Source organism: Oncorhynchus nerka, linkage group LG13, assembly GCF_034236695.1.
Source record: "Oncorhynchus nerka isolate Pitt River linkage group LG13, Oner_Uvic_2.0, whole genome shotgun sequence".
NCBI lineage: Eukaryota > Metazoa > Chordata > Actinopteri > Salmoniformes > Salmonidae > Oncorhynchus > Oncorhynchus nerka.
Genome location: NC_088408.1, coordinates 102,781,528 through 102,925,706, shown reverse-complemented (window position 1 = coordinate 102,925,706; position 144,179 = coordinate 102,781,528). Strand labels below are relative to the sequence as shown.

General features: G+C 49.3%; 2 protein-coding genes across 2 annotated transcripts in view; both read right to left on the bottom strand.

Moving 5' to 3' along the window:
• Window positions 1–52,367: 52,367 nt before the first annotated feature.
• On the bottom strand, window positions 52,368–100,384 carry ppil2 (peptidylprolyl isomerase (cyclophilin)-like 2). The gene is made up of 22 exons (XM_065026926.1): window positions 100,249–100,384; window positions 97,239–97,288; window positions 97,046–97,091; window positions 96,833–96,895; window positions 96,452–96,503; window positions 89,983–90,034; window positions 88,919–89,010; window positions 86,723–86,812; window positions 86,502–86,577; window positions 82,258–82,418; window positions 81,176–81,251; window positions 68,212–68,318; window positions 66,765–66,854; window positions 66,196–66,229; window positions 66,105–66,110; window positions 64,508–64,518; window positions 60,708–60,808; window positions 60,328–60,384; window positions 56,798–56,870; window positions 55,577–55,639; window positions 53,999–54,150; window positions 52,368–53,238 (listed from the first exon to the last, which is right to left on the bottom strand). Exons 1-22 carry the CDS (start codon window positions 100,278–100,280, stop codon window positions 53,145–53,147), a joined length of 1,578 nt encoding a protein of 525 aa, XP_064882998.1. The 5' UTR covers window positions 100,281–100,384; the 3' UTR covers window positions 52,368–53,144.
• Window positions 100,385–107,806: 7,422 nt separating this feature from the next.
• Window positions 107,807–144,179, bottom strand: part of psat1 (phosphoserine aminotransferase 1) — a 51,245-nt gene continuing 14,872 nt past the window's right edge. Inside the window, exons 7-9 of the mRNA XM_029678710.2 lie at window positions 110,205–110,333; window positions 109,057–109,194; window positions 107,807–108,378 (exon numbers count right to left, since the gene is read on the bottom strand). Of these exons, the coding sequence (XP_029534570.1) occupies window positions 108,276–108,378; window positions 109,057–109,194; window positions 110,205–110,333 (370 nt within the window). The 3' untranslated portion in view covers window positions 107,807–108,275. The remainder of the gene's footprint in view (window positions 108,379–109,056; window positions 109,195–110,204; window positions 110,334–144,179) is intronic.

Below are 144,179 nucleotides of genomic sequence, written 5' to 3'. Positions count from 1 at the left end.
GGGAGATGGGAGCCAGGACTAGAGCTAGGAGATGGGAGCCAGGACTAGAGCTGGGAGATGGGAGCCAGGACTAGAGCTAGGAAATGGGAGCCAGGACTAGAGCTAGGAGATGGGAGCCAGGACTAGAGCTAGGAGATGGGAGCCAGGACTAGAGCTAGGAGCTGGGAGCCAGGACTAGAGCTGGGAGATGGGAGCCAGGAGTAGAGCTGGGAGATGGGAGCCAGGACTAGAGCTAGGAGATGGGAGCCAGGATTAGAGCTGGGAGATGGGAGCCAGGACTAGAGCTAGGAGATGGGAGCCAGGATTAGAGCTGGGAGATGGGAGCCAGGACTAGAGCTAGGAGATGGGAGCCAGGTAGAGGAAGACCAAGAACAAGGACAGTAATCTCTGATGAAATTCAGGCTGCTGTGGTGGACCATGTGGTCCACCATGGTTTGACCTTGAGAGAGGCTGGGCAGAGATGTCAGCACAATCTGAGCCGCTTCACCATAACAGCCATCATCCGGACGTTCCAAAATGAGAATAGGTACAGTGGGGCAAAAAAGTATTTAGTCAGCCACCAAGTTCTCCCACTTAAAAAGATGAGAGAGGCCTGTAATTTACATCATAGGTACACTTCAACTATGACAGACAAAATTTGAAAAAAAATCCAGAAAATCACATTCTAGGATTTTTAATGAATTTATTTGCAAATTATGGTGGAGAGACTAGAAAAGGATCATATCACCTCCACCCTACCTGACACCCTAGACCCACTCCAATTTGCTTACCACCCCAATAGGTCCACAGACGACACAATCTCAATCACACTGCCTTAACCCATCTGGACAAGAGGAATACCTATGTAAGAATGCTGTTCATCGATTACAGCTCAGCATTTAACACCATAGTAACCTCCAAACTTGTCATTAAGCTCGAGACCCTGGGTCTCGACCCCGCCCTGTGCAACTGGGTCCTGGACTTTGACGGGCCGCCCCCAGGTGGTGAGGGTAGGAAACAACATCTCCACCCCACTGATCCTCAACACTGGGGCCCCACAAGGGTGCGTTCTCAGCCCTCTCCTATACTCCCTGTTCACCCATGACTGCATGACCACGCGTCCAACTCAATCATCAAGTTTGCAGATGATTCTGTCGCAACCGGTCGCAACTGGGAGGCCCATGGGGCCAATTGGCCCAGCGTCGTCCGGGTTCGGGAGGGTTTGGCCGACAGGGATATCCTTGTCTCATCGCGCACTAGCGACTCCTGTGTCAGGCCGGGCGCAGTGCACGCTGACCAGGTCCCCAGGTGTCCAGGTCGCCACACATTGTTGCGGCTGGCTTCTGGGTTGGATGGGCATTGTGTTAAGAAGCAGTGGGGCTTCGTTGTGTTGTGTTTCAGAGGACGCGTGGCTCTCGATCAGAGACGAAGCGTTGACGCAAGCAGGGAGAGAGGTTCTACACAGAGAGAGGAAGCAAGCAGGGAGAGAGGTTCTACACAGAGAGAGGAAGCAAGCAGGGAGAGAGGTTGTATTGTATTGTTCTACACAGAGACGAAGCGTTGACGCAAGCAGGGAGAGAGGTTCTACACAGAGAGAGGAAGCAAGCAGGGAGAGAGGTTCTACACAGAGAGAGGAAGCAAGCAGGGAGAGAGGTTCTACACAGAGAGATGAAGCAAGCAGGGAGAGAGGTTCTACACAGAGAGAGGAAGCAAGCAGGGAGAGAGGTTCTACACAGAGAGAGAGGAAGCAAGCAGGGAGAGAGGTTCTACACAGAGAGATGAAGCATTGAAGCAAGCAGGGAGAGAGGTTAGTAGCACACTGGTTCCCAAACTTGGGGTCCGGGACCCACAAGTTTCACTGTGCATGACTTTTCAAATGCATTCTGTCATTACTAAATGTGTTATAGGTATTTTAACACGACCCTCTTTTAACACACAACAACAACATTTCATGAATAAAAAAATAGGGCATCAGTCATCTTCGTCAAATGAATGGGAAAATGTCGCAATCTTTGTTAAAGGGGAGGGAATCTGATTTCATTGGTCTCAGACACTTTATTCTGGATAAATGGAGTTGGTTCGAAGTCAGCCTGCCTGGAAGCAGGTTAGTTCCGATGGATTTGTTGCCTCAGAACGATTCCTGGCTAAAAGGTGAGCCACTTTCGTAATATCGGTGTTTTTTCAGAGTTTAACTTTGGTCAACTTCCTCACTAACTCCTCAAGCCAGGTACATCGTATATCGGCTCTGGTCTACAGAGACTTCATATGATATGCCTGGAAGTTTCATATGTCCGTGTCTGAGATGTAATATGCCTTTCGGATCAGTGTCGGATCAGTGTCTCAATTTCTTAACCTATTTCTGTTGGATGCTAAGCTACGTCGTAAGAAAACAACAGAACAGCATGATCTGCTATGACGCTCCTGTCTGGTCTGGCTATACTGCCTAGAGATGACACTGTGACATGCTCGCTCCCTCCCTCCCTGCTATCTATTCTCTCTCATCTCCCTCTACGCAGAATCAGGTCAGCAGGACGTAAACACAGACGACGTGTCTCAGAACAGAGAGGGAAAAGAGAGAGAAAGAGGAACTCCCTTATATGGAAGCTATACGGACATAGAGAGGGAAAAGAGAGAGAAAGAAGGGGCTCTACGCTGAACTCGTCACAAGGAGCACGTGTGCACACAAAATACATTTAGGAGCACAATGAAAAATATTAGAAGTAAAAAAAAAAAAATTCTAGGCTCGCTGATGCTTCTAAATTCAAAATTCCAGGTTGGACAGCACAAATTGTTACGGTGTATACGCAAGTAAAATGGTTGCACTGTAGAGGCCTGAGGGGGTTTGAGGTAAATGTAATTTAGAAAGCAATTTCAGGAGGAGCGTTAAAAGCTTATGATGATATCAAATCCACAGCAGGAACTGTTCCTCCATATTGGAATGCAGCCTTCGAGCAGGAACTCCATACATGGGCACAGACGTTCCTATTGGAATGTAGCCTTCGAGCAGGAACTCCATACATGGGCACAGACGTTCCTATTGGAATGTAGCCTTCGAGCAGGAACTCCATACATGGGCACAGATGCTCCTATTGGAATGTAGCCTTCGAGCAGGAACTCCATACATGGGAACAGACGTTCCTATTGGAATGCTGCCCAGAACAGGAACTCCATACATGGGCACAGATGCTCCTATAGGAATGCTGCCCAGAACAGGAACTCCATACGAAATTCATATTGTAACATGGCCATGGAGCAGGAACTCCATATATGGAAGCTATACGGACATAGAGAGGGGACCTTGCTAATTCCAAACCTGCATCCAGTCTTCATTAGCCACAAGCCCGCCTCACTCACCTGAATCCCCTTGCTTCATCAACCCCCCTCATAGTATTTAAACGGTATTCTTCTTCACTCCATCTGTCTCACATGCAGACCGTACTGCAGGATTCCTGCACAATGGCAGGCCAGCTCAACCCCGGTCGACTACCAGGGGCTGTCCCCGCCAGCAGGGGGACCAGCACAATCTCTGCTTATGGCTGGGGGTTGGCCTCGCCAGCAGGCTCAGCAAAACCACAGTTCATGACTGTTAGGCCAGATACCAACCTCGGTCCATGACCACCATCCATGCCAGAACCCTCTACTACTACCCCCACCTTCTACGACACCTCTAGTACCTTCTGACACCTCTACTACCTTCTGACACCTCTACTACCTTCTACGACACGTCTACCACCTTCTGACAGCTCTACCACCTTCTACAACACCTCTACCACCTTCTACGACACCTCTACTACCTTCTACGACACCTACCACCTTCTGATACCTCTATGACACCTTCTACGACACCTCTACCACCTTCTGACACCTCTACCACCTTCTGACACCTCTACCACCACCTACGACACCTATACCACCTTCTACGTCACCTCTACCACCTTCTACGACCTCTACCACCACCTACGACACATCTACCACCTTCTACGACACCTCTACCACCTTCTACGACACCTCTACCACCTTCTACGACACCTCTGCCACCTTCTACGACACCTCTGCCACCTTCTACGACACCTCTACTACTTTCTGACACCTCTACCACATTCTACGACCTCTACCACCTTCTACGACACCTCTGCCACCTTCTACGACACCTCTACTACCTTCTCCGACACCTCTGCCACCTTCTACGACCTGTACCACCTTCTACGACACCTCTGCCACCTTCTACGACCTCTACCACCTTCTACGACACCTCTGCCACCTTCTACGACACCTCTGACACCTCTACCACCTTTTACGACCTCTACCACCTTCTACGACACCTCTGCCACCTTCTACGACCTCTACCACCTTCTACGACACCTCTGCCACCTTCTACGACACCTCTGACACCTCTACCACCTTTTACGACCTCTACCACCTTCTACGACACATCTACCACCTTCTACGACACCTCTACCATCTTCTGACACCTCTGCCACCTTCTACGACCTCTACCACCTTCTACGACACCTCTGCCACCTTCTACGACACCTCTGACACCTCTACCACCTTTACGACCCTCTACCACCTTCTACGACACCTCTGCCACCTTCTACGACCTCTACCACCTTCTACGACACCTCTGCCACCTTCTACGACACCTCTGACACCCTCTACCACCTTTTACGACCTCTACCACCTTCTACGACACATCTACCACCTTCTACGACACCTCTACCATCTTCTGACACCTCTGCCACCTTCTACGACACCTCTATCACCTTCTGACACCTCTACCACCACCTACGACACCTCTATCACCTTCTACGACACCTCTACCACCTTCTACGACACCTCTGCCACCTTCTACGACCTCTACCACCTTCTATGACACCTCTGCCACCTTCTACGACACCTCTACTACTGTCTGACACCTCTACCACCTTCTACGACCTCTACCACCTTCTATGACACCTCTGCCACCTTCTACGACACCTCTACTACCTTCTATGACACCTCTGCCACCTTCTACGACCTCTACCACCTTCTACGACACCTCTGCAACCTTCTACGACCTCTACCACCTTCTACGACACCTCTGCCACCTTCTACGACACCTCTACTACTTTCTGACACCTCTACCACCTTCTACGGCACCTCACCCTCTACTGCACCTCTACCACCTTCTACGACACCTCTACAACCTTCTACGACACCTCTACAACCTTCTACGACACCGCTACCAACTTCTACGACACCTCTACCACCTTCTACGACACCTCTACCACCTTCTACGACACCTCTACCACCTTCTACGACACCTCTACAACCTTCTACGACACCTCTACCACCTTCTACGACACCTCTACCACCTTCTGACACCTCTACCACATTCTACGACACGTCTGCCACCTTCTGACACCTCTACCACCTTCTACGGCATCTCGGACACACTCTACTGCACCTCTACCACCTTCTACGACACCTCTACAACCTTCTACGACACCTCTACAACCTTCTGACACCTCTACTACCTTCTGACACCTCTACTACCTTCTGACACCTCTACCACCTTCTGACACCTCTACCACCTTCTGACACCTCTACCACCTTCTACGACACCTCTACCACCTTCTACGACACCTCTACTACCTTCTACGACACCTACCACCTTCTGATACCTCTATGACACTTTCTACAACACCTCTACCACCTTCTGACACCTCTACCACCTTCTACGACACCTCTACTACCTTCTACGACACCTACCACCTTCTGATACCTCTATGACACCTTCTACGACACCTCTACCACCTTCTGACACCTCTACCACCTTCTACGACACCTCTATCACCTTCTATGACACCTCTACCACCTTCTGACACCTCTACCACCACCTATGACACCTCTATCACCTTCTACGACACCTCTACCACCACCTACGACACCTCTACTACCTTCTACGACCTACGACACCTCTACTACCTTCTACGACACCTCTACCAACTTCTACGACCTCTACCACCACCTACAACACCTCTACCACCTTCTACGACACCTCTACTACCTTCTACAACCTCTACCACCACCTACGACACCTCTACCATCTTCTACGACACCTCTACCACCTTCTACGACACCTCTACCACCTTCTACGACACCTCTGCCACCTTCTACGACACCTCTACTACTTTCTGACACCTCTACCACCTTCTACGACCTCTACCACCTTCTATGACACCTCTGCGACCTTCTACGACACCTCTACTACCTTCTACGACACCTCTGCCACTTTCTACGACCTCTACCACCTTCTACGACACCTCTGCCACCTTCTACGACCTCTACCACCTTCTACGACACCTCTACTACCTTCTGACACCTCTACCACCTTCTGACACCTCTACCACCTTCTATGACACCTCTACTACCTCTACCACTTCTGACCTCTATTCTACGACACCTCTACGACACCTCTACTACCTTCTACGACACCTCTGCCACTTTCTACGACCTCTACCACCTTCTACGACACCTCTGCCACCTTCTACGACCTCTACCACCTTCTACGACACCTCTACTACCTTCTGACACCTCTACCACCTTCTACGGCACCTCACCCTCTACTGCACCTCTACCACCTTCTACGACACCTCTACAACCTTCTACGACACCTCTACAACCTTCTACGACACCGCTACCAACTTCTACGACACCTCTACAATCTTCTACGACACCTCTACCACCTTCTACGACACCTCTACCACCTTCTGACACCTCTACCACATTCTACGACACGTCTGCCACCTTCTGACACCTCTACCACCTTCTACGGCATCTCGGACACCCTCTACTGCACCTCTACCACCTTCTACGACACCTCTACAACCTTCTACGACACCTCTACTACCTTCTGACACCTCTACTACCTTCTGACACCTCTACTACCTTCTGACACCTCTACTACCTTCTACGACACCTCTACTACCTTCTGACACCTCTACTATATTCTACGACACCTACCACCTTCTACAACACCTCTACTACTTTCTGACACCTCTACCACCTTCTACGACCTCTACCACCTTCTACGACACCTCTACCACCTTCTACGGCACCTCTACCACCTTCTACGACCTCTACCACCTTCTACGACACCTCACCCTCTACTGCACCTCTACCACCTTCTACGACACCTCTACAACCTTCTGACACCTCTACCACCTTCTGACACCTCTACCACCTTCTATGGCACCTCACCCTCTACTGCACCTCTACCACCTTCTATGACACCTCTACAAACTTCTACGACACCTCTACCACCTTCTACGACACCTCTACCACCTTCTAAGACACATCTACCACATTCTACGACACGTCTGCCACCTTCTGCCACCTCTACCACCTTCTACGACAGCTCTACAACCTTCTACGACACCTCTACAACCTTCTACGACACCTCTACAACCTTCTACGACACCTCTACCACCTTCTGACACCTCTACCACCTTTGGACACCTCTACCACCTTCGGACACCTCTACCACCTTCTACGACACCTCTACAACCTTCTACGACACCTCTACAACCTTCTACGACACCTCTACCACCTTCTACGACACCTCTACCACCTTCTGACACCTCTACCACATTCTACGACACGTCTGCCACCTTCTGACACCTCTACCACCTTCTACGGCATCTCGGACACCCTCTACTGCACCTCTACCACCTTCTACGACACCTCTACAACCTTCTACGACACCTCTACCACCTTCTGACACCTCTACTACCTTCTGACACCTCTACTACCTTCTACGACACCTCTACTACCTTCTATGACACCTCTACTACCTTCTACGACACCTCTACCACCTTCTGACACCTCTACTACCTTCTACGATACGCCTACTACCTTCTGACACCTCTACTACCTTCTACGACACGTCTACCACCTTCTGACACCTCTACCACCTTCTACGACACCTCTACAACCTTCTGACACCTCTACCACCTTCTGACACCTCTACCACCTTCTATGGCACCTCACCCTCTACTGCACCTCTACCACCTTCTATGACACCTCTACAAACTTCTACGACACCTCTACCACCTTCTACGACACCTCTGCAACCTTCTACGACACCTCTACCACCTTCTACGACACCTCTACCACCTTCTGACACCTCTACCACCTTCGGACACCTCTACCACCTTCTACGACACCTCTACTACCTTCTGACACCTCTACCACCTTCTACGGCACCTCACCCTCTACTGCACCTCTACCACCTTCTACGACACCTCTACCACCTTCTATGACACCTCTGCGACCTTCTACGACACCTCTACTACCTTCTACGACACCTCTGCCACTTTCTACGACCTCTACCACCTTCTACGACACCTCTGCCACCTTCTACGACCTCTACCACCTTCTACGACACCTCTACTACCTTCTGACACCTCTACCACCTTCTACGACCTCTACCACCTTCTACGACCTCTACCACCTTCTATGACACCTCTGCGACCTTCTACGACACCTCTACTACCTTCTACGACACCTCTGCCACTTTCTACGACCTCTACCACCTTCTACGACACCTCTGCCACCTTCTACGACCTCTACCACCTTCTACGACACCTCTACTACCTTCTGACACCTCTACCACCTTCTACGGCACCTCACCCTCTACTGCACCTCTACCACCTTCTACGACACCTCTACAACCTTCTACGACACCTCTACAACCTTCTACGACACCGCTACCAACTTCTACGACACCTCTACAATCTTCTACGACACCTCTACCACCTTCTACGACACCTCTACCACCTTCTGACACCTCTACCACATTCTACGACACGTCTGCCACCTTCTGACACCTCTACCACCTTCTACGGCATCTCGGACACCCTCTACTGCACCTCTACCACCTTCTACGACACCTCTACAACCTTCTACGACACCTCTACAACCTTCTGACACCTCTACTACCTTCTGACACCTCTACTACCTTCTGACACCTCTACTACCTTCTGACACCTCTACTACCTTCTACGACACCTCTACTACCTTCTGACACCTCTACTATATTCTACGACACCTACCACCTTCTACAACACCTCTACTACTTTCTGACACCTCTACCACCTTCTACGACCTCTACCACCTTCTACGACACCTCTACCACCTTCTACGGCACCTCTACCACCTTCTACGACCTCTACCACCTTCTACGACACCTCACCCTCTACTGCACCTCTACCACCTTCTACGACACCTCTACAACCTTCTGACACCTCTACCACCTTCTGACACCTCTACCACCTTCTATGGCACCTCACCCTCTACTGCACCTCTACCACCTTCTATGACACCTCTACAAACTTCTACGACACCTCTACCACCTTCTAAGACACCTCTACCACATTCTACGACACGTCTGCCACCTTCTGCCACCTCTACCACCTTCTACGACAGCTCTACAACCTTCTACGACACCTCTACAACCTTCTACGACACCTCTAAAACCTTCTACGACATCTCTACCACCTTTGGACACCTCTACCACCTTCGGACACCTCTACCACCTTCTACGACACCTCTACAACCTTCTACGACACCTCTACAACCTTCTACGACACCTCTACCACCTTCTACGACACCTCTACCACCTTCTGACACCTCTACCACATTCTACGACACGTCTGCCACCTTCTGACACCTCTACCACCTTCTACGGCATCTCGGACACCCTCTACTGCACCTCTACCACCTTCTACGACACCTCTACAACCTTCTACGACACCTCTACCACCTTCTGACACCTCTACTACCTTCTGACACCTCTACTACCTTCTACGACACCTCTACTACCTTCTATGACACCTCTACTACCTTCTACGACACCTCTACTACCTTCTACGATACGCCTACTACCTTCTGACACCTCTACTACCTTCTACGACACGTCTACCACCTTCTGACACCTCTACCACCTTCTACGACACCTCTACAACCTTCTGACACCTCTACCACCTTCTGACACCTCTACCACCTTCTATGGCACCTCACCCTCTACTGCACCTCTACCACCTTCTATGACACCTCTACAAACTTCTACGACACCTCTACCACCTTCTACGACACCTCTGCAACCTTCTACGACACCTCTACCACCTTCTACGACACCTCTACCACCTTCTACGACACCTCTACCACCTTCTGACACCTCTACCACCTTCGGACACCTCTACCACCTTCTACGACACCTCTACTACCTTCTGACACCTCTACCACCTTCTACGGCACCTCACCCTCTACTGCACCTCTACCACCTTCTACGACACCTCTACAACCTTCTACGACACCTCTACAACCTTCTACGACACCTCTACAACCTTCTACGACACCGCTACCAACTTCTACGACACCTCTACCACCTTCTATGACACCTCTACCACCTTCTACGACACCTCTACCACCTTCTACGACACCTCTACAATCTTCTACGACACCTCTACCACCTTCTACGACACCTCTACCACCTTCTGACACCTCTACCACATTCTACGACACGTCTGCCACCTTCTGCCACCTCTACCACCTTCTACGGCATCTCGGACACCCTCTACTGCACCTCTACCACCTTCTACGACACCTCTACAACCTTCTACGACACCTCTACAACCTTCTACGACATCTCTACCACCTTCTGACACCTCTACCACCTTCGCACACCTCTACCACCACCTATGACACCTCTACCACCTTCTACGACATCTCTACCACCTTCTGACACCTCTACCACCTTCTGACACCTCTACCACCTATGGCACCTCACCCTCTACTGCACCTCTACCACCTTCTACGACACCTCTACAACCTTCTGACACCTCTACCACCTTCTGACACCTCTACCACCTATGGCACCTCACCCTCTACTGCACCTCTACCACCTTCTATGACATCTCTACAACCTTCTACGACACCTCTACCACCTTCTACGACACCTCTGCAACCTTCTACGACACCTCTACCACCTTCTACGACACCTCTACCTCCTTCTGGCACCTCTACCACATTCTATGACACGTCTGCCACCTTCTGACACCTCTACCACCTTCTACGGCACCTCGGACACCCTCTACGGCACCTCGGACACCCTCTACTGCACCTCTACCACCTTCTACGACACCTCTACCACCTTCTATGACACCTCTACCACCTTCTACGACACCTCTACCGCCTTCTACGACCTCTACCACCTTCTACGACACCTCTACCACCTTCTACGACACCTCTACAACCTTCTACGACACCTCTACAACCTTCTACGACACCTCTACCGCCTTCTACGACACCTCTACCACCTTCTACGACACCTCTACAACCTTCTACGACACCTCTACCACCTTCTACGACACCTCTACCACCTTCTACGACACCTCTACCACCTTCTACGACACCTCTACCACCTTCTGACACCTCTACCACCTTCTGACACCTCTACCACCTTCTACGACACCTCTACCAACTTCTACAACACCTCTACCACCTTCTACGACACCTCTACCACCTTCTACGATACCTCTACCACATTCTGACACCTCTACCACCTTCTACGACACCTCTACCACCACCTATGACACCTCTACCACCTTCTACGACCTCTACCACCTTCTACGACACCTCTACCACCTTCTGACACCTCTACCACCTTCTGACACCTCTACCACCTATGGCACCTCACCCTCTACTGCACCTCTACCACCTTCTACGACACCTCTACAACCTTCTGACACCTCTACCACCTTCTACGACACCTCTGCAACCTTCTACGACACCTCTACCACCTTCTACGACACCTCTACCTCCTTCTGACACCTCTACCACATTCTATGACACGTCTGCCACCTTCTGACACCTCTACCACCTCTACCATCTAGTAAAGATGAGGTCGAGCGTATTTCCTGCCTTGTGAGTAGGGGGGGAAGGTGAGAGGGAGAGGTCAAAAGAGGAGAGGAGTGGAAAGAAGGAGGCAGAGAGGAATGAGTCAAAGGTAGACGTGGGGAGGTTAAAGTCGCCCAGAACTGTGAGAGGTGAGCCGTCCTCAGGAAAGGAGCTTATCAAGGCATCAAGCTCATTGATGAACTCTCCGAGGGAACCTGGAGGGCGATAAATGATAAGGATGTTAAGCTTGAAAGGGCTGGTAACTGTGACAGCATGGAATTCAAAGGAGGCGATAGACAGATGGGTAAGGGGAGAAAGAGAGAATGACCACTTGGGAGAGATGAGGATCCCACCTGCCACCACCCCGCTGACCAGAAGCTCTCGGGGTGTGCGAGAACACGTGGGCAGACGAAGAGAGAGCAGTAGGAGTAGCAGTGTTGTCTGTGGTGATCCATGTTTCCGTCAGTGCCAAGAAGTCGAGGGAGTGGAGGGAGGCATAGGCTGAGATGAACTCTGCCTTGTTGGCCGCAGATCGGCAGTTCCAGAGGCTACCGGAGACCTGGAACTCCACGTGGGTCGTGCGCGCTGGGACCACCAGATTAGGGTGGCACCTCTACCATGCGGTGTGGAGCGTTTGTATGGTCTGTGCAGAGAGGAGAGAACAGGGATAGACAGACACATAGTTGACAGGCTACACAAGACGCTACGCTAATGCAAAGGAGATTGGAATGACAAGTGGACTACACGTCTCGAGTGTTCAGAAAGTTAAGCTTACGTAGCAAGAATCCTATTGACTAAAATGATTAAAATGATACAGTACTGCTGAAGTAGGCTAGCTGGCATTGGCTGCGTTGTTGACACTACACTAATCAAGTCGTTCCGTTGAGTGTAATAGTTTCTACTGTGCTGCTATTCGGGGCTAGCTGGCTAGCTAGCAGTGTTGATTACGTTACGTTGCGTTAAAAGAACGACAATAGCTGGCTAGCTAACCTAGGAAATCGCTCTAGACTACACAATTATCTTTGATACAAAGACGGCTATGTAGCTAGCTATGTAGCTAGCTACGATCAAACAAATCAAGCCGTTGTACTGTAATGAAATGAAATGAAAAATGTGATACTACCTGTGGAGCGAAGCGAAATGCGACCGGATTGTTGAGACACCTCTACAACATCTCTACCACCTTCTACGACACCTCTACCACGTTCTACGACACCTCTACCAACTTCTACAACACCTCTACCAACTTCTACGACACCTCTACCACCTTCTACGACACCTCTACCACCTTCTGACACCTCTACCACCTTCTGACACCTCTACCACCTTCTACGACACCTCTACCACCTTCTACGACACCTCTACCAACTTCTACAACACCTCTACCACCTTCTACGACACCTCTACCACCTTCGGACACCCTCTACTGCACCTCTACCACCTTCTACGGCACCTCTACCACCTTCTGACACCTCTACCACCTTCTACGACACCTCTACCACCTTCTACGACACCTCTACCACCACCTATGACACCTCTACCACCTTCTACGACCTCTACCACCTTCTACGACACCTCTACCACCTTCTACGACACCTCTACAATCTTCTGACACCTCTACCACCTTCTGACACCTCTACCACCTTCTGACACCTCTACCACCTATGGCACCTCACCCTCTACTGCACCTCTACCACCTTCTATGACACCTCTACAACCTTCTAACACCTCTACCACCTTCTACGACACCTCTGCCAACCTTCTACGACACCTCTCTACCTACCTTCTACGACACCTCGACAACCTTCTACGACATCTCTACCACCTTCTGACACCTCTACCACCTTCTGACACCTCTACCACCTTCTGACACCTCTACCACCTATGGCACCTCACCCTCTACTGCACCTCTACCACCTTCTATGACACCTCTACAACCTTCTACGACACCTCTACCACCTTCTACGACACCTCTGCAACCTTCTACGACACCTCTACCACCTTCTACGACACCTCGACAACCTTCTACGACATCTCTACCACCTTCTGACACCTCTACCACCTTCGGACACCTCTACCACCTTCGGACACCTCTACGACACCTCTACAACCTTCTACAACACCTCTACCACCTTCTACGACACCTCTACCACCTTCGGACACCTCTACGACACCTCTACCACCTTCTACGACACCTCTACCACCTTCGGACACCTCTACGACACCTCTACCACCTTCGGACAACTCTACGACACCTCTACCGCCTTCTACGACACCTCTACCACCTTCTACGACACCTCTACTACCTTCTAAAACACCTCTACCAACTTCTACGACACCTCTACTACCTTCTACGACACCTCTGCAACCTTCTACGACACCTCTACCACCTTCTACGACACCTCGACAACCTTCTACGACATCTCTACCACCTTCTGACACCTCTACCACCTTCGGACACCTCTACCACCTTCGGACACCTCTACGACACCTCTACAACCTTCTACAACACCTCTACCACCTTCTACGACACCTCTACCACCTTCGGACACCTCTACTGCACCTCTACCACCTTCTATGACACCTCTACAACCTTCTACGACACCTCTACCACCTTCTACGACACCTCTGCAACCTTCTACGACACCTCTACCACCTTCTACGACACCTCTACCACCTTCTACGACATCTCTACCACCTTCTGACACCTCTACCACCTTCGGACACCTCTACCACCTTCGGACACCTCTACGACACCTCTACAACCTTCTACAACACCTCTACCACCTTCTACGACACCTCTACCACCTTCGGACACCTCTACGACACCTCTACCACCTTCGGACAACTCTACGACACCTCTACCACCTTCTCGACACCTCTCGACACAACTCTACTGACACCTCTACCTTCTACGACACCTCTACAACCTTCTCTACGACACCTCTACCACCTTCTACGACACCTCTACTACCTTCCTTCTACGACACCTCTACCACCTTCTACGACCTCTACCACCTTCTGACACCTCTACCACCTTCTGACACCTCTACCACCTTCTACGACACCTCTACCACCTTCTACGACACCTCTACCACCACCTATGACACCTCTACCACCTTCTGACCTCTACCACACCTTCTACGACACCTCTACCACCACCTCTACAACCTTCTGACACCTCTACCACCTTCTGACACCTCTACCACCTTCTGACACCTCTACCACCTATGGCACCTCACCCTCTACTGCACCTCTACGACCTTCTATGACACCTCTACAACCTTCTACGACACCTCTGCAACCTTCTACGACACCTCTGCAACCTTCTACGACACCTCTACCACCTTCTACGACACCTCTACCACCTTCTGACACCTCTACCACATTCTATGACACGTCTGCCACCTTCTGACACCTCTACCACCTTCTACGGCACCTCGGACACCCTCTACTGCACCTCTACCACCTTCTACGACACCTCTACCACCTTCTACGACACCTCTACCACCTTCTGACACCTCTACCACCTTCTGACACCTCTACCACCTTCTGACACCTCTACCACCTATGGCACCTCACCCTCTACTGCACCTCTACGACCTTCTACGACACCTCTACAACCTTCTACGACACCTCTACCACCTTCTACGACACCTCTGCAACCTTCTACGACACCTCTACCACCTTCTACGACACCTCTACCACCTTCTGACACCTCTACCACATTCTATGACACGTCTGCCACCTTCTGACACCTCTACCACCTTCTACGGCACCTCGGACACCCCTACTGCACCTCTACCACCTTCTACGACACCTCTACCACCTTCTACGACACCTCTACCACCTTCTGACACCTCTACCACCTTCACCTCTACCACCTTCTACACCTCTACCACCTTCTACGACACCTCTACCAACTTCTACAACACCTCTACCACCTTCTTCGACATCTCTACTACCTTCTACGATACCTCTACCACCTTCTGACACCTCTACCACCTTCTACGACACCTCTACCACCTTCTCTACGACACCTCTACCACCACCTATGACACCTCTACCACCTTCTCGACCTCTACCACCTTCTACGACACCTCTACCACCCTTCTGACACCTCTACCACCTATGGCACCTCACCCTCTACTGCACCTCTACCACCTTCTACGACACCTCTACAACCTTCTGACACCTCTACCACCTTCTACGACACCTCTACTACCTTCTACGACACCTCTACCACCTTCTACGACCTCTACTACCTTCTGACACCACTACCACCTTCTGACACTTCTACCACCTTCTACGACACCTCTACCACCTTCTACGACACCTCTACCACCACCTATGACACCTCTACCACCTTCTACGACCTCTACCACCTTCTACGACACCTCTACCACCTTCTGACACCTCTACCACCTTCTGACACCTCTACCACCTTCTGACACCTCTACCACCTATGGCACCTCACCCTCTACTGCACCTCTACCACCTTCTACGACACCTCTACAACCTTCTGACACCTCTACCACCTTCTGACACCTCTACCACCTTCTGACACCTCTACCACCTATGGCACCTCACCCTCTACTGCACCTCTACGACCTTCTATGACACCTCTACAACCTTCTACGACACATCTACCACCTTCTACGACACCTCTGCAACCTTCTCGACACCTCTACCACCTTCTACGACACCTCTACCACCTTCTGACACCTCTACCACATTCTATGACACGTCTGCCACCTTCTGACACCTCTACCACCTTCTACGGCACCTCGGACACCCTCTACTGCACCTCTACCACCTTCTACGACACCTCTACCACCTTCTACGACACCTCTACCACCTTCTGACACCTCTACCACCTTCTGACACCTCTACCACCTTCTACGACACCTCTACCACCTTCTACGACACCTCTACCAACTTCTACAACACCTCTACCACCTTCTACGACATCTCTACTACCTTCTACGATACCTCTACCACCTTCTGACACCTCAACCACCTTCTACGACACCTCTACCACCTTCTACGACACCTCTACCACCACCTATGACACCTCTACCACCTTCTACGACCTCTACCACCTTCTACGACACCTCTACCACCTTCTGACACCTCTACCACCTATGGCACCTCACCCTCTACTGCACCTCTACCACCTTCTACGACACCTCTACAACCTTCTGACACCTCTACCACCTTCTGACACCTCTACCACCTTCTGACACCTCTACCACCTACGGCACCTCACCCTCTACTGCACCTCTACCACCTTCTACGACACCTCTACAACCTTCTGACACCTCTACCACCTTCTGACACCTCTACCACCTTCTGACACCTCTACCACCTATGGCACCTCACCCTCTACTGCACCTCTACCACCTTCTATGACACCTCTACAACCTTCTACGACACCTCTACCACCTTCTGACACCTCTGCAACCTTCTCGACACCTCTACAACCTTCTACGACACCTCTACAACCTTCTACGACATCTCTACCACCTTCAGACACCTCTACCACCTTCGGACACCTCTCGACACCTCTACAACCTTCTACAACACCTCTACCACCTTCTACGACACCTCTACCCCTTCGGACACCTCTACGACACCACTACCACCTTCTCGACACCTCTACCACCTTCTACGACACCTCTACCACCTTCGGACACCTCTACTACCTTCTACGACACCTCTACCACCTTCTCGGACAACTCTTCTGACACCTCTACCGCCTTCTACGACACCTCTACAACCTTCTACGACACCTCTACCACCTTCTACGACACCTCTACTACCTTCTACGACACCTCTACCACCTCTACGACCTCTACCACCTTCTGACACCTCTACCACCTTCTACGACACCTCTACCACCTTCTACGACACCTCTACCACCACCTATGACACCTCTACCACCTTCTACGACCTCTACCACCTTCTACGACACCTCTACCACCTTCTGACACCTCTACCACCTTCTGACACCTCTACCACCTTCTGACACCTCTACCACCTATGGCACCTCACCCTCTACTGCACCTCTACCACCTTCTACGACACCTCTACAACCTTCTGACACCTCTACCACCTTCTGACACCTCTACCACCTTCTGACACCTCTACCACCTTCTGACACCTCTACCACCTATGGCACCTCACCCTCTACTGCACCTCTACGACCTTCTATGACACCTCTACAACCTTCTACGACACCTCTACCACCTTCTACGACACCTCTGCAACCTTCTACGACACCTCTACCACCTTCTACGACACCTCTACCACCTTCTGACACCTCTACCACATTCTATGACACGTCTGCCACCTTCTGACACCTCTACCACCTTCTACGGCACCTCGGACACCCTCTACTGCACCTCTACCACCTTCTACGACACCTCTACCACCTTCTACGACACCTCTACCACCTTCTGACACCTCTACCACCTTCTGACACCTCTACCACCTTCTGACGACACCTCTACCACCTTCTTCGACACCTCTACCAACTTCTACAACACCTCTACCACCTTCTACGACATCTCTACTACCTTCTACGATACCTCTACCACCTTCTGACACCTCTACCACCTTCTACGACACCTCTACCACCTTCTACGACACCTCTACCACCACCTATGACACCTCTACCACCTTCTACGACCTCTACCACCTTCTACGACACCTCTACCACCTTCTGACACCTCTACCACCTATGGCACCTCACCCTCTACTGCACCTCTACCACCTTCTACGACACCTCTACAACCTTCTGACACCTCTACCACCTTCTGACACCTCTACCACCTTCTGACACCTCTACCACCTACGGCACCTCACCCTCTACTGCACCTCTACCACCTTCTACGACACCTCTACAACCTTCTGACACCTCTACAACCTTCTGACACCTCTACCACCTTCTGACACCTCTACCACCTATGGCACCTCACCCTCTACTGCACCTCTACCACCTTCTATGACACCTCTACAACCTTCTACGACACCTCTCTACCACCTTCTACGACACCTCTACCACCTTCTACGACACCTCTACAACCTTCTACGACACCTCTACAACCTTCTACGACACCTCTACCACCTTCTGACACCTCTACCACCTTCTAGACACCTCTACCACCTTCGGACACCTCTACAACCTCTACCACCTTCTACAACACCTCTACCACCTTCTACGACACCTCTACTACCTTCTACGACACCTCTACCAACTTCTACGACACCTCTACCACCTTCTACGACACCTCTACCGCCTTCTCTCTACGACCTCTACCACCTTCTACGACACCTCTACGACACTTCTACGACACCTCTACAACCTTCTCTCTACGACACCTCTACCGCCTTCTACGACACCTACGACACCTCTACCACCTTCTACGACACCTCTACAACCTTCTCTACACCTCTACACCTCACCTCTACCACCTTCTACGACACCTCTACCACCTTCTGACACCTCTACCACCTTCTGACACCTCTACCACCTTCTGACACCTCTACCACATTCTATGACACGTCTGCCACCTTCTGACACCTCTACCACCTTCTACGGCACCTCGGACACCCTCAGTCTCTGTGGCAAGACAGCAACGTCTCAGTCTCTGTGGCCAGACAGCAACGTCTCAGTCTCTGTGGCCAGACCGTAACGTCTCAGTGGCCAGACAGCAACGTTTCAGTCTCTGTGGCCAGACCGCAACATCTCAGTCTCTGTGGCCAGACAGCAACGTCTCACCTCTACCACCTTCTACGACACCTCTACCACCTTCTGACACCTCTACCACCTTCTGACACCTCTACCACCTTCTACGACACCTCTACCACCTTCTACGACACCTCTACCACCTTCTGACACCTCCACCACCTTCTACGACACCTCTACCACCTTCTGACACCTCTACCACCTTCTGACACCTCTACCACCTTCTACGACACCTCTACCACCTTCTGACACCTCTACCACCTTCTACGACACCTCGGACTACTCTAACCAAACTACATCAACTATTACTCCGACCGACTTGTTAGTTTTTCAGATGGCGAGAAGACAAACTCTTGGGATGACAACATCCTGATTAGGAGGGAAGAGAGAGAGGCTGGTGTCCTCATTTTAAAGAGACTCCAAATGTCAACACTGCTGGTGTTCTTCTCTGTCTGATCAAAACTGTTCCATCAAACTCTGTTCTACTGAATTCTACTGTATTTGATTGAACTTTTTTCTTCTTCTTCTTCCGGGACTCCATCTAGCTTCGTATCCTGATGTGATCTCTCTCACAGCTGGATGTAGTGGTCACACATACTCCCTCCCTCCCGGCCACTCAGTAGGCTCCCACTGCTTTAGGCCCCGGTGTTGCTGCTATTTACAGAACAGTGACATCGTCAGAGGGAGGGGCCAACGTCCTTGGTGAGTCAGAGAGAAAGTAGCAGGAATGAAGAGCAACAAGAATGTCCCTAAATGTTCTCCTGCGACGTTTCCCTGCCAGCCGTCACCCCGGATAACAGACTGATGGGAGCAACAAAACGACAACAGAGTCCCCAGATAGCCATCACACTATGAGCTGGAGAGAGATCCCCCTACACCACGGGAAGGGGGAGGAGGGACAGACGGGGGGCACTCGGGCAAGGGGGCCCAATCTCCACCTGCTGCCAAGGCCACAAAGTCACACCACTCCATCCAGCCAGCTCCCTACCCCAGCTATAGGCCTCAGCCTGCCCTACGCACAACGGAGGCCCAGTGGGCCAAAACAAAGGACCACATACAATAGAGCTCTTCATCTTCATCTCACACCTTTTGCACTATAACTCAATCTCAACGTATGTTTATGTTGAAATTAGATTGATGGAACAACCTGTTTAGTCAGTCATTGTATTGGAGTTGCGGTTTTACTCTAATTTCAATGTCTACAACACTGGTTGAAATTAGATGAAAACAGTTTGATGCTTTTTGCAAATCCAAATATGTTTTCAAGATGGATTCTAACAACAAATAACAAATTAATTTGAAACAACGTTGATTCAACCAGTGTGTGTGGTCAGTGGGATGGAGCTGGTTGGCGGCCATATTGGAAAATGTGTACCCTATGATTAAAATCAGTAGTAGCTAGGCATCATTGTGTAGACCCCATAAACTTAACTCTGGACCTCCCAGCCAGTTCCACTGCATTTAAAAAAAAAATTTGGTGCAGTCATTACGAAGTCATTTAGCAGAAATGGTTAATTAACCTGTGTAACTGCAGCTCTCTGCTGGACGTAATGCCTTCATATTGGATTTCCTATAGGGTGCAATGTACGAGGAACTTCTTATTAACACAAGTTATAGAATCATTGCATATCATTTTAATCAATAGACATCTGTAAACACACAAAAAAATATATATATACAGTGGGGCAAAAAAGTATTTAGTCAGCCACCAATTGTGCAAGTTCTCCCACTTAAAACAATGAGAGGCCTGTAATTGTCATCATAGGTACACTTCAACTATGACAGACAAAATTTGAAAATCACATTGTAGTATTTTTTATGAATTTATTTGCAAATTATGGTGGAAAATAAGTACTGTAAGTGTTTTAAGGTAATATATTTGAAACAGATAAACTCAATTGTTGGCATATTTCTACCATGACTCTATTTCTACCATTGGCTAAATGCATATAAACATCCCTGGTCATTTAGCATTTTCCTCAATGTAATTCTGGATCTCTGTCAGAGTGACCTCCCTGGTCACCTTGGTCACCTCCCTGACCAAGGCCCTTCTCCCCCGATTGCTCAGTTTGGCCAGACGGCCAGCTCTAGGAAGAGTCTTGGTGGTTCCAAACTTCTTCCATTTAAGAATGATGGAGGCCACTGTGTTCTTGGGGACCTTCGATGCTGCAGAATGATGGAGGCCACTGTGTTCTTGGGGACCTTCAATGCTGCAGAATGATGGAGGCCACTGTGTTCTTGAGGACCTTCAATGCTGCAGAATGATGGAGGCCACTGTGTTCTTGGGGACCTTCAATGCTGCAGAATGATGGAGGCCACTGTGTTCTTGGGGACCTTCGATGCTGCAGAATGATGGAGGCCACTGTGTTCTTGGGGACCTTCAATGCTGCAGAATGATGGAGGCCACTGTGTTCTTGAGGACCTTCAATGCTGCAGAATGATGGAGGCCACTGTGTTCTTGGGGACCTTCAATGCTGCAGAATGATGGAGGCCACTGTGTTCTTGGGGACCTTCAATGCTGCAGAATGATGGAGGCCACTGTGTTCTTGGGGACCTTCAATGCTGCGGAAATGTTTTGGTACCTTTCCCCAGATCTGTGCCTCAACACAATCCTGTCTCAGAGCTCTACAGACAATTCCTTCAACCCCGTGGCTTGGTTTTTGCTCTGACATTCACTGTCAACTGAGGGACCGTATATAGACAGGTGTCTGCCTTTCCAAATCATGTCTAATCAATTGAATTTACCACAGGTGGACTCCAATCAAGGATGATCAATGGAAACAGGAGGCACTTGAGCTCAATTTTGAGTCTCATAGCAAAGGGTCTGAATACTTATGTAAATAAGGTATTTGTTTTTTTATTATGAGGTATTGTGTGTAGATTTATTTTTATTTAAATCAATCCTCATCAATTTTAGAATAAGGCTGAAACGTAACAAAATGTGGAAGGAGGGAAGGGGTCTGAATACTTTCCGAATACCCTGTATATTCAAAACATACTTCAGCAAAAAGTACTGACTTTGAAAATCCTCAAAGAACTCGGAAAACCTACTCAATTACAGTAAGGATTACAGTAAGGATTACAGTAAGGAGAGTATTAGTTACCCCTGGATGTCATTACTGTTACATATTCCAACCCTGAGTTGCACCTTTCACTCCCACCCCTCACAACAGGAGCCTGAGTCTCTAGGGAGCACCATGAGCCTGCCTCTCAAATGCTCTCTGACCTGCGTGACCTGTGCCTTGGTAGGTTGCCAGGGAGGTTACTAGGGGGCCGTACATTTACATTTACATTTAAGTACATCTGCCCATCTCGACTCCACAGGTCACACAGTACTGTCAGTCTCCCTCAAGCAGTGGCCAGACAGCAACGTCTCAGTGGCCAGACAGCAACGTCTCAGTGGCCAGGCAGCAACGTTTCAGTGGCCAGGCAACAACGTTTCAGTGGCCAGACAGCAACGTCTCAGTCTCTGTGGCCAGACAGCAACGTCTCAGTCTCTGTGGCCAGGCCGCAACGTGTCAGTCTCTGTGGCCAGACAGCAACGTCTCAGTCTCTGTGGCCAGACAGCAACGTCTCAGTCTCTGTGGCCAGACAGCAACGTCTCAGTCTCTGTGGCCAGACAGCAACGTCTCAGTCTCTGTGGCCAGACCGCAACGTCTCAGTCTCTGTGGCCAGACAGCAACGTCTCAGTCTCTGTGGCCAGACAGAAACGTCTCAGTCTCTGTGGCCAGACAGAAACGTCTCAGTCTCTGTGGCCAGACCGCAACGTCTCAGTCTCTGTGGCCAGACAGCAACGTCTCAGTCTCTGTGGCCAGACAGCAACGTCTCAGTCTCAGTGGCCAGAGCGCAACGTCTCAGTGGCCAGAGCGCAACGTCTCAGTCTCTGTGGCCAGACCGCAACGTCTCAGTCTCTGTGGCCAGACAGCAACGTCTCAGTCTCTGTGGCCAGACAGAAACGTCTCAGTCTCTGTGGCCAGACAGAAACGTCTCAGTCTCTGTGGCCAGACCGCAACGTCTCAGTCTCTGTGGCCAGACAGCAACGTCTCAGTCTCTGTGGCCAGACAGCAACGTCTCAGTGGCCAGACAGCAACGTCTCAGTGGCCAGGCAGTAACGTCTCAGTCTCTGTGGCCAGACAGCAACGTCTCAGTGGCCAGGCAGCAACGTTTCAGTCTCTGTGGCCAGGCCGCAACGTCTCAGTGGCCAGACAGCAACGTCTCAGTCTCTGTGGCCAGGCCGCAACGTGTCAGTCTCTGTGGCCAGACAGCAACGTCTCAGTCTCTGTGGCCAGACAGCAACGTCTCAGTCTCTGTGGCCAGACAGCAACGTCTCAGTCTCTGTGGCCAGACAGCAACGTCTCAGTCTCTGTGGCCAGACAGCAACGTCTCAGTCTCTGTGGCCAGACCGCAACGTCTCAGTCTCTGTGGCCAGACCGCAACGTCTCAGTCTCTGTGGCCAGACAGCAACGTCTCAGTCTCTGTGGCCAGACAGAAACGTCTCAGTCTCTGTGGCCAGACAGAAACGTCTCAGTCTCTGTGGCCAGACAGCAACGTCTCAGTCTCTGTGGCCAGACAGCAACGTCTCAGTGGCCAGACAGCAACGTTTCAGTCTCTGTGGCCAGACCGCAACGTCTCAGTCTCTGTGGCCAGACAGCAACGTCTCAGTCTCTGTGGCCAGACCGCAACGTCTCAGTGGCCAGACAGCAACGTTTCAGTCTCTGTGGCCAGAACGCAACGTCTCAGTCTCTGTGGCCAGACAGCAACGTCTCAGTCTCTGTGGCCAGACAGCAACGTCTCAGTCTCTGTGGCCAGACAGCAACGTCTCAGTGGCCAGACAGCAACGTTTCAGTCTCTGTGGCCAGACAGCAACGTCTCAGTCTCTGTGGCCAGACGTCTTTGTCTCTGCCCATCAACACCTGGACTCAAACATCTTTCTGGACTTGTGAGATGGTGTGTGAGCTCAAAGAGAGTTGTGTGACATGTTCATGTTGTTCTTTATAGTTAGTTGTTACTATTATATGTTGCCCTCTGAGTTGACTGGGTGGTGTAATACTCTGCGTGTGGCATATATCATCTATACAGTCCTTACTGCTAGATTCTGTATCTGTGACCTGGTGTTTTCCACTACCTCTGTTCCAGTCCCATCACAGAACCACTGTTATTCTACTACCTCTGTTCCAGTCCCATCACAGAACCACTGTTATTCTACTACCTCTGTTCCAGTCCCATCACAGAACCACTGTTATTCTACTACCTCTGTTCCAGTCCCATCACAGAACCACTGTTATTCTACTACCTCTGTTCCAGTCCATCACAGAACCACTGTTATTCCACTACCTCTGTTCCAGTCCATCACAGAACAACTGTTATTCCACTACCTCTGTTCCAGTCCATCACAGAACCACTGTTATTCCACTACCTCTGTTCCAGTCCATCCCAGAACCACTGTTATTCCACTACCTCTGTTCCGGTCCATCACAGAACCACTGTTATTCCACTACCTCTGTTCCGGTCCATCACAGAACCACTGTTATTCCACTACCTCTGTTCCAGTCCATCACAGAACCACTGTTATTCCACTACAGAACCACTGTTATTCCACTACAGAACCACTGTTATTCCACTACAGAACCACTGTTATTCCACTACCTCTGTTTCAGTCCATCACAGAACAACTGTTATTCCACTAACTCTCTCACTATTCATCTTCCTCTGTGTGTTTAAATAAAGCTCCTGTTAACTCTGGGGCTGATTTATTCCCCTCTAACGGGAGGCGGTGTCAGTGAGTCACAGAGCAGTGAAACACGTAGCGCCGGGTAGCTCTCTCTTCATTATGTTTTCATGTTGACATAAAACTCCTGTCAGCCAAACACAGACACTGTTTTCATTATTTCTCACAACTTTTAAATCAAAGACTAGCGGTTAAAGCTTTGGGTCAATAACAGAAAAGTCGCTAGTTTGAATCCGCGCGCTGACAATGTGCAGATTTTGTCCCCCCCCCATCATAGAGAACCAGGAAGAACCCCCTCCCCCATCATAGAGAACCAGGAAGAACCTCCTCCCCCATCATAGAGAACCAGGAAGAACCTCCTCCCCCATTATAGAGAACCAGGAAGAACCCCCTCCCCCCATCATAGAGAACCAGGAAGAACCTCCTACCCCATCATAGAGAACCAGGAAGAACCTCCTACCCCATCATAGAGAAACAGGAAGAACCTCCTACCCCATCATAGAGAAACAGGAAGAACCTCCTACCCCATCATAGAGAAACAGGAAGAACCTCCTACCCCATCATAGAGAACCAGGAAGAACCTCCTCCCCCATCATAGAGAAACAGGAAGAACCTCCTACCCCATCATAGAGAACCAGGAAGAACCTCCTCCCCCATCATAGAGAAACAGGAAGAACCTCCTACCCCATCATAGAGAAACAGGAAGAACCTCCTACCCCATCATAGAGAACCAGGAAGAACCTCCTCCCCCATCATAGAGAAACAGGAAGAACCTCCTACCCCATCATAGAGAAACAGGAAGAACCTCCTACCCCATCATAGAGAAACAGGAAGAACCTCCTCCCCCATCATAGAGAACCAGGAAGAACCTCCTACCCCATCATAGAGAACCAGGAAGAACCTCCTCCCCCATCATAGAGAACCAGGAAGAACCTCCTCCCCCATCATAGAGAACCAGGAAGAACCTCCTCCCCCATCATAGAGAACCAGGAAGAACCTCCTACCCCATCATAGAGAACCAGGAAGAACCTCCTCCCCCATCATAGAGAAACAGGAATAACCCCCTCTCCCATCATAGAGAACCAGGAATAACCTCCTCCCCCATCATAGAGAACCAGGAAGAACCCCTCCCCCATCATAGAGAACCAGGAAGTACACCCTCCCCCATAATGAAGAGAACCAGGAAGAACCCCCTCCCCCATAATGAAGAGAACCAGGAAGAACCCCTCCCCCATAATGAAGAGAACCAGGAAGAACCCCACCCCAACAAAGAGAACTAGGAAGAACCCCCTCCCCCATAATGAAGAGGACCAGGAAGACCCCCTCCCCTATAATGAAGAGAACCAGGAAGAACCCCCCCCATAATGAACCCCCCCTCCCCCATAATGAAGAGAACCAGGAAGACCCCCTCCCCCATAATGAAGAGAACCAGGAAGAACCCCTCCCCCCATCATGAAGAGAACCAGGAAGAACCCCTCCCCCATCATAAAGAGAACCAGGAAGAACCCCTCCCCCATAATGAAGAGAACCAGGAAGACCCCCTCCCCCATAATGAAGAGAACCAGGAAGAACCCCCTCCCCCATAATGAAGAGAACCAGGAATAACCCCTCCCCCATAATGAAGAGAACCAGGAATAACCCCCTCCCCCATAATGAAGAGAACCAGGAATAACCCCCTCCCCCCATAATGAAGAGAACCAGGCCTCTCTCTGCGCTACATCTATTATCCAACACTCACGTCACGGGTCAACGTTAGCTCTAAATAAAGACCTGCTGTTTATTTCAAGCACAGTAGTATGCAACCACACAGGGTTGGGTGGGTTACTTTTTAAATGTAATCTGTTACTAGTTACCGGTCTAAAATACCTCAACTCAGTCATGTAATCTGATTACTTTCAGTTACTTTTGGATTATTTCACCCGTAAATTAGTATTTTTTTTTCTTGTTTTAACATTTATTTCAGGATGTTTGAGCCACTAAGCAGAGCCACATTAGAACAGATCACAAAACATTGTGACCAGAATGTATTGAAACCCTGAATACCTGCCTCTAACATGTGTCCTTCATTCTGATCTCTGATTTACACCCATAAGATCTGATCACAGTCAGACCACAATGCATATTTTAATCATGTACGCCTGTCTAAAAAAAGTGGGCACAAGCACAACATGCAGGACAAAAGATACATTTTAAAACCTGGATCAGAGAGTCTGCTAAATGACTCACTACTGTAGTGGCTCTGGATCAGAGAGTCTGTTAAATGACTCACTACTGTAGTGGCTCTGGATCAGAGAGTCTGTTAAATGACTCACTACTGTAGTGACTCTGGATCAGAGTCTGTTAAATGACTCACTACTGTAGTGGCTCTGGATCAGAGAGTCTGCTAAATGACTCACTACTGTAGTGGCTCTGGATCAGAGTCTGTTAAATGACTCACTACTGTAGTGGCTCTGGATCAGAGTCTGTTAAATGACTCACTACTGTAGTGACTCTGGATCAGAGAGTCTACTAAATGATTCACTACTGTAATGACTCTGGATCAGAGAGTCTACTAAATGATTCACTACTGTAATGACTCTGGATCAGAGAGTCTACTAAATGATTCACTACTGTAATGACTCTGGATCAGAGAGTCTACTAAATGATTCACTACTGTAATGACTCTGGATCAGAGAGTCTACTAAATGATTCACTACTGTAATGACTCTGGATCAGAGAGTCTACTAAATGATTCACTACTGTAGTGACTCTGGATCAGAGAGTCTGCTAAATGACTCACTACTGTAGTGGCTCTGGATAAGACCGTCTGCTAAATGATTCACTACAGTAGTGGCTCTGGATCAGAGAGTCTGCTAAATGACTCACTACTGTAATGACTCTGGATCAGAGAGTCTGTTAAATGATTCACTAGAGAGTCACACCCAATGTCACAGGAAGGCTAAAAAGATCATCAACCACCCGAGCCATGGCCCGTTCACCCGCTATCATCCAGAAGGCGAGGTCAGTACAGGTGCCTCAAAGCTGGGACTGAGAGACTGATGGCCTTGAGATAGAAGCAGTTTTTCAGACTGTTAAATAGCCATCACTAGTCGGCTACCACCCGGCTACTCAACCCTGCACCTTAGACTGCTGCCCTATATACATGGAATCACTAGCCACTTTAATAATGGAACACTAGTCACTTTAATAATGTTTACATACTGCTTTACTCAACATGGGGGCCCCTCAGGGGTGCGTTCTCAGTCCCCTCCTGTTCTCCCTGTTAATTTATGACTGCATGGCCAGGCACGACTCCAACACCAACATTAAGTTTTCCGACAACGATGAGACAGCCTATAGGGAGGTGGTCAGAGACCTGGCCGTGTGGTGCCAGGACAACAACCTCTCACTCAACATGATCAAGACAAAGGATATTGTGGACTACAGGAAAAGGAGGACCGAGCACTCCCCCCATTCTCATCGACGGGGCTGTAGTGGAGCAGATTGAGAGCTTCAAGTTCCTTGGTGTCCACATCACCAACAAACTAATATGGTCCAAGCACACAAAGACAGTCGTGAAGAGGGCACGTTAACACCTATTTGTCATGGGTGTTCAGAGCCTCAAAAAGTTATTCAGCTGCACCATCGAGAGCATCCTGGTTGCATCACGGCCTGGTACGGCAACTGCTCGGCCTCCGACCGCAAGGCACTACAGAGGGTAGTGCATACGGCCCAGTACATCACAGGGGCCAAGCTTCCTGCCATCCAGGACCTCTATACCAGGCAGTGTCAGAGGAAGGCCCTAAAAATTGTCAAAGACTCCAGCCACCTAAGTCATGGAATCTTCTCTCTGCTACCACACGGCAAGCGGTACCGGAGCGCCAAGTCTAGGACAAAAAAATGCTTCTAAACAGCTTCTACCCATAAGGCTGCTGAACAGCTAATCATTGCATCAAATGGCTACCCAGACTATTTGCATTGCCATCCCCCCCCCCCCCCCTCTTCTACACGCTGCTACTGTTTTTTTTATCTATGCATAGGCACTTCAACTCTACCTACATGTACATAATACCTCAATTACCTCAAATAACCGGTGCCCCCTGTATATAGCCTCCACATTGACTCTGTACCGGTACCCCCTGTATATAGCCTCCACATTGACTCTGTACCGGTACCCCTGTATATAGCCTCCACATTGACTCTGTACCGGTACCCCTGTATATAGCCTCCACATTGACTCTGTACCGGTACCCCCTGTATATAGCCTCCACACTGACTCTGTACCGTAATACCCTGTGTATATAGCCTCCACATTGACTCTGTACAGCATCTCCCTGTATATAGCCTCCACATTGACTCTGTACCGTAACACCCTGCATATAGCCTCCACATTGACTCTGTACCGGTATCCCCTGTAAATAGCCTCCACATTGACCCTGTACTATAATACCCTGTATATAGCCTCCACACTGACTTTGTACCGTAATACCCTGTGTATATAGCCTCCACATTGACTCTGTACCAGCATCTCCTGTATATAGCCTCCACATTGACTCTGTACCGTAACACCCTGCATATAGCCTCCACATTGACTCTGTACCGGTATCCCCTGTAAATAGCCTCCACATTGACCCTGTACCGGTACCCCCTGTATATAGCCTCCACATTGACTCTGTACCAGTACCCCCTGTATATAGCCTCCACGTTGACTCTGTACTGTAATACCCTGTATATAGCCTCCACATTGATTCTGTACTGTAATACCCTGTATATAGCCTCCACATTGACTCTGTACTGAAATACCCTGTATATAGCCTCCACATTGACTCTGTACTGTAATACCCTGTATATAGCCTCCAAATTGACTCTGTACTATAATACCCTGTATATAGCCTCCACATTGACTCTGTACTGTAATACCCTGTATATAGCCTCCACATTGACTCTGTGCCATAATACCCTGTATATAGCCTCCACATTGACTCTGTACTGTAATACCCTGTATATAGCCTCCACATTGACTCTGTACTATAATACCCTGTATATAGCCTCCAAATTGACTCTGTACCATAATACCCTGTATATAGCCTCCACATTGACTCTGTACCGTAACACCCTGTATATAGCCTCCACAATGACTCTGTACCGTAATACCCTGTATATAGCCTCCACATTGACTCTGTACCGTAATACCCTGTATATAGCCTCCACATTGACTCTGTACCGTAATACCCTGTATATAGCCTCCACATTGACTCTGTACCGTAATACCCTGTATATAGCCTCCACAATGACTCTGTACCGTAATACCCTGTATATAGCCTCCACATTGACTCTGTACCATAATACCCTGTATATAGCCTCCACAGTGACTCTGTACCGTAATACCCTGTATATAGCCTCCACATTGACTCTGTACCGTAATACCCTGTATATAGCCTCCACATTGACTCTGTACCGTAATACCCTGTATATAGCCTCCACATTGACTCTGTACCGTAATACCCTGTATATAGCCTCCACATTGACTCTGTACTGTAATACCCTGTATATAGCCTCCACATTGACTCTGTACCGTAATACCCTGTATATAGCCTCCACATTGACTCTGTACTGTAATACCCTGTATATAGCCTCCACATTGACTCTGTACTGTAATACCCTGTATATAGCCTCCAAATTGACTCTGTACCATAATACCCTGTATATAGCCTCCACATTGACTCTGTACCGTAACACCCTGTATATAGCCTCCACATTGACTCTGTACCGTAATACCCTGTATATAGCCTCCACATTGACTCTGTACCGTAATACCCTGTATATAGCCTCCACATTGACTCTGTACCGTAATACCCTGTATATAGCCTCCACATTGACTCTGTACCGTAATACCCTGTATATAGCCTCCACAATGACTCTGTACCGTAATACCCTGTATATAGCCTCCACATTGACTCTGTACCATAATACCCTGTATATAGCCTCCACAGTGACTCTGTACCGTAATACCCTGTATATAGCCTCCACATTGACTCTGTACCGTAATACCCTGTATATAGCCTCCACATTGACTCTGTACCGTAATACCCTGTATATAGCCTCCACATTGACTCTGTACCGTAATACCCTGTATATAGCCTCCACATTGACTCTGTACCGTAATACCCTGTATATAGCCTCCACATTGACTCTGTACCGTAATACCCTGTATATAGCCTCCACACTGACTCTGTACCGTAATACCCTGTATATAGCCTCCACACTGACTCTGTACCGTAATACCCTGTATATAGCCTCCACATTGACTCTGTACCATAATACCCTGTATATAGCCTCCACAGTGACTCTGTACCGTAATACCCTGTATATAGCCTCCACATTGACTCTGTACCGTAATACCCTGTATATAGCCTCCACATTGACTCTGTACCGTAATACCCTGTATATAGCCTCCACATTGACTCTGTACCGTAATACCCTGTATATAGCCTCCACATTGACTCTGTACCGGTACCCTGTATATAGCCTCCACATTGACTCTGTACCGTAATACCCTGTATATAGCCTCCACACTGACTCTGTACCGTACCCCCTGTATATAGCCTCCACACTGACTCTGTACCGTAACACCCTGTATATAGCCTCCACATTGACTCTGTACCGTAATACCCTGTATATAGCCTCCACATTGACTCTGTACCGTAACACCCTGTATATAGCCTCCACACTGACTCTGTACCGTAATACCCTGTATATAGCCTCCACATTGACTCTGTACCGTAATACCCTGTATATAGCCTCCACATTGACTCTGTACCGTAATACCCTGTATATAGCCTCCACATTGACTCTGTACTGTAATACCCTGTATATAGCCTCCACATTGACTCTGTACCGTAATACCCTGTATATAGCCTCCACATTGACTCTGTACCGTAACACCCTGTATATAGCCTCCACATTGACTCTGTACCGTAACACCCTGTATATAGCCTCCACATTGACTCTGTACCGTAACACCCTGTATATAGCCTCCACATTGACTCTGTACCGTAACACCCTGTATATAGCCTCCACATTGACTCTGTACCGTAATACCCTGTATATAGCCTCCACATTGACTCTGTACCGTAATACCCTGTATATAGCCTCCACATTGACTCTGTACCGTAATACCCTGTATATAGCCTCCACATTGACTCTGTACCGTAATACCCTGTATATAGCCTCCACATTGACTCTGTACCGCTAATACCCTGTATATAGCCTCCACATTGACTCTGTACCGTAATACCCTGTATATAGCCTCCACATTGACTCTGTACCGTAATACCCTGTATATAGCCTCCACATTGACTCTGTACCGTAATACCCTGTATAAAGCCTCCACATTGACTCTGTACCGTAATACCCTGTATATAGCCTCCACGTTGACTCTGTACCGTAATACCCTGTATATAGCCTCCACATTGACTCTGTACCGTAATACCCTGTATATAGCCTCCACATTGACTCTGTACCGTAATACCCTGTATATAGCCTCCACATTGACTCTGTACCGTAATACCCTGTATATAGCCTCCACATTGACTCTGTACCGTAATACCCTGTATATAGCCTCCACATTGACTCTGTGCCGTAATACCCTGTATATAGCCTCCACATTGACTCTGTACCGTAACACCCTGTATATAGCCTCCACATTGACTCTGTACCGTAACACCCTGTATATAGCCTCCACATTGACTCTGTACCGTAATACCCTGTATATAACCTCCACATTGACTCTGTACCGTAATACCCTGTATATAGCCTCCACATTGACTCTGTGCCGTAACACCCTGTATATAGCCTCCACATTGACTCTGTACCGTAACACCCTGTATATAGCCTCCACATTGACTCTGTACCGTAATACCCTGTATATAGCCTCCACATTGACTCTGTACCGTACCCCCTGTATATAACCTCCACATTGACTCTGTACCGTAATACCCTGTATATAGCCTCCACATTGACTCTGTACCGTAACACCCTGTATATAGCCTCCACATTGACTCTGTACCGTAACACCCTGTATATAGCCTCCACATTGACTCTGTACCGTAACACCCTGTATATAGCCTCCACATTGACTCTGTACCGTAATACCCTGTATATAGCCTCCACATTGACTCTGTACCGTAACACCCTGTATATAGCCTCCACATTGACTCTGTACCGTAATACCCTGTATATAGCCTCCACATTGACTCTGTACCGTAACACCCTGTATATAGCCTCCACATTGACTCTGTACCGTAATACCCTGTATAAAGCCTCCACATTGACTCTGTACCGTAATACCCTGTATATAGCCTCCACATTGACTCTGTACCGTAATACCCTGTATATAGCCTCCACATTGACTCTGTACCGTAACACCCTGTATAAAGCCTCCACATTGACTCTGTACCGTAACACCCTGTATATAGCCTCCACATTGACTCTGTACCGTAACACCCTGTATATAGCCTCCACATTGACTCTGTACCGTAACACCCTGTATATAGCCTCCACATTGACTCTGTACCGTAACACCCTGTATATAACCTCCACATTGACTCTGTACCGTAATACCCTGTATATAGCCTCCACATTGACTCTGTACCGTAATACCCTGTATATAGCCTCCACATTGACTCTGTACCGTAACACCCTGTATATAGCCTCCACATTGACTCTGTACCGTAATACCCTGTATATAGCCTCCACATTGACTCTGTACCGTAACACCCTGTATATAGCCTCCACATTGACTCTGTACCGTAATACCCTGTATAAAGCCTCCACATTGACTCTGTACCGTAATACCCTGTATATAGCCTCCACATTGACTCTGTACCGTAATACCCTGTATATAGCCTCCACATTGACTCTGTACCGTAACACCCTGTATATAGCCTCCACATTGACTCTGTACCGTAATACCCTGTATACCTATAGCCTCCACATTGACTCTGTACCGTAATACCCTGTATATAGCCTCCACATTGACTCTGTACCGTAATACCCTGTATATAGCCTCCACATTGACTCTGTACCGTAATACCCTGTATATAGCCTCCAAATTGACTCTGTACTATAATACCCTGTATATAGCCTCCACATTGACTCTGTACTGTAATACCCTGTATATAGCCTCCACATTGACTCTGTGCCGTAATACCCTGTATATAGCCTCCACATTGACTCTGTACCGTAATACCCTGTATATAGCCTCCACATTGACTCTGTACTATAATACCTGTATATAGCCTCCAAATTGACTCTGTACCATAATACCCTGTATATAGCCTCCACATTGACTCTGTACCGTAACACCCTGTATATAGCCTCCACATTGACTCTGTACCGTAATACCCTGTATATAGCCTCCACATTGACTCTGTACCGTAATACCCTGTATATAGCCTCCACATTGACTCTGTACCGTAATACCCTGTATATAGTCTCCACATTGACTCTGTACCGTAATACCCTGTATATAGCCTCCACAATGACTCTGTACCGTAATACCCTGTATATAGCCTCCACATTGACTCTGTACCATAATACCCTGTATATAGCCTCCACATTGACTCTGTACCGTAATACCCTGTATATAGCCTCCACATTGACTCTGTACCGTAATACCCTGTATATAGCCTCCACATTGACTCTGTACCGTAATACCCTGTATATAGCCTCCACATTGACTCTGTACCGTAATACCCTGTATATAGCCTCCACATTGACTCTGTACTGTAATACCCTGTATATAGCCTCCACATTGACTCTGTACCGTAATACCCTGTATATACATTGCCTCCACATTGACTCTGTACCGTAATACCCTGTATATAGCCTCCACATTGACTCTGTACTGTAATACCTGTATATAGCCTCCAAATTGACTCTGTACCATAACACCCTGTATATAGCCTCCACATTGACTCTGTACCGTAACACCCTGTATATAGCCTCCACATTGACTCTGTACCGTAATACCCTGTATATAGCCTCCACATTGACTCTGTACCGTAATACCCTGTATATAGCCTCCACATTGACTCTGTACCGTAATACCCTGTATATAGCCTCCACATTGACTCTGTACCGTAATACCCTGTATATAGCCTCCACATTGACTCTGTACCGTAATACCCTGTATATAGCCTCCACATTGACTCTGTACCATAATACCCTGTATATAGCCTCCACAGTGACTCTGTACCGTAATACCCTGTATATAGCCTCCACATTGACTCTGTACCGTAATACCCTGTATATAGCCTCCACATTGACTCTGTACCGTAATACCCTGTATATAGCCTCCACATTGACTCTGTACCGTAATACCCTGTATATAGCCTCCACATTGACTCTGTACCGTAATACCCTGTATATAGCCTCCACATTGACTCTGTACCGTAATACCCTGTATATAGCCTCCACATTGACTCTGTACCGTAATACCCTGTATATAGCCTCCACATTGACTCTGTACCGTAATACCCTGTATATAGCCTCCACATTGACTCTGTACCGTAATACCCTGTATATAGCCTCCACATTGACTCTGTACCGTAATACCCTGTATATAGCCTCCACATTGACTCTGTACCGTAATACCCTGTATATAGCCTCCACATTGACTCTGTACCGTAATACCCTGTATATAGCCTCCACATTGACTCTGTACCGTAATACCCTGTATATAGCCTCCACATTGACTCTGTACCGTAATACCCTGTATATAGCCTCCACATTGACTCTGTACCGGTACCCCCTGTATATAGCCTCCACATTGACTCTGTACCGTAATACCCTGTATATAGCCTCCACATTGACTCTGTAATACCCCTGTATAAAGTACCCCCTGTATATAGCCTCCACATTGACTCTGTACTGTAACACCCTGTATATAGCCTCCACATTGACTCTGTACCGTAATACCCTGTATAAAGCCTCCACATTGACTCTGTACCGTAACACCCTGTATATAGCCTCCACATTGACTCTGTACCGTAATACCCTGTATATAGCCTCCACATTGACTCTGTACCGTAATACCCTGTATATAGCCTCCACATTGACTCTGTACCGTAATACCCTGTATATAGCCTCCCACATTGACTCTGTACCGTAATACCCTGTATATAGCCTCCACATTGACTCTGTACCGTAATACCCTGTATATAGCCTCCACATTGACTCTGTACCGTAACACCCTGTATATAGCCTCCACATTGACTCTGTGCCGTAACACCCTGTATATAGCCTCCACATTGACTCTGTACCGTAACACCCTGTATATAGCCTCCACATTGACTCTGTACCGTAACACCCTGTATATAGCCTCCACATTGACTCTGTACCGTAATACCCTGTATATAGCCTCCACATTGACTCTGTACCGTAATACCCTGTATATAGCCTCCACATTGACTCTGTACCGTAATACCCTGTATATAGCCTCCACATTGACTCTGTACCGTAATACCCTGTATATAGCCTCCACATTGACTCTGTACCGTAATACCCTGTATATAGCCTCCACATTGACTCTGTACCGTAATACCCTGTATATAGCCTCCACATTGACTCTGTACCGTAATACCCTGTATATAGCCTCCACATTGACTCTGTACCGTAATACCCTGTATAAAGCCTCCACATTGACTCTGTACCGTAATACCCTGTATATAGCCTCCACGTTGACTCTGTACCGTAATACCCTGTATATAGCCTCCACATTGACTCTGTACCGTAATACCCTGTATATAGCCTCCACATTGACTCTGTACCGTAATACCCTGTATATAGCCTCCACATTGACTCTGTACCGTAATACCCTGTATATAGCCTCCACATTGACTCTGTACCGTAATACCCTGTATATAGCCTCCACATTGACTCTGTACCGTAATACCCTGTATATAGCCTCCACATTGACTCTGTACCGTAACACCCTGTATATAACCTCCACATTGACTCTGTACCGTAACACCCTGTATATAGCCTCCACATTGACTCTGTACCGGTACCCCCTGTATATAACCTCCACATTGACTCTGTACCGTAATACCCTGTATATAGCCTCCACATTGACTCTGTACCGTAACACCCTGTATATAGCCTCCACATTGACTCTGTACCGTAACACCCTGTATATAGCCTCCACATTGACTCTGTACCGTAATACCCTGTATATAGCCTCCACATTGACTCTGTACCGGTACCCCCTGTATATAACCTCCACATTGACTCTGTACCGTAATACCCTGTATATAGCCTCCACATTGACTCTGTACCGTAACACCCTGTATATAGCCTCCACATTGACTCTGTACCGTAACACCCTGTATATAGCCTCCACATTGACTCTGTACCGTAACACCCTGTATATAGCCTCCACATTGACTCTGTACCGTAATACCCTGTATATAGCCTCCACATTGACTCTGTACCGTAACACCCTGTATATAGCCTCCACATTGACTCTGTACCGTAATACCCTGTATATAGCCTCCACATTGACTCTGTACCGTAACACCCTGTATATAGCCTCCACATTGACTCTGTACCGTAATACCCTGTATAAAGCCTCCACATTGACTCTGTACCGTACCGTAACACCCTGTAATACCCTGTATATAGCCTCCACATTGACTCTGTACCGTAACACCCTGTATATAGCCTCCACATTGACTCTGTACCGTAACACCCTGTATAAAGCCTCCACATTGACTCTGTACCGTAACACCCTGTATAAAGCCTCCACATTGACTCTGTACCGTAACACCCTGTATATAGCCTCCACATTGACTCTGTACCGTAACACCCTGTATAGCCTCCACATTGACTCTGTACCGTAACACCCTGTATATAACCTCCACATTGACTCTGTACCGTAATACCCTGTATATAGCCTCCACATTGACTCTGTACCGTAATACCCTGTATATAGCCTCCACATTGACTCTGTACCGTAACACCCTGTATATAGCCTCCACATTGACTCTGTACCGTAATACCCTGTATATAGCCTCCACATTGACTCTGTACCGTAACACCCTGTATATAGCCTCCACATTGACTCTGTACCGTAATACCCTGTATAAAGCCTCCACATTGACTCTGTACCGTAATACCCTGTATATAGCCTCCACATTGACTCTGTACCGTAATACCCTGTATATAGCCTCCACATTGACTCTGTACCGTAACACCCTGTATATAGCCTCCACCCTGCCTCCATTGACTCTGTGACCTGTACCGTATACCCTGTATATAGCCTCCACATTGACTCTGTACCGTAATACCCTGTATATAGCCTCCACATTGACTCTGTACCGTAATACCCTGTATATAGCCTCCACATTGACTCTGTACCGTAATACCCTGTATATAGCCTCCACATTGACTCTGTACCGTAATACCCTGTATATAGCCTCCACATTGACTCTGTACCGTAATACCCTGTATATAGCCTCCACATTGACTCTGTACCGTAATACCCTGTATATAACCTCCACATTGACTCTGTACCGTAATACCCTGTATATAGCCTCCACATTGACTCTGTACCGTAATACCCTGTATATAGCCTCCACATTGACTCTGTACCGTAATACCCTGTATATAGCCTCCACATTGACTCTGTACCGTAATACCCTGTATATACCTCCACATTGACTCTGTACCGTAATACCCTGTATATAGCCTCCACATTGACTCTGTACCGTAATACCCTGTATATAGCCTCCACATTGACTCTGTACCATAATACCCTGTATATAGCCTCCACATTGACTCTGTACCGTAATACCCTGTATATAGCCTCCACATTGACTCTGTACCGTAATACCCTGTATATAGCCTCCACATTGACTCTGTACCGTAATACCCTGTATAAAGCCTCCACATTGACTCTGTACCGTAATACCCTGTATATAGCCTCCACACACTGACTCTGTACCGTAATACCCTGTATATAGCCTCCACATTGACTCTGTACCGTAATACCCTGTATATAGCCTCCACATTGACTCTGTACCAGTAATACCCTGTATATAGCCTCCACATTGACTCTGTACCGTAATACCCTGTATATAGCCTCCACATTGACTCTGTACCGTAATACCCTGTATATAGCCTCCACATTGACTCTGTACCGTAATACCCTGTATATAGCCTCCACATTGACTCTGTACCGTAATACCCTGTATATAGCCTCCACATTGACTCTGTACCGTACCGTAATACCCTGTATATAGCCTCCACATTGACTCTGTACCATAATACCCTGTATATAGCCTCCACATTGACTCTGTACCGTAATACCCTGTATATAGCCTCCACATTGACTCTGTACCGTAATACCCTGTATATAGCCTCCACATTGACTCTGTACCGTAATACCCTGTATATAGCCTCCACATTGACTCTGTACCGTAATACCCTGTATATAGCCTCCACATTGACTCTGTACCGTAATACCCTGTATAAAGCCTCCACATTGACTCTGTACCGTAATACCCTGTATATAGCCTCCACATTGACTCTGTACCGTAATACCCTGTATATAGCCTCCACATTGACTCTGTACCGTAATACCCTGTATATAGCCTCCACATTGACTCTGTACCGTAATACCCTGTATATAGCCTCCACATTGACTCTGTACCGTAATACCCTGTATATAGCCTCCACATTGACTCTGTACCGTAATACCCTGTATATAGCCTCCACATTGACTCTGTACCGTAATACCCTGTATATAGCCTCCACATTGACTCTGTACCGTAATACCCTGTATATAGTCTCCACATTGACTCTGTACCGTAATACCCTGTATATAGCCTCCACATTGACTCTGTACCGTAATACCCTGTATATAGCCTCCACATTGACTCTGTACCGTAATACCTGTATATAGCCTCCACATTGACTCTGTACCGTAATACCCTGTATATAGCCTCCACATTGACTCTGTACCGTAATACCCTGTATATAGCCTCCACATTGACTCTGTACCGTAATACCCTGTATATAGCCTCCACATTGACTCTGTACCGTAATACCCTGTATATAGCCTCCACATTGACTCTGTACCGTAATACCCTGTATATAGCCTCCACATTGACTCTGTACCGTAATACCCTGTATATAGCCTCCACATTGACTCTGTACCGTAATACCCTGTATATAGTCTCCACATTGACTCTGTACCGTAATACCCTGTATATAGCCTCCACATTGACTCTGTACCGTAATACCCTGTATATAGCCTCCACATTGACTCTGTACCGTAATACCCTGTATATAGTCTCCACATTGACTCTGTACCGTAATACCCTGTATATAGCCTCCACATTGACTCTGTACCGTAATACCCTGTATATAGCCTCCACATTGACTCTGTACCGTAATACCCTGTATATAGTCTCCACATTGACTCTGTACCGTAATACCCTGTATATAGCCTCCACATTGACTCTGTACCGTAATACCCTGTATATAGTCTCCACATTGACTCTGTACCGTAATACCCTGTATATAGCCTCCACATTGACTCTGTACCGTAATACCCTGTATATAGCCTCCACATTGACTCTGTACCGTAATACCCTGTATATAGCCTCCACATTGACTCTGTACCGTAATACCCTGTATATAGCCTCCACATTGTATAAAGCCTCGCTACTGTTATTTTACTGCTGCTGTTGAATTATTTGCTACATTTCCACATATTTTTCTGTATTGTTGGTTAAGTAAACATTTCCCTATAAAGGTTTGTTGTTGTATTCATGTGACAAATACAATTTGATTTAATACAAAATCCTGAATAAAAAAAAAGCTGCGTCTCTATCCACCCCATCCACCCGTCAGCTAGAGGAGTTTAACACACGTCTCTATCCACCCCATCAGCTAGAGGAGTTTAACACACGTCTCTATCCACCCCATCCACCCGTCAGCTAGAGGAGTTTAACACACGTCTCTATCCACCCCATCCACCCGTCAGCTAGAGGAGTTTAACACACGTCTCTATCCACCCCATCCACCCGTCAGCTAGAGGAGTTTAACACACGTCTCTATCCACCCCATCAGCCCGTCAGCTAGAGGAGTTTAACACACGTCTCTATCCACCCCATCAGCCCGTCAGCTAGAGGAGTTTAACACACGTCTCTATCCACCCCATCAGCCCGTCAGCTAGAGGAGTTTAACACACGTCTCTATCCACCCCATCAGCCCGTCAGCTAGAGGAGTTTAACACACGTCTCTATCCACCCCATCAGCCCGTCAGCTAGAGGAGTTTAACACACGGGCTGCGTCTCTATCCACCCCATCAGCCCGTCAGCTAGAGGAGTTTAACACACGGGCTGCGTCTCTATCCACCCCGTCAGCTAGAGGAGTTTAACACACGGGCTGCGTCTCTATCCACCCCATCAGCCCGTCAGCTAGAGGAGTTTAACACACGGGCTGCGTCTCTATCCACCCCATCAGCCCGTCAGCTAGAGGAGTTTAACACACGGGCTGCGTCTCTATCCACCCCATCAGCCCGTCAGCTAGAGGAGTTTAACACACGGGCTGCGTCTCTATCCACCCCATCAGCCCGTCAGCTAGAGGAGTTTTACACACGGGCTGCGTCTCTATCCACCCCATCCGCCCGTCAGCTAGAGGAGTTTATTTTATTTATTTTTTTATTTCACCTTTATTTAACCAGGTAAGCAAGTTGAGAACAAGTTCTCATTTACAATTGCGACCTGGCCAAGATAAAGCAAAGCAGTTCGACACATACAACGACACAGAGTTACACATGGAGTAAAACAAACATACAGTCAATAATACAGTAAAAAAAAAAAAAAAACAAGTCTATATACAATGTGAGCAAATTAGGTGAGAAGGGAGGTAAAGGCAAAAAAAAGGCCATGGTGGCAAAGTAAATACAATATAGCAAGTAAAACACTGGAATGGTAGTATTGCAATGGAAGAATGTGCAAAGTAGAAATAAAAATAATGGGGTGCAAAGGAGCAAAATAAATAAATAAATTAAATACAGTTAGGAAAGAGGTAGTTGTTTGGGCTAAATTATAGGTGGGCTATGTACAGGTGCAGTAATCTGTAAGATGCTCTGACAGTTGGTGTTTAAAGCTAGTGAGGGAGATAAGTGTTTCCAATTTAAGAGATTTTTGTAGTTCGTTCCAGTCATTGGCAGCAGAGAACTGGAAGGAGAGGCGGCCAAAGAAAGAATTGGTTTTGGGGGTGACTAGAGATATACCTGCTGGAGCGTGTGCTACAGGTGGGAGATGCTATGGTGACCAGCGAGCTGAGATAAGGGGGACTTTACCTAGCAGGGTCTTGTAGATGACATGGAGCCAGTGGGTTTGGCGACGAGTATGAAGCGAGGGCCAGCCAACGGAGCGTACAGGTCGCAATGGTGGGTAGTATATGGGGCTTTGGTGACAAAACGGATAGCACTGTGATAGACTGCATCCAATTTGTTGAGTAGGGTATTGGAGGCTATTTTGTAAATGACATCGCCAAAGTCGAGGATTGGTAGGATGGTCAATTTTACAAGGGTATGTTTGGCAGCATGAGTGAAGGATGCTTTGTTGCGAAATAGGAAGCCAATTCAAGATTTAACTTTGGATTGGAGATGTTTGATATGGGTCTGGAAGGAGAGTTTACAGTCTAACCAGACACCTAAGTATTTGTAGTTGTCCACGTATTCTAAGTCAGAGCCGTCAGAGTAGTGATGTTGGACAGGCGGGTAGGTGCAGGTAGCGATCGGTTGAAGAGCATGCATTTAGTTTTACTTGTATTTAAGAGCAATTGGAGGCCACGGAAGGAGAGTTGTATGGCATTGAAGCTTGCCTGGAGGGTTGTTAACACAGTGTCCAAGAAGGGCCGGAAGTATACAGGATGGTGTCGTCTGCGTAGAGGTGGATCAGAGACTCACCAGCAGCAAGAGCAACATCATTGATGTATACAGAGAAGAGAGTCGGTCAAGAATTGAACCCTGTGGCACCCCCATAGAGACTGCCAGAGGTCCGGACAGCAGACCCTCCGATTTGACACACTGAACTCTATCAGAGAAGTAGTTGGTGAACCAGGCGAGGCAATCATTTGAGAAACCAAGGCTGTCGAGTCTGCCGATAAGGATGTGGTGGTTGACAGAGTCGAAAGCCTTGGCCAGATCAATGAATACGGCTGCACAGTAATGTTTCTTATCGATGGCGGTTAAGATATCGTTTAGGACCTTGAGCGTGGCTGAGGTGCACCCATGACCAGCTCTGAAACCAGATTGCATAGCAGAGAAGGTATGGTGAGATTCGAAATGGTCGGTAATCTGTTTGTTGACTTGGCTTTCGAAGACCTTAGAAAGGCATGGTAGGATAGATATAGGTCTGTAGCAGTTTGGGTCAAGTGTCCCCCCCTTTGAAGAGGGGATGACCGCCTTCTTTCAATCTTTGGGAATCTCAGATGACAAGAAGAGAGGTTGAACAGGCTAGTAATAGGGGTGGCAACAATTTCGGCAGATAATTTTAGAAAGAAAGGGTCCAGATTGTCTAGCCCGGCTGATTTGTAGGGGTCCAGATTTTTCAGCTCTTTCAGAACTTCAGCTGAATGGATTTGGGAGAAGGAGAAATGGGGAAGGCTTGGGCGGTTGCTGTTGGGGGTGCAGTGCTGTTGACCGGGGTAGGAGTTGCCAGGTGGAAAGCATGGCCAGCCGTAGAAAAATGCTTATTGAAATTCTCAATTATGGTGGATTTATCAGTGGTGACAGTGTTTCCTATCTTCAGTGCAGTGGGCAGCTGGGAGGAGGTGTTCTTATTCTCCATGGACTTTACAGTGTCCCAGAACTTTTTAGAGTTAGTGTTGCAGGAAGCAAATTTCTGCTTGAAAAAGCTAGCCTTGGCTTTTCTAACTGCCTGTGTATAACGGTTTCTAGCTTCCCTGAACAGCTGCATATCACGGGGGCTGTTCGTGCTAATGCAGAACGCCATAGGATGTTTTTGTGTTGGTTAAGGGCAGTCAGGTCTGGGGAGAACCAAGGGCTATATCTGTTCCTGGTTCTAATTTTCTTGAATGGGGCATGTTTATTTAAGATTGTTAGGAAGGCATTTTTAAAAAATATCCAGGCATCCTCTACTGACGGGATGAGATCAATATCCTTCCAGGACACCCCGGCCAGGTCGATTAGAAAGGCCTGCTCGCTGAAGTGTTTCAGGGAGCGTTTTACAGTGATGAGTGGAGGTCGTTTGACCGCTGACCCATTACGGATGCAGGCAATGAGGCAGTGATCGCTGAGATCTTGGTTGAAGACAGCAGAGGTGTATTTAGAGGAAGTTGGTTAGGATGATATCTATGAGGTGCCCGTGTTTAAGGCTTTGGGGGTACCTGGTAGGTTCATTGATAATTTGTGTGAGATTGAGGGCATCAAGTTTAGATTGTAGGATGGCTGGGGTGTTAAGCATGTTCCAGTTTAGGTCGCCTAGCAGCACGAGCTCTGAAGATAGATGGGGGCAATCAGTTCACATATGGTGTCCAGAGCACAGCTGGGAGCAGAGGGTGGTCTATAGCAGGCGGCAACGGTGAGAGACTTGTTTTTAGAGAGGTGGATTTTTAAAAGTAGAAGTTCAAATTGTTTGGGTACAGACCTGGATAGTAGGACAGAACTCTGCAGGCTATCTTTGCAGTAGATTGCAACACCGCCCCCTTTAGCAGTTCTATCTTGTCTGAAAATGTTGTAGTTTGGAATTAAAATTTCTGAATTTTTGGTGGTCTTCCTAAGCCAGGATTCAGACACAGCTAGAACATCCGGGTTGGCAGAGTGTGCTAAAGCAGTGAAAAGAACAAACTTAGGGAGGAGGCTTCTAATGTTAACATGCATGAAACCAAGGCTATTACGGTTACAGAAGTCATCAAAGAGAGCGCCTGGGGAATAGGAGTGGAGCTAGGCACTGCAGGGCCTGGATTCACCTCTACATCGCCAGAGGAACATAGGAGGAGAAGAATAAGGGTACGGCTAAAAGCAATAAGAATTGGTCGTCTAGAACGTCTGGAACAGAGAGTAAAAGGAGGTTTCTGGGGGCGATAAAATAGCATCAAGGTATAATGTACAGACAAAGGTATGGTAGGATGTGAGTACAGTGGAGGTAAACCTAGGTATTGAGTGATGAAGAGAGATATTGTCTCTAGAAACATTGAAACCAGGAGATGTCATTGCATGTGTGGGTGGTGGAAATAATAAGTTGGATAAGGTATAGTGAGCAGGACTAGAGGCTCTGCAGTGAAATAAGCCAATAAACACTAACCAGAACAGCAATGGACAAGACATATTGACATTAAGGAGAGGCATCCTTAGTCGAGTGATCAAAAGGGTCCAGGGAGTGGAGAGGTTGGTTTGGGGGTCACGGCGATTTAGACAGCTAGCCAGGACATCGGTAGCAAGCTAGCATAGGATGGAGGTCTGTTGTTAGCCACCTCTTGCGTTCCGTCAATAGATTAGTGGAGTTCCGTGTTGTAGAGGATTAGTCCAAATCACACAACAACAAAAAAAAAAATAAAAACAATAGATATAGTTATAGAGGCCCAGAAGAAACATGTTAATAATAAAAATAAATAAATTGTCCGATTGTCTATTCTGAGAGCATCCGGTAAGACAGCTAACGGTTAGCAGGCCGCAGATGGGCATTCAGGTAACGTCGCGACGGAGGAGCCAGCCGGATCTCCTTCGGGTAGATAACGTCGGCAGTCCAGTTGTGAGGGCCCGGAGGGGCTCCGTGTGGCAGTAAAACGGGTCCGGATAGGTGACTGCAGCCCAGGAGTGATTGACGGAGCTCAGGAGTGGTTGACGGAGCTCGCTAGCTCCGGAGTAGTGATGTTTGCTCCGGAATCGACGAAAGCAGATAGACACACGGATAGCAGCCAGCTGGCTGTGAGATCCGGGAGTGAATGTCCAGAGAGCAGTTGAAATCCAGGGACATGGAGAGAAAAAAATCGGTCCGGTATGTTCCGTTCCGAGCCGCGCTGCTGCGCCGTACAAAACTGGCGATAGATTTTCGAGTTAAAGGATAGCTAATGACCACAAACCGTGGTTAGCTGAATACGAACGAGTTGCCAGTAAAGAAGCTAACTAGCTTCTGGCTAGCTTCTTGGAGGATTGCAGATTTGATTGCAGATTTGAGGTAAATAATACGTATTTATACATATCAATTGGTGAGGCAGGTTGCAGGAGAGTGTATTGAAGATGAGTTGATGGAAAATAAAAATAAAATGTATGTGAAAAAAAAGTTGTAAATATATATATATACACGACACGACAAGACGAGGACAAAAGACGTCTTAACACACGGGCTGCGTCTCTATCCACCCCATCAGCCCGTCAGCTAGAGGAGTTTAACACACGGGCTGCGTCTCTATCCACCCCATCAGCCCGTCAGCTAGAGGAGTTTAACACACGGGCTGCGTCTCTATCCACCCCATCCGCCCGTCAGCTAGAGGAGTTTAACACACGGGCTGCGTCTCTATCCACCCCATCAGCTAGAGGAGTTTAACACACGGGCTGCGTCTCTATCCACCCCATCCGCCCGTCAGCTAGAGGAGTTTAACACACGGGCTGCGTCTCTATCCACCCCATCAGCCCGTCAGCTAGAGGAGTTTAACACACGGGCTGCGTCTCTATCCACCCCATCCGCCCGTCAGCTAGAGGAGTTTAACACACGGGCTGCGTCTCTATCCACCCCATCCGCCCGTCAGCTAGAGGAGTTTAACACACGGGCTGCGTCTCTATCCACCCCATCAGCCCGTCAGCTAGAGGAGTTTAACACACGGGCTGCGTCTCTATCCACCCCATCAGCCCGTCAGCTAGAGGAGTTTAACACACGGGCTGCGTCTCTATCCACCCCATCAGCTAGAGGAGTTTAACGTCTCTATCCACCCCATCAGCCCGTCAGCTAGAGGAGTTTAACACACGGGCTGCGTCTCTATCCACCCCATCAGCTAGAGGAGTTTTACACACGGGCTGCGTCTCTATCCACCCCATCAGCCCGTCAGCTAGAGGAGTTTAACACACGGGCTGCGTCTCTATCCACCCCATCAGCCCGTCAGCTAGAGGAGTTTAACACACGGGCAGCGTCTCTATCCACCCCATCAGCCCGTCAGCTAGAGGAGTTTTACACACGGGCTGCGTCTCTATCCACCCCATCAGCCCGTCAGCTAGAGGAGTTTAACACACGGGCTGCGTCTCTATCCACCCCATCCGCCCGTCACACGCTACCCCATCCGCCCGTCAGCTAGAGTTTAACACACGGGCTGCGTCTCTATCCACCCCATCCGCCCGTCAGCTAGAGGAGTTTAACACACGGGCTGCGTCTCTATCCACCCCATCCGCCCGTCAGCTAGAGGAGTTTAACACACGGGCTGCGTCTCTATCCACCCCATCCGCCCGTCAGCTAGAGGAGTTTTACACACGGGCTGCGTCTCTATCCACCCCATCAGCCCGTCAGCTAGAGGAGTTTAACACACGGGCTGCGTCTCTATCCACCCCATCAGCCCGTCAGCTAGAGGAGTTTTACACACGGGCTGCGTCTCTATCCACCCCATCAGCCCGTCAGCTAGAGGAGTTTAACACACGGGCTGCGTCTCTATCCACCCCATCCGCCCGTCAGCTAGAGGAGTTTAACACACGGGCTGCGTCTCTATCCACCCCATCCGCCCGTCAGCTAGAGGAGTTTAACACACGGGCTGCGTCTCTATCCACCCCATCAGCCCGTCAGCTAGAGGAGTTTAACACACGGGCTGCGTCTCTATCCACCCCATCAGCCCGTCAGCTAGAGGAGTTTAACACACGGGCTGCGTCTCTATCCACCCCATCCGCCCGTCAGCTAGAGGAGTTTAACACACGGGCTGCGTCTCTATCCACCCCATCCGCCCGTCAGCTAGAGGAGTTTAACACACGGGCTGCGTCTCTATCCACCCCATCAGCCTGCCGTATCCCTACCAGTTACCCCCTGACCCCCCTGCTATCCGCCCCGTCAGCCTGCCGTATCCCTACCAGTTACCCCCTGACCCCCCTGCTATCCACCCCATCCGCCCGTCAGCCTGCCGTATCCCTACCAGTTACCCCTGACCCCCTGCTATCCACCCCATCCGCCCGTCAGCCTGCCGTATCCCTACCAGTTACCCCCTGACCCCCTGCTATCCACCCCGTCAGCCTGCCGTATCCCTACCAGTTACCCCTGACCCCCTGCTATCCGCCCCGTCAGCCTGCCGTATCCCTACCAGTTACCCCCTGACCCCCCTGCTATCCACCCCATGCGCCCGTCGGCCTGCCGTATCCGTGGTGAAAGGTGTGCCGAGCTCAAACGGTTTGGCATGCTCGGCGACTGTCACGGGACTCGTCTGAAGTCCGTAACACTGATGTGCCAACTTCTGCCTGTAGCGTTGAGCTACAAACTCACCATGGAAAGGAGAGACTCACGATGGGTGTCGCAGGACTCGTCTGACGGTAACCCATAACAACAAATTGGACGTATGGAGGTAGTTTTGAGGCAACAAAAATATGGGGTTAAATGAGCTTTGTTATGTCTCCTAGATATAAACCTTGGATCTTATGATTAGTTGTGTCGGTCTTTTCCTCCATGTGTGTATTCCAATATTTGTGGGTATCAGATTTCTGAAATTAAACTCTTTTTAATCTTAGTCTTTCTTGATGTTTTTCTATCCCGCAATTAATATATATATATATATATATATATATACACACACACACACTTTTGCTGACCCGTAGGGCCGCCTGCTGATGACTTTTGCCCAGGGCCCATAGGGTAGTAGTGCACTATATAGGGGACAGGGTGCCATTTGAAAAACCGCAGGGCTCGGCCTCACAAGAAACCGATGAAAGATATGAATTTGTGAAAAATTGTGAAGCATTAATAAATAAATATAATAAATATTAATAAATATAATAAATATAATAAATATAATAAATATAATAAATATTAATAAATATAATAAATATTAATAAATATTAATAAATATAATAAATATAATAAATATAATAAATATTAATAAATATATTAATAAATATAATAAATATAATAAATATAATAAATATAATAAATATAATAAATAATAAATAAATAAATAAATATTAATAAATATAATAAATATAATAAATAATAAATATTAATAAATATTAATAAATATAATAAATATTAATAAATATAATAAATATAATAAATATTAATAAATATAATAAATATAATAAATATAATAAATATAAATAAATATAATAAATATAATAAATATAATAAATATTAATAAATATTAATAAATATAATAAATATACTGGAAAAACTGGAATTTATTAAAACACAAATAAAAAAAATAAAAAAATGCATAAATTAGAACATTATTTAATGATGTCATACTAAGTGAAAGACAACATTCTATATAATTCACATGACTCAGAAAATAAAAACAAAATGTCCATGAGAGGCGAATGGCAGGGGGTGACTGGTAGTAGCAGGGGGTAATAGGGTATCAGGGGTGACTGGTAGTAGCAGGGGGTAATAGGGTATCAGGGGTGACTGGTAGTAGCAGGGGGTAATAGGGTATCAGGGGTGACTGGTAGTAGCAGGGGGTAATAGGGTATCAGGGGGTGACTGGTAGTAGCAGGGGGTAATAGGGTATCAGGGGTGACTGGTAGTAGCAGGGGGTAATAGGGTATCAGGGGGTGACTGGTAGTAGCAGGGGGTAATAGGGTATCAGGGGTGACTGGTAGTAGCAGCGGGGTAATAGGGTTTCAGGGGTGACTGGTAGTAGCAGGGGGTAATAGGGTATCAGGGGTGACTGGTAGTAGCAGGGGGTAATAGGGTTTCAGGGTTGACTGGTAGTAGCAGGGGGTAATAGGGTATCAGGGGTGACTGGTAGTAGCAGGGGGTAATAGGGTATCAGGGGTGACTGGTAGTAGCAGGGGGTAATAGGGTATCAGGGGTGACTGGTAGTAGCAGGGGGTAATAGGGTATCAGGGGGTGACTGGTAGTAGCAGGGGGTAATAGGGTATCAGGGGGTGACTGGTAGTAGTAGGGGGGTAATAGGGTATCAGGGGTGACTGGTAGTAGCAGGGGGTAATAGGGTATCAGGGGTGACTGGTAGTAGCAGGGGGTAATAGCAGGGGTAATAGGGTATCAGGGGTGACTGGTAGTAGCAGGGGGTAATAGGGTATCAGGGGGTGACTGGTAGTAGCAGGGGGTAATAGGGTATCAGGGGTGACTGGTAGTAGCAGGGGGTAATAGGGTATCAGGGGTGTCTGGTAGTAGCAGGGGGTAATAGGATATCAGGGGTGTCTGGTAGTAGCAGGGGGTAATATACCAGGGTATCAGGGGGTGACTGGTAGTAGAAGGGGGTAATATACCAGGGTATCAGGGGTGACTGGTAGTAGCAGGGGTAATATACCAGGGTATCAGGGGTGACTGGTAGTAGCAGGGGGGTAATAGGGTATGAGGGGGTGACTGGTAGTAGCAGGGGTAATAGGGTATCAGGGGTGACTGGTAGTAGCAGGGGGGTAATAGGGTATCAGGGGTGACTGGTAGTAGTAGGGGGTAATAGGGTATCAGGGGGACTGGTAGTAGCAGGGGGTAATAGGGTATCAGGGGGTGACTGGTAGTAGCAGGGGGTAATAGGGTATCAGGGGTGACTGGTAGTAGCAGGGGGTAATAGGGTATCAGGGGTGACTGGTAGTAGCAGGGGGTAATAGGGTATCAGGGGTGACTGGTAGTATCAGGGGTGACTGGTAGTAGCAGGGGGTAATAGGGTATCAGGGGTGACTGGTAGTATCAGGGGTGACTGGTAGTATCAGGGGGTAATAGGGTATCAGGGGGTGACTGGTAGTGGCAGGGGGTAATAGGCATCAGGGGGTAACTGGTAGTAGCAGGAGGGTAATAGGGTATCAGGGGTGACTGGTAGTAGCAGGGGGTAATAGCAGGGGGTAATAGGGTATCAGGGGTGACTGGTAGTAGCAGGGGGTAATAGGGTATCAGGGGGTGACTGGTAGTAGCAGGGGGTAATAGGGTTTCAGGGGTGACTGGTAGTAGCAGGGGGTAATAGGGTATCAGGGGGTGACTGGTAGTAGTAGGGGGTAATAGGGTATCAGGGGTGACTGGTAGTAGCAGGGGGTAACAGGGTATCAGGGGTGACTGGTAGTAGTAGGGGTAATAGGGTATCAGGGGGTAATAGGGTATCAGGGGGTGTCTGGTAGTAGCAGGGGGTAGGATATCAGGGGTGTCTGGTAGTAGCAGGGTAATACAGGGTAATATAGGGTATCAGGGGTGACTGGTAGTAGCAGGGGGTAATAGGGGTATCATCAGGGGGTGTCTGGTAGTAGCAGGGGGTAATAGGGTTTCGGGGTGACTGGTAGTAGCAGGGGGTAATAGGGTATCAGGGGTGACTGGTAGTATCAGGGGTGACTGGTAGTAGCAGGGGGTAATAGGGTATCAGGGGGTGACTGGTAGTAACAGGGGGTAACTGGTAGTGGCAGGGGTAATAGGGTATCAGGGGTAACTGGTAGTAGCAGGGGGTAATAGGGTATCAGGGGGTAACTGGTAGTATCAGGGGGTGACTGGTAGTAGCAGGGGGTAATAGGGTATCAGGGGGTAACTGGTAGTATCAGGGGGTAATAGGGTATCAGGGGTGACTGGTAGTGGCAGGGGGTAATAGGGTATCAGGGGTGACTGGTAGTAGCAGGGGGTAATAGGGTATCAGGGGTGACTGGTAGTAGCAGGGGGTAATAGGGTATCAGGGGTGACTGGTAGTAACAGGAGGGGTAATAGGGTATCAGGGGTGACTGGTAGTGGCAGGGGTAATAGGGTATCAGGGGTGACTGGTAGTAGCAGGGGGTAATAGGATATCAGGGGTGACTGGTAGTAGCAGGGGGTAATAGGGTATCAGGGGTGACTGGTAGTAACAGGGGGTAATAGGGTATCAGGGGGTGACTGGTAGTGGCAGGGGGTAATAGGGTATCAGGGGGTGACTGGTAGTGGCAGGGGGTAATAGGGTATCAGGGGGTGACTGGTAGTAGCAGGGGGGTAATAGGATATCAGGGGGTGACTGGTAGTAGCAGGGGGGTAATAGGATATTAGGGGGTACATCCAGAATGGAAGCCTATTCCCTACATAGACCACTACTTTTGACCAAAACCTAGTTACTTAATTTCCTATATATTACCATAACTACATAGTGTCCTATGGACCCTAGTCAAAAGTAGTGCACTATTTCGGGAACAGGGTGCCATAGGCTCTGGTCGAAAGTAGTGCACTATATAGGGAATAGGGCTCTGGTCTATAGTAGTGCACTATATAGGGAATAGGGCTCTGGACTAAAGTAGTGCACTATATAGGGAATAGGGCTCTGGTCTATAGTAGTGCACTATATAGAGAATAGGGTTCTGGTCTAAAGTAGTGCTCTATATAGAGAATAGGGCTCTGGTCTAAAGTAGTGGTGGGACACAGAAGGTGTCCACGGGGCTGTGTGTCCACGGGGCTGCGTGTCCACGGGGCTGCGTGTCCAAGGGGCTGCGTGTCCAAGGGGCTGCGTGTCCACGGGGCTGCGTGTCCACGGGGCTGCGTGTCCACGGGGCTGCGTGTCCACGGGGCTGCGTGTCCACGGGGCTGCGTGTCCAAGGGGCTGCGTGTCCAAGGGGCTGCGTGTCCACGGGGCTGTGTGTCCATGGAGTTACCAGGAGCTGAAGTCTCCAAAGCCAGCCTTTCCTTTGGGCTTCTTGGCTCCGCTGGTGGACGGTCCGCTGTCCTCTACTGCTGGACGCTTCCTACACACACAGGATGGGGTTAATGGTGTGTGGGTGTGGTGTGCATGATGCGTGTGGTGCGTGTGGTGTGCGCGTGGTGTGGTGTGCACGTGGTGTGGTGTGCGCGTGGTGTGGTGTGCGCGTGGTGTGGTGTGCGCGTGGTGTGGTGTGCGTGTGGTGTGCATGATGCGTGTGGTGTGTGTGGTGTGTGGTGTGTGTGGTGTGTGGTGCGTGTGGTGTGTGTGGTGTGCGCGTGGTGTGGTGTGCGCGTGGTGTGGTGTGCGCGTGGTGTGTGTGGTGTGTGCGTGGGTGTGGTGTGCGTGTGTGTGGCGTGGTGTGTATGGTGTGTGTAGTGTGTGTGGTGTGTTAGTGTGGTGTAGTGGTGTGGTGTGTTGTGCGTGGGTGTGGTGTGGTGGGTGTGGTGTGGTGTGGTGGGTGTGTGTGGGGTGGGTGTGTGTGGGGTGGGTGTGTGGGGGTGGGTGTGGTGTGGTGTGGGTGGGTGTGGTGTGGTGGGCGTGGTGTGTTGTGTTGGTGTGTTGTGTGGGTGGGTGTGTGTGGGTGGGTGTGGTGTGTTGGTGTGTTGGGCGTGGTGTGTTGGTGGTGGTGGGTGTGGGTGTGGTGTGTTGGGCGTGGTGTGTTGGGCGTGGTGGGCGTGGTGTGTTGTGTTGGTGTGGTGGGCGTGGTGTGTGGTGTGTTGTGTTGGTGTGGTGTGTTGTGTTGGTGTGGTGGGCGTGGTGTGTGGTGTGGGTGGTGTGTGTGTGTGCGTGGTGTGTGGTCTCACGTGGTGGTAGCGGTCACAGGGTTGATGTATTTCCCTATGCCAGCCTTGAAGGTCTTGGGAGCCTGATCTGCTTTAGTCTTCCTCTGAGACAAACTGGTCTGAGCTCGATCCTCCTCCTGCTTTTCCAACTCCTTCTGACGCTCAGCTGCAATCTACACACACAAACACAAGACGGTAGTGTATTTTCCAATCTCAGTGCTCATCAGAAACTCAGGTCTCCTGATTGTATGTTTAGTTGAAACGCGTCAGGGGCGTCGAGCAGCTAACTGACAACAGTTGAAACGCGTCAGGGGCGTCGAGCAGCTAACTGACAACAGTTGAAACGCGTCAGGGGCGTCGAGCAGCTAACTGACAACAGTTGAAACGCGTCAGGGGCGTCGAGCAGCTAACTGACAACAGTTGAAACGCGTCAGGGGCGTCGAGCAGCTAACTGACAACAGTTGAAACGCGTCAGGGGCGTCGAGCAGCTAACTGACAACAGTTGAAACGCGTCAGGGGCGTCGGGCAGCTAACTGACAACAGTTGAAACGCGTCAGGGGCGTCAGGCAGCTAACTGACAACAGTTGAAACGCGTCAGGCAGCTAACTGACAACAGTTGAAACGCGTCAGGCAGCTAACTGACAACAGTTGAAACGCGTCGGGCAGCTAACTGACAACAGTTGAAACGCGTCGGGCAGCTAACTGACAACAGTTGAGCTAACTGACAACAGTTGAAACGGGGCAGCTAACTGACAACAGTTGAAACGCTGTCAGGCAGCTAACTGACAACAGTTGAAACGCGTCAGGCAGCTAACTGACAACAGTTGAAACGCGTCAGGCAGCTAACTGACAACAGTTGAAACGCGTCAGGCAGCTAACTGACAACAGTTGAAACGTTGAAACGCGTCAGGCAGCTAACTGACAACAGTTGAAACGCGTCAGGCAGCTAACTGACAACAGTTGAAACGCGTCAGGCAGCTAACTGACAACAGTTGAAACGCGTCAGGCAGCTAACTGACAACAGTTGAAACGCGTCAGGCAGCTAACTGACAACAGTTGAAACGCGTCAGGCAGCTAACTGACAACAGTTGAAACGCGTCAGGCAGCTAACTGACAACAGTTGAAACGCGTCAGGCAGCTAACTGACAACAGTTGAAACAGGCAGCTAACTGACAACAGTTGAAACGCGTCAGGCAGCTAACTGACAACAGTTGAAACGCTGGCCAGGCAGCTAACTGACAACAGTTGAAACGCGTCGGGCAGCTAACTGACAACAGTTGAAACGCGTCGGGCAGCTAACTGACAACAGTTGAAACGCGTCGGGCAGCTAACTGACAACAGTTGAAACGCGTCGGGCAGCTAACTGACAACAGTTTAAACGCGTCAGGCAGCTAACTGACAACAGTTGAAACGCGTCAGGCAGCTAACTGACAACAGTTGAAACGCGTCAGGCAGCTAACTGACAACAGTTGAAACGCGTCAGGCAGCTAACTGACAACAGTTGAAACGCGTCGGGCAGCTAACTGACAACAGTTGAAACGCGTCAGGCAGCTAACTGACAACATCTTACTGGATCATAGACCAAACACACAAACCAACCTGGGCATCTGCCTCTTCATACGGGTCCACGAACACAGTGGCACTCAGCAGCTTGATCTCAGACTGGAGATAGAGAAGAGAGAGTATAGTTTAAGCCCTCGCTGGGTTAGTGGTCGCTGGTGTCTTCAGTCAGTTCTAGATAAGTTACAACTGAATTCTGGGAGTCTGTTTCTACTTAAGTGAGTCACAGGTAACAGGTGTGAACAGGGGATCACAACAACAGACAGGAGGAAGGAGATAAAACGAGGGATATTGATTGTACTTCTCTGCTCCATACAGTGTGTGTGTGTCAGTTTCCGTTAGCCGGTAATAGCTGGCTTTTAGCCGATAATAAAAAGATAAAAAAAGATAGAAAAGACGATAAATAAGATTGCCGCTGGCCCATTGTCCGAGAGGAGAAGAAAAATAATGCTTTTTAGCATATCCATGGATGGAAATACATTTGACTGATCGTGCTTATCAGTCGGTGAATTTGCATAATTTAGTGGAATGCGTTAAACGTGTACAGTGCTGTTGACAGTGTTCTCCAGTTAATTACACTATGGATCTCACATTTACGCATCGTCTACGTGAATAAATTGTTGAGCAACATTTTAAGCTAAACGTTCTGATCTGTTGCATTAGACACTTAACTTTTTAATTTTTTAAATTAGCCTAGGCCTGCTGGTTGTATGAATTAGGGATCTGTTGTCCCCACAACTGTCCCAGAGTCTGTTTGAGAATAGGCCGTTTCTTTCTCAACAAGCTGACCAATAGAATAGGTTCACTTTTCTACTCTGGCAGACAGTAGATTGACATTGGCTAGTGATTTTTGCTGTTCGTTACTCGTCTCTCGTTGGCTGATGAAAAGTAAACTTAACATCCTCAAAGTGGGTAAGAAGGGCCCCCCCATATCACTGTTTCCTCGACTTGTTCTGTTAAGACTGTATGAATTACTATATTCTAATGTTATTTCATATCCACCCAATGCATATGGGTCCTGTACAATTCTCAAAATGTCCAGTCAATTTAAAACGCTGCTGGTTAAAATATACCACGCCACATTTTCCTAACGGAAACCCTGGTGTGTGTGTGTGTGTACACCTGTGTGTGTGTGTACCTGTGTGTGTGCGTGTGTGTACCTGTGTGTGTGTGTGTGTGTACCTGTGTGTGTACCTGTGTGTGTGTGTGTGTACCTGTGTGTGTGTGTGTGTACCTGTGTGTGTGTGTGTGTGTGTGTACCTTGGGTTTATCGGATTTAGGATCAGCTTCTATGTTCTCCATGGCTGTCAGAGCCTCGAAGCCTCCCACCACCCTGGGAAGAAACAAGACAACACATCTTCAAAACTACACAAATCTTCCTTTCTACGCGTCGGCCGGACAGAACCACAACGTCGGGTGAGCTTAAGGGGGGAGGTGTCTCTGTTAGCAGCAGCTGGTGTGTGAGCTCTAATATTAAGGAAGTCTCGAGGTTCTTCTCTCCTCCGTTAGAATACCTCATGATCAGCTGTAGACCATACTATTTACCAAGAGAGTTCATCTATATTTTTCGTAGCCGTTTATAGACCATCTGAGCTGTATAAAAGGCCATAAGCAAACAAGAAAACGCTCATTCAGAGGTGGCGATCCTAGTGGCCGGGGACTTTAATGCAGGCAAACTTAAATCAGTTTCACCTCATTTCTACCAATATGGTCACGTGTGCAACCAGAAGGAGAAAAAAAACCTCTAGATTACCTTCACTCTGTGACACATACATACAGTGCCTTTGGAAAGTATTCAGACCCCTTGACTTTTTCCACTTTGTGAGGCTACAACCTTTTTCAAACATTTATTAAATTGTTATTTATTTGTCCTGATGGAAGGTGAACCTTCACCCCAGTCTGAGGTCCTGAGCGCAATCAAGGATCTCTGTACTTTGATCCATTCATCTTTGCCTCGGTCCTGACTAGTCTCCCAGTCCCTGCCGCTGATAAACATCCCCACAGCATGATGCTGCCACCACCATGCTTCACCGTAGGGATGGTGTCAGGTTTCCTCCAGACGTGACACTTGGCATGTATGCCAAAGAGTTCAATCTTGGTTTCATCAGACCAGAGAATCTTGTTTCTCATAGTCTGAGAGTCCTTCGGGTGTATTTCGGCAAATTCCATGCGGGCCCTTGTGCCTTTTACTGAGGAGTGGCTTCCGTCTGGCCACTCTACCATAAAGGCCTGATTAGTGGAGTGCTGCAGAGATGGTTGTCCTTCTGGAAGGTTCTCCCAACCTGTTTTCACTTTGTCATTATGGGGTATTGTGTGTCGATTGATGAGTAAAAAAATATTGAATCCATTTTAGAATAAGGATGTAAACGTAACAAAATGTGGGAAAAGTCAAGGGGTCTGAATACTTTCTGAATAACCTGTACGTGGTAGTAGAGTAGTGGTCTGAGGGGGAACACTGTTGCCAAAAGTGTTTTGAAATGTCATGTATACTGAACTCAAATATAAAAGCAACCATTTTCAAACAGTTTACTGAGTTACAGCTCATATAAGGAAATCAGTCCACTTAAATTCAAAATCATATGGATTTGACATGACAGGGAATACAGATATGACTCTGTTGGTCACAGACACCTTAAATAAAAGTAGGGTCGTGGATCAGAAAACCAGTCAGTATCTGATGTGACCATTTGCCTCATGCAGTGGGACACGTCCCTTCACATGGAGTTGATCAGGCTGTTGATTGTGGCCTGTGGAATGTTGTCCCCACTCCTCTTCAATGGCTGTGAGAAGTTGCTGGATATTGGTGGGAACTGGAACACGACGATCCAGAGCATCCCAAACATGCTCAATGGGTGACATGTCTGGTGAGGACGCAGGCCATGGAAGAACTGGGACATTTGCAGCTTCCAGGAACTGTGCACAGATCCTTGCAACATGGGGTCGTGCATTATCATGCTGAAACAGGAGGTGATGGTAGAGGATGAATGGCACGACGACGGGCCTCAGGATCTCGTCACGGCATCTCTGTGCATTCAAATTGCCATCGATAAAAAGCATTTGTGTTCGTTGTCCGTAGCTTATGCCTGTCCATACCATAACCCCACCACCACCATGGGGCCCTCTGTTCACAACGTTGACATCAGCAAACACCATACCATAACCCCACCTCCACCATGGGGCCCTCTGTTCACAACGTTGACATCAGCAAACACCATACCATAACCCCACCTCCACCATGGGGCCCTCTGTTCACAATGTTGACATCAGTAAACACCATACCATAACCCCACCTCCACCATGGGGCTCTCTGTTCACAATGTTGACATCAGTAAACACCAACCCCCCACCACCATACCATAACCCCCCACCACCATGGGGCCCTCTGTTCACAATGTTGACATCAGTAAACACCTCACCCACTCAACACCAAACACCATACCATAACCCCCACCACCACCATGGGGCCTCTGTTCAAACGTAACACATCAGTAAACACCATAGCTCTAGTGGACCCTGCAGTCACCATGGGGCCCTCTGTTCAAAACGTTGACATTTGTGTTGCAGTAAACACCATGCCATTTTAACCCCTTTTATTGTCCCCCACCAAGATGCACCTGGGGCCCGCTGTTCACAACGTTGACATTGTCAGGTAAACATCTTGAAAATGATAACCCCCCACCACCACCATACCAAACCCCACCACCAAATTGAGAGAAACCCCCCACCACCATACCTCAACCCCACCACCACCATGAACTGGGCACTCTGTTCACAACGTTGACATCAGTAAACTGCTCACCCACTCAACACCAAACACGTGGTCTGCGGTTGTGAGGCTGTTTGGACATACTGCAAAATTCACTAAAACAACGTTGGAGGCGGTTATAGCAGAAATTAACATTAAATTCTCTGGCAACAGCTCTCTAGTGGACATTCCTGCAGTCAGCATGACAATGTTCCAACATCTAGTAAAAACTTGAGACATTTGTGTTGCGTGACAACAATGCACATTTTAGATGAGTGGCCTTTTATTGTCCCCTAGCACAAGATGGACCTGTTATAATGATCACGGGTGTTTAAGAGTGGAGCTTTTGATATGTCACACTTGTCAGGTGGATGAATTATCTTGGAAAATGAGAAAGCCTTCCCAGAACAGGGATGTAAAACAAATTGTGGAAAGCCTTCCCAGAAAAGTTGAGCAATGTTCCAGAAACTTGAAGAGTGGCCTGCAGAGCCCTGACCTCAAAAGCCCCCATCGAACACCTTTATAGGATGAACTGGAAAGCGCCCAGACTGGAGCCAGGCCAATTGTTCCTACATCTAGTGGAAAGCCTTCCCAGAAGAGTGGAGGCTGTTATAGCAGCAATGTTCCTACATCTAGTGGAAAGCCTTCCCAGAAGAGTGGAGGCTGTTATAGCAGCAATGTTCTAACATCTAGTGGAAAGCCTTCCCAGAAGAGTGGAGGCTGTTATAGCAGCAAAGGAGGGACCATCTCCATATTAATGCCCATTACAACCAAACAGGGCTCTCTGGTCCGGGGTTAGAACCCGGGCTCTCTGGTCCGGGGTTAGAACCCGTCCGGGGTTAGAACCCGGGCTCTCTGGTCCGGGGTTAGAACCCGGGCTCTCTGGTCCGGGGTTAGAACCCGGGCTCTCTGGTCCGGGGTTAGAACCCGGGCTCTCTGGTCCGGGGTTAGAACCCGGGCTCTGGCCAGTCTGGCACCCAGAGCACAGACATGCCATCTCCATCACATATTCAACCAATACAACAGAAATCCGTGTGTCTCTTACCTTCCAAACACGGTATGTTTCCTGTCCAGGTAGGGACATGACCGGAAGGTGATGAAGCTGGGAAACAACACATGGTCAATGTCTCTTCGGCTCCACTAACGGGAGGAAATGGGGGGGGGGCACTAACGGGAGAAATGGGGGGGGACACACTAACGGGAGGAAATGGGGGGAGCAAAAGACAGTATCACTACATGCTGAAGTGTACACTCGTTCACTACTTCCCACAAATTTAAAAGCATTGGAGGCGGCTTGGGCTAGTGGAGGTTTCCACCACATTTCTGATACCAGCCATTTCCTTTCAAATCGGTTAAGGGAAGTGAACAAGTGCACACTTTAGGAGGAAAGAGGGATAACTGGGACATAAGACAATGACAACTCACAACTGGGACTTGTTGGTGTTGGGTCCTGAGTTGGCCATGCTGAGAACCCCTCGTCCGGTGTGGGACAGGTTGGGACGAAACTCATCTTTGAAGGGCTTCACCTCCTGAAGAGGGGCAGAGAGCGAGGGGGCAGACAGAGAGAGAGAGAGAGCGAGGGGGGGGGCAGACAGAAAGAGAGAGAGCAGACAGAAAGAGAGAGAGAGAGCGAGCAGGGGGCAGAGAGAGAGAGAGAGCGGGGAGAGCCCAGAATGACTCTCAGACAGAGAGAGAGAGAAGGGGGGCTGAAGAGGGGCAGAGGGGGCAGACAGAGGGGGCAGACAGAGAGAGAGAGAGAGAGAGAGAGAGAGGGGGGGGGCAGACAGAAAGAGAGAGAGACAGACAGAACAGAGAGAGAGAGAAGGGGGCAGACAGAGAGAGAGCAGGGGGGGGGCAGACAGAGAGAGAGGGGGCAGACAGAGAGCAGGGGGACAGAGAGAGAGCAGGGGGGCAGACAAGAGAGAGAGGGGGGCAGACAGAGAGAGCAGGGGGGGGCAGAGCAGGGGGCAGACAGAGAGAGAGAGGGGGACAGACAGAGAGAGGGGAGCAGAGGGCAGAGAGAGAGAGGGGGCAGACAGAGGGAGCAGGGGGGGCAGACAGAGAGAGAGAGAGAAGGGGGCAGACAGAGAGAGATAGAGAAGGGGGGCAGAGCAGGGGGTGGCAGACAGAGAGAGAGAGACAGAGGGGGGGGGGCAGACAGAGAGAGAGAGAGAGGGGGGGGCAGACAGAGAGAGAGAGAAGGGGGCAGACAGAGAGAGAGAGCAGACAGAGAGGGGGGGGGGGCAGACAGAGAGAGAGCAGGGGGGGGCAGACAGAGAGAGAGCAGGGGGGAGAGAGACAGAGAGAGAGCAGGGGGGCAGACAGAGAGAGAGCAGGGGGGCAGACAGAGAGAGAGAGCAGGGGGCAGACAGAGAGAGAGCAGGGGGCAGACAGAGAGAGACAGAGAGAGAGCAGGGGGCAGGGGGCAGGGGGCAGACAGAGAGAGAGCAGGGGGCAGACAGAGAGAGAGCAGGGGGCAGACAGAGAGAGAGCAGGGGGAGAGAGACAGAGAGAGAGAGAGGGGGCAGACAGACAGAGAGAGAGCAGGGGGCAGACAGAGAGAGAGCAAGGGGGGCAGACAGAGAGAGAGAGAAGGGGGGCAGACAGAGAGAGAGAGCAGGGGGGCAGACAGAGAGAGAGCAGGGGGGCAGACAGAGAGAGAGAGAAGGGGCAGGGGGGAGACAGAGAGAGAGAGAAGGGGGCAGACAGAGAGAGAGAGAGACAGAGGGGGGGGGCAGACAGAGAGAGAGAGGGGGCAGACAGAGAGAGAGAGAGAGGGGGGGGGGGGCAGACAGAGACAGAGAGAGAGAGGGGGGCAGACAGAGAGAGAGAGAGAGACAGGGGGGCAGACAGAGAGAGAGACAGAGAGAAGGGGGGCAGACAGAGAGAGAGAGAAGGGGGGCAGACAGGGGCAGACAGACAGAGAGAGAGAAGGGGGGACAGAGAGAGAGAGAAGGGGGCAGACAGAGAGAGAGCAGGGGGGACAGACAGAGAGAGAGAGAAGAGAGGGGGCAGACAGAGAGGGCAGACAGAGAGAGGGGGGGCAGGAGAGAGGCAGGGGGGCAGACAGAGAGAGCGAGCAGGTGGGGGCAGACAGAGACAGAGAGAGCGAGAGGGGAGGGCAGACAGAGAGAGCAGGGGGGGCAGACAGAGAGAGCAGGGGGGCAGAGCAGGGGGGCAGACAGAGAGAGAGGGGGCAGACAGAGCAGGGGGGCAGACAGAGAGAGATATACCAACTTGTAATTAGAGAGTAGAGAGAGAGAGTAGGGGGCAGACAGATTCTAAGTATTGGGAGAAAAATCCAATAGAACATTAGACCCAGAATGACCCTACATTAAGGAGCAGTATTCAGACGACTCTAGACCCAGAATGATCCTACATTAAGGAGCAGTATTCAGACGATTCTAGACCCAGAATGATCCTACATTAAGGAGCAGTATTCAGACGACTCTAGACCCAGAATGACCCTACATTAAGGAGCAGTATTCAGACGACTCTAGACCCAGAATGACCCTACATTAAGGAGCAGTATTCAGACGACTCTAGACCCAGAATGATCCTACATTAAGGAGCAGTATTCAGACGACTCTAGACCCAGAATGAACCTACATTAAGGAGCAGTATTCAGTATTCAGACGACTCTAGACCCAGAATGACCCTACATTAAGGAGCAGTATTCAGACGACTCTAGACCCAGAATGACCCTACATTAAGGAGCAGTATTCAGACGACTCTAGACCCAGAATGATCCTACATTAAGGAGCAGTAATTCAGACGACTGCCTACATTTTGACTGGAAATCTGAATGACAGGAATGACCCTAGTGAAATGACGTAGACCCAGAATGACCATTGGAAATTAAAAGACCCAGAATGACCACAAAACCTAATAATTCAATGCACTGAAAACCCTACATTAAGAGATGAACCCCCAGAATGAGAGTGTCTCCCAGAATGATTAAAACCACTAAACAACCCTACATTAAGGAGCAGTTATTCAAACCCTACACAAGGAAATCAAATCAAAAATGACCCTACATTAAGGAGCAGTATTCAGACGACTCTAGACCCAGAATGACCCTACATTAAGGAGCAGTATTCGCCCTCTAGACCCAGAATGACCCTACATTAAGGAGCAGTGACTAGACGCTCTAGACCCAGAATGATCCTGGAGCAGTATTCAGCCTCTAGACCCAGAATGATCCTACATTAAGGAGCAGTATTCAGACGCTCTAGACCCAGAATGATCCTACATTAAGGAGCAGTATTCAGCCTCTAGACCCAGAATGACCCTATTAAGGAGCAGTATTCAGACCTCTAGACCCAGAATGACCCCCAGTATTCAGGGACCCAGCCCTACATTAAGGAGCAGTATTCAGACGCTCTAGACCCAGAATGACCCTACATTAAGGAGCCGCCCCCCAGAATGACCCTACATTAAGGAGCAGTATTCAGCGACCTAGACCCAGAATGACCCTACATTACGGAGCAGTATTCAGACGCCTAGACCCAGAATGACCCTACATTAAGGAGCAGTATTCAGCCTCTAGCCCAGAATGACCCTACATTAAGGAGCAGCCCCTAGACGAATGACCCTACATTAAGGAGCAGTATTCAGCCCTAGACCCAGAATGACCCTACATTAAGGAGCAGTATTCAGCCTCTAGACCCAGAATGACCCCAGCAGTATTCAGACGACTCTAGACCCAGCCCTAGGAGCAGTACGCCCCTGCGAATCATTAAGGAGCAGTATTCAGACGACTCTAGACGGAGCAGTATTCAGAAACCCAGAATGACCCTACATTAAGGAGCAGTATTCAGACGACTCGCCCAGAATGACCCTACATTAAGGAGCACGCCCCTAGACCCAGAATGATCCTACATTAAGGAGCAGTATTCGCCCTAGGAGCCGCCCCATTAAGCAGTATTCAGCCGCCCCAGGAACGCCCCCCATTAAGGAGCAGTATTCAGCCGCCTCTAGAGCCAGAATGATCCTACATTACGGAGCAGTATTCGCCTCTAGACCCAGAATGACCCTACATTAAGGAGCAGTATTCAGCCTCTAGACCCAGAATGATCCTACATTACGGAGCAGCTCAGCCTCTAGACCCAGAATGACCCCCATTAAGGAGCAGTATTCAGCTCTAGACCCAGAATGATCCTACATTAGGGCCGCCCCTAGACCCAGAATGACCCTACATTAAGGAGCAGTATTCGCCTCTAGACCCAGAATGATCCTACATTAAGGAGCAGTATTCAGGGCCTTTGACTGGAAATCTGAATGACAGGGCAGTGAAATGGTGGCACCATTGGAAATTAAAAGCCACAAAACCTAATAATTCAATGCACTGAAAACCCAAGAGATGAACCCTGAGAGAGAGAGTCTCCTGTTAAAACCACTAAACAACACCGTTATTCAAACACACAAGGAAATCAAATCAAAACCCTGCGTCGCCGCCCCAGGGCCGCCCCCTGCGTCGCCGCCCCAGGGCCGCCCCCTGCGTCGCCGCCCCAGGGCCGCCCCCTGCGTCGCCGCCCCAGGGCCGCCCCCTGCGTCGCCGCCCTAGGGCCGCCCCCTGCCGCCGCCCCCTGCGTCGCCGCCCTAGGGCCGCCCCCTGCGTCGCCACCAAATAACATCCATTTAAAAACATAAAATAATGTATACCTTGAAATGATATTTTGGCCATATTGCCCAGGCCAACAGGGCCGGTGTCTTGTTTAAACCAGACCTTGTTAAACATTCATTTCAAAACAAGCTGGCTAGGATCTCGTCTTTTCACAACGACCACGGAGAATCTATTGAACGGAGGCGTGTTCTACTGTCCTGTGTGTGCGCGCCATGCTGGGATCATTTTACAGCTAGCTGGCCAATCATCTCCTGATTGTCTCCTCTCATCCATAAAACACACCTGGTGACATTAGTGCATAATTTATCACCTGGCTGACATTTCCCTCCGCACAGCTGGCTCTCTGCCAAACATACAGACATCATCACATCCACCCAGGGCTACAAATTAACATCCGCAACCTCACAAATGGCGGTCGATTTTGGCGGGTCAGATGTCCACCACACCAGCCTAGTTGGCGGGTCAGATGTCCACCTCACCAGCCTAGTTGGTGGGTCAGATGTCCACCTCACCAGCCTAGTTGGTGGGTCAGATGTCCACCTCACCAGCCTAGTTGGTGGGTCAGATGTCCACTTCACCAGCCTAGTTGGTGGGTCAGATGTCCACTACACAAAGCTCATTCTTTTTTCTTGGTGTAATTTTAGTGTCCCAGACATATTTTGGCTGGCACACACACTAGTCTAATAGGTAGTACTGGGGGTCGCAATAAAGGCCCCTGCTAGAGCAGCTCTCCCCCTCCCCACAGTACGGACCCCGCCCCCTCCCCACAGTACGGCCCCCTCCCCACAGTACGGCCCCCGCCCCCTCCCCACAGTACGGCCCCCTCCCCCTCCCCACAGTACGGCCCCCTCCCCTCCCCACAGTACGGCCCCCCCCTCCCACAGTACGGCCCCCTCCCCCTCCCCACAGTACGGCCCCTCCCCCCCACAGTACGGCCCCCCTCCCCCCCCCCCACAGTACGGCCCCCTCCCCACAGTACGGCCCCCGCCCCCCGCCCCCTCCCCACAGTACGGCCCCCGCCCCCTCCCCACAGTACGGCCCCCCCCCCTCCCCACAGTACGGCCCCCTCCCCTCCCCACAGTACGGCCCCCTCCCCCCACAGTACGGCCCCCTCCCCCCACAGTACGGCCCCCTCCCCACAGTACGGCCCCCCCCTCCCCCCCCCTCCCCACAGTACGGCCCCCTCCCCACAGTACGGCCCCCTCCCCTCCCCACAGTACGGCCCCCCCCTCACAGTAGTCAAGGGGTTTTACTCTCCACTACTCATATTGTAGGGTCTATACTTACCTAAACCAGTCCCAGTTGGGTCTCCTCCTTGGATCTGAAACACATTGGGAAATATATCCATTTACAAACATTGATGAATTAACAATGTGTTTGGTGTGGTAACAGGTGGTGAGTCATAATGAATCAGTAGTGATGACAGGCGAGTCATAATGAATCAGTGGTGTCGAGACAGGCGAGTCATAATGAATCAGTAGTGACGAGACAGGCGAGTCATAATGAAGCAGTCGTGTCGAGACAGGCGAGTCATAATGAAGCAGTCGTGTCGAGACAGGCGAGTCATAATGAAGCAGTCGTGTCGAGACAGGCGAGTCATAATGAATCAGTAGTGTTGAGACAGGCGAGTCATAATGAATCAGTAGTGTCGAGACAGGCGAGTCATAATGAATCAGTAGTGTCGAGACAGGCGAGTCATAATGAATCAGTAGTGTCGAGACAGGCGAGTCATAATGAATCAGTAGTGTCGAGACAGGCGAGTCATAATGAATCAGTAGTGTCGAGACAGGCGAGTCATAATGAATCAGTGTCGAGACAGGCGAGTCATAATGAAGCAGTAGTGTGTTTAGTCTCACCATGAAGTTCCTGATAGATCTGTGGAAGACAGTTCCGTCGTAGTAACCCTTCTTACACAGCTTGGTGAAGTTCTCTCCTGCTTTAGGAACCTGGGCGAGAGAGCAGGAGGAGTTTAAAACCACAGTCCTGTACGAGACAAAGTTAAAGACCTGTCCTGTGTCACTCCACATCATATTTCCAGAAGGCTTGTTAATGGCCCCCCCTCACAGACTGTGATTTTAGCAGTCATACACCACGATTCTGCCATTGGTCGTAAAGGATTGTCAGATGTCTTGGCTGGTTCAGTGAGACAGGGTCTAGGTCTGCTGGTTCAGTGAGACAGGGTCTAGGTCTGCTGGTTCAGTGAGACAGGGTCTAGGTCTGCTGGTTCAGTGAGACAGGGTCTAGGTCTGCTGGTTCAGTGAGACAGGGTCTAGGTCTGCTGGTTCAGTGAGACAGGGTCTAGGTCTGCTGGTTCAGTACCACTACGTCTTGGCTGGTTCAGTGAGACAGGGTCTAGGTCTGCTGGTTCAGTGAGACAGGGTCTAGGTCTGCTGGTTCAGTGAGACAGGGTCTAGGTCTGCTGGTTCAGTGAGACAGGGTCTAGGTCTGCTGGTTCAGCACCACTACGTCTTGGCTGCTGGTTCAGCACCACTACGTCTTGGCTGCTGGTTCAGCACCACTACGTCTTGGCTGCTGGTTCAGCACCACTACGTCTTGGCTCCTCGTTCAGCACCACTACGTCTTGGCTCCTCGTTCAGCACCACTACGTCTTGGCTCCTCGTTCAGCACCACTACGTCTTGGCTCCTCGTTCAGCACCACTACGTCTTGGCTCCTCGTTCAGCACCACTACGTCTTGGCTCCTCGTTCAGCACCACTACGTCTTGGCTCCTCGTTCAGCACCACTACGTCTTGGCTCCTCGTTCAGTGAGGTTGTAGGCGCCCACAAAGTTCTGGCAGTGCCTTCATCGTGTAGAGTGGCTGGTGATACGAGCCAATCCCGGTGACTGACCAATAGGAACACGGCTGGCACACAACAATACGATTATTCTGAATAGATTTATATAATAGTTGGATTTAAAAATGCTAACATGCTGTGTCGGAAGAAGGATTTCCCTGATAATCTTGTTTTCGTGACATCTGAAAATCAGGCTACCTGATGGGGTTTTCATACATTCACAAAATCACCAATTATAATGAACGTTCTACAACAGCGACCATGTTATTTTGGAAGTTAATTGATTATGAGGGAAAACCATGCATGGAGGGAGGAGGAGAGAGAGAGCGAGAGGGATGGAGAGAGAGAGGGATGAGGACAGAGAGAGAGGGATGAGGACAGAGAGAGAGGGATGAGGACAGAGAGAGGGAGGAGAGAGGGGGGGTTGGAAGAGGGGAAGAGGGAAATGGAACACACTATCCCACCATAGTAAGAGCCATGTTCGACCAAAGTACGAAGGACCACACACCTTGTCACAGTACAGCTCCAGGTTGATGTCTCCCTTGTTGGTGTGGAGGCGAACATAGCCTTTCTTCTTCACATAGGAATAACGCACCGTGTCGTCTGAGATGGCATCTACAACAACCAGAGAAAACATCATGTGTTCCTCAAACACAGACATGTTGCTGAGCTGTTCTCTGTGTGGAGAGACTACTAACCCAGTGTGGTGTTGTTACCAGAGACTACTGACCCAGTGTGGTGTTGTTACCAGAGACTACTGACCCAGTGTGGTGTTGTTACCAGAGACTACTGACCCAGTGTGGTGTTGTTACCAGAGACTACTGACCCCGTGTGTTACCAGAGACTACTAACCCGCAGTGTGTTGTTGTTACCAGAGACTACTAACCCAGTGTGTTGTTACCAGAGACTACTGACCCAGTGTGTTGTTACCAGAGACTACTGACCCAGTGTGTTGTTACCAGAGACTACTAACCCAGTGTGTTGTTACCAGAGACTACTAACCCAGTGTGTTGTTACCAGAGACTACTAACCCAGTGTGTTGTTACCAGAGACTACTAACCCAGTGTGTTGTTACCAGAGACTACTAACCCAGTGTGTTGTTACCAGAGACTACTAACCCAGTGTGTTACCAGAGACTACTAACCCAGTGTGGTGTTGTTACCAGAGACTACTAACCCAGTGTGTTACCAGAGACTACTAACCCAGTGTGTTACCAGAGACTACTAACCCAGTGTGGTGTTGTTACCAGAGACTACTAACCCAGTGTGTTACCAGAGACTACTGACCCAGTGTGTTACCAGAGACTACTGACCCAGTGTGTTACCAGAGACTACTGACCCAGTGTGTTACCAGAGACTACTGACCCAGTGTGTTACCAGAGACTACTGACCCAGTGTGGTGTTGTTACCAGAGACTACTAACCCAGTGTGTTACCAGAGACTACTAACCCAGTGTGTTACCAGAGACTACTGACCCAGTGTGTTGTTACCAGAGACTACTGACCCAGTGTGTTGTTACCAGAGACTACTGACCCAGTGTGTTGTTACCAGAGACTACTGAACCAGTGTGTTGTTACCAGAGACTACTGACCCAGTGTGTTGTTACCAGAGACTACTGACCCAGTGTGTTGTTACCAGAGACTACTGACCCAGTGTGTTGTTACCAGAGACTACTGACCCAGTGTGTTGTTACCAGAGACTACTGACCCAGTGTGTTGTTACCAGTGACCCAGTGTGTTGTTACCAGAGACTACTGACCCAGTGTGTTGTTACCAGAGACTACTGACCCAGTGTGTTGTTACCAGAGACTACTGACCCAGTGTTGTTACCAGAGACTACTGACCCAGTGTGTTGTTACCAGAGACTACTGACCCAGTGTGTTGTTACCAGAGACTACTGACCCAGTGTGTTGTTACCAGAGACTACTGACCCAGTGTGTTGTTACCAGAGACTACTGACCCAGTGTGTTGTTACCAGAGACTACTGACCCAGTGTGTTGTTACCAGAGACTACTGACCCAGTGTGTTGTTACCAGAGACTACTGACCCAGTGTGTTGTTACCAGAGACTACTGACCCAGTGTGTTGTTACCAGAGACTACTAACCCAGTGTGTTGTTACCAGAGACTACTAACCCAGTGTGTTGTTACCAGAGACTACTAACCCAGTGTGTTGTTACCAGAGACTACTAACCCAGTGTGTTGTTACCAGAGACTACTAACCCAGTGTGTTGTTACCAGAGACTACTAACCCAGTGTGTTGTTACCAGAGACTACTAACCCAGTGTGTTGTTACCAGAGACTACTAACCCAGTGTGTTGTTACCAGAGACTACTAACCCAGTGTGTTGTTACCAGAGACTACTAACCCAGTGTGTTGTTACCAGAGACTACTAACCCAGTGTGTTGTTACCAGAGACTACTAACCCAGTGTGTTGTTACCAGAGACTACTAACCCAGTGTGTTGTTACCAGAGACTACTAACCCAGTGTGTTGTTACCAGAGACTACTAACCCAGTGTGTTGTTACCAGAGACTACTAACCCAGTGTGTTGTTACCAGAGACTACTAACCCAGTGTGTTGTTACCAGAGACTACTAACCCAGTGTGTTGTTACCAGAGACTACTAACCCAGTGTGTTGTTACCAGAGACTACTAACCCAGTGTGTTGTTACCAGAGACTACTAACCCAGTGTGTTGTTACCAGACACTACTAACCCAGTGTTGTTGTTACCAGAGACTACTAACCCAGTGTGTTACCAGAGACTACTAACCCAGTGTGTTACCAGAGACTACTAACCCAGTGTGTTACCAGAGACTACTAACCCAGTGTGTTACCAGAGACTACTAACCCAGTGTGTTACCAGAGACTACTAACCCAGTGTGTTGTTACCAGAGACTACTAACCCAGTGTGTTGTTACCAGAGACTACTAACCCAGTGTGTTGTTACCAGAGACTACTAACCCAGTGTGTTGTTACCAGAGACTACTAACCCAGTGTGTTGTTACCAGAGACTACTAACCCAGTGTGTTTGTTACCAGAGACTACTAACCCAGTGTGGTGTTACCAGAGACTACTAACCCAGTGTGTTGTTGTTACCAGAGACTACTAACCCGCAGTGTGTTGTTGTTACCAGAGACTACTAACCCAGTGTGTTACCAGAGACTACTAACCCAGTGTGTTGTTGTTACCAGAGACTACTAACCCAGTGTGGTGTTGTTACCAGAGACTACTAACCCAGTGTTGTTGTTACCAGAGACTACTAACCCAGTGTGGTGTTGTTACCAGAGACTACTAACCCAGTGTGTTACCAGAGACTACTAACCCAGTGTGGTGTTGTTACCAGAGACTACTAACCCAGTGTGTTGTTGTTACCAGAGACTACTAACCCAGTGTGTTGTTGTTACCAGAGACTACTAACCCAGTGTGGTGTTGTTACCAGAGACTACTAACCCAGTGTGGTGTTGTTACCAGAGACTACTAACCCAGTGTGTTGTTGTTACCAGAGACTACTAACCCAGTGTGTTACCAGAGACTACTAACCCAGTGTGTTACCAGAGACTACTAACCCAGTGTGTTACCAGAGACTACTAACCCAGTGTGTTACCAGAGACTACTAACCCAGTGTGTTACCAGAGACTACTAACCCAGTGTGTTACCAGAGACTACTAACCCAGTGTGTTACCAGAGACTACTAACCCAGTGTGTTACCAGAGACTACTAACCCAGTGTTGTTACCAGAGACTACTAACCCAGTGTGGTGTTGTTACCAGAGACTACTAACCCAGTGTGTTGTTACCAGAGACTACTAACCCAGTGTGTTGTTACCAGAGACTACTAACCCAGTGTGTTGTTACCAGAGACTACTAACCCAGTGTGGTGTTGTTACCAGAGACTACTAACCCAGTGTGTTGTTGTTACCAGAGACTACTAACCCGCAGTGTGTTGTTGTTACCAGAGACTACTAACCCAGTGTGGTGTTGTTACCAGAGACTACTAACCCAGTGTGTGTTGTTACCAGAGACTACTAACCCAGTGTGTTACCAGAGACTACTAACCCAGTGTGTTACCAGAGACTACTAACCCAGTGTGTTGTTACCAGAGACTACTAACCCAGTGTGTTGTTACCAGAGACTACTAACCCAGTGTGTTGTTACCAGAGACTACTAACCCAGTGTGTTGTTACCAGAGACTACTAACCCAGTGTGTTGTTACCAGAGACTACTAACCCGCAGTGTGTTGTTGTTACCAGAGACTACTAACCCAGTGTGTTGTTGTTACCAGAGACTACTAACCCGCAGTGTGTTGTTGTTACCAGAGACTACTAACCCAGTGTGTTGTTGTTACCAGAGACTACTAACCCAGTGTGTTGTTGTTACCAGAGACTACTAACCCAGTGTGTTGTTGTTACCAGAGACTACTAACCCAGTGTGTTGTTACCAGAGACTACTGACCCAGTGTGTTGTTGTTACCAGAGACTACTAACCCAGTGTGTTGTTGTTACCAGAGACTACTAACCCAGTGTGTTGTTGTTACCAGAGACTACTAACCCAGTGTGTTGTTACCAGAGACTACTAACCCAGTGTGTTGTTACCAGAGACTACTAACCCAGTGTGTTGTTACCAGAGACTACTAACCCAGTGTGTTGTTACAGAGACTACTAACCCAGTGTGTTTGTTACCAGAGACTACTAACCCAGTGTGTTGTTGTTACCAGAGACTACTAACCCAGTGTGTGTGTTACCAGAGACTACTAACCCAGTGTGTTACCAGAGACTACTAACCCAGTGTGTTTGTTACCAGAGACTACTAACCCAGTGTGTTACCAGTTAACCCAGTGTTACCAGAGACTACTAACCCAGTGTGTTGTTACCAGAGACTACTAACCCAGTGTGTTGTTACCAGAGACTACTAACCCAGTGTGTTGTTACCAGAGACTACTAACCCAGTGTGTTGTTACCAGAGACTACTAACCCAGTGTGTTACCAGAGACTACTAACCCAGTGTGTTACCAGAGACTACTAACCCAGTGTGTTACCAGAGACTACTAACCCAGTGTGTTACCAGAGACTACTAACCCAGTGTGTTACCAGAGACTACTAACCCAGTGTGTTACCAGAGACTACTAACCCAGTGTGTTACCAGAGACTACTAACCCAGTGTGTTACCAGAGACTACTAACCCAGTGTGTTACCAGTGTACTAACCCAGTGTTACCAGAGACTACTAACCCAGTGTGTTACCAGAGACTACTAACCCAGTGTGTTACCAGAGACTACTTGTTACCAGAGACTACTAACCCAGTGTGTTACCAGAGACTACTAACCCAGTGTGTTACCAGAGACTACTAACCCAGTGTGTTACCAGAGACTGTTGTTACCAGAGACTACTAACCCAGTGTGGTGTTGTTACCAGAGACTACTAACCCAGTGTGGTGTTGTTACCAGAGACTACTAACCCAGTGTGGTGTTGTTACCAGAGACTACTAACCCAGTGTGGTGTTGTTACCAGAGACTACTAACCCAGTGTGTTGTTACCAGAGACTACTAACCCAGTGTGTGTTACCAGAGTGTGTTGTTGTTACCAGAGACTACTAACCCAGTGTGTTGTTGTTACCAGAGACTACTAACCCAGTGTGTTACCAGAGACTACTAACCCAGTGTGTGTTGTTACCAGAGACTACTAACCCAGTGTGTTAACCCAGTTGTGTTGTTACCAGAGACTACTAACCCAGTGTGTTACCAGAGACTACTAACCCAGTGTGTTACCAGAGACTACTAACCCAGTGTGTTACCAGAGACTACTAACCCAGTGTGTTACCAGAGACTACTAACCCAGTGTGTTACCAGAGACTTGTTGTTACCAGAGACTACTAACCCAGTGTGTTACCAGAGACTACTAACCCAGTTGTTACCAGAGACTACTAACCCAGTGTGTTGTACTAACCCAGTGTGTTACCAGAGACTACTAACCCAGTGTGTTACCAGAGACTACTAACCCAGTGTGTTACCAGAGACTACTAACCCAGTGTGTTACCAGAGACTACTAACCCAGTGTGTTACTAACCCAGTGTGGTACCAGAGACTACTAACCCAGTGTGTTGTTACCAGAGACTACTAACCCAGTGTGTTACCAGAGACTACTAACCCAGTGTGTGTTGTTACCAGAGACTACTAACCCAGTGTGTGTTACCAGAGACTACTAACCCAGTGTGTTTGTTACCAGAGACTACTAACCCAGTGTGGTTGTTACCAGAGACTACTAACCCAGTGTGGTGTTGTTACCAGAGACTACTAACCCAGTGTGTTACCAGAGACTACTAACCCAGTGTGGTGTTGTTACCAGAGACTACTAACCCAGTGTGTTATCAGAGACTACTAACCCAGTGTGTTACCAGAGACTACTAACCCAGTGTGTTACCAGAGACTACTAACCCAGTGTGTTACCAGTTACCAGAGACTACTAACCCAGTGTGTTACCAGAGACTACTAACCCAGTGTGTTACCAGAGACTACTAACCCAGTGTGTTACCAGAGACTACTAACCCAGTGTGTTACCAGAGACTACTAACCCAGTGTGTGTTACCAGAGACTACTAACCCAGTGTGTTACCAGAGACTACTAACCCAGTGTGTTTGTTACCAGAGACTACTAACCCAGTGTGTTGTTACCAGAGACTACTAACCCAGTGTGTTACCAGAGACTACTAACCCAGTGTGTGTTACCAGAGACTACTAACCCAGTGTGTTTGTTACCAGAGACTACTAACCCAGTGTGTTGTTGTTACCAGAGACTACTAACCCAGTGTGTTGTTGTTACCAGAGACTACTAACCCAGTGTGTGTACTAACCCAGTTGTTACCAGAGACTACTAACCCAGTGTGTTGTTGTTACCAGAGACTACTAACCCAGTGTGTGTTGTTACCAGAGACTACTAACCCAGTGTGGTGTTGTTACCAGAGACTACTAACCCAGTGTGTTGTTACCAGAGACTACTAACCCAGTGTGTGTTGTTACCAGAGACTACTAACCCAGTGTGGTGTTGTTACCAGAGACTACTAACCCAGTGTGGTGTTGTTACCAGAGACTACTAACCCAGTGTGTGTTGTTACCAGAGACTACTAACCCAGTGTGGTGTTGTTACCAGAGACTACTAACCCAGTGTGGTGTTGTTACCAGAGACTACTAACCCAGTGTGTGTTGTTACCAGAGACTACTAACCCAGTGTGTGTTGTTACCAGAGACTACTAACCCAGTGTGTGTTGTTACCAGAGACTACTAACCCAGTGTGGTGTTGTTACCAGAGACTACTAACCCAGTGTGGTGTTGTTACCAGAGACTACTAACCCAGTGTGGTGTTGTTACCAGAGACTACTAACCCAGTGTGGTGTTGTTACCAGAGACTACTAACCCGCAGTGTGTTGTTGTTACCAGAGACTACTAACCCAGTGTGTGTTGTTACCAGAGACTACTAACCCAGTGTGTGTTGTTACCAGAGACTACTAACCCAGTGTGTGTTGTTACCAGAGACTACTAACCCAGTGTGGTGTTGTTACCAGAGACTACTAACCCAGTGTGTGTTGTTACCAGAGACTACTAACCCAGTGTGGTGTTGTTACCAGAGACTACTAACCCAGTGTGTGTTGTTACCAGAGACTACTAACCCAGTGTGTGTTGTTACCAGAGACTACTAACCCGCAGTGTGTTGTTGTTACCAGAGACTACTAACCCAGTGTGGTGTTGTTACCAGAGACTACTAACCCAGTGTGTTGTTGTTACCAGAGACTACTAACCCAGTGTGTTGTTGTTACCAGAGACTACTAACCCAGTGTGTGTTGTTACCAGAGACTACTAACCCAGTGTGTGTGTTACCAGAGACTACTAACCCAGTGTGTGTGTTACCAGAGACTACTAACCCGCAGTGTGTACTAACCCGCAGTGTGTTACCAGAGACTACTAACCCGCAGTGTGTTACCAGAGACTACTAACCCGCAGTGTGAGACTACTAACCCGCAGTGTGTTACCAGAGACTACTAACCCGCAGTGTGTTACCAGAGACTACTAACCCGCAGTGTGTTACCAGAGACTACTAACCCGCAGTGTGTTACCAGAGACTACTAACCCAGTGTGTGTTACCAGAGACTTGTGTGTTACCAGAGACTACTAACCCGCAGTGTGTTACCAGAGACTACTAACCCGCAGTGTGTTACCAGAGACTACTAACCCGCAGTGTGGTGTTGTTACCAGAGACTACTAACCCGCAGTGTGTTGTTGTTACCAGAGACTACTAACCCCCAGTGTGTTACCAGAGACTACTAACCCGCAGTGTGTTACCAGAGACTACTAACCCGCAGTGTGTTACCAGAGACTTAACCCAGTGTGTTACCAGAGACTACTAACCCGCAGTGTGTTACCAGAGACTACTAACCCGCAGTGTGTTACCAGAGACTACTAACCCGCAGTGTGTTACCAGAGACTACTAACCCGCAGTGTGTTACCAGAGACTACTAACCCGCAGTGTGTTACCAGAGACTACTAACCCGCAGTGTGTTGTTGTTACCAGAGACTACTAACCCGCAGTGTGTTACCAGAGACTACTAACCCGCAGTGTGTTACCAGAGACTACTAACCCGTGTGTGTGTTACCAGAGACTACTAACCCAGTGTGTTGTTGTTACCAGAGACTACTAACCCAGTGTGGTGTTGTTACCAGAGACTACTAACCCAGTGTGTTGTTGTTACCAGAGACTACTAACCCAGTGTGTTGTTACCAGAGACTACTAACCCAGTGTGTTACCAGAGACTACTAACCCAGTGTGGTGTTGTTACCAGAGACTACTAACCCAGTGTGGTGTTGTTACCAGAGACTACTAACCCAGTGTGTTACCAGACTACTAACCCAGTGTGGTGTTGTTACCAGAGACTACTAACCCAGTGTGTTGTTACCAGAGACTACTAACCCAGTGTGTTGTTACCAGACACTACTAACCCAGTGTGTTACCAGAGACTACTAACCCAGTGTGGTGTGTTACCAGAGACTACTAACCCAGTGTGGTGTTGTTACCAGAGACTACTAACCCAGTGTGTTACCAGAGACTACTAACCCAGTGTGGTGTTGTTACCAGAGACTACTAACCCAGTGTGTTACCAGAGACTACTAACCCAGTGTGTTACCAGAGACTACTAACCCAGTGTGTTACCAGAGACTACTAACCCAGTGTGTTACCAGAGACTACTAACCCAGTGTGTTACCAGAGACTACTAACCCAGTGTGTTACCAGAGACTACTAACCCAGTGTGTTACCAGAGACTACTAACCCAGTGTGTTACCAGAGACTACTAACCCAGTGTGTTACCAGAGACTACTAACCCAGTGTGGTGTTGTTACCAGAGACTACTAACCCAGTGTGTTACCAGAGACTACTAACCCAGTGTGTTACCAGAGACTACTAACCCAGTGTGGTGTTGTTACCAGAGACTACTAACCCAGTGTGGTGTTGTTACCAGAGACTACTAACCCAGTGTGTTACCAGAGACTACTAACCCAGTGTGGTGTTGTTACCAGAGACTACTAACCCAGTGTGTTACCAGAGACTACTAACCCAGTGTGTTACCAGAGACTACTAACCCAGTGTGTTACCAGAGACTACTAACCCTCAGTGTGTTACCAGAGACTACTAACCCTCAGTGTGTTACCAGAGACTACTAACCCTCAGTGTGTTACCAGAGACTACTAACCCAGTGTGTTGTTGTTACCAGAGACTACTAACCCAGTGTGGTGTTGTTACCAGAGACTACTAACCCAGTGTGTTGTTGTTACCAGAGACTACTAACCCAGTGTGGTGTTGTTACCAGAGACTACTAACCCAGTGTGGTGTTGTTACCAGAGACTACTAACCCAGTGTGGTGTTGTTACCAGAGACTACTAACCCAGTGTGGTGTTGTTACCAGAGACTACTAACCCAGTGTGGTGTTGTTACCAGAGACTACTAACCCAGTGTGGTGTTGTTACCAGAGACTACTAACCCAGTGTGGTGTTGTTACCAGAGACTACTAACCCAGTGTGGTGTTGTTACCAGAGACTACTAACCCAGTGTGGTGTTGTTACCAGAGACTACTAACCCAGTGTGGTGTTGTTACCAGAGACTACTAACCCAGTGTGGTGTTGTTACCAGAGACTACTAACCCAGTGTGGTGTTGTTACCAGAGACTACTAACCCAGTGTGGTGTTGTTACCAGAGACTACTAACCCAGTGTGGTGTTGTTACCAGAGACTACTAACCCAGTGTGGTGTTGTTACCAGAGACTACTAACCCAGTGTGGTGTTGTTACCAGAGACTACTAACCCAGTGTGGTGTTGTTACCAGAGACTACTAACCCAGTGTGGTGTTGTTACCAGAGACTACTAACCCAGTGTGGTGTTGTTACCAGAGACTACTAACCCAGTGTGTGTTGTTACCAGAGACTACTAACCCAGTGTGGTGTTGTTACCAGAGACTACTAACCCAGTGTGGTGTTGTTACCAGAGACTACTAACCCAGTGTGGTGTTGTTACCAGAGACTACTAACCCAGTGTGGTGTTGTTACCAGAGACTACTAACCCAGTGTGGTGTTGTTACCAGAGACTACTAACCCAGTGTGGTGTTGTTACCAGAGACTACTAACCCAGTGTGGTGTTGTTACCAGAGACTACTAACCCAGTGTGGTGTTGTTACCAGAGACTACTAACCCAGTGTGGTGTTGTTACCAGAGACTACTAACCCAGTGTGGTGTTGTTACCAGAGACTACTAACCCAGTGTGTTGTTGTTACCAGAGACTACTAACCCGCAGTGTGTTGTTGTTACCAGAGACTACTAACCCGCAGTGTGTTACCAGAGACTACTAACCCGCAGTGTGTTACCAGAGACTACTAACCCGCAGTGTGTTACCAGAGACTACTAACCCGCAGTGTGTTACCAGAGACTACTAACCCGCAGTGTGTTACCAGAGACTACTAACCCGCAGTGTGTTACCAGAGACTACTAACCCGCAGTGTGTTACCAGAGACTACTAACCCGCAGTGTGTTACCAGAGACTACTAACCCGCAGTGTGTTACCAGAGACTACTAACCCAGTGTGTTACCAGAGACTACTAACCCGCAGTGTGTTGTTGTTACCAGAGACTACTAACCCTGTGTTACCAGAGACTACTAACCCGCAGTGTGTTACCAGAGACTACTAACCCGCAGTGTGTTACCAGAGACTACTAACCCGCTAGTGTGTTACCAGAGACTACTAACCCGCAGTGTTACCAGAGACTTAACCCGCAGTGTGTTACCAGAGACTACTAACCCGCAGTGTGTTACCAGAGACTACTAACCCGCAGTGTGTTACCAGAGACTACTAACCCGCAGTGTGTTAGAGACTACTAACCCGCAGTGTGTTACCAGAGACTACTAACCCGCAGTGTGTTGCCAGAGACTACTAACCCGCAGTGTGTTACCAGAGACTACTAACCCGCAGTGTGTTACCAGAGACTACTAACCCAGTGTGTTACCAGAGACTACTAACCCTACAGTGTGTTACCAGAGACTACTAACCCGCAGTGTGTTACCAGAGACTACTAACCCGCAGTGTGTTACCAGAGACTACTAACCCGAGTGTGTTACCAGAGACTACTAACCCGCAGTGTGTTACCAGAGACTACTAACCCGCAGTGTGTTACCAGAGACTACTAACCCGCAGTGTGTTACCAGAGACTACTAACCCGCAGTGTGTTGTTACCAGAGACTACTAACCCAGTGTGTGTTACCAGAGACTACTGACCCAGTGTGTGTTACCAGAGACTACTGACCCAGTGTGTTACCAGAGACTACTGACCCGCAGTGTTTGTTACCAGAGACTACTAACCCGCAGTGTGTTACCAGAGACTACTGACCCAGTGTGTTACCAGAGACTACTACCAGTGTGTTACCAGAGACTACTAACCCGCAGTGTGTTACCAGAGACTACTAACCCGCAGTGTGTTACAGAGACTACTAACCCAGTGTGTTGTTACCAGAGACTACTAACCCAGTGTGTTACCAGAGACTACTAACCCGCAGTGTGTTACCAGAGACTACTAACCCAGTGTGTTGAGACTACTAACCAGAGACTACTGACCCAGTGTGTTACCAGAGACTACTAACCCAGTGTGTGTTACCAGAGACTACTAACCCAGTGTGTGTTACCAGAGACTACTAACCCAGTGTGTTGAGACTACTAACCCGCAGAGACTACTAACCCGCAGTGTGTTACCAGAGACTACTAACCCAGTGTGTTGTTACCAGAGACTACTAACCCAGTGTGTTTCCAGTACTACCCAGTGTGTTGTTAGAGACTACTAACCCAGTGTGTTACCAGAGACTACTAACCCAGTGTGTGTTACCAGAGACTACTAACCCAGTGTGTTGTTACCAGAGACTACTAACCCAGTGTGTTACCAGAGACTACTAACCCAGTGTGTTGTTACCAGAGACTACTAACCCGTGTGTGTTACCAGAGACTACTAACCCAGTGTGTTGTTAACCCGCAGAGACTACTAACCGGTGTGTTGTTACCAGAGACTACTAACCCGCAGTGTGTTACCAGAGACTACTAACCCAGTGTGTTGTTACCAGAGACTACTACCAGAGACCCCCAGCAGTGTGTTACCAGAGACTACTAACCCAGTGTGTTGTTACCAGAGACTACTAACCCAGTGTGTTGTTACCAGAGACTACTAACCCGCAGTGTGTTACCAGAGACTACTAACCCAGTGTGTTGTTACCAGAGACTACTAACCCGCAGTGTGTTACCAGAGACTACTAACCCAGTGTGTGTTACCAGAGACTACTAACCCAGTGTGTGTTACCAGAGACTACTAACCCAGTGTGTGTTACCAGAGACTACTAACCCAGGGGGAGTGTGTTACCAGAGACTACTAACCCGCAGTGTGTTACCAGAGACTACTAACCCAGTGTGTTGTTACCAGAGACTACTAACCCGCAGTGTGTTACCAGAGACTACTAACCCGCAGTGTGTTACCAGAGACTACTAACCCGCAGTGTGTTACCAGAGACTACTAACCCAGTGTGTTGTTACCAGAGACTACTAACCCAGTGTGTTGTTACCAGAGACTACTAACCCAGTGTGTTGTTACCAGAGACTACTAACCCAGTGTGTTGTTACCAGAGACTACTAACCCAGTGTGTTGTTACCAGAGACTACTAACCCAGTGTGTTGTTACCAGAGACTACTAACCCAGTGTGTTGTTACCAGAGACTACTAACCCAGTGTGTTGTTACCAGAGACTACTAACCCAGTGTGTTGTTACCAGAGACTACTAACCCAGTGTGTTGTTACCAGAGACTACTAACCCAGTGTGTTGTTACCAGAGACTACTAACCCAGTGTGTTACCAGAGACTACTAACCCAGTGTGTTACCAGACTACTAACCCGCAGTGTGTTACCAGACTACTAACCCGCAGTGTGTTCGGTAGCAGGGGTCATGGCTGTGGAGGTGAAGGAAGCAGACACTCTGCCAGTAGAGTAATGAGCCTAGGGGAGGGAGAGAAAACAGTTAGTACCCTACACACTAAACCCTTAGCCCCTAGATACTCTGCCTGTAAACCCGAGGGAGGGAGGGAGGTGAGTCATTGGTCCTGTCAATAACACCTTGCCTTCGACACTGAACAGCTAGGCTCTACATCCCTACAGCTCTACATCCCTACAGCTCTACATCCCTACATCCCTACAGCTCTACATCCCTACAGCTCTGCAGCCCTACAGCTCTACATCCCTACAGCTCTACAGCTCTACATCCCTACAGCTCTACATCCCTACAGCTCTACAGCTCTACAGCCCTACAGCTCTACAGCCCTACATCCCTACATCCCTACAGCTCTACAGCCCTACAGCCCTACAGCTCTACATCCCTACAGCCCTACAGCTCTACATCCCTACAGCTCTACATCCCTACAGCTTATGGCCAACAGTAGTGCACTGCTCCCACTACCAAACATTCCTGTTTCCCAGAAGTAGGAAACGTCAGAACAGTGGGAATGTGGGAACGTCGCCTGGGCTGAGCAGTGACCTCTTAGACCGTTAACAACACCCAGACAGACTGACGTTACCATGGTGACTCCCCTCACACCAACATCTTTCAGCCCAGCCACCAATGAGGAAAACACTGACTAGGTACAGACTAGTCACTAGGTACTGACTAGGTACAGACTAGTCACTAGGTACTGACTAGTCACTAGGTACTGACTAGTCACTAGGTACTGACTCAGAGGACAGTCTGGCTATAGAGACCGGTAGTCACAGAGCACAGTCTGGCTGCCCTCGGAGCACAGTCTGTTTCCACTACTACTATCATTGATACCTTATTAATGACAGACAGAGACAGACAGAAAGAGACAGACAGAGGGACAGAGACAGACAGACACTAGAGAGGGTTAAACACCAACAGACAGGATAGAGAGGGTTAAACACCGACAGACAGAGACAGGACAGACAGGACACAGAGACAGACACAGAGACAGACAGGGGTCTGTGTCATCACCGCGTTAAGTTTGTCGGTCTTCTTGGCCTGTGGTTCCTTCATGGTGGAGGCCAGTAGAGCGTCTCCTTTATAATCCTTATAGAGCTCAGCCAGGGTCTCTCTGGTCTCCATGTTCGTACTGTTCAGGTGGTAACCAGGGTCCAGCTTAGCCTTCTCCTCATCTACACACAGCAAAAACATTGGAGTTTAGAAAAACAACTTCCTCCTCAACGCCATCTCAAACAGGAACATCCAGAGAGGTCCTTCCATCAAACATCCCCTACCCCCTACATAGTGCACTACTTTAGACCAGAGCCCTATGGCCCCCTACATAGTGCACTACTTTAGACCAGAGCCCTATGGCCCCCTACATAGTGCACTACTTTAGACCAGAGCCCTATGGACCCTTACCCTCTATATAGTGCCCTACTTTGGACCAGAGCACTATGGCCCCCTACATAGTGCACTACTTTAGACCAGAACCCTATGGCCCCCTACATAGTGCACTACTTTAGACCAGAGCCCTATGGCCCCCTACATAGTGCACTACTGTAGACCAGAGCCCTATGGCCCCCTACATAGTGCACTACTGTAGACCAGAGCCCTATGGCTCCTTATATGCACTACTGTAGACCAGAGCCCTATGGCCCCCTACCCCCTATATAGTGCACTACTTTAGACCAGAGCCCTATGGCCCCCTACATAGTGCACTACTTTAGACCAGAGCCCTATGGCCCCCTACTTTAGACCAGAGCCATGTGGCCCCCTATCCCCTATATAGTGCACTACTTTAGACCAGAGCCCTATGGCCCCCTACCCTCTATATAGTGCACTACTTTAGAACAGAGCCCTATGGCCCCCTACTTTAGACCAGAGCCCTATGGCCCCCTACCCTCTATATAGTGCACTACTTTAGACCAGAGCCCTATGGCCCCCTACCCTCTATATAGTGCACTACTGTAGACCAGAGCCCTATGGCCCCCTACCCTCTATATAGTGCACTACTTTAGAACAGAGCCCTATGGCCCCCTACTTTAGACCAGAGCCCTATGGCCCCCTACCCTCTATATAGTGCACTACTTTAGACCAGAGCCCTATGGCCCCCTACATAGTGCACTACTTTAGACCAGAGCCCTATGGCCCCCTACCCTCTATATAGTGCACTACTGTAGACCAGAGCCCTATGGCCCCCTACCCCTTACATAGTGCACTACTTTAGACCAGAGCCCTATGGCCCCCTACATCGTGCACTACTGTAGACCAGAGCCCTATGGCCCCCTACATAGTGCACTACTTTAGACCAGAGCCCTATGGCCCCCTACATAGTGCACTACTTTAGACCAGAGCCCTATGGCCCCCTACATAGTGCACTACTTTAGACCAGAACCGTATGGTGCCCTACCCTCTATATAGTGCACTACTTTAGACCAGAGCCCTATGGCCCCCTACATAGTGCACTACTGTAGACCAGAGCCCTATGGCCCCCTACATAGTGCACTACTTTAGACCAGAACCCCATGGCCTCCTACATAGTGCACTACTTTAGACCAGAATCGTATGGTGCCCTACATAGTGCACTACTTTAGACCAGAACCGTATGGTGCCCTACAGAGTGCACTACTTTAGACCAGAACCGTATGGTGCCCTACATAGTGCACTACTTTAGACCAGAACCCTATGGCCCCCTACATAGTGCACTACTTTAGACCAGAACCGTATGGTACCCTACATAGTGCACTACTTTAGACCAGAACCATATGGCGCCCTACATAGTGCATTACTTTAGACCAGAGCCCTATGGCCCCCTACATAGTGCACTACTTTAGACCAGAACCCTATAGTGCACTACTTTAGACCAGAACCGTATGGTGCCCTACATAGTGCACTACTTTAGACCAGAGCCCTATGGCCCCCTACATAGTGCACTACTTTAGACCAGAACCCTATGGCCCCCTACATAGTGCACTACTTTAGACCAGAACCCTATGGCCCCCTACATAGTGCACTACTTTAGACCAGAACCGTATGGTGCCCTACATAGTGCACTACTTTAGACCAGAGCCCCATGGCCCCCTACATAGTGCACTACTTTAGACCAGAACCCTATGGCCCCCTACATAGTGCACTACTGTAGACCAGAGCCCTATGGCCCCCTACATAGTGCACTACTTTAGACCAGAACCGTATGGCCCCCTACCCTCTATATAGTGCACTACTTTAGACCAGAGCCCTATGGCCCCCTACATAGTGCACTACTTTAGACCAGAGCCCTATTGCCCCCTACATAGTGCACTACTTTAGACCAGAGCCCTATGGCCCCCTACCCTCTATATAGTGCACTACTTTAGACCAGAGCCCTATGGCCCCCTACATAGTGCACTACTTTAGACCAGAGCCCTATGGCCCCCTACCCTCTATATAGTGCACTACTTTAGACCAGAGCACTATGGCCCCCTACATAGTGCACTACTTTAGACCAGAGCCCTATTGCCCCCTACATAGTGCACTACTTTAGACCAGAGCCCTATGGCCCCCTACCCTCTATATAGTGCACTACTTTAGACCAGAGCCCTATGGCCCCCTACCCTCTATATAGTGCACTACTTTAGACCAGAGTCCTATGGCCCCCTACCCTCTATAGTGCACTACTTTAGACCAGAGCCCTATGGCCCCCCCTATATAGTGCACTACTTTGACCAGAGCCCTATGGCCCCTTTACCCCTATATAGTGCACTACTTTAGACCAGAACCCTATGGCCCCCTACATAGTGCACTACTTTAGACCAGAGCCCTATTGCCCCCTACATAGTGCACTACTTTAGACCAGAGCCCTATGGCCCCCTACCCTCTATATAGTGCACTACTTTAGACCAGAACCCTATGGCCCCCTACATAGTGCACTACTTTAGACCAGAGCCCTATTGCCCCCTACATAGTGCACTACTTTAGACCAGAGCCCTATGGCCCCCTACATAGTGCACTACTTTAGACCAGAGCCCTATGGCCCCCTACATAGTGCACTACTTTAGACCAGAGCCCTATGGCCCCCTACATAGTGCACTACTTTAGACCAGAGCCCTATGGCCCCCTACATAGTGCACTACTTTAGACCAGAACCCTATGGCCCCCTATATAGTGCACTCCTTTAGACCAGAGGCCTATGGCCCCCTACATAGTGCACTACTTTAGACCAGAACCGTATGGTGCCCTACCCTCTATATAGTGCACTACTTTAGACCAGAGCCCTATGGCCCCCTACATAGTGCACTACTTTAGACCAGAACCCTATGGACCCCTACATAGTGCACTACTTTAGACCAGAGCCCCATGGCCCCCTACATAGTGCACTACTTTAGACCAGAACCCTATGGCCCCCTACATAGTGCACTACTGTAGACCAGAGCCCTATGGCCCCCTATATAGTGCACTACTTTAGACCAGAACCCTATGGCCCCCTACCCTCTATATAGTGCACTACTTTAGACCAGAGCCCTATGGCCCCCTACATAGTGCACTACTTTAGACCAGAACCCTATGGCCCCCTACATAGTGCACTACTGTAGACCAGAGCCCTATGGCCCCCTATATAGTGCACTACTTTAGACCAGAACCCTATGGCCCCCTACCCTCTATATAGTGCACTACTTTAGACCAGAGCCCTATGGCCCCCTACCCTCTATATAGTGCACTACTGTAGACCAGAGCCCTATGGCCCCCTACCCTCTATATAGTGCACTACTGTAGACCAGAGCCCTATGGCCCCCTACCCTCTATATAGTGCACTACTGTAGACCAGAGCCCTATGGCCCCCTACCCTCTATATAGTGCACTACTGTAGACCAGAGCCCTATGGCCCCTACCCTCTATATAGTGCACTACTGTAGACCAGAGCCCTATGTCCCCCTACCCTCTATATAGTGCACTACTGTAGACCAGAGCCCTATGGCCCCCTACCCTCTATATAGTGCACTACTTTAGAACAGAGCCCTATGGCCCCCTACCCTCTATATAGTGCACTACTGTAGACCAGAGCCCTATGGCCCCCTACCCTCTATATAGTGCACTACTGTAGACCAGAGCCCTATGGCCCCCTACCCTCTATATAGTGCACTACTTTAGACCAGAGCCCTATTGCCCCCTACATAGTGCACTACTTTAGACCAGAGCCCTATGGCCCCCTACCCTCTACATAGTGCACTACTTTAGACCAGAACCGTATGGTACAATAGATAGGGAAGAGTTGACCGTTTGGAACTCAGACCCACCAGGGTCCAGTACTTTGAGGTTGTTCTTGACGTGGAAGAAGTCCGAGACATTGAACTTATCCAGGTTGGTTGGATCCTGTCGTGTAGAAACAAACACCAGAAAAAGTTAAGGACTCAGGACTACATTTACAACCTGAATACTACATTTCCCATGATGCTTATAGCAGGCTTCAGGCTCAGAACAGACACGATGTAGATCAGTAAACATCCATATTGAATACCTGCAGGGTGATGATGTCCTGTCTGGTGAAAGGTTCATCAGAGAGCAGGTCTCTGTAACTCTTCGTCTTGATGTTGAGCTGTTCCACAGCCTGAGGTAAAGACACTTCTTAGAAACAACGTGTGGAATCATCATCATCATCAGGTGGGTGTTAATTTAACCTTTATTTAACCAGGCAAGTCAGTTAAGAACAAATTCTTATTTTCAATGACGGCCTAGGAACAGTGGGTTAACTGCCTTGTTCAGGGACAGAATGACAGATTCTAACCACTAGGCTACCTGTCTAACCACTAGGCTACCTGCTGGTTACTAGTCCAACACTCTAACCACTAGGCTACCTGCTGGTTACTAGTCCAACACTCTAACCACTAGGCTACCTGCTGGTTACTAGTCCAACACTCTAACCACTAGGCTACCTGCTGGTTACTAGTCCAACACTCTATCCACTAGGCTACCTGCTGGTTACTAGTCCACCACTAACCACTAGGCTACCTGCTGGTTACTAGTCCAACCCTCTAACCACTAAGCTACCTGCTGGTTATTAGTCCAACACTCTAACCACTAGACTACCTGCTGGTTATTAGTCCAACACTCTAACCACTAGACTACCTGCCTCTAACCACTAGGCTACCTGCTGGTTACTAGTCCAACACTCTATCCACTAGGCTACCTGCTGGTTACTAGTCCACCACTAACCACTAGGCTACCTGCTGGTTACTAGTCCAACCCTCTAACCACTAAGCTACCTGCTGGTTATTAGTCCAACACTCTAACCACTAGGCTACCTGCTGGTTACTAGTCCAACGCTCTAACCACTAGGCTACCTGCCTCTAACCACTAGACTACCTGCTGGTTATTAGTCCAACGTTCTAACCACTAGGCTACCTGCTGGTTATTAGTCCAACGTTCTAACCACTAGGCTACCTGCTGGTTATTAGTCCAACGTTCTAACCACTAGGCTACCTGTCTATAACCACTAGGCTACCTGCTGGTTATTAGTCCACCACTAACCACTAGGCTACCTGCTGGTTACTAGTCCAACACTCTAACCACTAGACTACCTGCTGGTTACTAGTCCAACACTCTAACCACTAGACTACCTGCTGGTTACTAGTCCAACACTCTAACCACTAGACTACCTGCTGGTTATTAGTCCAACGTTCTAACCACTAGGCTACCTGTCTATAACCACTAGGCTACCTGCTGGTTACTAGTCCAACGCTCTATCCACTAGGCTACCTGCTGGTTACTAGTCCAACACTCTAACCACTAGGCTACCTGCTGGTTATTAGTCCACCACTAACCACTAGGCTACCTGCTGGTTACTAGTCCAACCATCTAACCACTAGGCTACCTGCTGGTTACTAGTCCACCACTAACCACTAGGCTACCTGCTGGTTACTAGTCCAACACTCTAACCACTAGGCTACCTGCTGGTTACTAGTCCAACACTCTAACCACTAGGCTACCTGCTGGTTATTAGTCCACCACTAACCACTAGGCTACCTGCTGGTTACTAGTCCAACCCTCTAACCACTAGGCTACCTGCTGGTTACTAGTCCAACACTCTAACCACTAAGCTACCTGCTGGTTATTAGTCCAACACTCTAACCACTAAGCTACCTGCTGGTTATTAGTCCAACACTCTAACCACTAGGCTACCTGCTGGTTACTAGTCCAACCCTCTAACCACTAGGCTACCTGCTGGTTACTAGTCCAACACTCTAACCACTAAGCTACCTGCTGGTTATTAGTCCAACACTCTAACCACTAAGCTACCTGCTGGTTATTAGTCCAACACTCTAACCACTAGGCTACCTGCTGGTTACTAGTCCAACACTAACCACTAGGCTACCTGCTGGTTACTAGTCCAACACTCTAACCACTAGGCTACCTGCTGGTTACTAGTCCAACACTAACCACTAGGCTACCTGCTGGTTACTAGTCCAACACTAACCACTAGGCTACCTGCTGGTTACTAGTCCAACACTAACCACTAGGCTACCTGCTGGTTACTAGTCCAACACTAACCACTAGGCTACCTGCTGGTTACTAGTCCAACACTAACCACTAGGCTACCTGCTGGTTACTAGTCCAACACTAACCACTAGGCTACCTGCTGGTTACTAGTCCAACACTAACCACTAGGCTACCTGCCGCCCTCGTGTGTGTGTGTAAAACCCCCAGAATATCTTACCTCGTGAGAGAACACATTGCCAGTGAGCTTGTTGGTGACGATATGGGAGTTGTTTGTGAAGACTGTGTACAGGACGGGACAGTGGTATTTACCTGGCCAAATGAAAAAGCAGGGTAGTTACCATGACGGCCCCGTGGTCAGTTAGCAGTCTGTCCTACGATGATGGTCTTGTGGTCAGTTAGCAGTCTGTCCTACGATGACGCTCCTGTGGTCAGTTAGCAGTCTGTCCTACGATGACGCTCCTGTGGTCAGTTAGCAGTCTGTCCTACGATGACGCTCCTGTGGTCAGTTAGCAGTCTGTCCTACGATGACGCTCAGGTGGTCAGTTAGCAGTCTTGTCCTACGATGACGGCCCCGTGGTCAGTTAGCAGTCTGTCCTACGATGACGGCCCCGTGGTCAGTTAGCAGTCTGTCCTACGATGACGGCCCCGTGGTCAGTTAGCAGTCTGTCCTACGATGACGGCCCCGTGGTCAGTTAGCAGTCTGTCCTACGATGACGGCCCCGTGGTCAGTTAGCAGTCTGTCCTACGATGACGCTCAGGTGGTCAGTTAGCAGTCTTGTCCTACGATGACGCTCAGGTGGTCAGTTAGCAGTCTTGTCCTACAATGACGCTCAGGTGGTCAGTTAGCAGTCTTGTCCTACGATGACGCTCAGGTGGTCAGTTAGCAGTCTGTCCTACGATGACGCTCCTGTGGTCAGTTAGCAGTCTGTCCTACGATGACGCTCAGGTGGTCAGTTAGCAGTCTGTCCTACGATGACGCTCAGGTGGTCAGTTAGCAGTCTGTCCTACGATGACGCTCAGGTGGTCAGTTAGCAGTCTGTCCTACGATGACGCTCAGGTGGTCAGTTAGCAGTCTGTCCTACGATGACGCTCAGGTGGTCAGTTAGCAGTCTGTCCTACGATGACGCTCAGGTGGTCAGTTAGCAGTCTGTCCTACGATGACGCTCCTGTGGTCAGTTAGCAGTCTGTCCTACGATGACGGTCCTGCAGTCAGTTAGACTTGAGACTAAAGTTGGGAACGAAAGTCGTTCGGAACGCTTTGAATATCACTGAAAAACCTACCATCGTTGTTCTTGGCGAAGTTCAGCTTGATGAGGGACTTCGCTTCCAATTTCTGAGGGAGAAGAGAAGGAATGAGAATGTGCCTTTGAATGAAGAGAAAAAAAACGTCCAGTTTGAGTATTTGTTGCAGCTCGTTCCAGTCCCTAGCTGCAGTGAACTGAAAAGTGGAGCGACCCAGGGATGTGTTTGCTTTGGGGACCTTTAACAGAATGTGACTGGCAGAATGGGTGTTGTATGTGGAGGATGAGGGCTGCAGTAGGTATCTCAGGGGGGAGTGAGGCCTAAGAGGGTTTTATAAATAAGCATCAACCAGTGGGTCTTGCGACGGGTATACAGAGATGACGAGTTCACAGAGAGTATAGAGTGCAGTGATGTGTCCTATTTTATTTATCCGTTATTTTACCAGGTAAGTTGACTGAGAACACGTTCTCATTTGCAGCAACGACCAGGGGAATAGTTACAGGGGAGAGGGGGATGAATGAGCCAATTGTAAGCTATAAGGAGAGTTGATGGCAAATCTGATGGCCGGATGGTAAAGAACATCTAATAAATGTACTGGCTCAAATTGATGATGAATTATTTATAAAGCAGCCAATTGGTTTTCTACCCTGAGTTGAAGAGGCAATGTTCTAATACATTTTAAAACACACAAGAGACCAGAGCAAAATGGACAGTGTGGAGCTGTACCAGGGACAGCGACCTCTAATGGTCAAAATACGGGTACTTTATGGTAAATAATGCTGGCGACTAAAATGACTCATTTACTCTGAGTGGTTTAAAAAAATATATATATATATTTGATAGACGCAGGAGTGGCTTCGGGACAAGTTTCTGAATGTCCGTGTGTGGCCCAGCCAGAGCCCGGTCTTGAACCCGAGCGATCATATGTGGAGACCTGAGAATAGCTGTGCAGCGACACTCCCCATTCAACCGGACAGCTTGAGAGTATCAGCCGAGAAGAATGGGAGGAACTTCCCAAATACAGATGTGCCACGCCTTGTAGCGTCAAACCCAAGAAGACTTGAGGCTGTAATCACTGCCAAAGTTGCTTCAACAAAGTACTGAGTCAAGGGTCTGAATATCTACAGTTGAAGTCTGAAGTTTACGTACACTTGTGTTGGAGTCATTAAAACTAGTTTACGTACACTTGTGTTGGAGTCATTAAAACTAGTTTACGTACACTTGTGTTGGAGTCATTAAAACTAGTTTACGTACACTTGTGTTGGAGTCATTAAAACTAGTTTACGTACACTTGTGTTGGAGTCATTAAAACATTTAAAACTAGTTTACGTACACTTGCGTTGGAGTCATTAAAACTAGTTTACGTACACTTGCGTTGGAGTCATTAAAACTAGTTTACGTACACTTGCGTTGGAGTCATTAAAACTAGTTTACGTACACTTGCGTTGGAGTCATTAAAACTAGTTTACGTACACTTGCGTTGGAGTCATTAAAACTAGTTTACGTACACTTGCGTTGGAGTCATTAAAACTAGTTTCATTTACTTGCGTTGGTTTCATTAAAACTAGTTTACGTACACTTGCAAGTTTCGAGTCATTAAAACTAGTTTAACCCGTACATCATATGCGTTAGAGTCATTAAAACTAGTTTACGTACACTTGCGTTGGAGTCATTAAAACTGGTTTACGTACAGATGTGCGTTGGAGTCATTAAAACTAGTTTACGTCACTTGCGTTGCTTCATTAAAACTGAGTTTAAGTCAATATCTACAGTTGAGTCATTAAAACTAGTTTACGTACACTTGCGTTGGAGTCATTAAAACTAGTTTACGTACACTTGCGTTGGAGTCATTAAAACTAGTTTACGTACACTTGCGTTGGAGTCATTAAAACTAGTTTACGTACACTTGCGTTGGAGTCATTAAAACTAGTTTACGTACACTTGTGTTGGAGTCATTAAAACTAGTTTACGTACACTTGTGTTGGAGTCATTAAAACTAGTTTACGTACACTTGTGTTGGAGTCATTAAAACTAGTTTACGTACACTTGTGTTGGAGTCATTAAAACTAGTTTACGTACACTTGTGTTGGAGTCATTAAAACTAGTTTACGTACACTTGTGTTCGAGTCATTAAAACTAGTTTACGTACACTTATGTTCGAGTCATTAAAACTCATTTTTCAACCACTCAACAAATTTCTTGTTAACAAACTATAGTTTTGGCAAGTCGGTTAGGACATCTACTTTGTGCTTGACACAAGTAATTTTTCCAACAATTGTTTATAGACAGATTATTTCACTTATAATTCACTGTATCACAATTCCAGTGGGTCAGAAGTTTACATACACTAAGTTGACTGTGCCTTTAAACAGCTTGGAAAATTCCAGAAAATTATGTCATGGCTTTAGAAGTTTCTGATAGGCTAATTGACATCATTTGAGTCAATTGGAGGTGTACCTGTGGATGTACTTCAAGGCCTACCTTCAAACTCAGTGCCTCTTTGCTTGACATTATGGGAAAATCAACAGAAATCAGCCAAGACCTCATAAAATAATTTGGAGACAACCACAAGTCTGGTTCATCCTTGGGGGCAATTTCCAAATGCCTGAAGGAACCACGTTCATCTGTACAAACAATAGTACGCAAGTATAAAAACCATGGGACCACACAGCCGTCATACCGCTCAGGAAGGAGACGCATTCTGTCTCCTAGAGATGAATGTGCTTTAGTGCAAAAAGTGCAAATCAATCCCAGAAACAACAGCAAAGGACCTTGTGAAGATGCTGGAGGAAACAGGTACAAAAGTATCCACAGTAAAACGAGTCCTATATCGACATAACCTGAAAGGCAGCTCAGCAAGGAAGAAGCCACTGCTCCAAAACAGCCATGGTCTGATGAAACAAAAATAGAACTGTTTGGCCATAATTATGTTTGGAGGAAAAAGGTGGAGCCTTGCAAGCCGAAGAACACCATCCAAACCGTGAAGTACGGGGGTGGCAGCATCATGTTGTGGGGGAGCTTTGCTTCAGGAGGGACTGGTGCACTTCACAAAATAGATGGTATGAGGAAGGAAAGTTGTGGATATATTGAAGCAACATCTCAAGACATCAGTCAGGAAGTTAAAGCTTGGTCGCAAATGGGTCTTCCAAATGGACAATGACCCCAAAGAAACTTCCAAAGTTGTGGCTAAGGGACAACAAAGTCAAGGTATTGGAGTGGCCATCACAAAGCCCTGACTTCAATCCTATAGGAAATGTGTGGGCAAAACTGAAAAAGCGTGTGCAAGAAAGGAAGGCCTACAAACCTGACTCAGTTAGACCAGCTCTGTCAGGAGGAATGGGACAAAATTCATCTAACTTGTTGTGGGAAGATTGTGGAAGGCAACCCTTTTTTACTAGGATTACATTTCAGGAATTGTAAAAAATGTTGTTTAAATGTATTTGGCTAAGGTGTATGTAAACGTACATACAGTTGAAGTCGAAAATGTGATATTTCCATTCATCTTTTATTATAAATTTGTAAACATTTCTAAAAATCTGTTTTGCCTTGTCATTATGGGGTATTGTGATGTCATTATGGGGTGTTGTGATGTCATTATGGGGTATTGTGATGTCATTATGGGGTGTTGTGATGTCATTATGGGGTAGTGCGTGTAGATTAATGAGGAAAACAACTATTTAATACATTTTATTATATGGCTAACAAAATGTGTGAAAAGTCATGGGGTCTGAATACATTCCGAATGCACTGTCTATCTTCACGAGAATACATTAGATAGTATGAAGAACCAATACGCCAAGACGCAGCTCCATACTACTTGTCAAACAAAGAACTGATACTGTATACTGGTCGTTTTTTAAATTTTTATTTAACTGTTGTTGGGGTGGGATTGGTGTGTGTGTGGGGGGGTCCATTTTACATTTACATTTAAGTCATTTAGCAGACGCTCTTATCCAGAGCGACTTACAAATTGGTGCGTTCACCTTAAGACATCCAGTGGAACAGCCACTTTACAATAGTGCATCTAAATCTTTTAAGGGGGGTGAGAAGGATTACTTTATCCTATCCTAGGTATTCCTGAAAGAGGTGGGGTATCATTTGATACAACTTACCCATTAGAAGGAAGAAGTTTGGTCCAAATTGGATGCTGGATATAATATTGAATACTATCCAAATACTATAATTATTTTTTAAATGGCAATTTGGGTGCAAAACCTTAATTTAGCAGAGATCACATTAAGATGTTTACAAACTAATGCTTCGGAAATTATAATCATCTGTTACTAACTACAGAAACGATTTCAGAACAGGCTCAGATGGTGGAAGCTGAAATCCTTTTTCTTGTGCTTTGAGGTGGAACGACACCTGAGTCATTCCTTCACAAGTGGAGAGAGAGCAAGAACCTCAGCAGGACTAGTCCAGACGTATCTAGAACAGGGATAGACAACCACAGCAGGACTAGTCCAGACGTATCTAGAACAGGGATAAACAACCTCAGCAGGACTAGTCCAGATGTATCTAGAACAGGGATAAACAACCACAGCCTCAGCAGGACTAGTCCAGACGTATCTAGAACAGGGATAAACAACCACAGCCTCAGCAGGACTAGTCCAGACGTATCTAGAACAGGGATAAACAACCACAGCCTCAGCAGGACTAGTCCAGACGTATCTAGAACAGGGATAAACAACCACAGCCTCAGCAGGACTAGTCCAGACGTATCTAGAACAGGGATAAACAACCACAGCCTCAGCAGGACTAGTCCAGACGTATCTAGAACAGGGATAAACAACCACAGCCTCAGCAGGACTAGTCCAGACGTATCTAGAACAGGGATAAACAACCACAGCCTCAGCAGGACTAGTCCAGACGTATCTAGAACAGGGATAAACAACCACAGCCTCAGCAGGACTAGTCCAGACGTATCTAGAACAGGGATAAACAACCACAGCCTCAGCAGGACTAGTCCAGATGTATCTAGAACAGGGATAAACAACCACAGCCTCAGCAGGACTAGTCCAGACGTATCTAGAACAGGGATAAACAACCACAGCAGGACTAGTCCAGATGTATCTAGAACAGGGATAGACAACCACAGCAGGACTAGTCCAGACGTATCTAGAACAGGGATAGACAACCACAGCAGGACTAGTCCAGACGTATCTAGAACAGGGATAAACAACCACAGCCTCAGCAGGACTAGTCCAGATGTATCTAGAACAGGGATAGACAACCACAGCAGGACTAGTCCAGACGTATCTAGAACAGGGATAACAACCACAGCAGGACTAGTCCAGACGTATCTAGAACAGGGATAGACAACCACAGCCTCAGCAGGACTAGTCCAGACGTATCTAGAACAGGGATAGACAACCACAGCAGGACTAGTTCAGATGTATCTAGAACAGGGATAACAACCACAGCCTCAGCAGGACTAGTCCAGATGTATCTAGAACAGGGATAAACAACCACAGCCTCAGCAGGACTAGTCCAGATGTATCTAGAACAGGGATAAACAACCACAGCCTCAGCAGGACTAGTCCAGACGTATCTAGAACAGGGATAAACAACCACAGCAGGACTAGTCCAGACGTATCTAGAACAGGGATAAACAACCACAGCCTCAGCAGGACTAGTCCAGAAGTATCTAGAACAGGGATAGACAACCACAGCCTCAGCAGGACTAGTCCAGAAGTATCTAGAACAGGGATAGACAACCACAGGTACAGTAGGATTTGGTTCCAACTTGGCACCACACCTGACCAACTGAGCTAATTGATCAGTTCAATGATGGTCTTAATTCAATACGCCTGTTTTCCAGGTCGGGTTTCAACCAAACATGTTTTGTACCTTCAGCACTCCGGGACCAGGGTTATTTACCTCCCTGGTCTAGAAACATCTCTCTGCAGCCAGACTAATCAACCCTGACAGCAGGATCCAGCTGGACGGACACACATTAAGTGTTGCTCTCTCACCCACACACTGACACATGTGCACCCTGATTGATACGAGCACGTCTCATCTATCAGTTGGTGCACATGTCATTATTATTATTATAAACCTGTCATGGCTTGACCTGGACATGCGTTTTATCCACCAAGTAGAAACTCAGTTACTTTAATTGAGGAAAGAATGGTAGCTGGTGTGCTAGGTGGGCTTCCCTGTAAAGTCCACATGGGAAGCCATGCACTCAGCCAGAGAGGAAGAGGCCAAGCCAGAGGTTTCACTCTATAACCTAAATCTGTCCAAAATAAGTCCAATGCGTTACTATGGGCTTATTTTGGACCGAAGCTTGTCGCCTTCCCGCCTTTGGGATAACGACTCCGATCGTTGGGACGGAGTCATGAGCATCTTGTCATTATATACAGATCTCTGACTCAGACGACCGTCTCAACATGCTGTGGAGGTTGACTCCCTCCAGTGGCTGGGAGAGGTACTGTCATGCTTAAAATAATCTATTTCTTAGACCTGCCAGGAACAATCCTGTTGTGGTTGGTTGACTACTTACCTCTCCAGAGATGGGATTGGTGCCAAACTTCTTTATCCAAGGAACGATGCTCCTAAAAGCACAGGACACAGAAGGGGTTGGTCAACACTACAGGCTGGTTTATACTTACTCTACGTATACAAAGCAAGAATGCTTAGCAAAATGGTGATCCTGCTTCGAGATAAATCGAGGGGCTGTTCACGCCTGCGTGGGTTTTGCTACGCAATGCCATTTATGCGTAGCTACTTGTAGTTCTGTCATGCGTACATACGTTGGTTATAGACCAGGCTTCAAAATGACAGTACTATTACAGATTTCAGCTTCCCTTTTCCATCAGTAAACAACCTTCCAGACTAAACCAGCCAGGGTATATCATAGAACTACATATAGATCTCTACTCACAGCAGGTCAAAGACGATTCCCTCGGGAGTGCACATGGGATATTCAAACGGCTGCAGAGACAAGCTGAAATGGGACAGGGGTAAGATTATTGAGTACACACAATTAAAATGTAGCATCACTGCAAAGACCTTACATTCAACACTAAGGTCACTAAGGTCTTTTTGCCTCTTACAAACTGTACTTTAGCTCAGGGCTGGTGAAATGATGTCTTACCTGCAATGGTCAAATGGAAGACGTCGAAAATTTGACTTTGGAATTTCTTAAAGATATATATTTAAAAAAAAAAAGAATGCATCAACATTGTTAGTTAAGAACTGTTCCTAATCATCAACATGATTCAGTATGTTTAGTAGTGAACAACTGGGTTCTACTCCGCCTCTTAAGGGACAACAGCAAAGAATCCTACCTGATTTTTTCCCTCCATAGAAATGGGTGTACTCAGCACATGTGATGTACCTGGAGACAAAACGAAAAGAAACCAACTGTGACACAGTCCTTGAACTTTAGAAGCAGGATAAAAACTCAAACTCATCAAACTCAATTGGAAAACTTGGTTAGATGGCAACATGTTCAGAAAACAACATTAAGTCAATGATCCAGCATGGCTAGCATACACACAGGCTAAAGTTACAAAACGCTGACGAAGTTCTCCCTATCACAAATTAAACCCTACCTAAAAGTTGATGACGGTCTGTCAACCGGATTTAAATTGAATAAAATTTGGGCAAATAATAAATAGTTAGCTAAAGTTAAGTTTAGCAAAAGCTAGGTAGTTACTAGCTAGCACCAATTATTATATTGCTTGCACCAATTATTATATTGACATGTCCTCAACGATTGAAGGCAGGCGACATCGGGTGGGAACCATTCTAGCCAATTAATCCTTATTTTAATTAGCACTTAAAATTAGGGCCAAATTCGAATTAGGGTTCGAATGGAGCAGAAACCCGGAAATCCGGGGCCAACGTCACAACTGGTGCCAGCTCGACCAGAATTCGGTCTGGTGACAACATGAAGTTAAGGCCACCAAAAGTAGAGAAGACATGATGAGGAATAAAATTCCAGATAGAAGTGGGTCTTGCAATTATAATATTGACAAAGTTCCAGTGAAACGTTCTGCTTTTCATCGGCAGGTTTTCTTGTCATGGTCCTTCATTTATAAACACAATTTTTCTCCACACAGATATTATATATGTAATAGTCGGGATATATTGTATAAAAATACCTCTCTGTTTTTAGAATATTGGTTCAGAAATAATATCCTATTGGTGAGCCAACTGGTAAATGCAGAGGGTCTTTTACTCAGTTATAAAGAATTATTATCACTTTACAAGGTCCCTGTAACACCTAAAGATTTTACAATTGTTTTAGATGCCATTCCCTCAGGTGTTGCTCTATTATTCAGGAACATGTCAAGACCTGACCCTCAGAGCCTATCTTCTATTGACCCTGTTGACTCATCAGTAGGAAAGACCTGACCCTCAGAGTCTACCTTCTATTGACCCTGTTGACTCATCAGTAGGAAAGACCTGACCCTCAGAGCCGACCTTCTATTGACCCTGTTGACTCATCAGTAGGAAAGACCTGACCCTCAGAGCCTATCTTCTATTGACCCTGTTGACTCATCAGTAGGAAAGATTTAAGACCTGACCCTCAGAGCCTACCTTCTATTGACCCTGTTGACTCATCAGTAGGAAAGATTTAAGACCTGACCCTCAGAGCCTACCTTCTATTGACCCTGTTGACTCATCAGTAGGAAAGATTTGTTTCTCTTTTGGTCCATTCAACAACAGAGCGATACGATCCTTGTTTCAGCAGGATGTTGTATCTATACCTTATGTCATGCCTTATTGGAATGGATTTATTGATAATATCTGTTGGAAAAAAGTTTGGATGTTGCCACACAGATACCTACTTGTTAACAAAATTAAGGAAGTTTCCTTTAAAATGATTCATAAATATTATCCTGCCAACCACTATATGAAGAAGTTTAAGGAAAACATCAACTCAAATTGCTCCTTTTGTAATGACCACCCAGAAACAGTTGTGCATCTTTTTTGGCATTGTATGCATGTAAGAAAACTGTGGCAAGACATCAGTAGGTTTATAATTGAACACATTTATGAATATTTTACACTATTGTGGAGAGATGTACTGTTTGGATTCTTTACATACAATAGAAATAAGCGTAATCATTTTTATGTAATTTAATTTCATTATTCTTTTGGCCAAATTTCATATACACAAATGTAAATTTACAACCAGAAAACCACATTTTCGTACCCTACAAAAATAAATTGAACTGTATTTTAAAAAAGACGGTTAAATGCTCTAACAAAAAAGCTGTTAGAATTGTAAGTATATGCATGTCCCTTAAGGTCCTTGTGTAATTGTAATGTGATATTGTACCCCCCAGCCCCGCCCCTAGCTCGATTGTCCATTGTTTGTAATTTATGTATGCTTGTGTTCCCTCATATGCTTTATGTATTGATTTGTTATTATTATTAAATTTTAAAAAACAAATCGGTCTGGTGACGCCGTTACTATGCAACCACCAGCTAGCTGACGGCACCGTGTTTAGCTAGCTAGCTCGTCTGGACTGGTTGCTGTTAGCTAGCATATGGACAAACAGTGCTACAGTAGTAAGACATGACACGAATTACCACCGGAAACTACATTCAACTTTTATGAGAACAGGTTGCCCTCGAATGTTAGAGACCTAACGTTAGATAGCAAATCAGAGTTGAAACAAGCCAACTGGAATTTTAACTGGCCAGGTCGTATTGAAAGCTACGTCATATCAAACCGTATATATTAACAGCCAATACTTTGGCATGGTAGGAATTGCGCTAGCGACGATGATAACCGTTTAGCAAGCTAAATACAAGGGTCTGAGTCTGTCTGGAACGACTATAGGGAAAACGTTGGATACAACACGGCGAGAGGGTGAACATAATTCTTACCAAGTTAGTTAGCGAAGCCAGCTGTAGTCGCATATTGGCTACCTAACAACGTGACATGATTCTGGAGGCAGCCCACCAAGGGCCCCCAGCCCACCCAAACCGGGTTGACTTCAAAGTGTCAATGGAAACCGGGCTTGAGAGGGGAGACGTGCGTTTGTGATCAACAGGCACAAATACATCGTTTTTTTTTCTCAGTTGCCGGAATACCACGTGCGTCCACCTACATCTGTACATTTATAACAGCCTAAACATTAACTAATTCAACACTGGCATAGACGTCCATACAAAAAGGGCACATGTCTCGCTTCGTATCTTCCTCTCTGCTAAAGCAGATAGATAGCTAGCGGCTAATCTGTTTATTTGCTCTCTGTTAGTGTAGTAACGTTATTTGGCTGGCTACTTTATCAAGCTTTTTGACGTTACATACTTGAAAATATTATGTTCAGAACTTACATTTTATCCTTCTGATGTTGACGCTTCCCCATTTTGATTGAGGTGTTAATAAATTACTATTAAACTTATTTCATAAACTATGTCGCTAGCTAGACAAAATATCAAAATAGACTTCGTCGTTTGACTAAACCGGAAGTTTTGAATTGTATTCGAGTTTGCGGAAGTACCATAGATATAGAGAGGGAGAATCTATCACAGATAGAACAATGAGACAGATATTTTACCGGATGTTTAAATATGAAGCATCCACTTGGCGTTTCCACTCACTACCAAATATGGTAGTGAGAGGAAGCCCAATACCCGGCAGTTTGAGAGGACTATTTTGTTTATTTTTTTGTTACAAACTGGCTTTTGGAAGAAATTATTCGATGAAGCATTAGATATCAAAACAGTTTTCTGTTCCCAAAACTACAATATGTTATGAACAGAGTGTAGGTTTTGTAGACTTTTCCCTTTGAAAAAGTTTTTTAAAAATGGCTTTGTTTTGGAGTGCAATGTCGAATATAGGTGTTCCCTAAAGGGAATAATATGCAGATGCTTGCTAGAACGCGCCAATAGGATCTCGCAAGCTCGTGCTTGGATCGACCCACCTCTTTGCTTTTTCTGTCCACTATTTTTTTATTTTACCTTTATTTAACCAGGCAAGTCAGTTAAGAACACATTCTTATTTTCAATGACGGCCTAGGAACAGTGGGTTAACTGCCTGTTCAGGGGCAGAACGACAGATTTGTACCTTGTCAGCTTGGGGGTTTGAACTTCCAATTCCAATTCCCATTGGAAATGACAGGCTGTGGTCTATCCTGGTTTAGTTATGAAAATCTTTGACTCTAGTGCCCAAAAGCAAAGGGAAAGAGATGTCGAACTATATTGCCCAATTGCAGAAAGGAAAAGGCGAAGCAAGAGATTTTACACAGCCCAAAATCTTTCCAAAAATGTTTGTATGGAGGTCAATGAGAGAGTGAGTTGCTAATTAGTTACATTAGGCTTATTTGATAGAATATCATTTTCGTAATGGCTAGGTTGATAAGAATGCACTGGTATAGAGCCCCACAGTGGAGGTGTCATAATATCCACAAAACCGAGCAGTCAAACAGGAAAACGGTTCCAATCGTTTTTCCCAGAGAGGATTTTAAAAACACTTAAAATAAGGTCTGTGTTACATGTGTACATACCCTGGCGTGACATTTTGATAACCAATGCTCCTTATAAGACACATCGCTGCACTCTATACTCCTCTATACTCCTCTGTAAACTGATCATCTCTGAATACCCACTGATGCTTATTTATAAAACTCTCTTAGGCCTCACTCCCCCCTATCTGAGATATCTACTGCATCCCTCATCCAACACCTGTCCTGCCAGTCACATTCTGTTGAAGGTCCCCAAAGCAAACACATCCCTGGGTTGCTCGTCTTTTCAGTGAGCTGCAGCTAGCGACTGGAACGAGCTGCAACAAACACTCAAACTGGACAGTTGTATCTCTTAATTCAAAGACTCAATCATGGACACTCTTACTGACAGTTGTGGCTGCTTTGTGTGATGTATTGTTGTCTCTACCTTCTTGCCCTTTGTGCTGTTGTCTGTGTCCAATAATGTTTACATCATGTTGTTTTTCTACCATGTTGTCATGTGTTGCTGCCATGTTGTTTTTCTACCATGTTGTCATGTGTTGCTGCCATGTTGTTTTTCTACCATGTTGTCATGTGTTGCTGCCATGTTGTGTTTCTACCACGTTGTCATGCTGTGTTGTCATGTGTTGCTGCCATGCTATGTTGTTGTTTTAGGTCTCTCTTTACGTAGTGTTGTGGTGTCTCTTTTGTCGTGATGTGTGTTTTGGCCTATATTTTATTATATTTATATATATGTATATATATATATACAGTGGGGAGAACAAGTATTTGATACACTGACGATTTTGTAGGTTTTCCTACTTACAAAGCATGTAGAGGTCTGTAATTTTTATCATAAGTACACTTCAACTGTGAGAGACGGAATCTAAAACAAAAATCCAGAAAATCACATTGTATGATATTTAAGTAATTCATTTGCATTTTATTGCTCACTAAGTTGAGCACTTAGTGTATCAGGACATTTGCATGTATAGGGCTATAGGCTTCGGAGTCCAGTGAATGATATGAATATTTACAAAATAAATATACAAGGAAGAGAGCACCTGAGAGAGAGGCTGCATTCCAAACCCGTTATTTTTACTCCCTCAGCGCTTAGGCACTTTCCCCCGGGGGAATCCCGGTCGAAAACCTTCATTAAAACCTTAATTGCCATATTAAGTAGAGTTCCAATTGTCCCTCAATTTAGCTTGAGGGAGCAAGTGAACAACTTTGGTTGTTGGGTTGATATGACCCACAATTCAATGCAAACTGTAGTCACATGTCAAACTCTGGTGGCCGCAAAGTGTCGAATTGAATCAACAAGGCTGCATTTTCGGCATGTCAGAAAAAAGTATGAAGCTAGCTTGCAAAAAAAAATCTATATATAGAAATTGATTTTAGTGTTGGCAAATTAGCTTAGTCTCATAGTGAGGAGCCTGTAAAATGTAGCTAGATTCATAAACAGATTTTGGGGAATTCTGAAACGTATTGTTATAAATGACCAAAATATAAAACTAGCTACTCAGCTATGGGTAACTGTAGCTAGCTTCCTGACAGGAGTGCTAGCTAGATACGTTAGCTTACTAGATACATTAATAGCTTACGGTTGGTTGTTTTTAAGCTCAACTTCCAGATTTCCACCAAAGACGTTGCCGCTCCGATCATGGGCATACTTGCTTGGGCAAGGGACATTTAACTTGTTATGGCTGCAGGGGCAGTATTGAGTAGCTTGGATGAATAAGGTGCCCAGAGTAAACGGCCTGCTCCTCAGTCCCAGTTGCTAATATATGCATTGTATTATTAGTATTGGATAGAACACACTCTGAAGTTTCTAAAACTGTTTGAATGATGTATGTGAGTATAACAGAACTCATATGGCAGGCAAAAACCTGAGAAGAAATCCAAACAGGAAGTGAGAAATCTGAGGTTGATCGATTTTCAACCCAGGCCCTATTGAATTCACAGTGGGATATGGATGAGGTTGCACTTCCTAGGGCTTCCACTAGATGTCAACCGTCTTTAGACACTTGAATGAGGCTTTTACTGTGTTGTGGGGACTGAATAAGAGCTGAATGAGTCAGGTTACTGGCAGAGAGCCATTTCCTGGTCATGCGCATTTCACATGATATCGACCTGCGTTCCATGGCTTCTCTAGACACAAAGGAATTCTCCGGTTGGAACGGTATTGAAGAATTATGATAAAAACATCCTAATGATTGATTCTATATTTAGTTTGAAATGTTTCTTCGACCTGTAATATAACTTTTGGGAGTTTTTGTCCGAAGGTATGCTGGACCTGTATACCTAACGCCCTAACAATAGTAGCTAGTTGGACATAAATAATGGACATTATCCAGCAAATCAAGCATTTATTGTGGAACTAGGATTCCTGGGAGTGCATTCTGATGAAGATCATCAAAGGTAAGGGAATATTTATAATGTGATTTCTGGTTTCTGTTGACTCCATGGCAGCTAATTTTATAATTTTTCTGAGTGCCATTCTCAGATTATTGCATGGTTTGCTTTTTCCGTAGAGTTAAAAAAAAATCTGACACAGCAGTTGCATTAAGGAGAGGTATTCCATGTGTATAACTTGTATTATCATCTACATTTATGATGAGTATTTCTGTTGAGTCGATGTGGCTATGCAAAAATCACTGGATGTTTTTGGAACTAGTGAACGTAACGCGCCAATGTAAACTCAGATTGATAAAGTTCATATTTATAGAAAAACAAACAAAACATACATGTATTGTGTAACATGAAGTCCTATGAGTGTCATCTGATGAAGATCATCAAAGGTTAGTGATGCATTTTATCTCTATTTGTGCCTTTTGTGACTCCTCTCTTTGGCTGGTTCCTGTAGGTTCATGCTCTACAACATCCGCAGAGTACGACCCTGCCTCACACAGGAAGCGGCGCAGGTCCTAATCCAGGCACTCGTCATCTCCCGTCTGGATTACTGCAACTCGCTGTTGGCTGGGCTCCCTGCCTGTGCCATTAAACCCCTACAACTCATCCAGAACGCCGCAGCCCGTCTGGTGTTCAACCTTCCCAAGTTCTCTCACGTCACCCCGCTCCTCCGCTCTCTCCACTGGCTTCCAGTTGAAGCTCGCATCCGCTACAAGACCATGGTGCTTGCCTACGGAGCTGTGAGGGGAACGGCACCTCACTACCTCCAGGCTCTGATCAGGTCCTACACCCAAACAAGGGCACTGCGTTCATCCACCTCTGGCCTGCTCGCCTCCCTACCACTGAGGAAGTACAGTTCCCGCTCAGCCCAGTCAAAACTGTTCGCTGCTCTGGCCCCCCAATGGTGGAACAAACTCCCTCACGACGCCAGGACAGCGGAGTCAAACACCACCTTCCGGAGACACCTGAAACCCCACCTCTTTAAGGAATACCTAGGATAGGATAAAGTAATCCCTCCCCCTTAAAAGATTTAGATGCACTACTGTTCCACTGGATGTCATAAGGTGAATGCACCAATTTGTAAGTCGCTCTGGATAAGAGCGTCTGCTAAATGACTTAAATGTAATGTAAATGTAAAAATGGCTGTGTTTTTCTGTGGCTTGGTGGTGACCTAACATAACAGTTTGTGGTGCTTTCGCTGTAAAGCCTATTTGAAATCAGACACTGTGGTGGGATTAACAACAAGATGACCTTTAAGACGGTATAAAATACATGTATGTTTGAGGAATTTATGAGATTATGAGATTTCTGTTGTTTTGAATTTGGCGCCCTGCACTTTCACTGGCCGTTAACGGGATTGCAGCCATAAGAAGTTTTAAGGTACACTTGGATGTGACGATGTAAAATGTCATTCAAGGACTGAGTGTTTATGGCCGGGGGCTATCTACTTTGAGATTGAAACACAGCCCCTCCCTCCTCAGCAGCAGGCGCACTTGAGGGGAACAGCCGGAACCAGTTTCCCACTGGACAGAAGCTATACGTTTTATTGAGTTGTAACTGGCTGAAACAAATAACAAGCTTGCTCAGTTCTCATCACACTCACACATATTAACAGAGGTCATGTTCAGTAACTCCACCTAGTGGCCTGTTCAGTATCGTGGATTCATCCCTGTGTCAGTGTCTCCACCTAGTGGCCTGTTCAGTAACTCCACCTAGTGGCCTGTTCAGTATCGTGGATTCATCCCTGTGTCACTAACTCCACCTAGTGGCCTGTTCAGTAACTCCACCTAGTGGCCTGTTCAGTAACTCCACCTAGTGGCCTGTTCAGTAACTCCACCTAGTGGCCTGTTCAGTAACTCCACCTAGTGGCCTGTTCAGTAACTCCACCTAGTGGCCTGTTCAGTAACTCCACCTAGTGGCCTGTTCAGTATCATGGATTCATCCCTGTGTCAGTGTCTCATACAATACAAGAAGACAGGAATAACGTTACAAGTTACAGAGTTAGTCTTTAATGGAATGTCAATGACACTTTAGACAGAAAAAACAGATTCAACATTTATCTATGTAAATCAATGCCCTGATCGTCTGCAGTAAATCTACTGACGCGACACCGCTGGAGCTAACGAGCGACAGAGAGACAATATCAAAGTGGTTAATTAAGGAGATGTGACATTGCCTTTCCAACACCCTGAACCCATGGGTTCTACTACTAGTAACACAGAGAGTTAAACAGTCTGGAGAGATTGGAGATATCTACGACTGACTGTGGCCAGTAGTTCAAATGAAGTGAGTTGAGCTGGTCTGGGGTCAGTGAGTTGAGCTGGTCTGGGGTCAGTGAGTTGAGCTGGTCTGGGGTCAGTGAGTTGAGCTGGTCTGGGGTCAGTGAGTTGAGCTGGTCTGGGGTCAGTGAGTTGAGCTGGTCTGGGGTCAGTGAGTTGAGCTGGTCTGGGGTCAGTGAGTTGAGCTGGTCTGGGGTCAGTGAGTTGAGCTGGTCTGGGGTCAGTGGGTTGAGTTGAGCTGGTATGGGTTGAGTTGGTCTGGGGTCAGTTAGTTGAGTTGGTCTGGGGTCAGTAGTTGAGCTGGTCTGGGGTCAGTGTGTTGAGCTGGTCTGGGGTCAGTGTGTTGAGCTGGTCTGGGGTCAGTGTGTTGAGCTGGTCTGGGGTCAGTGTGTTGAGCTGGTCTGGGGTCAGTGTGTTGAGCTGGTCTGGGGTCAGTGAGTTGAGCTGGTCTGGGGTCAGTGAGTTGAGCTGGTCTGGGGTCAGTGAGTTGAGCTGGTCTGGGGTCAGTGAGTTGAGCTGGTCTGGGGTCAGTGTGTTGAGCTGGTCTGGGGTCAGTGTGTTGAGCTGATACAACATGTGGTCTGGGGTCAGTGAGTTGAGCTGGTCTGGGGTCAGTGAGTTGAGCTGGTCTGGGGTCAGTGAGTTGAGCTGGTCTGGGGTCAGTGTGTTGAGCTGGTCTGGGGTCAGTGTGTTGAGCTGGTCTGGGGTCAGTGAGTTGAGCCGGTCTGGGGTCAGTGAGTTGAGCTGGTCTGGGGTGAGTTGGTCTGGGGTCAGTGAGTTGAGCTGGTCTGGGGTCAGTGAGTTGAGCTGTTCTGGGGTCAGTGTGTTGAGCTGGTCTGGGGTCAGTGAGTTGAGCTGGTCTGGGGTCAGTGAGTTGAGCTGGTCTGGGGTCAGTGAGTTGAGCTGATACAACATGTGGTCTGGGGTCAGTGAGTTGAGCTGGTCTGGGGTCAGTGAGTTGAGCTGGTCTGGGGTCAGTGTGTTGAGCTGGTCTGGGGTCAGTAAGTTGAGCTGATACAACATGTGGTCTGGGGTCAGTGTGTTGAGCTGGTCTGGGGTCAGTGTGTTGAGCTGGTCTGGGGTCAGTGTGTTGAGCTGGTCTGGGGTCAGTGAGTTGAGCTGATACAACATGTGGTCTGGGGTCAGTGAGTTGAGCTGGTCTGGGGTCAGTGTGTTGAGCTGGTCTGGGGTCAGTGTGTTGAGCTGGTCTGGGGTCAGTAAGTTGAGCTGATACAACATGTGGTCTGGGGTCAGTGTGTTGAGCTGGTCTGGGGTCAGTGTGTTGAGCTGGTCTGGGGTCAGTGTGTTGAGCTGGTCTGGGGTCAGTGAGTTGAGCTGATACAACATGTGGTCTGGGGTCAGTGAGTTGAGCTGGTCTGGGGTCAGTGTGTTGAGCTGGTCTGGGGTCAGTGTGTTGAGCTGGTCTGGGGTCAGTGAGTTGAGCTGGTTTGGGGTCAGTGAGTTGAGCTGGTCTGGGGTCAGTAGTTGAGCTGGTCTGGGGTCAGTGAGTTGAGCTGGTCTGGGGTCAGTGAGTTGAGCTGGTCTGGGGTCAGTGTGTTGAGCTGGTCTGGGGTCAGTGAGTTGAGCTGGTCTGGGGTCAGTGAGTTGAGCTGGTCTGGGGTCAGTGTGTTGAGCTGGTCTGGGGTCAGTGAGTTGAGCTGGTCTGGGGTCAGTGAGTTGAGCTGGTCTGGGGTCAGTGTGTTGAGCTGGACTGGGGTCAGTGTGTTGAGCTGGTCTGGGGTCAGTGAGTTGAGCTGGTCTGGGGTCAGTGTGTTGAGCTGGTCTGGGGTCAGTGAGTTGAGCTGGTCTGGGGTCAGTGAGTTGAGCTGGTCTGGGGTCAGTGTGTTGAGCTGGTCTGGGGTCAGTGAGTTGAGCTGATACAACATGTGGTCTGGGGTCAGTCAGATATAAATGTATCCTATACATCATATACACTGCTGCCCTTTAATTACTTGTTAGTATTATCTATTATTCTTATCCATATTTTTTTAAACTGCACTGTTGGTTAGGGGCTCGTAAGTAAGCAATTTACTGTTAGGTCTACACCTGTTACAATATGATTGGCTGTCAGGTACAATATGATTGGCTGTCAGGTACAATATGATTGGCTCTATTCAGTGCATCTCCATCTGTAACGTTGTGACTATTTCACCTTACTGAACCCTGGTCCCACAGATCCAGCAGCATAGCCTGCTCTGATTGGTCCAGCATGCTGTATGGCCTTCTCCTATTGGTGCTCCTTGAGGAACTCCTTCATGTAATTGGCCAGAGCCTGAGCGTCTTCCACTGTCACAGCGTTGTAGAGAGACGCACGTATTCCTCCCACTGACCTGTAGGGGGAGACACAAACACCATGAGCAAGTAGAGACAGATCGACAGACAGACAGAAATGGTTAGGGTTAGACAGACAGACAGACAGGGTTAGACAGACAGACAGACAGGGTTAGACAGACAGACAGGGTTAGGGTTAAACAGACAGACAGACAGGGTTAGGGTTAAACAGACAGACAGACAGGGTTAGGGTTAAACAGACAGACAGCCAGGGTTAGGGTTAAACAGACAGACAGCCAGGGTTAGGGTTAAACAGACAGACAGACAGGGTTAGGGTTAAACAGACAGACAGACAGGGTTAGGGTTAAACAGACAGACAGACAGGGTTAAGGTTAAACAGACAGACAGACAGGGTTAAACAGACAGACAGGGTTAGGGTTAAACAGACAGGGTTAAGGTTAAACAGACAGGGTTAAACAGACAGACAGGGTTAGGGTTAAACAGACAGACAGACAGGGTTAAGGTTAAACAGACAGACAGACAGGGTTAAACAGACAGACAGACAGGGTCACAAGGGTCTTGTGTGTGTACCTGTGTGTGTGTGTGCCTGTGTGTGTATATGTGTGTGTGTGTACCTGTGTGTGTGTGTGTGTGTACCTGTGTGTGTGTGTACCTGTGTGTGTGTGTGTGTACCTGTGTGTGTGTGTGTGTACCTGTGTGTGTGTGTGTGTGTGTACCTGTGCCCCTTCAGTGAGATCATCCCCAGTTTGGAGGCTCCATCCAGGAACTCCTTCTCCAGAGTTTCGTCACCCTGTTTCTTCCCCACGCGGAACGGAACGTTCATACGACTACGACATGCCACGTCCACCGGACACCTGACCACGTAACACACACACACCAGTTACCATGGAGACAGGTTTGAGCTCCTACTGACTGTTATTTTCTGTTCAGAATGTCTCTCCCCCTCCCCCTACTGTCTCTCTCCCCCTCCCCTACTGTCTCTCTCCCCCTCCCTCTACTGTCTCTCTCCCCTCCCCTACTGTCTCTCTCCCCTCCCTCTACTGTCTCTCTCCCCTCCCCCTACTGTCTCTCTCCCCCTCCTGTCTCTCTCCCCCTCCCTCTACTGTCTCTCTCCCCCTCCCTCTCTCTCCCCCTCTACTGTCTCTCTCCCCCTCCCTCTACTGTCTCTCTCCCCTCCCTCTCTCTCCACTGTCTCTCTCCCCTCCCACTACTGTCTCTCTCCCCCTCCCTCTCTCCCCTCCCTCCACTGTCTCTCTCCCCTCCCTCTCTCCACTGTCTCTCTCCCCTCCCTCTCTCCACTGTCTCTCTCCCCCTCCCTCTACTGTCTCTCTCCCCCCCTCTCTCTCCACTGTCTCTCTCCCCTCCCTCTCTCTCCACTGTCTCTCTCCCCTCCCTCTCTCCACTGTCTCTCTCCCCTCCACTGTCTCTCCCCCTCCACTGTCTCTCCCCCTCTCTCTCCACTGTCTCTTTCTCTCTCCCCCTCTCCACTCTCTCCCCTCCCTCCCTCTCTACTTTCTCCCTCCCTCTCCCTCTCCACTCTCTCCCTCTCCACTTCTCCCTCCCTCTCCCCTCCCTCTTCCCTCTCCACTTTCTCCCTCCCTCTCCCCCTCTCCACTTTCTCCCTCCCTCTCCACTTTCTCCCTCCCTCCCCTCTCCCTCCCCCCTTCCTTCCTCGCTCCTCTCCCTTCATCCCTCTCCCTCGCTCCTCTCCCTCTCTCCCGTCATTCCTCCCCCTCTCCCTTCATTCCTCCCTCTCTCCCTTCATTCCTCCCCCTCTCCCTTCCCTCTCTCCCTTCCTTCCTCCCTCTCTCCCTTCCTTCCTCTTTCCCCCCTCTCTCTCCCCTCCCTCTGAAAGGATACTAACGTGTAGAAGTGGTTGGAGGAGTTGATGATATCATAGATCATACTGGACTTCTTCTTGTTGAGCGTTTCCATGGCGTCAACACCTCCGTTGTTCTTTATCCACTCTAGAACCAGACTCATGATGTAGATACTAGAGAGAGAGAGAGAGAGAGAGAGATGTAGATACTAGAGAGAGAGAGATGTAGATACTAGAGAGAGAGAGAGAGATGTAGATACTAGAGAGAGAGAGAGAGATGTAGATACTAGAGAGAGAGAGAGATGATGTAGATACTAGAGAGAGAGAGAGATGATGTAGATACTAGAGAGAGAGAGAGGATGTAGATACTAGAGAGAGAGAGGATGTAGATACTAGAGAGAGAGAGGATGTAGATACTAGAGAGAGAGAGAGGATGTAGATACTAGAGAGAGAGAGAGAGGATGTAGATACTAGAGAGAGAGAGAGGATGTAGATACTAGAGAGAGGGAGAGGATGTAGATACTAGAGAGAGAGAGAGGATGTAGATACTAGAGAGAGGGAGAGGATGTAGATACTAGAGAGAGGGAGAGGATGTAGATACTAGAGAGAGAGAGAGGATGTAGATACTAGAGAGAGAGAGAGGATGTAGATACTAGAGAGAGAGAGAGGATGTAGATACTAGAGAGAGGGAGATATACACTGAGTGTACAAAACATTAGGAACACCTCCGTTGTACTTTATCCACTCCAGAACCAGACTCATGATGTAGATACTAGAGAGAAGAGAGAGGGAGATACTAGGGAGAAGAGAGAGGGAGATACACTGAGTGTACAAAACATTAGGAACACCTTCCTAATATTGAGTTTCACCCTATCATTTTGCCCCCAGAACAGCCTCAATTCGTCAGGTCATGGACTCTACAAGGTGTCGAAAGCGTTCTACAGGGATGCTGACCCATGTTGAGTCCAATGCTTCCCACAGTTGTCAAGTTGGCTGGATGTCCTTTGGGTAGTGGACCGTTCTAGATACACACAGGAAACTAAAAAAGACCCAGCAGCGTTGCAGTTCTTGACACAAACCGGTGCGCCTGACACCTACTACCATACCCCGTTCAAAGACACTTAAATCTATTGGTCTTGCCCCATTCACCCTCTGAATGGCACACATACACAATCCATGTCTCAATTGTCTCAAGGCTTAAAATCCTTCTTTAACCCAGTCTCCTCCCCTTCATCTACATGTCTCCTCCCCTTCATCTACACTGATTGAAGTGGATTTAACAGGTGACATCAATAAGGGATCATATCTTTCACCTGGATTCACCTGGTGAGTCTGTCATGGAAAGAACAGGTGTCCCTAATATGTTGTATTATGTATGTATGGCAGTGAAGGGTGGGGTCCACTATATGGGTCCACTATATGGCAGTGAAGGGTGGGGTCCACTATATGGCAGTGAAGGGTGGGGTCCACTATATGGCAGTGAAGGGTGGGGTCCACTATATGGGTCCACTATATGGCAGTGAAGGGTGGGGTCCACTATATGGGTCCACTATATGGGTCCACTATATGGCAGTGAAGGGTGGGGTCCACTATATGGGTCCACTATATGGCAGTGAAGGGGGTCCACTATATGGCAGTGAAGGGGGGTCCACTATATGGCAGTGAAGGGGGTCCACTATATGGCAGTGAAGGGGGGTCCACTATATGGCAGTGAAGGGGGTCCACTATATGGCAGTGAAGGGGGGTCCACTATATGGCAGTGAAGGGGGTCCACTATATGGGTCCACTATATGGCAGTGAAGGGGGGTCCACTATATGGCAGTGAAGGCTGGGGTCCACTATATGGCAGTGAAGGGGGTCCACTATATGGCAGTGAAGTGTGGGGGTCCACTATATGGCAGTGAAGGCTGGGGTCCACTATATGGCAGTGAAGGGGGGTCCACTATATGGCAGTGAAGGGGGTCCACTATATGGGTCCACTATATGGCAGTGAAGGGTGGGGTCCACTATATGGGTCCACTATATGGCAGTGAAGGGTGGGGTCCACTATATGGCAGTGAAGGGGGTCCACTATATGGCAGTGAAGGGGGTCCACTATATGGCAGTGAAGGGGGTCCACTATATGGGTCCACTATATGGCAGTGAAGGGTGGGGTCCACTATATGGGTCCACTATATGGCAGTGAAGGGTGGGGTCCACTATATGGCAGTGAAGGGTGGGGTCCACTATATGGCAGTGAAGGGGGTCCACTATATGGCAGTGAAGGGGGGTCCACTATATGGCAGTGAAGGGTGGGGTCCACTATATGGGTCCACTATATGGCAGTGAAGGGTGGGGTCCACTATATGGGTCCACTATATGGCAGTGAAGGGGGGTCCACTATATGGGTCCACTATATGGCAGTGAAGGGTGGGGTCCACTATATGGCAGTGAAGGGGGGTCCACTATATGGCAGTGAAGGGTGGGGTCCACTATATGGGTCCACTATATGGCAGTGAAGGGTGGGGTCCACTATATGGCAGTGAAGGGTGGGGTCCACTATATGGCAGTGAAGGGGGTCCACTATATGGCAGTGAAGGGTGGGGTCCACTATATGGCAGTGAAGGGGGTCCACTATATGGGTCCACTATATGGCAGTGAAGGGTGGGGTCCACTATATGGCAGTGAAGGGGGTCCACTATAGTGGGTCCACTATATGGCAGTGAAGGGGGTCCACTATATGGCAGTGAAGGGGGGGTCCACTATATGGCAGTGAAGGGGGTCCACTATATGGGTCCACTATATGGCAGTGAAGGGGGTCCACTATATGGCAGTGAAGGGGGGGGTCCACTATATGGCAGTGAAGGGGGTCCACTATATGGCAGTGAAGGGGGTCCACTATATGGCAGTGAAGGGGGTCCACTATATGGCAGTGAAGGGGGTCCACTATATGGCAGTGAAGGGGGGTCCACTATATGGCAGTGAAGGGGGGGTCCACTATATGGCAGTGAAGGGGGGGTCCACTACTATATGGCAGTGAAGGGGGTCCACTATATGGGTCCACTATATGGCAGTGAAGGGGGGTCCACTATATGGCAGTGAAGGGGGTCCACTATATGGCAGTGAAGGCTGGGGTCCACTATATGGCAGTGAAGGGGGTCCACGATATGGCAGTGAAGTGTGGGGGGTCCACTATATGGCAGTGAAGTGTGGGGTCCACTATATGGCAGTGAAGGGGGGTCCACTATATGGCAGTGAAGGGGGGTCCACTATATGGGTCCACTATATGGCAGTGAAGGGTGGGGTCCACTATATGGCAGTGAAGGGTGGGGTCCACTATATGGCAGTGAAGGGGGTCCACTATATGGCAGTGAAGGGGGTCCACTATATGGCAGTGAAGGGGGTCCACTATATGGCAGTGAAGGGGGTCCACTATATGGGTCCACTATATGGCAGTGAAGGGTGGGGTCCACTATATGGGTCCACTATATGGCAGTGAAGGGTGGGGTCCACTATATGGCAGTGAAGGGTGGGGTCCACTATATGGCAGTGAAGGGGGTCCACTATATGGCAGTGAAGGGGGGTCCACTATATGGCAGTGAAGGGTGGGGTCCACTATATGGGTCCACTATATGGCAGTGAAGGGTGGGGTCCACTATATGGCAGTGAAGGGGGTCCACTATATGGGTCCACTATATGGCAGTGAAGGGTGGGGTCCACTATATGGCAGTGAAGGGTGGGGTCCACTATATGGCAGTGAAGGGTGGGGTCCACTATATGGGTCCACTATATGGCAGTGAAGGGTGGGGTCCACTATATGGCAGTGAAGGGTGGGGTCCACTATATGGCAGTGAAGGGGGGTCCACTATATGGCAGTGAAGGGTGGGGTCCACTATATGGCAGTGAAGGGGGGTCCACTATATGGGTCCACTATATGGCTCCACTATATGGCAGTGAAGGGTGGGGTCCACTATATGGCAGTGAAGGGGGAGGCACTATATGGCAGTGAAGGGGGGTCCACTATATGGCAGTGAAGGGGGTCCACTATATGGCAGTGAAGGGGGGTCCACTATATGGGTCCACTATATGGCAGTGAAGGGTGGGGTCCACTATATGGCAGGGTGGGGTCCACTATATGGCAGTGAAGGGGGGTCCACTATATGGCAGTGAAGGGGGTCCACTATATGGCAGGGTGGGGTCCACTATATGGCAGTGAAGGGGGTCCACTATATGGCAGTGAAGGGGGGTCCACTATATGGCAGTGAAGGGGGGTCCACTATATGGCAGTGAAGGGGGTCCACTATATGGCAGTGAAGGGTGGGGTCCACTATATGGCAGTGAAGGCTGGGGTCCACTATATGGCAGTGAAGGGGGGTCCACCATATGGGTCCACTATATGGCAGTGAAGGGGGGTCCACTATATGGCAGTGAAGGGTGGGGTCCACTATATGGCAGTGAAGGGGGTCCACTATATGGCAGTGAAGGGTGGGGTCCACTATATGGCAGTGAAGGGGGGGTCCACTATATGGCAGTGAAGGGGGGTCCACTATATGGCAGGGTGAGGTCCACTATATGGCAGGGTGGGGTCCACTATATGGCAGGGTGGGGTCCACTATATGGCAGTGAAGGGGGGTCCACTATATGGGTCCACTATATGGCAGTGAAGGGTGGGGTCCACTATATGGCAGTGTGGGGTCCACTATATGGCAGGGTGGGGTCCACTATATGGCAGTGAAGGGGGGTCCACTATATGGCAGGGTGGGGTCCACTATATGGCAGTGAAGGGGGGAGGTCCACTATATGGCAGTGAAGGGGGGTCCACTATATGGCAGTGAAGGGGGGTCCACTATATGGCAGTGAAGGGTGGGGTCCACTATATGGCAGTGAAGGGTGGGGTCCACTATATGGCAGTGAAGGCTGGGGTCCACTATATGGCAGTGAAGGGGGGTCCACTATATGGGTCCACTATATGGCAGTGAAGGGGAGGTCCACTATATGGCAGTGAAGGGTGGGGTCCACTATATGGCAGTGAAGGGTGGGGTCCACTATATGGCAGTGAAGGGTGGGGTCCACTATATGGCAGTGAAGGGGGGGGTCCACTATATGGCAGTGAAGGGTGGGGTCCACTATATGGCAGTGAAGGGGGGGGTCCACTATATGGCAGGGTGGGGTCCACTATATGGCAGGGTGGGGTGGGGTCCACTATATGGCAGGGTGGGGTCCACTATATGGCAGGGTGGGGTGGGGTCCACTATATGGCAGTGAAGGCTGGGGTCCACTATATGGCAGTGAAGGGTGGGGTCCACTATATGGCAGTGAAGGCTGGGGTCCACTATATGGCAGTGAAGGGTGGGGTCCACTATATGGCAGTGAAGGGTGGGGTCCACTATATGGCAGTGAAGGGTGGGGTCCACTATATGGGTCCACTATATGGCAGTGTGGGGTGGGGTCCACTATATGGGTCCACTATATGGCAGTGAAGGGTGGGGTCCACTATATGGGTCCACTATATGGCAGTGAAGGGGGGTCCACTATATGGCAGTGAAGGGGGTCCACTATATGGGTCCACTATATGGCAGTGAAGGGTGGGGTCCACTATATGGGTCCACTATATGGCAGTGAAGGGGGGTCCACTATATGGCAGTGAAGGGGGGTCCACTATATGGCAGTGAAGGGGGTCCACTATATGGCAGTGAAGGGGGCGTCCACTATATGGCAGTGAAGGGGGTCCACTATATGGCAGTGAAGGGTGGGGTCCACTATATGGGTCCACTATATGGGTCCACTATATGGCAGTGAAGGGTGGGGTCCACTATATGGGTCCACTATATGGCAGTGAAGGGTGGGGTCCACTATATGGCAGTGAAGGGTGGGGTCCACTATATGGCAGTGAAGGGGGTCCACTATATGGCAGTGAAGGGTGGGGTCCACTATATGGCAGTGAAGGGGGGTCCACTATATGGCAGTGAAGGGGGTCCACTATATGGCAGTGAAGGGGGGTCCACTATATGGCAGTGAAGGGTGGGGTCCACTATATGGCAGTGAAGGGGGTCCACTATATGGGTCCACTATATGGCAGTGTGGGGTGGGGTCCACTATATGGGTCCACTATATGGCAGTGAAGGGTGGGGTCCACTATATGGCAGTGAAGGGGGGGGGTCCACTATATGGCAGTGAAGGGTGGGGTCCACTATATGGCAGTGAAGGGGGGTCCACTATATGGGTCCACTATATGGCAGTGTGGGGGTGGGGTCCACTATATGGCAGTGAAGGGTGGGGTCCACTATATGGGTCCACTATATGGCAGTGAAGGCTGGGGTCCACTATATGGCAGTGAAGGGTGGGGTCCACTATATGGGTCCACTATATGGGTCCACTATATGGCAGTGAAGGGGGTCCACTATATGGCAGTGAAGGGGGTCCACTATATGGCAGTGAAGGGGGGTCCACTATATGGCAGTGAAGGGGGCGTCCACTATATGGCAGTGAAGGGGGTCCACTATATGGCAGTGAAGGGTGGGGTCCACTATATGGGTCCACTATATGGGTCCACTATATGGCAGTGAAGGGTGGGGTCCACTATATGGGTCCACTATATGGCAGTGAAGGTGGGGTCCACTATATGGCAGTGAAGGGTGGGGTCCACTATATGGCAGTGAAGGGGGGGTCCACTATATGGCAGTGAAGGGTGGGGTCCACTATATGGCAGTGAAGGGGGTCCACTATATGGCAGTGAAGGGGGGTCCACTATATGGCAGTGAAGGGGTCCACTATATGGCAGTGAAGGGTGGGGTCCACTATATGGCAGTGAAGGGGGTCCACTATATGGGTCCACTATATGGCAGTGTGGGGTGGGGTCCACTATATGGGTCCACTATATGGCAGTGAAGGGTGGGGTCCACTATATGGCAGTGAAGGGGGTCCACTATATGGCAGTGAAGAGTGGGGTCCACTATATGGCAGTGAAGGGGGGGGTCCACTATATGGGTCCACTATATGGCAGTGTGGGGTGGGGTCCACTCTATGGCAGTGAAGGGTGGGGTCCACTATATGGGTCCACTATATGGCAGTGAAGGCTGGGGTCCACTATATGGCAGTGAAGGGTGGGGTCCACTATATGGCAGTGAAGGCTGGGGTCCACTATATGGCAGTGAAGGGTGGGGTCCACTATATGGCAGTGAAGGGTGGGGTCCACTATATGGCAGTGAAGGGTGGGGTCCACTATATGGGTCCACTATATGGCAGTGTGGGGTGGGGTCCACTATATGGGTCCACTATATGGCAGTGAAGGGTGGGGTCCACTATATGGGTCCACTATATGGCAGTGAAGGGGGTCCACTATATGGCAGTGAAGGGGGTCCACTATATGGGTCCACTATATGGCAGTGAAGGGTGGGGGTCCACTATATGGGTCCACTATATGGGTCCACTATATGGCAGTGAAGGGGGTCCACTATATGGCAGTGAAGGGGGTCCACTATATGGCAGTGAAGGGGGTCCACTATATGGCAGTGAAGGGGGCGTCCACTATATGGCAGTGAAGGGGGTCCACTATATGGCAGTGAAGGGTGGGGTCCACTATATGGGTCCACTATATGGGTCCACTATATGGCAGTGAAGGGTGGGGTCCACTATATGGGTCCACTATATGGCAGTGAAGGGTGGGGTCCACTATATGGCAGTGAAGGGTGGGGTCCACTATATGGCAGTGAAGGGGGGTCCACTATATGGCAGTGAAGGGTGGGGTCCACTATATGGCAGTGAAGGGGGTCCACTATATGGCAGTGAAGGGGGGTCCACTATATGGCAGTGAAGGGGGGTCCACTATATGGCAGTGAAGGGTGGGGTCCACTATATGGCAGTGAAGGGGGTCCACTATATGGGTCCACTATATGGCAGTGTGGGGTGGGGTCCACTATATGGGTCCACTATATGGCAGTGAAGGGTGGGGTCCACTATATGGCAGTGAAGGGGGTCCACTATATGGCAGTGAAGGGTGGGGTCCACTATATGGCAGTGAAGGGGGTCCACTATATGGGTCCACTATATGGCAGTGTGGGGTGGGGTCCACTATATGGCAGTGAAGGGTGGGGTCCACTATATGGGTCCACTATATGGCAGTGAAGGGGGGTCCACTATATGGGTCCACTATATGGGTCCACTATATGGCAGTGAAGGGTGGGGTCCACTATATGGGTCCACTATATGGCAGTGAAGGGGGGTCCACTATATGGCAGTGAAGGGGGGTCCACTATATGGGTCCACTATATGGGTCCACTATATGGCAGTGAAGGGGGGTTCCACTATATGGCAGTGAAGGGTGGGGTCCACTATATGGGTCCACTATATGGGTCCACTATATGGCAGTGAAGGGTGGGGTCCACTATATGGGTCCACTATATGGCAGTGAAGGGTGGGGTCCACTATATGGCAGTGAAGGGTAGGGTCCACTATATGGCAGTGAAGGGGGGTCCACTATATGGCAGTGAAGGGTGGGGTCCACTATATGGCAGTGAAGGGGGTCCACTATATGGCAGTGAAGGGGGGTCCACTATAGGGCAGTGAAGGGTGGGGTCCACTATATGGCAGGGTGGGGTCCACTATATGGGTCCACTATATGGCAGTGAAGGGGGTCCACTATATGGCAGTGAAGGGTGGGGTCCACTATAGGGCAGTGAAGGGTGGGGTCCACTATATGGCAGTGAAGGGGGTCCACTATATGGCAGTGAAGGGGGGTTCCACTATATGGCAGTGAAGGGGGTTCCACTATATGGCAGTGAAGGGTGGGGTCCACTATATGGCAGTGAAGGGGGGTCCACTATATGGCAGTGAAGGGTGGGGTCCACTATATGGCAGTGAAGGGTGGGGTCCACTATATGGCAGTGAAGGGGGGTCCACTATATGGCAGTGAAGGGTGGGGTCCACTATATGGCAGTGAAGGCTGGGGTCCACTATATGGCAGTGAAGGGTGGGGTCCACTATATGGCAGTGAAGGGTGGGGTCCACTATATGGCAGGGTGGGGTCCACTATATGGCAGTGAAGGGGGTCCACTATATGGCAGTGAAGGGTGGGGTCCACTATATGGCAGTGAAGGTGGGATTCCACAATATGACAGTGAAGGGTGGGGTCCACTATATGGGTCCACTATATGGCAGTGAAGGGTGGGGTCCACTATATGGCAGTGAAGGTGGGGTCCACTATATGGCAGTGAAGGGGGGTCACTATATGGCAGTGAAGGGGGTCCACTATATGGCAGTGAAGGGTGGGGTCCACTATATGGCAGTGAACAGGGGGGTCCACTATATGGCAGTGAAGTGTGGGGTCCACTATATGGGTCCACTATATGGCAGTGAAGGGTGGGGTCCACTATATGGGTCCACTATATGGCAGTGAAGGGGGTCCACTATATGGCAGTGAAGGGGGGTCCACTATATGGCAGTGAAGGGTGGGGTCTACTATATGGCAGTGAACAGGGGGTCCACTCTATGGCAGTGAAGTGTGGGATCCACTATATGGGTCCACTATATGGCAGTGAAGGGTGGGGTCCACTATATGGCAGTGAAGGGGGTCCACTATATGGCAGTGAAGGGTGGGGTCTACTATATGGCAGTGAACAGGGGGTCCACTCTATGGCAGTGAAGTGTGGGATCCACTATATGGGTCCACTATATGGCAGTGAAGGGTGGGGTCCACTATATGGCAGTGAAGGGGGTCCACTATATGGCAGTGAAGGGGGTCCACTATATGGCAGTGAAGGGGGGTCCACTATATGGCAGTGAAGGGTGGGGTCCACTATATGGCAGTGAAGGGGGTCCACTATATGGGTCCACTATATGGCAGTGTGGGGTGGGGTCCACTATATGGCAGTGAAGGGTGGGGTCCACTATATGGGTCCACTATATGGCAGTGAAGGCTGGGGTCCACTATATGGCAGTGAAGGGTGGGGTCCACTATATGGGTCCACTATATGGGTCCACTATATGGCAGTGAAGGGGGTCCACTATATGGCAGTGAAGGGGGTCCACTATATGGCAGTGAAGGGGGTCCACTATATGGCAGTGAAGGGGGCGTCCACTATATGGCAGTGAAGGGGGGTCCACTATATGGCAGTGAAGGGTGGGGTCCACTATATGGGTCCACTATATGGGTCCACTATATGGCAGTGAAGGGTGGGGTCCACTATATGGGTCCACTATATGGCAGTGAAGGGTGGGGTCCACTATATGGCAGTGAAGGGTGGGGTCCACTATATGGCAGTGAAGGGGGGGGTCCACTATATGGCAGTGAAGGGTGGGGTCCACTATATGGCAGTGAAGGGGGTCCACTATATGGCAGTGAAGGGGGGTCCACTATATGGCAGTGAAGGGGGGTCCACTATATGGCAGTGAAGGGTGGGGTCCACTATATGGCAGTGAAGGGGGGTCCACTATATGGGTCCACTATATGGCAGTGTGGGGTGGGGTCCACTATATGGGTCCACTATATGGCAGTGAAGGGTGGGGTCCACTATATGGCAGTGAAGGGGGTCCACTATATGGCAGTGAAGAGTGGGGTCCACTATATGGCAGTGAAGGGGGGGGTCCACTATATGGGTCCACTATATGGCAGTGTGGGGTGGGGTCCACTATATGGCAGTGAAGGGTGGGGTCCACTATATGGGTCCACTATATGGCAGTGAAGGCTGGGGTCCACTATATGGCAGTGAAGGGTGGGGTCCACTATATGGCAGTGAAGGCTGGGGTCCACTATATGGCAGTGAAGGGTGGGGTCCACTATATGGCAGTGAAGGGTGGGGTCCACTATATGGCAGTGAAGGGTGGGGTCCACTATATGGGTCCACTATATGGCAGTGTGGGGTGGGGTCCACTATATGGGTCCACTATATGGCAGTGAAGGGTGGGGTCCACTATATGGGTCCACTATATGGCAGTGAAGGGGGTCCACTATATGGCAGTGAAGGGGGTCCACTATATGGGTCCACTATATGGCAGTGAAGGGTGGGGTCCACTATATGGGTCCACTATATGGGTCCACTATATGGCAGTGAAGGGGGGTCCACTATATGGCAGTGAAGGGGGTCCACTATATGGCAGTGAAGGGGGTCCACTATATGGCAGTGAAGGGGGCGTCCACTATATGGCAGTGAAGGGGGTCCACTATATGGCAGTGAAGGGTGGGGTCCACTATATGGGTCCACTATATGGGTCCACTATATGGCAGTGAAGGGTGGGGTCCACTATATGGGTCCACTATATGGCAGTGAAGGTGGGGTCCACTATATGGCAGTGAAGGGTGGGGTCCACTATATGGCAGTGAAGGGGGTCCACTATATGGCAGTGAAGGGTGGGGTCCACTATATGGCAGTGAAGGGGGTCCACTATATGGCAGTGAAGGGGGTCCACTATATGGCAGTGAAGGGGGTCCACTATATGGCAGTGAAGGGTGGGGTCCACTATATGGCAGTGAAGGGGGTCCACTATATGGGTCCACTATATGGCAGTGTGGGGTGGGGTCCACTATATGGGTCCACTATATGGCAGTGAAGGGTGGGGTCCACTATATGGCAGTGAAGGGGGTCCACTATATGGCAGTGAAGGGTGGGGTCCACTATATGGCAGTGAAGGGGGTCCACTATATGGGTCCACTATATGGCAGTGTGGGGTGGGGTCCACTATATGGCAGTGAAGGGTGGGGTCCACTATATGGGTCCACTATATGGCAGTGAAGGGGGGTCCACTATATGGGTCCACTATATGGGTCCACTATATGGCAGTGAAGGGTGGGGGTCCACTATATGGGTCCACTATATGGCAGTGAAGGGGGGTCCACTATATGGCAGTGAAGGGGGGTCCACTATATGGGTCCACTATATGGGTCCACTATATGGCAGTGAAGGGGGTCCACTATATGGCAGTGAAGGGGGTTCCACTATATGGCAGTGAAGGGTGGGGTCCACTATATGGGTCCACTATATGGGTCCACTATATGGCAGTGAAGGGTGGGGTCCACTATATGGGTCCACTATATGGCAGTGAAGGGTGGGGTCCACTATATGGCAGTGAAGGGTGGGGTCCACTATATGGCAGTGAAGGGGGGGGTCCACTATATGGCAGTGAAGGGTGGGGTCCACTATATGGCAGTGAAGGGGGGTCCACTATATGGCAGTGAAGGGGGTCCACTATAGGGCAGTGAAGGGTGGGGTCCACTATATGGCAGGGTGGGGTCCACTATATGGGTCCACTATATGGCAGTGAAGGGGGGTCCACTATATGGCAGTGAAGGGTGGGGTCCACTATAGGGCAGTGAAGGGTGGGGTCCACTATATGGCAGTGAAGGGGGTCCACTATATGGCAGTGAAGGGGGTTCCACTATATGGCAGTGAAGGGGGTTCCACTATATGGCAGTGAAGGGTGGGGTCCACTATATGGCAGTGAAGGGGGTCCACTATATGGCAGTGAAGGGTGGGGTCCACTATATGGCAGTGAAGGGTGGGGTCCACTATATGGCAGTGAAGGGGGTCCACTATATGGCAGTGAAGGGTGGGGTCCACTATATGGCAGTGAAGGCTGGGGTCCACTATATGGCAGTGAAGGGTGGGGTCCACTATATGGCAGTGAAGGGTGGGGTCCACTATATGGCAGGGTGGGGTCCACTATATGGCAGTGAAGGGGGTCCACTATATGGCAGTGAAGGGTGGGGTCCACTATATGGCAGTGAAGGTGGGATTCCACAATATGACAGTGAAGGGTGGGGTCCACTATATGGGTCCACTATATGGCAGTGAAGGGTGGGGTCCACTATATGGCAGTGAAGGGTGGGGTCCACTATATGGCAGTGAAGGGGGTCCACTATATGGCAGTGAAGGGGGTCCACTATATGGCAGTGAAGGGTGGGGTCCACTATATGGCAGTGAACAGGGGGTCCACTATATGGCAGTGAAGTGTGGGGTCCACTATATGGGTCCACTATATGGCAGTGAAGGGTGGGGTCCACTATATGGGTCCACTATATGGCAGTGAAGGGGGGTCCACTATATGGCAGTGAAGGGGGGTCCACTATATGGCAGTGAAGGGTGGGGTCTACTATATGGCAGTGAACAGGGGGTCCACTCTATGGCAGTGAAGTGTGGGATCCACTATATGGGTCCACTATATGGCAGTGAAGGGTGGGGTCCACTATATGGCAGTGAAGGGGGGTCCACTATATGGCAGTGAAGGGGGGTCCACTATATGGCAGTGAAGGGGGTCCACTATATGGCAGTGAAGGGTGGGGTCCACTATATGGCAGTGAAGGGGGTCCACTATATGGGTCCACTATATGGCAGTGTGGGGTGGGGTCCACTATATGGGTCCACTATATGGCAGTGAAGGGTGGGGTCCACTATATGGCAGTGAAGGGGGTCCACTATATGGCAGTGAAGGGTGGGGTCCACTATATGGCAGTGAAGGGGGTCCACTATATGGGTCCACTATATGGCAGTGTGGGGTGGGGTCCACTATATGGCAGTGAAGGGTGGGGTCCACTATATGGGTCCACTATATGGCAGTGAAGGGGGTCCACTATATGGGTCCACTATATGGGTCCACTATATGGCAGTGAAGGGTGGGGGTCCACTATATGGGTCCACTATATGGCAGTGAAGGGGGGTCCACTATATGGCAGTGAAGGGGGGTCCACTATATGGGTCCACTATATGGGTCCACTATATGGCAGTGAAGGGGGGTCCACTATATGGCAGTGAAGGGGGGTTCCACTATATGGCAGTGAAGGGTGGGGTCCACTATATGGGTCCACTATATGGGTCCACTATATGGCAGTGAAGGGTGGGGTCCACTATATGGGTCCACTTTATGGCAGTGAAGGGTGGGGTCCACTATATGGCAGTGAAGGGTAGGGTCCACTATATGGCAGTGAAGGGGGGTCCACTATATGGCAGTGAAGGGTGGGGTCCACTATATGGCAGTGAAGGGGGGTCCACTATATGGCAGTGAAGGGGGGTCCACTATAGGGCAGTGAAGGGTGGGGTCCACTATATGGCAGGGTGGGGTCCACTATATGGGTCCACTATATGGCAGTGAAGGGGGGTCCACTATATGGCAGTGAAGGGTGGGGTCCACTATAGGGCAGTGAAGGGTGGGGTCCACTATATGGCAGTGAAGGGGGTCCACTATATGGCAGTGAAGGGGGGTTCCACTATATGGCAGTGAAGGGGGTTCCACTATATGGCAGTGAAGGGTGGGGTCCACTATATGGCAGTGAAGGGGGTCCACTATATGGCAGTGAAGGGTGGGGTCCACTATATGGCAGTGAAGGGTGGGGTCCACTATATGGCAGTGAAGGGGGTCCACTATATGGCAGTGAAGGGTGGGGTCCACTATATGGCAGTGAAGGGGGTCCACTATATGGGTCCACTATATGGCAGTGTGGGGTGGGGTCCACTATATGGCAGTGAAGGGTGGGGTCCACTATATGGGTCCACTATATGGCAGTGAAGGGGGGTCCACTATATGGGTCCACTATATGGGTCCACTATATGGCAGTGAAGGGTGGGGGTCCACTATATGGGTCCACTATATGGCAGTGAAGGGGGGTCCACTATATGGCAGTGAAGGGGGTCCACTATATGGGTCCACTATATGGGTCCACTATATGGCAGTGAAGGGGGTCCACTATATGGCAGTGAAGGGGGTTCCACTATATGGCAGTGAAGGGTGGGGTCCACTATATGGGTCCACTATATGGGTCCACTATATGGCAGTGAAGGGTGGGGTCCACTATATGGGTCCACTTTATGGCAGTGAAGGGTGGGGTCCACTATATGGCAGTGAAGGGTAGGGTCCACTATATGGCAGTGAAGGGGGGTCCACTATATGGCAGTGAAGGGTGGGGTCCACTATATGGCAGTGAAGGGGGTCCACTATATGGCAGTGAAGGGGGTCCACTATAGGGCAGTGAAGGGTGGGGTCCACTATATGGCAGGGTGGGGTCCACTATATGGGTCCACTATATGGCAGTGAAGGGGGTCCACTATATGGCAGTGAAGGGTGGGGTCCACTATAGGGCAGTGAAGGTTGGGGTCCACTATATGGCAGTGAAGGGGGTCCACTATATGGCAGTGAAGGGGGGTTCCACTATATGGCAGTGAAGGGGTTCCACTATATGGCAGTGAAGGGTGGGGTCCACTATATGGCAGTGAAGGGGGTCCACTATATGGCAGTGAAGGGTGGGGTCCACTATATGGCAGTGAAGGGTGGGGTCCACTATATGGCAGTGAAGGGGGGTCCACTATATGGCAGTGAAGGGTGGGGTCCACTATATGGCAGTGAAGGCTGGGGTCCACTATATGGCAGTGAAGGGTGGGGTCCACTATATGGCAGTGAAGGGTGGGGTCCACTATATGGCAGGGTGGGGTCCACTATATGGCAGTGAAGGGGGTCCACTATATGGCAGTGAAGGGTGGGGTCCACTATATGGCAGTGAAGGTGGGATTCCACAATATGACAGTGAAGGGTGGGGTCCACTATATGGGTCCACTATATGGCAGTGAAGGGTGGGGTCCACTATATGGCAGTGAAGGGTGGGGTCCACTATATGGCAGTGAAGGGGGTCCACTATATGGCAGTGAAGGGGGTCCACTATATGGCAGTGAAGGGTGGGGTCCACTATATGGCAGTGAACAGGGGGGGTCCACTATATGGCAGTGAAGTGTGGGGTCCACTATATGGGTCCACTATATGGCAGTGAAGGGTGGGGTCCACTATATGGGTCCACTATATGGCAGTGAAGGGGGTCCACTATATGGCAGTGAAGGGGGGTCCACTATATGGGTCCACTATATGGCAGTGAAGGGGAGGTCCACTATATGGCAGTGAAGGGTGGGGTCCACTATATGGCAGTGAAGGGTGGGGTCCACTATATGGCAGTGAAGGGTGGGGTCCACTATATGGCAGTGAAGGGGGTCCACTATATGGCAGTGAAGGGTGGGGTCCACTATATGGCAGTGAAGGGGGTCCACTATATGGCAGGGTGGGGTCCACTATATGGCAGGGTGGGGTGGGGTCCACTATATGGCAGGGTGGGGTCCACTATATGGCAGGGTGGGGTGGGGTCCACTATATGGCAGTGAAGGCTGGGGTCCACTATATGGCAGTGAAGGGTGGGGTCCACTATATGGCAGTGAAGGCTGGGGTCCACTATATGGCAGTGAAGGGTGGGGTCCACTATATGGCAGTGAAGGGTGGGGTCCACTATATGGCAGTGAAGGGTGGGGTCCACTATATGGGTCCACTATATGGCAGTGTGGGGTGGGGTCCACTATATGGGTCCACTATATGGCAGTGAAGGGTGGGGTCCACTATATGGGTCCACTATATGGCAGTGAAGGGGGTCCACTATATGGCAGTGAAGGGGGTCCACTATATGGGTCCACTATATGGCAGTGAAGGGTGGGGGTCCACTATATGGGTCCACTATATGGCAGTGAAGGGGGTCCACTATATGGCAGTGAAGGGGGTCCACTATATGGCAGTGAAGGGGGGTCCACTATATGGCAGTGAAGGGGGCGTCCACTATATGGCAGTGAAGGGGGTCCACTATATGGCAGTGAAGGGTGGGGTCCACTATATGGGTCCACTATATGGGTCCACTATATGGCAGTGAAGGGTGGGGTCCACTATATGGGTCCACTATATGGCAGTGAAGGGTGGGGTCCACTATATGGCAGTGAAGGGTGGGGTCCACTATATGGCAGTGAAGGGGGTCCACTATATGGCAGTGAAGGGTGGGGTCCACTATATGGCAGTGAAGGGGGTCCACTATATGGCAGTGAAGGGGGGTCCACTATATGGCAGTGAAGGGGGTCCACTATATGGCAGTGAAGGGTGGGGTCCACTATATGGCAGTGAAGGGGGTCCACTATATGGGTCCACTATATGGCAGTGTGGGGTGGGGTCCACTATATGGGTCCACTATATGGCAGTGAAGGTGGGGTCCACTATATGGCAGTGAAGGGGGTCCACTATATGGCAGTGAAGGGTGGGGTCCACTATATGGCAGTGAAGGGGGGTCCACTATATGGGTCCACTATATGGCAGTGTGGGGTGGGGTCCACTATATGGCAGTGAAGGGTGGGGTCCACTATATGGGTCCACTATATGGCAGTGAAGGGGGGTCCACTATATGGGTCCACTATATGGGTCCACTATATGGCAGTGAAGGGTGGGGGTCCACTATATGGGTCCACTATATGGCAGTGAAGGGGGTCCACTATATGGCAGTGAAGGGGGTCCACTATATGGGTCCACTATATGGGTCCACTATATGGCAGTGAAGGGGGTCCACTATATGGCAGTGAAGGGGGTTCCACTATATGGCAGTGAAGGGTGGGGTCCACTATATGGGTCCACTATATGGGTCCACTATATGGCAGTGAAGGGTGGGGTCCACTATATGGGTCCACTATATGGCAGTGAAGGGTGGGGTCCACTATATGGCAGTGAAGGGTAGGGTCCACTATATGGCAGTGAAGGGGGGTCCACTATATGGCAGTGAAGGGTGGGGTCCACTATATGGCAGTGAAGGGGGGTCCACTATATGGCAGTGAAGGGGGGTCCACTATAGGGCAGTGAAGGGTGGGGTCCACTATATGGCAGGGTGGGGTCCACTATATGGGTCCACTATATGGCAGTGAAGGGGGGTCCACTATATGGCAGTGAAGGGTGGGGTCCACTATAGGGCAGTGAAGGGTGGGGTCCACTATATGGCAGTGAAGGGGGTCCACTATATGGCAGTGAAGGGGGGTTCCACTATATGGCAGTGAAGGGGGTTCCACTATATGGCAGTGAAGGGTGGGGTCCACTATATGGCAGTGAAGGGGGTCCACTATATGGCAGTGAAGGGTGGGGTCCACTATATGGCAGTGAAGGGTGGGGTCCACTATATGGCAGTGAAGGGGGTCCACTATATGGCAGTGAAGGGTGGGGTCCACTATATGGCAGTGAAGGCTGGGGTCCACTATATGGCAGTGAAGGGTGGGGTCCACTATATGGCAGTGAAGGGTGGGGTCCACTATATGGCAGGGTGGGGTCCACTATATGGCAGTGAAGGGGGGGTCCACTATATGGCAGTGAAGGGTGGGGTCCACTATATGGCAGTGAAGGTGGGATTCCACAATATGACAGTGAAGGGTGGGGTCCACTATATGGGTCCACTATATGGCAGTGAAGGGTGGGGTCCACTATATGGCAGTGAAGGGTGGGGTCCACTATATGGCAGTGAAGGGGGGGTCCACTATATGGCAGTGAAGGGGGGTCCACTATATGGCAGTGAAGGGTGGGGTCCACTATATGGCAGTGAACAGGGGGTCCACTATATGGCAGTGAAGTGTGGGGTCCACTATATGGGTCCACTATATGGCAGTGAAGGGTGGGGTCCACTATATGGGTCCACTATATGGCAGTGAAGGGGGTCCACTATATGGCAGTGAAGGGGGTCCACTATATGGCAGTGAAGGGTGGGGTCTACTATATGGCAGTGAACAGGGGGGTCCACTCTATGGCAGTGAAGTGTGGGATCCACTATATGGGTCCACTATATGGCAGTGAAGGGTGGGGTCCACTATATGGCAGTGAAGGGGGGTCCACTATATGGCAGTGAAGGGGGTCCACTATATGGCAGTGAAGGGGGTCCACTATATGGCAGTGAAGGGTGGGGTCCACTATATGGCAGTGAAGGGGGTCCACTATATGGGTCCACTATATGGCAGTGTGGGGTGGGGTCCACTATATGGGTCCACTATATGGCAGTGAAGGGTGGGGTCCACTATATGGCAGTGAAGGGGGGTCCACTATATGGCAGTGAAGGGTGGGGTCCACTATATGGCAGTGAAGGGGGGTCCACTATATGGGTCCACTATATGGCAGTGTGGGGTGGGGTCCACTATATGGCAGTGAAGGGTGGGGTCCACTATATGGGTCCACTATATGGCAGTGAAGGGGGTCCACTATATGGGTCCACTATATGGGTCCACTATATGGCAGTGAAGGGTGGGGGTCCACTATATGGGTCCACTATATGGCAGTGAAGGGGGGTCCACTATATGGCAGTGAAGGGGGTCCACTATATGGGTCCACTATATGGGTCCACTATATGGCAGTGAAGGGGGTCCACTATATGGCAGTGAAGGGGGTTCCACTATATGGCAGTGAAGGGTGGGGTCCACTATATGGGTCCACTATATGGGTCCACTATATGGCAGTGAAGGGTGGGGTCCACTATATGGGTCCACTTTATGGCAGTGAAGGGTGGGGTCCACTATATGGCAGTGAAGGGTAGGGTCCACTATATGGCAGTGAAGGGGGGTCCACTATATGGCAGTGAAGGGTGGGGTCCACTATATGGCAGTGAAGGGGGGTCCACTATATGGCAGTGAAGGGGGTCCACTATAGGGCAGTGAAGGGTGGGGTCCACTATATGGCAGGGTGGGGTCCACTATATGGGTCCACTATATGGCAGTGAAGGGGGTCCACTATATGGCAGTGAAGGGTGGGGTCCACTATAGGGCAGTGAAGGGTGGGGTCCACTATATGGCAGTGAAGGGGGTCCACTATATGGCAGTGAAGGGGGTTCCACTATATGGCAGTGAAGGGGGTTCCACTATATGGCAGTGAAGGGTGGGGTCCACTATATGGCAGTGAAGGGGGGTCCACTATATGGCAGTGAAGGGTGGGGTCCACTATATGGCAGTGAAGGGTGGGGTCCACTATATGGCAGTGAAGGGGGTCCACTATATGGCAGTGAAGGGTGGGGTCCACTATATGGCAGTGAAGGCTGGCTGGGGTCCACTATATGGCAGTGAAGGGTGGGGTCCACTATATGGCAGTGAAGGGTGGGGTCCACTATATGGCAGGGTGGGGTCCACTATATGGCAGTGAAGGGGGTCCACTATATGGCAGTGAAGGGTGGGGTCCACTATATGGCAGTGAAGGTGGGATTCCACAATATGACAGTGAAGGGTGGGGTCCACTATATGGGTCCACTATATGGCAGTGAAGGGTGGGGTCCACTATATGGCAGTGAAGGGTGGGGTCCACTATATGGCAGTGAAGGGGGTCCACTATATGGCAGTGAAGGGGGGTCCACTATATGGCAGTGAAGGGTGGGGTCCACTATATGGCAGTGAACAGGGGGGTCCACTATATGGCAGTGAAGTGTGGGTCCACTATATGGGTCCACTATATGGCAGTGAAGGGTGGGGTCCACTATATGGGTCCACTATATGGCAGTGAAGGGGGTCCACTATATGGCAGTGAAGGGGGTCCACTATATGGCAGTGAAGGGTGGGGTCTACTATATGGCAGTGAACAGGGGGTCCACTCTATGGCAGTGAAGTGTGGGATCCACTATATGGGTCCACTATATGGCAGTGAAGGGTGGGGTCCACTATATGGGTCCACTATATGGCAGTGAAGGGTGGGGTCCACTATATGGCAGTGAAGGGTGGGGTCCACTATAGGGCAGTGAAGGGTGGGGTCCACTATATGGCAGTGAAGGGGGTCCACTATATGGCAGTGAAGGGTGGGGTCCACTATATGGCAGTGAAGGGGGTCCACTATATGGGTCCACTATATGGCTCCACTATATGGCAGTGAAGGGTGGGGTCCACTATATGGCAGTGAAGGGTGGGGTCCACTATATGGGTCCACTATATGGCAGTGAAGGGGGGCACTATATGGCAGTGAAGGGGGTCCACTATATGGCAGTGAAGGGGGTCCACTATATGGCAGTGAAGGGGGTCCACTATATGGGTCCACTATATGGCAGTGAAGGGTGGGGTCCACTATATGGCAGGGTGGGGTCCACTATATGGCAGTGAAGGGGGTCCACTATATGGCAGTGAAGGGGGTCCACTATATGGCAGGGTGGGGTCCACTATATGGCAGTGAAGGGGGGTCCACTATATGGCAGTGAAGGGGGGTCCACTATATGGCAGTGAAGGGGGTCCACTATATGGCAGTGAAGGGGGTCCACTATATGGCAGTGAAGGGTGGGGTCCACTATATGGCAGTGAAGGGTGGGGTCCACTATATGGCAGTGAAGGGGGTCCACTATATGGCAGTGAAGGGTGGGGTCCACTATATGGCAGTGAAGGGGGTCCACTATATGGCAGTGAAGGGGGTCCACTATATGGCAGGGTGGGGTCCACTATATGGCAGGGTGGGGTCCACTATATGGCAGGGTGGGGTCCACTATATGGCAGTGAAGGGGGTCCACTATATGGCAGTGAAGGGGGGTCCACTATATGGCAGTGAAGGGTGGGGTCCACTATATGGCAGTGAAGGGTGGGGTCCACTATATGGCAGTGAAGGGGGGTCCACTATATGGCAGTGAAGGGTGGGGTCCACTATATGGCAGTGAAGGCTGGGGTCCACTATATGGCAGTGAAGGGTGGGGTCCACTATATGGCAGTGAAGGGTGGGGTCCACTATATGGCAGGGTGGGGTCCACTATATGGCAGTGAAGGGGGTCCACTATATGGCAGTGAAGGGTGGGGTCCACTATATGGCAGTGAAGGTGGGATTCCACAATATGACAGTGAAGGGTGGGGTCCACTATATGGGTCCACTATATGGCAGTGAAGGGTGGGGTCCACTATATGGCAGTGAAGGGTGGGGTCCACTATATGGCAGTGAAGGGGGTCCACTATATGGCAGTGAAGGGGGTCCACTATATGGCAGTGAAGGGTGGGGTCCACTATATGGCAGTGAACAGGGGGTCCACTATATGGCAGTGAAGTGTGGGGTCCACTATATGGGTCCACTATATGGCAGTGAAGGGTGGGGTCCACTATATGGGTCCACTATATGGCAGTGAAGGGGGGTCCACTATATGGCAGTGAAGGGGGTCCACTATATGGCAGTGAAGGGTGGGGTCTACTATATGGCAGTGAACAGGGGGTCCACTCTATGGCAGTGAAGTGTGGGATCCACTATATGGGTCCACTATATGGCAGTGAAGGGTGGGGTCCACTATATGGGTCCACTATATGGCAGTGAAGGGTGGGGTCCACTATATGGCAGTGAAGGGTGGGGTCCACTATAGGGCAGTGAAGGGTGGGGTCCACTATATGGCAGTGAAGGGGGTCCACTATATGGCAGTGAAGGGTGGGGTCCACTATATGGCAGTGAAGGGGGTCCACTATATGGGTCCACTATATGGCTCCACTATATGGCAGTGAAGGGTGGGGTCCACTATATGGCAGTGAAGGGTGGGGTCCACTATATGGGTCCACTATATGGCAGTGAAGGGGGCACTATATGGCAGTGAAGGGGGTCCACTATATGGCAGTGAAGGGGGTCCACTATATGGCAGTGAAGGGGGTCCACTATATGGGTCCACTATATGGCAGTGAAGGGTGGGGTCCACTATATGGCAGGGTGGGGTCCACTATATGGCAGTGAAGGGGGTCCACTATATGGCAGTGAAGGGGGGTCCACTATATGGCAGGGTGGGTCCACTATATGGCAGTGAAGGGGGTCCACTATATGGCAGTGAAGGGGGGTCCACTATATGGCAGTGAAGGGGGGGTCCACTATATGGCAGTGAAGGGGGTCCACTATATGGCAGTGAAGGGTGGGGTCCACTATATGGCAGTGAAGGCTGGGGTCCACTATATGGCAGTGAAGGGGGTCCACCATATGGGTCCACTATATGGCAGTGAAGGGGGGTCCACTATATGGCAGTGAAGGGTGGGGTCCACTATATGGCAGTGAAGGGGGTCCACTATATGGCAGTGAAGGGTGGGGTCCACTATATGGCAGTGAAGGGGGTCCACTATATGGCAGTGAAGGGGGTCCACTATATGGCAGGGTGGGGTCCACTATATGGCAGGGTGGGGTCCACTATATGGCAGGGAAGGGGGTCCACTATATGGCAGTGAAGGGGGGGTCCACTATATGGGTCCACTATATGGCAGTGAAGGGTGGGGTCCACTATATGGCAGTGTGGGGTCCACTATATGGCAGGGTGGGGTCCACTATATGGCAGTGAAGGGGGTCCACTATATGGCAGGGTGGGGTCCACTATATGGCAGTGAAGGGGGAGGTCCACTATATGGCAGTGAAGGGGGGTCCACTATATGGCAGTGAAGGGGGTCCACTATATGGCAGTGAAGGGTGGGGTCCACTATATGGCAGTGAAGGGTGGGGTCCACTATATGGCAGTGAAGGCTGGGGTCCACTATATGGCAGTGAAGGGGGGTCCACTATATGGGTCCACTATATGGCAGTGAAGGGGGGTCCACTATATGGCAGTGAAGGGTGGGGTCCACTATATGGCAGTGAAGGGGGTCCACTATATGGCAGTGAAGGGTGGGGTCCACTATATGGCAGTGAAGGGGGTCCACTATATGGCAGTGAAGGGTGGGGTCCACTATATGGCAGTGAAGGGTGGGGTCCACTATATGGGTCCACTATATGGCAGTGAAGGGGTGGCACTATATGGCAGTGAAGGGGGGGTCCACTATATGGCAGTGAAGGGGGTCCACTATATGGCAGTGAAGGGGGTCCACTATATGGGTCCACTATATGGCAGTGAAGGGTGGGGTCCACTATATGGCAGTGAAGGGGGTCCACTATATGGCAGTGAAGGGGGTCCACTATATGGCAGTGAAGGGGGTCCACTATATGGCAGGGTGGGGTCCACTATATGGCAGTGAAGGGGGGTCCACTATATGGCAGTGAAGGGGGGGGTCCACTATATGGCAGTGAAGGGGGGTCCACTATATGGCAGTGAAGGGGGTCCACTATATGGCAGTGAAGGGTGGGGTCCACTATATGGCAGTGAAGGGTGGGGTCCACTATATGGCAGTGAAGGGTGGGGGTCCACTATATGGCAGTGAAGGGTGGGGTCCACTATATGGCAGTGAAGGGGGTCCACTATATGGGTCCACTATATGGCTCCACTATATGGCAGTGAAGGGTGGGGTCCACTATATGGCAGTGAAGGGTGGGGTCCACTATATGGGTCCACTATATGGCAGTGAAGGGGAGGCACTATATGGCAGTGAAGGGGGTCCACTATATGGCAGTGAAGGGGGTCCACTATATGGCAGTGAAGGGGGTCCACTATATGGGTCCACTATATGGCAGTGAAGGGTGGGGTCCACTATATGGCAGGGTGGGGTCCACTATATGGCAGTGAAGGGGGGTCCACTATATGGCAGTGAAGGGGGTCCACTATATGGCAGTGAAGGGGGGTCCACTATATGGCAGTGAAGGGTGGGGTCCACTATATGGCAGTGAAGGCTGGGGTCCACTATATGGCAGTGAAGGGGGTCCACCATATGGGTCCACTATATGGCAGTGAAGGGGGTCCACTATATGGCAGTGAAGGGTGGGGTCCACTATATGGCAGTGAAGGGGGGGTCCACTATATGGCAGTGAAGGGTGGGGTCCACTATATGGCAGTGAAGGGGGGTCCACTATATGGCAGTGAAGGGGGGTCCACTATATGGCAGGGTGGGGTCCACTATATGGCAGGGTGGGGTCCACTATATGGCAGGGTGGGGTCCACTATATGGCAGTGAAGGGGGGGGTCCACTATATGGGTCCACTATATGGCAGTGAAGGGTGGGGTCCACTATATGGCAGTGTGGGGTCCACTATATGGCAGGGTGGGGTCCACTATATGGCAGTGAAGGGGGTCCACTATATGGCAGGGTGGGGTCCACTATATGGCAGTGAAGGGGGAGGTCCACTATATGGCAGTGAAGGGGGTCCACTATATGGCAGTGAAGGGGGTCCACTATATGGCAGTGAAGGGTGGGGTCCACTATATGGCAGTGAAGGGTGGGGTCCACTATATGGCAGTGAAGGCTGGGGTCCACTATATGGCAGTGAAGGGGGTCCACTATATGGGTCCACTATATGGCAGTGAAGGGGAGGTCCACTATATGGCAGTGAAGGGTGGGGTCCACTATATGGCAGTGAAGGGGGGGTCCACTATATGGCAGTGAAGGGTGGGGTCCACTATATGGCAGTGAAGGGGGTCCACTATATGGCAGTGAAGGGTGGGGTCCACTATATGGCAGTGAAGGGGGTCCACTATATGGCAGGGTGGGGTCCACTATATGGCAGGGTGGGGTGGGGTCCACTATATGGCAGTGAAGGCTGGGGTCCACTATATGGCAGTGAAGGGTGGGGTCCACTATATGGCAGTGAAGGCTGGGGTCCACTATATGGCAGTGAAGGGTGGGGTCCACTATATGGCAGTGAAGGGTGGGGTCCACTATATGGCAGTGAAGGGTGGGGTCCACTATATGGGTCCACTATATGGCAGTGTGGGGTGGGGTCCACTATATGGGTCCACTATATGGCAGTGAAGGGTGGGGTCCACTATATGGGTCCACTATATGGCAGTGAAGGGGGTCCACTATATGGCAGTGAAGGGGGGGTCCACTATATGGGTCCACTATATGGCAGTGAAGGGTGGGGTCCACTATATGGGTCCACTATATGGGTCCACTATATGGCAGTGAAGGGGGGTCCACTATATGGCAGTGAAGGGGGTCCACTATATGGCAGTGAAGGGGGGTCCACTATATGGCAGTGAAGGGGGTCCACTATATGGCAGTGAAGGGGGTCCACTATATGGCAGTGAAGGGTGGGGTCCACTATATGGGTCCACTATATGGGTCCACTATATGGCAGTGAAGGGTGGGGTCCACTATATGGGTCCACTATATGGCAGTGAAGGGTGGGGTCCACTATATGGCAGTGAAGGGTGGGGTCCACTATATGGCAGTGAAGGGGGGTCCACTATATGGCAGTGAAGGGTGGGGTCCACTATATGGCAGTGAAGGGGGTCCACTATATGGCAGTGAAGGGGGTCCACTATATGGCAGTGAAGGGGGGTCCACTATATGGCAGTGAAGGGTGGGGTCCACTATATGGCAGTGAAGGGGGTCCACTATATGGGTCCACTATATGGCAGTGTGGGGTGGGGTCCACTATATGGGTCCACTATATGGCAGTGAAGGGTGGGGTCCACTATATGGCAGTGAAGGGGGGTCCACTATATGGCAGTGAAGGGTGGGGTCCACTATATGGCAGTGAAGGGGGTCCACTATATGGGTCCACTATATGGCAGTGTGGGGTGGGGTCCACTATATGGCAGTGAAGGGTGGGGTCCACTATATGGGTCCACTATATGGCAGTGAAGGGGGGTCCACTATATGGGTCCACTATATGGGTCCACTATATGGCAGTGAAGGGTGGGGGTCCACTATATGGGTCCACTATATGGCAGTGAAGGGGGTCCACTATATGGCAGTGAAGGGGGGTCCACTATATGGGTCCACTATATGGGTCCACTATATGGCAGTGAAGGGGGTCCACTATATGGCAGTGAAGGGGGTTCCACTATATGGCAGTGAAGGGTGGGGTCCACTATATGGGTCCACTATATGGCAGTGAAGGGTGGGGTCCACTATATGGGTCCACTATATGGCAGTGAAGGGTGGGGTCCACTATATGGCAGTGAAGGGTAGGGTCCACTATATGGCAGTGAAGGGTGGGGTCCACTATATGGCAGTGAAGGGGGGTCCACTATATGGCAGTGAAGGGGGTCCACTATATGGCAGTGAAGGGTGGGGTCCACTATATGGCAGTGAAGGGGGGTCCACTATATGGCAGTGAAGGGGGTCCACTATAGGGCAGTGAAGGGGGTCCACTATATGGGTCCACTATATGGCAGTGAAGGGGAGGTCCACTATATGGCAGTGAAGGGTGGGGTCCACTATATGGCAGTGAAGGGGGTCCACTATATGGCAGTGAAGGGTGGGGTCCACTATATGGCAGTGAAGGGGGTCCACTATATGGCAGTGAAGGGTGGGGTCCACTATATGGCAGTGAAGGGGGGGGTCCACTATATGGCAGGGTGGGGTCCACTATATGGCAGGGTGGGGTGGGGTCCACTATATGGCAGTGAAGGCTGGGGTCCACTATATGGCAGTGAAGGGTGGGGTCCACTATATGGCAGTGAAGGCTGGGGTCCACTATATGGCAGTGAAGGGTGGGGTCCACTATATGGCAGTGAAGGGTGGGGTCCACTATATGGCAGTGAAGGGTGGGGTCCACTATATGGGTCCACTATATGGCAGTGTGGGGTGGGGTCCACTATATGGGTCCACTATATGGCAGTGAAGGGTGGGGTCCACTATATGGCAGTGAAGGGGGTCCACTATATGGCAGTGAAGGGGGTCCACTATATGGGTCCACTATATGGCAGTGAAGGGTGGGGGTCCACTATATGGGTCCACTATATGGGTCCACTATATGGCAGTGAAGGGGTGGTCCACTATATGGCAGTGAAGGGGGTCCACTATATGGCAGTGAAGGGGGGTCCACTATATGGCAGTGAAGGGGGGTCCACTATATGGCAGTGAAGGGGGTCCACTATATGGCAGTGAAGGGGGTCCACTATATGGCAGTGAAGGGTGGGGTCCACTATATGGGTCCACTATATGGGTCCACTATATGGCAGTGAAGGGTGGGGTCCACTATATGGGTCCACTATATGGCAGTGAAGGGTGGGGTCCACTATATGGCAGTGAAGGGTGGGGTCCACTATATGGCAGTGAAGGGGGGAGGGGTCCACTATATGGCAGTGAAGGGTGGGGTCCACTATATGGCAGTGAAGGGGGTCCACTATATGGCAGTGAAGGGGGTCCACTATATGGCAGTGAAGGGGGTCCACTATATGGCAGTGAAGGGTGGGGTCCACTATATGGCAGTGAAGGGGGTCCACTATATGGGTCCACTATATGGCAGTGTGGGGTGGGGTCCACTATATGGCAGTGAAGGGTGGGGTCCACTATATGGCAGTGAAGGGGGTCCACTATATGGCAGTGAAGGGGGGTCCACTATATGGCAGTGAAGGGGGTCCACTATATGGCAGTGAAGGGTGGGGTCCACTATATGGCAGTGAAGGGGGTCCACTATATGGGTCCACTATATGGCAGTGTGGGGTGGGGTCCACTATATGGGTCCACTATATGGCAGTGAAGGGTGGGGTCCACTATATGGCAGTGAAGGGGGTCCACTATATGGCAGTGAAGGGTGGGGTCCACTATATGGCAGTGAAGGGGGGTCCACTATATGGGTCCACTATATGGCAGTGTGGGGTGGGGTCCACTATATGGCAGTGAAGGGTGGGGTCCACTATATGGGTCCACTATATGGCAGTGAAGGGGGTCCACTATATGGGTCCACTATATGGGTCCACTATATGGCAGTGAAGGGTGGGGGTCCACTATATGGGTCCACTATATGGCAGTGAAGGGGGGTCCACTATATGGCAGTGAAGGGGGTCCACTATATGGGTCCACTATATGGGTCCACTATATGGCAGTGAAGGGGGTCCACTATATGGCAGTGAAGGGGGTTCCACTATATGGCAGTGAAGGGTGGGGTCCACTATATGGGTCCACTATATGGGTCCACTATATGGCAGTGAAGGGTGGGGTCCACTATATGGGTCCACTATATGGCAGTGAAGGGTGGGGTCCACTATATGGCAGTGAAGGGTAGGGTCCACTATATGGCAGTGAAGGGTGGGGTCCACTATATGGCAGTGAAGGGGGGTCCACTATATGGCAGTGAAGGGGGGTCCACTATAGGGCAGTGAAGGGTGGGGTCCACTATATGGCAGGGTGGGGTCCACTATATGGGTCCACTATATGGCAGTGAAGGGGGGTCCACTATATGGCAGTGAAGGGTGGGGTCCACTATAGGGCAGTGAAGGTGGGGTCCACTATATGGCAGTGAAGGGGGTCCACTATATGGCAGTGAAGGGGGTTCCACTATATGGCAGTGAAGGTGGGGTCCACTATATGGCAGTGAAGGGGGTCCACTATATGGCAGTGAAGGGTGGGGTCCACTATATGGCAGTGAAGGGTGGGGTCCACTATATGGCAGTGAAGGGGGTCCACTATATGGCAGTGAAGGGTGGGGTCCACTATATGGCAGTGAAGGCTGGGGTCCACTATATGGCAGTGAAGGGTGGGGTCCACTATATGGCAGTGAAGGGTGGGGTCCACTATATGGCAGGGTGGGGTCCACTATATGGCAGTGAAGGGGGTCCACTATATGGCAGTGAAGGGTGGGGTCCACTATATGGCAGTGAAGGTGGGATTCCACAATATGACAGTGAAGGGTGGGGTCTACTATATGGGTCCACTATATGGCAGTGAAGGGTGGGGTCCACTTTATGGCAGTGAAGGGTGGGGTCCACTATATGGCAGTGAAGGGGGGTCCACTATATGGCAGTGAAGGGGGTCCACTATATGGCAGTGAAGGGTGGGGTCCACTATATGGCAGTGAACAGGGGGGTCCACTATATGGCAGTGAAGTGTGGGGTCCACTATATGGGTCCACTATATGGGTCCACTATATGGCAGTGAAGGGTGGGGTCCACTATATGGGTCCACTATATGGCAGTGAAGGGGGGGTCCACTATATGGCAGTGAAGGGTGGGGTCTACTATATGGCAGTGAACAGGGGGGGTCCACTATATGGCAGTGAAGTGTGGGATCCACTATATGGGTCCACTATATGGCAGTGAAGGGTGGGGTCCACTATATGGGTCCACTATATGGCAGTGAAGGGTGGGGTCCACTATAGGGCAGTGAAGGGTGGGGTCCACTATATGGCAGTGAAGGGTGGGGTCCACTATATGGCAGTGAAGGGTGGGGTCCACTATATGGCAGGGTGGGGTCCACTATATGGGTCCACTATATGGGTCCACTATATGGCAGTGAAGGGGGGGTCCACTATATGGCAGTGAAGGGTGGGGTCCACTATATGGCAGTGAAGGGTGGGGTCCACTATATGGCAGTGAAGCGGGGGGTCCACTATATGGCAGTGAAGGGTGGGGTCCACTATATGGCAGGGTGGGCTCCACTATATGGCAGTGAAGGGTGGGGCCCACTATATGGCAGGGTGGGGTCCACTATATGGCAGTGAAGGGGGTCCACTATATGGCAGTGAAGGGGGTCCACTATATGGGTCCACTATATGGCAGTGAAGGGGGTCCACTATATGGCAGTGAAGGGGGTCCACTATATGGGTCCACTATATGGCAGTGAAGTGTGGGGTCCACTATATGGGTCCACTATATGGCAGTGAAGGGTGGGGTCCACTATATGGGTCCACTATATGGCAGTGAAGGGTGGGGTCCACTATATGGCAGTGAAGGGTGGGGTCCACTATATGGGTCCACTATATGGCAGTGAAGGGGGTCCACTATATGGCAGTGAAGGGTGGGGTCCACTATATGGCAGTGAAGGGTGGGGTCCACTATATGGCAGTGAAGGGGGGTCCACTATATGGCAGTGAAGGGTGGGGTCCACTATATGGCAGGGTGGGCTCCACTATATGGCAGTGAAGGGTGGGGCCCACTATATGGCAGGGTGGGGTCCACTATATGGCAGTGAAGGGGGTCCACTATATGGCAGTGAAGGGGGTCCACTATATGGGTCCACTATATGGCAGTGAAGGGGGTCCACTATATGGCAGTGAAGGGGGGTCCACTATATGGGTCCACTATATGGCAGTGAAGTGTGGGGTCCACTATATGGGTCCACTATATGGCAGTGAAGGGTGGGGTCCACTATATGGGTCCACTATATGGCAGTGAAGGGTGGGGTCCACTATATGGCAGTGAAGGGTGGGGTCCACTATATGGGTCCACTATATGGCAGTGAAGGATGGGGTCCACTATATGGGTCCACTATATGGCAGTGAAGGGGGTCCACTATATGGCAGTGAAGGGTGGGGTCCACTATATGGCAGTGAAGGGTGGGGTCCACTATATGGCAGTGAAGGGGGGTCCACTATATGGCAGTGAAGGGTGGGGTCCACTATATGGCAGTGAAGGGTGGGGTCCACTATATGGCAGTGAAGGGGGTCCACTATATGGCAGTGAAGGGGGTCCACTATATGGCAGTGAAGGGTGGGGTCCACTACATGGCAGTGAAGGGTGGGGTCCACTATATGGCAGTGAAGGGTGGGGTCCACTATATGGGTCCACTATATGGGTCCACTATATGGCAGTGAAGGGGGTCCACTATATGGCAGTGAAGGGTGGGGTCCACTATATGGCAGTGAAGGGTGGGGTCCACTATATGGCAGTGAAGGGTGGGGTCCACTATATGGGTCCACTATATGGCAGTGAAGGGTGGGGTCCACTATATGGCAGTGAAGGGTGGGGTCCACTATATGGCAGTGAAGGGTGGGGTCCACTATATGGCAGTGAAGGGGGGTCCACTATATGGCAGTGAAGGGTGGGGTCCACTACATGGCAGTGAAGGGTGGGGTCCACTATATGGCAGTGAAGGGTGGGGTCCACTATATGGGTCCACTATATGGGTCCACTATATGGCAGTGAAGGGGGGGGTCCACTATATGGCAGTGAAGGGTGGGGTCCACTATATGGGTCCACTATATGGCAGTGAAGGGTGGGGTCCACTATATGGGTCCACTATATGGCAGTGAAGGGTGGGGTCCACTATATGGCAGTGAAGGGTGGGGTCCACTATATGGGTCCACTATATGGCAGTGAAGGGTGGGGGTCCACTATATGGCAGTGAAGGGGGTCCACTATATGGCAGTGAAGGGGGTCCACTATATGGCAGTGAAGGGGGGTCCACTATATGGCAGTGAAGGGGGGTCCACTATATGGCAGTGAAGGGGGTCCACTATATGGCAGTGAAGGGGGGTCCACTATATGGCAGTGAAGGGGGTCCACTATATGGCAGTGAAGGGGGTCCACTATATGGCAGTGAAGGGGGTCCACTATATGGCAGTGAAGGGTGGGGTCCACTATATGGCAGTGAAGGGTGGGGTCCACAATATGGCAGTGAAGGGTGGGGTCCACTATATGGCAGTGAAGGGGGGTCCACTATATGGCAGTGAAGGGTGGGGTCCACTATATGGCAGTGAAGGGGGTCCACTATATGGCAGTGAAGGGGGGGGTCCACTATATGGGTCCACTATATGGCAGTGAAGGGTGGGGTCCACTATATGGCAGTGAAGGGTGGGGTCCACTATATGGCAGTGAAGTGTGGGGTCCACTATATGGGTCCACTATATGGCAGTGAAGGGGGGGGTCCACTATATGGCAGTGAAGGCTGGGGTCCACTATATGGCAGTGAAGGGGGGGGTCCAGAAGCCTGCACACCCATACCTGCTGTAAACCTGTAGTAATTGAAGCAAGGCACTGTGTGTGTGTGTTACCTGAAGCAAGGCACTGTGTGTGTGTTACCTGAAGCAGGGCACTGTGTGTGTGTTACCTGAAGCAGGGCACTGTGTGTGTGTTACCTGAAGCAGGGCACTGTGTGTGTGTTACCTGAAGCAGGGCACTGTGTGTGTGTTACCTGAAGCAGGGCACTGTGTGTGTGTGTTACCTGAAGCAAGGCACTGTGTGTGTGTTACCTGAAGCAAGGCACTGTGTGTGTGTGTTACCTGAAGCAAGGCACTGTGTGTGTGTGTTACCTGAAGCAGGGCACTGTGTGTGTGTGTGTTACCTGAAGCAGGGCACTGTGTGTGTGTGTTACCTGAAGCAAGGCACTGTGTGTGTGTGTTACCTGAAGCAAGGCACTGTGTGTGTGTTACCTGAAGCAAGGCACTGTGTGTGTGTTACCTGAAGCAAGGCACTGTGTGTGTGTGTTACCTGAAGCAAGGCACTGTGTGTGTGTGTTACCTGAAGCAAGGCACTGTGTGTGTGTGTTACCTGAAGCAGGGCACTGTGTGTGTGTGTTACCTGAAGCAAGGCACTGTGTGTGTGTTACCTGAAGCAGGGCACTGTGTGTGTGTGTGTTACCTGAAGCAGGGCACTGTGTGTGTGTGTGTTACCTCAAGCAGGGCACTGTGTGTGTGTGTGTTACCTGAAGCAGGGCACTGTGTGTGTGTGTGTTACCTGAAGCAGGGCACTGTGTGTGTGTGTGTTACCTGAAGCAGGGCACTGTGTGTGTGTGTTACCTGACGCAAGGCACTGTGTGTGTGTGTTACCTGAAGCAAGGCACTGTGTGTGTGTGTTACCTGAAGCAAGGCACTGTGTGTGTGTTACCTGAAGCAGGGCACTGTGTGTGTGTTACCTGAAGCAGGGCACTGTGTGTGTGTGTTACCTGACGCAAGGCACTGTGTGTGTGTTACCTGAAGCAAGGCACTGTGTGTGTGTTACCTGAAGCAAGGCACTGTGTGTGTGTTACCTGAAGCAGGGCACTGTGTGTGTGTGTTACCTGAAGCAGGGCACTGTGTGTGTGTTACCTGAAGCAGGGCACTGTGTGTGTGTGTGTTACCTGAAGCAGGGCACTGTGTGTGTGTGTTACCTGAAGCAGGGCACTGTGTGTGTGTGTTACCTGAAGCAAGGCACTGTGTGTGTGTGTTACCTGAAGCAAGGCACTGTGTGTGTGTGTTACCTGAAGCAAGGCACTGTGTGTGTGTGTTACCTGAAGCAGGGCACTGTGTGTGTGTGTTACCTGAAGCAGGGCACTGTGTGTGTGTGTTACCTGAAGCAGGGCACTGTGTGTGTGTGTTACCTGAAGCAGGGCACTGTGTGTGTGTGTTACCTGAAGCAGGGCACTGTGTGTGTGTGTTACCTGAAGCAGGGCACTGTGTGTGTGTGTTACCTGAAGCAGGGCACTGTGTGTGTGTGTTACCTGAAGCAGGGCACTGTGTGTGTGTGTTACCTGAAGCAGGGCACTGTGTGTGTGTGTTACCTGAAGCAGGGCACTGTGTGTGTGTGTTACCTGAAGCAGGGCACTGTGTGTGTGTGTTACCTGAAGCAGGGCACTGTGTGTGTGTGTTACCTGAAGCAGGGCACTGTGTGTGTGTGTTACCTGAAGCAGGGCACTGTGTGTGTGTGTTACCTGAAGCAGGGCACTGTGTGTGTGTGTTACCTGAAGCAGGGCACTGTGTGTGTGTGTTACCTGAAGCAGGGCACTGTGTGTGTGTGTTACCTGAAGCAGGGCACTGTGTGTGTGT

Coding starts and splice junctions, on each gene's coding strand:
- ppil2 (XM_065026926.1), bottom strand. CDS start 100,280: ATGGGGAAGCGTCAACATCAGAAGGATAAAAT. Junction 66,230..66,764: donor GATCTATCAGGAACTTCATG/GTGAGACTAAAC, acceptor AATGTGTTTCAG/ATCCAAGGAGGAGACCCAAC. Junction 60,385..60,707: donor AACACCAACAAGTCCCAGTT/GTGAGTTGTCAT, acceptor GTTGTTTCCCAG/CTTCATCACCTTCCGGTCAT.